Source organism: Leuciscus leuciscus (assembly GCF_965113295.1).
Source record: "Leuciscus leuciscus genome assembly, chromosome: 20".
NCBI lineage: Eukaryota > Metazoa > Chordata > Actinopteri > Cypriniformes > Leuciscidae > Leuciscus > Leuciscus leuciscus.
The window spans coordinates 3,685,176-3,829,354 of NC_138744.1; the positions used below are offsets into that span (position 1 = coordinate 3,685,176).

The 144,179-nt window shown below is 40.0% G+C and overlaps 8 protein-coding genes and 3 long non-coding RNA genes across 18 annotated transcripts in view; 7 read left to right on the top strand and 4 right to left on the bottom strand.

Annotated features, from left to right (window-relative positions):
* Positions 1–462: 462 nt before the first annotated feature.
* Positions 463–6,454, bottom strand: ubqln4 (ubiquilin 4). The gene is made up of 11 exons (XM_082148782.1): positions 6,288–6,454; positions 5,581–5,732; positions 5,301–5,455; positions 4,299–4,561; positions 4,045–4,203; positions 3,689–3,914; positions 3,290–3,429; positions 3,131–3,214; positions 2,919–3,034; positions 2,284–2,506; positions 463–2,203 (listed from the first exon to the last, which is right to left on the bottom strand). Exons 1-11 carry the CDS (start codon positions 6,432–6,434, stop codon positions 2,051–2,053), a joined length of 1,818 nt encoding a protein of 605 aa, XP_082004908.1. The 5' UTR covers positions 6,435–6,454; the 3' UTR covers positions 463–2,050.
* A 1,571-nt stretch (positions 6,455–8,025) lies between these two features.
* LOC309484511 lies at positions 8,026–74,155 on the top strand. 4 transcript variants are annotated; one of them, XR_014200870.1, is made up of 5 exons: positions 8,026–8,132; positions 8,573–8,790; positions 9,386–9,586; positions 9,676–9,795; positions 74,028–74,155. It is a non-coding gene; the product is annotated as an uncharacterized lncRNA (long non-coding RNA). The 4 variants fall into 4 exon arrangements; XR_014200871.1 differs by lacking the exon at positions 8,026–8,132 and adding an exon at positions 8,173–8,256; XR_014200872.1 differs by lacking the exon at positions 8,026–8,132 and adding an exon at positions 8,173–8,256 and having other exon boundaries at positions 9,534–9,586.
* On the top strand, positions 28,631–69,844 carry LOC309484465 (1-phosphatidylinositol phosphodiesterase-like). Of its 4 annotated transcripts, none has more exons than XM_082150820.1 (3): positions 28,631–29,070; positions 46,109–46,167; positions 46,767–47,825. In XM_082150820.1, the coding sequence occupies exons 2-3, from the start codon at positions 46,127–46,129 to the stop codon at positions 47,611–47,613; spliced, it is 888 nt and encodes a 295-aa protein (XP_082006946.1). In that variant the 5' UTR covers positions 28,631–29,070; positions 46,109–46,126; the 3' UTR covers positions 47,614–47,825. The 4 variants fall into 4 exon arrangements, with proteins under 4 accessions (XP_082006946.1, XP_082006947.1, XP_082006949.1 ...); XM_082150821.1 differs by lacking the exon at positions 28,631–29,070 and adding an exon at positions 33,565–33,617; XM_082150822.1 differs by lacking the exons at positions 28,631–29,070; positions 46,109–46,167; positions 46,767–47,825 and adding exons at positions 56,860–56,907; positions 57,086–57,138; positions 68,283–69,844.
* On the bottom strand, positions 70,874–71,775 carry LOC309483682. Its single transcript, XR_014200621.1, has 3 exons — positions 71,510–71,775; positions 71,317–71,411; positions 70,874–71,150 (listed from the first exon to the last, which is right to left on the bottom strand). It is a non-coding gene; the product is annotated as an uncharacterized lncRNA (long non-coding RNA).
* Positions 74,156–86,808: 12,653 nt separating the features above from the next.
* Positions 86,809–90,066, top strand: LOC309483176 (1-phosphatidylinositol phosphodiesterase-like). Its single transcript, XM_082148844.1, has 3 exons — positions 86,809–86,905; positions 88,194–88,252; positions 88,857–90,066. The coding sequence occupies exons 2-3, from the start codon at positions 88,212–88,214 to the stop codon at positions 89,701–89,703; spliced, it is 888 nt and encodes a 295-aa protein (XP_082004970.1). The 5' UTR covers positions 86,809–86,905; positions 88,194–88,211; the 3' UTR covers positions 89,704–90,066.
* Positions 90,067–105,690: 15,624 nt separating this feature from the next.
* Positions 105,691–109,574, top strand: LOC309483753 (uncharacterized protein). Its single transcript, XM_082149714.1, has 7 exons — positions 105,691–105,835; positions 106,216–106,430; positions 107,173–107,289; positions 107,404–107,460; positions 107,550–107,792; positions 108,981–109,100; positions 109,220–109,574. The coding sequence occupies exons 1-7, from the start codon at positions 105,706–105,708 to the stop codon at positions 109,283–109,285; spliced, it is 948 nt and encodes a 315-aa protein (XP_082005840.1). The 5' UTR covers positions 105,691–105,705; the 3' UTR covers positions 109,286–109,574.
* A 1,979-nt stretch (positions 109,575–111,553) lies between these two features.
* On the top strand, positions 111,554–120,569 carry tmem176l.3a (transmembrane protein 176l.3a). 2 transcript variants are annotated; one of them, XM_082150804.1, is made up of 12 exons: positions 111,554–111,886; positions 112,011–112,148; positions 112,255–112,454; positions 112,618–112,710; positions 114,970–115,089; positions 118,194–118,289; positions 118,393–118,434; positions 118,551–118,631; positions 119,250–119,306; positions 119,384–119,575; positions 119,670–119,789; positions 119,885–120,569. In XM_082150804.1, exons 3-12 carry the CDS (start codon positions 112,281–112,283, stop codon positions 119,945–119,947), a joined length of 1,038 nt encoding a protein of 345 aa, XP_082006930.1. In that variant the 5' UTR covers positions 111,554–111,886; positions 112,011–112,148; positions 112,255–112,280; the 3' UTR covers positions 119,948–120,569. The 2 variants fall into 2 exon arrangements, with proteins under 2 accessions (XP_082006930.1, XP_082006931.1); XM_082150805.1 differs by lacking the exon at positions 112,011–112,148.
* A 944-nt stretch (positions 120,570–121,513) lies between these two features.
* On the bottom strand, positions 121,514–126,674 carry LOC309484534. The gene is made up of 3 exons (XR_014200898.1): positions 126,326–126,674; positions 123,208–123,746; positions 121,514–121,763 (listed from the first exon to the last, which is right to left on the bottom strand). It is a non-coding gene; the product is annotated as an uncharacterized lncRNA (long non-coding RNA).
* Positions 125,751–128,275, top strand: LOC309484478 (transmembrane protein 176A-like). Its single transcript, XM_082150843.1, has 7 exons — positions 125,751–125,905; positions 126,686–126,916; positions 127,043–127,156; positions 127,368–127,424; positions 127,521–127,724; positions 127,856–127,975; positions 128,071–128,275. Exons 2-7 carry the CDS (start codon positions 126,743–126,745, stop codon positions 128,134–128,136), a joined length of 735 nt encoding a protein of 244 aa, XP_082006969.1. The 5' UTR covers positions 125,751–125,905; positions 126,686–126,742; the 3' UTR covers positions 128,137–128,275.
* Positions 128,276–129,976: 1,701 nt separating this feature from the next.
* Positions 129,977–134,495, top strand: LOC309484410 (uncharacterized protein). The gene is made up of 2 exons (XM_082150731.1): positions 129,977–130,435; positions 130,978–134,495. The coding sequence occupies exon 2, from the start codon at positions 131,843–131,845 to the stop codon at positions 133,670–133,672; it is 1,830 nt and encodes a 609-aa protein (XP_082006857.1). The 5' UTR covers positions 129,977–130,435; positions 130,978–131,842; the 3' UTR covers positions 133,673–134,495.
* A 2,366-nt stretch (positions 134,496–136,861) lies between these two features.
* Positions 136,862–144,179, bottom strand: part of rpz4 (rapunzel 4) — a 15,162-nt gene continuing 7,844 nt past the window's right edge. The window contains exons 2-3 of the mRNA XM_082150796.1: positions 144,057–144,120; positions 136,862–140,685 (exon numbers count right to left, since the gene is read on the bottom strand). Of these exons, the coding sequence (XP_082006922.1) occupies positions 139,484–140,659 (1,176 nt within the window). The 5' untranslated portion in view covers positions 140,660–140,685; positions 144,057–144,120 and the 3' untranslated portion in view covers positions 136,862–139,483. The remainder of the gene's footprint in view (positions 140,686–144,056; positions 144,121–144,179) is intronic.

Below are 144,179 nucleotides of genomic sequence, written 5' to 3' on the forward strand. Positions count from 1 at the left end.
GGTCTGAGAAGGATTCACTAAGGTATAGTGGTACTTAGGCTTCCAAGCAAATGCATTCTTTATTATAGAGTATAGTGTGCGTTGACCGCTTATCTATTTTATTTTATCGATGTTATACTTGCATGTAAATACAATATATACTTTAGAGACCTCCCGACCTTTTGTCTTGACTTCCTTTGGGGAGTGAGGGTCTTCAGGGCACAGCAGCAACAAGTACAGCCATTGATTAAAACTGTAAGGGTAATATCACTTAGGGACTTCTTAACTTCAAAGGTTTGTTGCAACTAGCTCGTCACAATCTGTTTATAATTTACATGTACATTATTAAAAAAATAAATGCACTAAAGGTTATTTATTGTGGGGGAAACAGGTATGTTAGATTACTCAAATGTTCTTCACACCTTTATTTTTAAGAGTGCATGGTTTCGAGACTTTGACCAATGAACTTCCATAATTTTTAAATAATCTTTTAAAAATCATTTTTATAGTAACTGCACCTACAAAAAAACAAAACAATTTGTACAGCTGAGCATAACAGAATCTGAATTCACCGTAAGATTTACCATAACTTTTATATGGTAAATCTTATAACTTATCATACCTCACAATTTTAAAATTCCAGGTTTTCAAAGGCCAACTTCTCATCATATTGTGTGGCAAAGTACATTACCAATGTTACTTAAGGAGCAATCTTAATGCTTAAAGCTTTGTGATAGAAGAAATTAATGCATGTACAATGTATCAAGATGAACAAATGACTTCTGTGTGACCTCCCCTAATTTGACAACACCTGCAACCCTCAGGTGAATTAAAAACATTGTGGTTATAAGAGAGCAAGATCATGCAATCCTTAAACCGTTATGGGTAAACCATTTCCAAAAGCATTGCAAAGAGTGACTCACATTGGACTTAACACAAAATCAGATGTTGGCTTAAAGGAAATACAAACCTCAATTAATGTATGCGTCTGTATTGTAATTCAAGTATAATAAAAAGTGGATTATGGATGTGCAGCAAAAAAAATTGAACATTTTAATTCACATCAAATCTCTGTTAGTATATATAGCTGTTGGTTAGTACTGAGAGAAGCTAGCATCACTATCATGCTGTAACCAGTTTTTGATTTGCCAGAGCAACTTGAGGATGATGTTTCCAGTATACAATACAAGTGTGTTCCAGGCACTAGAATACTCCTATGTCAAAGCATAAAGATATGGTCAAAACAAATGGTTTCTGCGTTCGCCACTGCTTGTTAAGCTGAGAAATATTTTATTGATGCTTTGTTACAGCCTTACCCATATGACAAGCCTTTACGGTCAATTGAGGTACACTCCTCACAAAGGCAAACGACTAAAGAGATGACTGAACATCTTTCCAAATCTCATCTCCAAAAATTCATTCCTTTTTTTCTAAAATAGCTGAAGTGTAAGCAATCAGAGTCAAGGTGTTATAGCGCTCCAACATGTTCATGTCTATTAGATTTTGATTAACACATCAAATGTCAAGGAACGCTCAAATCAACGTCAACCGAGGAAGGTGGAAAGGGAGTAAAGGGTAAGCTCTACATTTCTGCAATAAATACTGGTTTGATCAGGCATGAATTAGAAGAAATAAGAGAAATTAAGGAAACCAAGCATTCTCACAGAAGACAAGAATCTCTCCGGCCTCAGAATTCAAGCGGATGGATTTTATTCTCCTAACCACCGAGTAGTGCCTCAGGTGAGCATGTTCTAATTGTAAGGAATGGTAACTTAAACTTGGTTCAGCAAATGTAAGCTTTGTCCCATCTTACTAGTGATGAGGGATTAGTGTGACGTCATTCCACAGCGATTCTGGTTTGTTTTTGTTTTTTTTGTTCAAGGAAACAAATTTGAAACCTCTTTGCTTTGATTCAGAGATCAACAGATCGAAGCAAAAAAAAAAAAAAAGGAAATAAAAAAACAAGATTGGAGTAATTGGAATTCTGTCTATGTAGGGCTTGTCAGATTTTATGTGATGAAGGACTATGAAGGACTTCTTGTCTCCCTTCGCACACTCTCAGCTGATGGAATTAAGAAGGCTGGGAGCCGAGCAGTCTTTCGATGGCGGCATTGATGTCCCCCCCGGTGGCGATGAGGGCCTGCAGGTTGGCTTCCCTGTTGATGAAGCCCATGGCACTCAGCTGCTCCAGCTGTTGCTGGAAACGCACTTCTGGAGTCTGAGTCTGCAAAGCAAAACAAAGTGAGTACAGCCAACCACTCTTAAGAAGTGTAATTAACAGTAACGACAAAGAAAGAAGAGTACCGATGCACTCCCTCCAGCAAACATCTGTAACATCTGTTGCATGAGCTGCTGCTGGGCGGGATTAGCTCCAGCAGCGGGGGTGGGGGCGGGGCCCTGGCCTGAGGGCGGAGGATTCTCAGGAGTCACATTCACACCTGTGGGCAGTGGGGCAGCAGGAATCCCAGTAGGAATCCCAGTAGGCATCCCAGTAGGCATCCCCGCAGGCATCCCACCAGGCACCAGACTACAAAGAGACAAGACATTTAATTGGGAAAGAGCAGATATGGACATACTGCTTGTTTAATTGTTGCATCTGACAACTAATTGTTTACATAAATGGAATAGCACAAACTTGCTTAATAGGCAAACGTGTGCTGTAATCTAGAGGAAGCTGCATTTACTTGATGACAAAGCCAAGAGGGAAATAACTAGTAGAAAGAGGATGTGTTCTCTAAGGTTTCTCACTCGGTAGAGAATGTAATACTAGTGCTAAGCAACAATTTCAAAAATTATTTTGCTTCAAACTATCCAATTAAATATATGAATTTAAAAATCAGGGATTCATTTGGATTATCATATCAAAATAGTATTTTACATTTGCCCTGCATGTTTCATGTTTTTTTTTTTTTATGGTGGTTGACAAATCAAAACTGCACCTGGGCATGAGACCAGGGGCTTCGGTTTGAAGGGTTTGCAGTCCTTCCTGGATCTGCATTAGGGCTCGCATGGCTCGAGGATTTGTCATGACAGAAAGGGCTTCTGGGTTCTGCATCTGTGAGTCAGTCAGTTAGTACATGAAAGTAAATGAAACCCAAATCCAGTCACATATCCCAAAGACACAATCTACAACAATCCCAACTGGACACACCTGCTGCAGAAATACAGGAAGCTGCTGTCTCATTTGATCCTGCAGCTGTGGATTTCCCGCAAAGAGAGGGTTGTTCATCAATACCTGAAAAATGCATTTTTATTAGTACCAGAACATCGTAGCAAAACTTTGAGAACTACCAAATGATGGTCTTGCTACCTGTGAGGCAACGTCAGGATTCTGAGCCAGGGACTGCATCATGGTGCGCATATAAGGAGCAGAAAGCATGTTCTGCATAAGCTGAGGGTTCTCAGAGATCTGTTGCATTAGGCTTTGCATGCCAGGACTGTTGAACATGCCTAACAGTGAACCACACACACACACACAAATTTTAACATGAAATCAATTAATTTGAGATGCTTTGTAATTCTACACAGCAATGTAAATTTCACCCTTTTATGCAGTATTTGACTAGAATAAATAATTAATTAGATTTACTGACAAAATAATCTGTGCACATAAATTATCTGCTTGCAAATTCTCCACAACAAATCCTCAAAACAATTCATGCAGCTTGCTTTACAGTTAAAGACGAATGTTTACATAAAATGCTATTACCGTTTCCTAGGCTAGAGGAGCTGATGCCCAGAGGGTTGGACACACTGGGTGTGGTTGAGCTTGTGGTGGAGCTAGCGGTGGTAGCCGTCCCAGAGGTGGTGGTGGCGGCGTTTGTGTCAGGGGGACCCCAGGGATTTGGCAGGGGCTCTCGGTTTTCTGTCCTGGAGGGCTGTACTCCGGAGTTTTCAGCATTTCCACCCAATGCCGAGAAGGGGTTATTTCCAAACTATTCAAATGATGATGCAATATAACATTTACTGTTAATAATAAAATTAGAGTTAATATTTTAGGCGACAACACGTTTTTTATTTCTTAGAAATAAATACATATCTAATTTAAAAATAAATACATCTGACCTGTTCACGTGCAGCGCTAAACATTGGCTCTTGAATGTCTGTGTACATCCTCCGAAGAGCATTATAACCCCCGGGAATACTCTCTAGGTTACTAAGCGCCCGGTCCTGGTTACGCATCATCTCTTGCATCATGGCTGGGTTCCGTGCCAACTCCATTGTCTAAAAAAAAACCCAAAAAACACAGTGTTGTAAAATCAAATCAAGCTAAATTAACGTGTCCATTTCCATGATGTAGTAAATGACCAATTACATACCTGTCTCATGAGCTCTGGGTTATTAAGCATGTGTGAAATCTCTGGGTTACGCTCCATTAGTTGCTGCATCTGTGGATTGGCTACGATCATCTGCCTCATCAGGTCAGGGTTGGACATCATGCTCTGCACAAGGGGGTTCTCCATGATCTGAGACAGCATCTCAGGGTTAGACATGAGCTGTCGCTGCATCTGCTGCTGAAGCTCCATGAAGTTGGCAGATCCCATACCGAGGTTAGACAGGCCTGACAGGTCACCAAACCCAGCTGAAAACACACAAGGACAGCCAGATTATAACAAAAGCAAGATAAAAGTGAAGAATTTTCTTACAATGAACTGTATTAGGATTCACAGCATTTGTCTTTCAATCTAGTTCCTTTCATACAATAATTTGTATGAAAGGAACTAGATTAGGGGGTTAAAAAAACAGTCAGTCAATAAATTGAATAAATTCTTCTCATGTACATTGCAAGAAAACATAGTGGAACTACATTGAAAACAGAGACAATAAGGTGATCCCCAATATAAACATTTAAAAAGGCATTCACCTAATATTTGTGCATGTACATACAGAACATATATATGTTGCAACCAGTGGTACTTTGAATTATTTATATGCTATTACAGTATTAATAAAGATTTTAGATTTATATTCTATATTTCAATCAAGTTTTTTGGAATTGTTTTATATGCTTTTGCCATTTTTATATATATATATATATATATATATATATATATATATATATTTATTTATTTAGCTTCAATTTATATTTCAGTTTAAACAATTTTAGTACTTTTTTCAGTCAGCTGCCAAGGAAAGATTTAAAATGTTAGTTTAAGTTTAAATTTCATACATATTTGATTTTATTTCAATTAACAATTTTTTTTTTTTAACAGATTAGTTAACAATAACCAAAATTAGTCGCAACACAAAAACACTTCAACAATATTATGGAATTACATTAAAAACAGACTCAATAATACAAACTTAAAAACATAATTCACCTAGTATATTGGCTGGCTGTGACGGGGTCGTCCCAACGCTCTGGGGTGTGCCCAGGTTGCCCGTGGGGCTCGGGGTAGCAGTTCCACCGTTGTTGCCCTCTGATGGTCCAGGGCCAGAAGAAGCAGAGGTCTGCGAACTACCACCACCCGAAGTCCTACAAGCACAAAACACCCTAAAAGTGAGCCACTCAAACTGCATAGGCATTAACTTACAACACAATATCGCTTTGCATATGAAAAAAAACGGTTCTGTTTTGACTATAAAAGCAGGTCCTCTTACTTTTGTGCGGTTTTGATGACCAGGTGAACCGTGAGTCCATCTTTAATGCCATGCTGACCGAGTGTGTCTCCATCCTTCAGTATCTTACCAGCAAAAATCAAAACCAACTGGTCTTGCTTCGCCTTGAATCTTTTGGAGATTTCTTCTTTAAACTGTTAAAAGGACGAAACATGCGGTTTATAATGTTATACATCAAATCAAATCAATTCAACCTCACTTCTGAATAACATCACGGTCTCTTTTATAAAGCCTAAGCTCGTAAACATCAGCATAAAACAGCAATTAGGCAAATAAACGGACACAAACATTGCAGCATAGCACCATTTTTAAATGAAAAGTCATTTAACACGCTGTTTAGTCTTTCCATAAAATTCTTAAGTCAAAAATACAAAGCAAAACAGAAAGAGCGCGACCAAAGATGACAGACTAGAACCTTCTACATGAGCAGGCCGTTTCTTTAACGACAACCGCGAGTTAGAAAACCCCACTTTACATGCGTTATAAAACACAAAAAACAATGAATGAGATTCTCACAATAACCGCATTTAAGTAATAACAAAAGTGAAAGTCATTGTAAATATCCACTGCGAAGATTTTCGGCTCTGGCTGTTCGTCGTCAATAGTTAGCTCGCCGGCTAAAGCTGTTAGCCGCTGGTGTAACGAACGCCCGGGTGCCACAAACAACACGAAATCGCGAAAAAAATCACCTGTGCGACAGATGAATCTTCGGCGATGGCTATTTCTTCTTTATCCTTCGGTGTTTTGACGGTGACCTTAATGATAGTCGCGCTAGCGGCGGCATTTTCTTCAGTGTTCGTCTCCACGGCAGGATCCGTGCCGCTATTCTCCGCCATCTTTACTCTTCTTTTACTTCATTACATCATCGCACCAACAAGCATCGGGGAAAAGTGCTACAAACGCCTTCTGTTCCACAGCGGCCTCTGGTGGTGTGGCGTGTCATCGACTTCACTTACTGCACTCGTTGTATGAAATCACTCAAGGCACCTTATGTGCAGCATAGATGTAATAAATATATAGGCTAGACGCCGTTGCTGCGATACGTAAACGCGTCCGCCATATTGCTGAGGGCAAGACTGCGCTGTAAACAAGCTCAGGCTTGTCATGTATTTGGCTTTTTATTCTTGGATAAGAATTGTGAAGACCCCCATACTGAGATATAATTAAATTGTCACATTAAATGAAATAAAGTTTTCTTATTGTGGAAAAAAATTGTATGTCTTTGACCCCATTTATTAGGCCGGCAGGGCTCGGGGTTTCACATTGTGATGCAATTGTGTTGCAAAAAGCTAAACACAGGAAGGAAAAAGTTACTGAATCCATTGTAATTCAAGCCTTTATTCTGCCTTTAACAATAGGTAAGGAACCACTTGATTTGTGATTTAGGGGAGAGCGGGGCACAAAGTAACGCTTTTTGACTTTCTCAGTTTGTGTAAATCTATTTATGGTTCAGAGTATTTATTTTTTCCCCACATTCATTTCCCACATGTCTAGTACAATTATGTGGTTTTGTTTTGTTAATACAGTATATACTTTTTTCTTGATATACCCTGAAAGAATGGAAGTGAAATGTGACAACATGCCCCATAGGTGGGGTACATTGTAACATGACCATATGACAGCTTAAAATGTTAACTGATCTAAAAAAAGAAGACAAACTAAAATATTTTCTAAATAAAATACAATTATTAACTTTTTAATATAAAATAATGGCATTTTTTAATAATTAAATGTAAACTCATTTTTGAGTTTTGACTACGAACACAGGAAAACACAGCCATACAACATAGTTCAAAACAAATAAATAATTAGTAATTTCTGAACATTGACTCTCAGTCTTTATTCACCTTTTTCTCATGTTTTCTCAATAGAATTAATAAAAGGATAGAATATAATAGCATATTTCTAATAGGGGCACATTGTAACGCAGTGTGACAACATGCCCCCGCCTGCACAACTGGGATTTAAACCCGGCTAGTGTCTTCTGCTAGTTAGCGAAGCATTAAAGAACTATCTCAACTGTTAAATAGCATATTGGAGATTAAAATAATATCAGATTTGTCTCATTTTAAATAAACACAAAAAATAGAGATGAAAAATTTACTTAAGCAAGAAATTTACTTTTGCTATGGTTTAATAAATGTCTATGGATATCTTCCAATTTGTTTTACATTTTGGTGCAATTTTTTCTCTATATAGTGTTGATATGGCAACTAGTAAATACACCAAATTTCATCATGCTAGCATGTGTGGAAGTATTTAAAACAAGTGTGTTAGAACTAGCCCTGTGTTGTGCCCTGCACTTCCCTATACTGTAAAAACAGTTTTCACACAACGACCCAAAATTGTTCACACATATTTCTAATGATGGGATCAAACCAACTGTACAAAATAAGGCGGTTCAGAGAGCACAGATGCACTGAAACAATCTGAAGTGGAGGAAGAGGTGGTGGGCAAGGAGGATGAGAAAGAGCAAGGTGTGGAGTGTTGTCCAGGCTGGATCTGCCACACTAGAGGGGTTTTCCATTTGCCTGGTAAGAGAAAACATTGCCTGTGATGAGGACAAAGTCCTGAGGCCGGACCAACACAAAGACGTGATGCAATCTCTCATTACTGTAACTTTGATTTTGCAGTTGCACAACTCTTTTGAGCGTACTGGTAACATGCTTTTAATTTTTCATTTCATTTCTGTATTTTTACAGTAGCCTGCAAGTGCTGAATATACAGACATTAGGTCCTATACAATATTCAGAACAATACTATCTTTGCAGTGCATATATACAATATATTCACCTACTGTAAGTTGAGATTACTTTACTTTTTTTACGTAATTGCAAAAATGCTGTTTAATAATCATGCATGTTCTAGAACTATTTTGTGAAGGGGGAACAAAAAGTTATGAATTTACATAACTATCATTTGGGCGGCCCATTATTATTTTCTGATGCATGAGCCTTAATTGCTCCTCCTACAGCACTTGTTTTTACCTTGTGGGAAGGTTGAAGTCCATCAGCTCCGTCTGCATCATGACAGTGTCTCAGGGTGAGGGAATGACGCTCATCACTATCACCTCAAACCCAAAGAGCAAATGTCCCGGACTGTGTCAGATTCTGGTTTCTCTGTTCTGCAGTCCAGTGGGTTCTGTTTCATGGTATAAATCTGAAGCTTAAGGAAATCTACACAGCTCTTGGAGTGAGTCAGACACAAAATACAACTGAAACGTGCCATGGTTGAGCCATTTAAAGTGTTCATTGTATACGACTAAAATAAAATATTTTGAAAATGTTTTGAAAATTGAATGCCTGTCATAATCATCAGCCATATCAGCCTGAGACTGGTTGCCATATTATTCTCTTGTTCAATTGATAGTGTAAATTATAATTAGTGTCATCAATATTGCGGAGAGGATTGTGTTTGCATGCTCTGAGTTCTACTATTGGATACAATATCCCAGGGACCTTTTTGGCGCTGTAGTGTGGGAAGACTTGGGTCTCATTTTGATCATTTTTATGTTTCTAAATCAGTTCATGTTATTCAATGTCTTTTCAAAAAGTAAACTATTGACATTTCATTCGATTTATTCATACATTTTGAAAGCATTGATATATTTCTTTGTTTGCCTTTGCCTATTAGTTCATAATAGTTGGAATAGTGTGCATTTTTCACGCTATAGTTTTCTAGTCCTTGTCTGGTGTCTATTAAAGTAATATCTTACATTATTTCTGTGTTTATGATATTTCTGATTCTGTTTTTTATTTTATTTTTATATATTGATTGTGTTTTACAGCTGGTCATCATAATGATACTTATTCAGTGGTGCACTGGCTATCACAGCTGTTGTGCTGTATTCAGTGGACCTGGCAATTAGAAAATACTTGATATTGCAATATACTAGCTATATTATTCACTGTATGATGAATCACCTTCCATCACAGAGAAACAGAGGATGGAAATGTGTTTAGATGGTGTAAGACACCAAACGAATATTGTAAGTATTTTTACAACAAATATTTTGATAGTTAACTCAAAAAAATGTAATTATGTAATTTTTATAGTTGACTCTTTACCCACTTGTAGATTATCATGAGAGGACTAGATATCATGATGATAGTGTTGTCGGTCCTTCAGCTCTGTGTGAACATCAGTTTCTGTGTTTTGACTGGGAAAGCTTTGTGCAAGAAGGATGAAGATGCAGAGGTACTGTATCATCATCATCATCATCATCATCATCATCATCATCACCAGTCAAATCCACTGTGATCATGAGTGATTCTGAGAGCTGCTGTGTGTGTTCATGTTTGTTTGTGGTTTTGCAGTCGGTGGAGGATCCAAAACTTCACAAGACAAGATGAACACACAAACTAATTAAAGTTAATCTTTTTGCTTGTAATGGAATGGCATTTTGTCTCTCATTTTAATAGTAAAATTATGTCACCATCTGCAATACCAAATCATCAAGCTACATCTTTATTCTTACCTTTTCTTTTAAAACAAAATGTACTTTTAGAAAAAGGGCACTTTTAGGCTTCTTTTTAAATAAATGACTTCATATTGCACTGGCTTTCATGTTTTTTTGGGGTTTTTTTTACCATACAATCTTTTTTGGACACACTGTGTAGAATAACCTTTGTAAAAAAAAAAAAAAATACTACTATGGATATATATTTTATTTTATTTTTTCCAGTTTTTATTTATAGTTAGTTATTTTAGTGCTTCAACTTATTTCAGTTTCGTTGCCAGGCAATATTTCTAATTTTATTTAATGTTGTAGTCTAATATTTATATTTTATTTCAGCTTTATTTTAAAATGTTTTTAGTGTCAGGTTGATGAGTCTCAGTTTTGCTTTTTCAGGGACATGGAACGTCATCTGTCTTTAACTTACAAAAGAAGAGGTTTGCATGTATCACCACCAGGTGGCTTGTGTCACATACAAGTCAGCCACTGTTGAAAATGTGAGCCAACAACAGAGCCCACAGACAGACAGTGCCGAGGGAAAATGGCCCGACAGGCTAAACCCAGCATTTGGGTTAAAAAAAACCCCATTATTTTTAAGTGTGTTAATTGCTGTTATGGATTCCTGCAGCCATTTATCACTGCGACAGTCTGGCAGTCGTTCTTACCTTATTTATCATCACAGAATGGCCTTATGTTATGTGTTCCTGGTTTTGTGTGCCTTGTGTTTTTGTTATATGGACATTTAGGTTTCTTTCTGTCGTGTTCTTGTCTCAAGTCAGGTGGTGCAGCGCCTCCAAGTCTGGTGGTCCCAAATAGTCCAAGCACCTTTAAGTTCGGTGGTCCCAAGTGTTTTTTCTTTCTTTCTCTTTCTTTCTTTCTTTCTTTCTTTCTTTCTTTCTTTCTTTCTTTCTTTCTTTCTTTCTTTCTTTCTTTCTTTCTTTCTTTCTTTCTTTCTTTCTTTAGTGGTCTCAGAACTAGAAACAGTTCTCTTAAACGATTAAAAGTAGTTTCTGGATGTCCATCGGGATTTGTGAGGTATTCATTTACTTTTTTTCTTCAGTAATTAATGTTTTTTAAAGATATAGTCCACAAAACATTCCCAACACGCATAATAAATAATTTTGGTTGTCAATTATGTAATCACATTCCAGCTGAAACCAAAGTTTGATGCAACTTAGAAATAAAATAAAAAAATAAAAAAAAATTCTTTGCATATTGTCCACTTGAATCTACAGTATTTATGACGATTCCAGCTGAAACCTTTAATATTGTAAGACTTGAGAAATTAGAAAATGCCGGACAGTCTGGTTAAGGAGCGACCAGACCCTGAGAAGACAGGATCTTGCTGGAAATTACCATTTGAACTCACCATTTGAGACAAAAGTCTCAACTCCGAGTCATCCTAATCTACATTTCATTCCTTCATCCCTCACCCCCTCTCTCTCATGCTCAGATCACCTGAATTCACCCAAGAAAATATATGGTTTAATGTGAAGGATTATCATCGAGTATTGTACATTTTGGTATCATTTGAAATGTCTCAGTGCGACTGGTACAAATGTCTCATTTCCAAATAAGTAAAACAAAAGTTAATAAGGTTTTTAAGAGTTTAGAGAGAACTGGCACACAAAGGAAGGTGGTCTCCTGGCAAATGGTCTCATTCCCCCAAAAGGTGTAACCTTTGAATGCAATTTGTTAGCAGATGTTTCCATGTGAAAGAAGTTTCTGTCTATATAAGGAAATGCAACGAGAAGATCGGGCCTTTCTGTATTTCAGATTAACCTGTGAGGCAGAGAGTAAGACTCTCAGCTTCATGTATAATGTTGGGTTCGCATCTCTTCTCTTTATTCCAGAGCATTTGATGTTTTGTATCGATTATCTTTGAATTGATTATGAAATTGTCATGATACATTTACCTGACATAATAAATTGTTACATTTGATTATTCTAACTGACTTTGACATTATTTTCATTAAAGAGTAGTAGTCAAACATTCGCTCACATTTAAGGATTCACAGATATCATTAAAACCTTTTCATTTATGGAGTCAGATGAAATAAGAAAATACATATTCAAATGTATTGCATTTAATCAAAAAATACTTTGCCTCGAGAAAAGACAGTAACACGTAGAGACCTTTTGCGCTGGTCGGATGGCGGACTTTGGGCTGATCGAGGGCGAGCTCACAGGTGGTGACCTCGGCGACGTGATCTCGCAACACAAGCGAGCAACGTCCTTTCCAGCAAAGTATTGAGATTTTGAAATCAACAAGAGGTTTGAACATCTTCTCTTTCTTCTGGCGTTGTGGTGAGTCATTTCTTTTGGCCTTTTTAGAAGTGTTGAGACAAAATCAGCCATTGTTGTATTGGCTGTGTTGAAACAAACTAGCAACACGTGATGAGAATGAGCAAACAACAGAAAGAAAATTCTAAGTTTGTAAACGATCGGAAAACATGCAATTGGATAAACGAAAAGACAAGTCGATGCATTTGTTTATGAAAAGCAAGGTTGAGAAAAACAGGATGATGTGATGCGCAGGTTAAAAATCTCAGATCTCAAGGCTAAGCTAAATGCTATGTCCATGTATCTCCCAAAACGCTTAACAGCGATCGGACTAAAAAGCATGTTTGCAGTGATTCTGTTTGGATTTTCAAATTTGCAGTTGTGTTTAACACATTGTGCTCAAAGAACACACTTTATAGTTGTTTGTGCTACTACAATGTGCACATAGGCTAGTTAAGTTTAATCTTTAAAACACATGATTGCTTTACTGTAAGTGTTGTATGAAACACTTAGGTAAAAGGTTGTAGATGCCATGCATTCTAGGCCACGTGTCTTGTGTAAACTGGATTAAATATCTTGTGTGTTTATGTTGAATTTGTTTGTCTCCTTGGTGGAAAACTCTGCTATTTTTGATATAGCTGCAGTAAAACCATAACAGGAGCATAGGATTGCCATGTGGCTACAATGTGATTTACAAGACATTAGAAATTTAAAACGAGAAACAGCGAACATGCATCTCATCAATCCTGAAACAAAAACCTTTTCATATTCAACGTTCCAGAGACGCGTCAGAGAACGCAGTAAAAAAAATTATAAATTGTTACGTCTGAATTACTCTGCAATTATTTTTCCCAAGTAGAAACGGACTCGTATGTTACCACAATTTTTGCGCCAGATTAGTGACGACTAATATTTTGCACGGATTCAAGTGTACTTGGTTTGCAAAGACGAGTTAATTTCCGTTTAGAAGAGCAAAATGCTGCTTGACCAACCAAAATTTGGGTACGTCTGTTTTACCTGTTTTAATTTAGCGTTACTTCAGATAAGTGTACGTGGGATTGACACCATGGGCTTGGCCAATTCAAAGCCATTATAAGAGAAGTAAAGTTGGTCGACGAACGTCTTTAATGGTGGTCAAAACCTCTACTAAGGTAAAACGATTAAATTAAATTCAGGTAGATGCACTTCCAAGGGGGCTATACCAAAGTATCTTTGATTGTGTACGTGTGAATACGGCAAGTCTCAGGTATGTAGCCATTTACCTCTGTTTAGTGACCGAAACTGGCGAGATTGTGATCGTGAGACCAACGTTAAACAGAAAACGTGAGGACCTCTGAGCGACATAGTTTCCTAATCTAAAACAGGTCAAATATAAAGTAAAAAGTAAATAGAATAATCAAACGTTAAAATGGCCACTTTGCCTTCATATGGTCTTTAAAAAGACTAGATGAAATGAAAAGGCATTTGAAATCTAACAAAGAAAAAAAAGAAACAGCGAATGTGCATCTCATCAGCCCTGAACCAAAAAACCTTTTCAGATTCAAATGTATTGACATGAGAATGAGCAGAGATTTGACCAAGCGTTTAGCATGTGCTGGTGGTTCATTGAGTGTTAACAACAACATAATCCCTCATTGGTTTTCAGCCTGACCTTTGTTGTACATATGATGCACTGGCCAGTACAGCTGCGACTAGGGCCAAATCTAAAATAAATCATCTTTTAAAAAACAAACACTTTGACAAATAAGTTGTTCCAGAGACTCTTGCTATGCAATTTTAATTCCAGTTGTCACATGAAACCGAGTTTCATTGACCAAGTCTGAATTATTGTTGTTGATTCAGTGCAGTGTGTGACACCTAAAGCTGCTCTTGCAGTTCAGCCTTCACAGTCTGCTGTGTCATATGAGCATTAGAGATTAATCAGAGTTTTTATCACTTGTAGTGTCATGAGTTCCAATGGGTCAATGCTCGTGGCTTTACTTCAAGTTGCTCTCATTACAGTCAGATCTGTGGGTTGCCAGCTTAGCATTTGCTGTTTTATGATGTTGTTCACACATTTAGTTAGTGCAGATCTCTTGTGACCTGGAAAAGGCTGTGGTACTTCTGTCTGATGTTTATCATTTCACACCCTCCTTTTAAATGTACTTCTCTGATCAGATTAAATTTTAGTTGGTGCAACTAAAGCTAGTTGGTCAGTTGGTGTTGAGTCTCTTCCTTGTCTCATGTGATTGTGTAGTGTGTATGATTAGTGTGGGTGTGTCCTCTGATTACCGCTGATCATCAGCGCCAGCTGATTCCACTCTACTCAGCTATATATTCTCAGTGACTGGTGTCTTGAGTTGTCAGATTGTTGTGGTGTTTCTGATGTTTGTCCCTGTTCCCGTTTGGCATTCTCTCATGGTCTCTGTTCCTGTTGGTAGGGATGGGGAAATGAAGCCTCATGAATCACTGAGGCTTTCCCCTGACTGTTCCGGGAAAAGATTCAAAGCTTCGAGAGTGTCGAGAACTCTTTAATGAAAATAATGTCAAAGTCAGTTAGAATAATCAAATGTAACAATTTATTATGTCAGGTAAATGTATCTGTAGAAGCTTGCAGAGGGTTGTGTTCACCAGCAGAAAACCTGGTTTCACCAGGTGTATGTTGCTTGAGTTCAGCAGGTGGATAAATGTGTTCAGGTTTTCTTCCTGTGATCCTGTGATGTGAGTAGAATTCATAGTCAATCTGGACCTTTGTGACCTGTTTAGGTGATGTGCCATTCCTTCATGGAGAAACTTCTGCTTCTCTGGCACCTTCCCCATGATGATAATCTGACCCTTCTTGACCAATCCTGTCACCTCCAGCAGTGCGGTTGTCTGGGCAGACCTCAATGGATGAAGGGATTCTCCTTTGTTCACACTGCTTTGTGTGAGACACCTGAAAAGCATCTTAAATTCTTTTTAAAATCATAAACTGCTGATCTACTGGGATTTTCCCTCACAGTTCTGTGGGCGAAGATTCCTTGTTGATGTCAGAGATCATAGGAAATTACTAGACTGATTCGACCTGATAGAAAGGCAACAGTAACTCAAAAAACCTGGTTTTATTTGGACAAGCATGGCCGAGTGACGACAAGGAGCTGTTAATGGGTACTGCTGTGACAATGTCACTTGAGGGAAGCAATTTATTTATTTTTATTTTTAAATCAATTTGATGCATCTCGCTGGATTCTTCAAAATATCTTCTTTTGTATTCAGCAGAAGAAAGAAATTCATACAGGTTCAATAATAATTCATTAAATTATTAAGCCTGTATGAATTTCTTTCTTCTGCTAAATACAAAAGAAGATATTTGGAAGAATCCAGGTTTAGAACAACTTAAGGGGGAGTGAATGATTGTAACCCAGACGTAAACACAAGAGAGAGAGATGGACTCAAACGCAGGAGTTTATTCAGAATAAACTGATACAGGCAAGTATTTAGGTGAATATTTCAAGTGCATCATCATCTCACATACATGTGATCAGAAAACAAGGGAAACTCACTAAGAGCACGAAAATCCAGTAATACTGGAGTTTAAAACCCACTCGGGTAAATATGTAAGACAAAAGATAATGAGAACAAAACGTCTTCCGTGAAGCACCTAAACGGAAAATGATGACAAAATTATTTGTAACTGTTTTATGTTTAACAACTGACATTAATACAATACACAAAAACGTACTCGGTTACTAACGTAACCTCGGTTCTCTCTAGAAGAGGGAACGAGTACTGCGCAAGTATCTTACGCTAGGGGAAAATCCCTTTTCCGCGAGATATTGAAGCCAAAAAATTATCCTTAATTTTGTATTATTGTAAAACGCGTTGCGGCAGAGATCTGAGACGGCTCGCGTGCCTATTGGCTGTCCTGCGGCAACTGCAGCAGCCTATCGAGCGAGGCCTAGCGTGACGTCAGACCCAATGAGGGTGCTTCGTGCCCGCTGCGTCACGTCCCGCCGAAATGGGCGTGGCTTAGGCCTATAAATCCAGCTCGCAGGCAGCTGATATCTGATTTTTCATCTCTTCAGTGACGCTCACGCATCGCTGGATCCGGAGAGAAGCCGCGCCGTCTGAGGAAGCCTTTACAGCGGGACGAGTCGTCACTGAAGTCGCTGGCCGCGCCGCCTTCAATCGCCTTCCTGCTGCGCTATCCAGGCGCCTATATCCTTTGCTCTCTGTTCTGTGTGTGTGCTCGCCGCCGCGACACACACTGTCTAAAAGAGCTTGCGTCTTTTTAAAGATGCCTTCCCGTGGCTCGTGCAGAGCCCCACTCAACGACGGGGACCGCCATGTGATCTGCGTTTCCTGCCTGGGTGAGGATCATGCAGCTCTCACGCTCGCTGACGGCGGCTACCCTCATTGCGAGCTACTGCCTATGGTGACTCTGAGGACTCGCCTGCCATTTTTCTCTGAGACTGCACCCCCGCCCGCTGTGGTGCCGCGCCGTAAAAAGCGCCGTGCTCAGCGGGTCCCGGAGCCCTCCCCCACCCGTCAAAGCTCGCCGGTTCGCCCGCCTGCTTCAGCGGCTTCGCTAGCGTCTCTTCCTGACGGACAGCTGCCGCAGTCTGTCGCCGCTTCCGTCGCTTCTGTCGACGACGCTGATGCACCCCCGCCCTCCTTTGTGGAGGCTCCGGAACGCATAACCATACGTTAGGAAATTGTGGTCACAATTCAGTTGGTTAACTATACATGACAATGTCTTGTGTAGACTGTCGCGCGAATCGCCTGCGGACGACGTCCTCCAAATTGTCATTCCGACATCCTTGGTTCCAGACATACTGACCCATGTGCACGGCGATCCTTCAGTTGGCCACTACGGACATGCTAAAACCTTGAATAGGGCTAGGCGGCTCTTTTATTGGCCCTACATGTCTGCAGACATATCTAAACATTGTTCTCGATGCGCAGCCTGTCAGTCCTGACGTTCGCCTGTGCCCCGACCACAAGCTCCGCTCATTTCCATTTCTCCTGATCAACCATTCGAAATTGTCGCCGCGGACATAACCGAGCTGCCTTTGTCGACTAAAGGCAACCGCTACGTTTTAGTGATGATGGACCTGTACACTAAATTTGTAAATCTGTATCCTTTGAAGGATCGGACAGCTATCTCTGTGGCAGGTTGCATTTTTGATCATTATATACCGCAACATGGGGTTCCAGATGCCTTGCACTCCGATCAAGGCAGGCAATTAGAATCTGACCTCATTCAAAATCTCTGTAACTTATTGGGCATTAAAAAGCTCCGCACATCTCCCTACCACGCCCAATGTGACGGCGCTGTGGAGCGCTTCAATCACACCTTAAAAGATGAGCTTGCCAAATATCTCTTTGAGTCTGGTAGGGAATGGGACGAACACCTCCCACATGTCGCATTAGCTTACAACACCATCAATCATTCCAGTACCGGGTTCACGCCATTCTTTTTAGCGCATGGACGAGAGGCCCGCGTTCCCTTAGACGTGCTATTTCAGGACAGCACCTCTGTCACTTCAGCCACATCGGGCACGCCTGCAGCGTTTGCTAATTCACTACGACACAGATTATCCTCTGCTTATCGGTCAGCAACTGCGTACCGGGACAAAGCGCAAGGACAACAACGACATTACTATGATCGTCATGTGAAGTACACTCCATACAAGGCGGGCGACTTGGTACTCCTTGATGACCCAGCCAACAAGCATAATAAACTACGTCCTTGCTGGGTGGGTCCTTATGAGGTTTTACATTCAATAGCACCTCTTCGTAGTCTTACCCCTGTGGATTTTGCTGTTCGTGATACTTCCAAACCACACGCCAAGACTAAAGTCATTCACTATAACCGCATGAAGCCATACATCACTGAGCACTCACAAACACACACACCCCCCTCACCTCAGTTAACCGCCGAACCAAACACTCTGAACACACTATCAGGTCTCCTTCTACCTCATGTTACGCCAATAGCCCCAGGACCTCCCGCTGGACCCCCCATGCCTCGTTTGCCGCCAGCACACCAACCTTTGCCGCAGTACAGCCCCTTACCTGATGTTTCAAAGGACAATGCTAGAGACATTTGCCCCGCACCTTCCTTGGTACAGCCCCAGTGGGAGTACCCGGTGGTTCCCCAGTGTCCCCTGTCACGCAGTTCTCCACTCCACACGAACGTCCAAGGTTGCTTCGAATGCCGGCTTACTTGAAAGACTTTCAATTGTACTAAATAGTGTACTTTGAGGTTCTGATGTGACTTGGTTCTATCATTATACAGTATGCATAGTGTAATGAGTATTTTGTTTAATTTATTTATTTATTTATTTATTTTTTGATACCACTGTAAGTTGTTTAACAGTATGACGAGTTCATTGTTCTCATGGCCTTACAGTAGTGAAAAAATATATATAATGTGTACGTTTCATGACATGCACTGTTATCACATGTTCTCTTATGGGGTTTTGTGTCGACATACATAGAAATGAGGACATTTCTTATAGGAAGGGGAGAATTATGTAAGAATTGAAATGGGAAGGTTTAAATAAAGTTAGATGGTACGCGAGATATCGCGAGCGTAAGAAACACGCGAAAAGGGGAGGAGTTGAAAAAAGAGGAAGAAGAGAGTTGAAATGAATGAAGAAATGGACGATGTAATTGGGTGGAGCGATGTAGAGTCATAGTTAAGAGAAATGTTGAAATAAACACTGAGTTCTGAGCACAGAAGTCTTGGTCTGACTCCTCTATCAAGTGACCACGACAGATACAGAAAATAGGCAAGAACCCACGCATAATACTCGGTAAGCACGGATTCCTCGAGACTCGCAAACCCGAGTATTACACTATCATCGCAATTTCTTCTTGCATATCGTCCGCAATGCTTATTCTGAGGTCTCGCCACACCACACACTAGCAAAACGGTTAAATCTAGGATTTTTTTGTCCTCATGTTTGTGGTCTATCACATTTGGAAAATCTTATAAGATGTAAAAAATATTTTGGTATGTAGCCTACCCAGCATTAGGGGTTTGGAACAACATGATGGTGAGTAATTAATGACATAATTAACATTTTTGGGTGAACTAACCCTTTAAGAATGAAGCCTTACCAAAAAGCCTCAGTATCCGTTTAAAAATCTCTATGAACGAAAGCATATTAAAACGCGGATAAATCAACTCATCAACTTACAGTGTGTAAGGCTCTTCTGCTTTCATTGTCAATTGCACTGATGCGCTTGGTCCTGTTGCATGTCCTCAAACTGGCAACCCACGTGAGCGTCGAGTCTGAGGGGCGTGGGGAACAACGATCTCCGATATTTTGAATTTGGACTGCAGTACTTATTTCGACCACTAGCTGTCATTCTTAACAGACTGCAACTTTAAGGATTTAACCCACATGAAATTGGTCAGTTTCCACGTGGCAGAATTAAGGTAGGAACTTCTTCTGGCGGTAAGTCTGAGATCTGATATAGCTAAATGGGAGCTGTAGTGGCTGCATAATATATCGAAATATCGCAAATGTAGCATATATCGCGATATGCATATCGCAACGGCTTGCAATAACTGGGGTCATGAACAACATACAAAGAGAAAATCACTCACTGCTCATGGCTAAATAACTTTTGTAGCTTTAATAATAATCAGTATATATTTCATTCATACAGTGAAAACTAAGCACTGCAGTGTTTTATTTTTACATAGGTTTATTTAACAACAGAAACGGAATAATCCTAATGTAGGCCTACCTGAAACCCTAAACCCTGTGGTTTACACTGATGTAAAAATAACACTTCTTATGCTACAGTAAAACACTGCTGTTCAGTTTCAGAAGTTGTTTTCTTGCCACAAAAAGAATGTGAAACACGTATAGGTTATATAATTTTAAATATATTTTAAAGATAATTTAAGTTTATTTTACACACTTTAAGCATTATCGTATCGCATATCGTATTTTTCTTCAATATCGTGCAGCCCTAAGCAGTAGCATGTAGCGCTATTTTATAGCAATATAAAAAACAAGTCATAAGAAAAAGGAATTATACTATATAAAGAAAGCCAGAAGAAAAAGGTGGAATCGCGCTATGAAAGAAAAGCCATAAGAAAAAGGGGGAATCGGTCGCCATTACAGTCAATATTAAAAGATGGGCTGCTGCGTCAGTTTCTGTAGATGGCCATGGGACCCTGAAGGTGAAGGAGAATTGTAGCAATGAGGGGGTGGAGTCATGAGAAATCGAGTCCCCCTCAGAAATCGGGTCTCCTTTTAGGACCCACGCGGTAATGCCTGGTCAAAAGTTGTTATCACAATATCTTGACTAGTCATAACTATTGTATGATGTTTATTACATGAAGTGCACAAACAACATGCTTGAAATATAAAATGAATGCCTATATATTGCATAATAAAACAAACTGGATACACAACCATGCCTACAATGTATTTTTAAGGATAAATATTGTTGCAACATACTATTCTATATTATAGAATAGTATAATATTAATGTAATATTAATTTTACATAATAATAGCAATGTGGTATGGTATATAGCAATACTATAATACATTTTAAATATATTAATTGTTATGCTAAGTACACACAAACATCATTAATTTGAAACATGTAATTGGGAATATTGGAATAAAAAACATAATATAATATAAATAAGCTAGCAGGCTAATCAGGTAGATGTATGCTATCCTAGTACATAAGCTAACTAAAACACAGTAAGAAATAGAAATGCTTTATTTAACAACTTATAGCCTCAGTTACATACTATTATATGAACCATGTGACTTTGATGGTCATTATAGCTCAATATCCTCATCTTTGATGACTATTTTGACTGTTAAGGATTTTTCCTTTTATGAAGTAGGCTACTACTGCTGCCCATATGTAAATGAACAACTATTCCAAAAAAATATCGTCCGGACCTCCTCTGGGAAGGAAATAAAGAGACCGGACCTCTTGGAACTTTAATTGAATAGTCCTGAACTAGACCAACCAAAGTGACAGGACTCTGAAACTCAGGCATTGCTGTGCTTGTAAACTGCCAAATGAAAATTTTAGAGAGATATGAATGACACCTCACTTACACTGACTATAAGAAGAGGCGCATCCTGTAATGTGAGAGAAGAGCACACACAAGCATCTCGACAAGCAGCAGGAAACCAGTGGCCTGATACACCAGACACCTAAATCTACCCATCAAACTTTTTATATTACATTTAAAAAAAAAAAATGTTTTATCTATAAGCTATTATTCTTATTTGTGTCCCCATAACGTAAAATTTACCTGAATCACACACACACACACACACACACACACACACACACACACACACACACACACACACACACACACACACACACACACACACACACACTCACAAGCTGATATCTAAGTTCACACAGGATATAACACACACACACACACACACACACACACACACACAAGCTGATATCTTAGTTCACACAGGATATAACATCAGTGGGTTAAAGGACAAGACAATGACTCATATGCAGAAATCAATGGGTCTTTAATGAGCTCAGAATTAAAACAAAAAACAATAAAAACTTCATAAGACTAGACAAGAGCACATGGTGAAGGAACAAACACCCAGACCATGTGCTCATAATGGACAAGACAAGACAAAAGCATATGACAAATGAAACAAGATCAACATCCCTGTGCTCAAGCAAAACTCAACACATGAGCATATGAACTGGGACAGAAGACAAAAACATGGAACACCAGTATCTGGATCCCAACATTGAACCAGACAGTTCAGGAGTACCAGGATTCAGACACCCTGTCCCAAACACACAACACACCACAGACAACATATTTTAATTGTTTTATTTTAGTTAATAAAAAAAAAGAAGAAAAAAAAAAAGAGCAACGGAAGACCACGTAATTTCCTAATTAGCTTCATAAGGAATGTTACCATAACAAAGCTAGGCAGCGACAACAGGAATGTCTTATTTTTGCTGATAATATTATATATACAAATAAATTTACATTTATAAAGAAGTTTTTAAAATATGCTTTATGAGTGTTTGTGTTCCCAATCTGCTCTTAACTTTATAAGTAAAGCATTAGACTTGTGGAAGGGCCCTTCGTGAAGAGATTCAATATTTCACTTTCGTTTGGAATATCCCTACAAATGGCGTCCCCTTCCCGAAGTGCCCTTCAAGGGAGCAAAAACACCTTTGGAATTCACCCTAAATGTTGAAATTAGGTGCTATTTTATGTTTTTAATAAAGTGTTTAATGTTCCTTTTGTGGTTAGCAGTGTGCTGATAGTGTTTGTAGTTATAGGCTACTCAAGTGCAAACTTAGATGTTCTCTTACGAGAGGTTCTCTCGTATTGCGTAAGTTAGCTTACGCTACGGGTAAAGTCATCTTTTCTCGAAATATGAAGCCAAAAAATTATCCTTAATTTTTATTCATTGTCAACGCAGTGCAGCAGCTAGCAGACCTAGAGCAGGCTATCTAGCGCGCTCATTGGCTGCTCTGCGGCAACTGCAGCAGCCTACCAGTGAGCCTGGCGTGACGTCACGCCCAATGAGGGCGCGCGCGCCCTCACGCGTCACAGCCCGCCAGAATGGGAGTGGCTTAGCGTATAAAAGGAAGGCTCGGAGGCTGATACCCTGATTTCCGTCTCTTCAGCGAAGCTCTCTGCATCGCTGGATCTCTGAGAGAAGCCGCCGCCGTCGAAGCAAGCGACAGAGCAAGCAGAGGACAGCGCCTGAGGAAGCTGGACGATTCTTCGCGCCTTCAGCCATCCGTGCCTGCTACACTATCCGCCGTCATATCCTTTTACTGCTGTGTGTGTTCGCCGCTGCGACACATACTCTCGCTTCTAAAAGAGAAATTTCCTACGAGGCGTTGTTTCAAATGCCTCGCACCACTCCCCGCTCTCTCTCTCCCTCTGTTCGAGCCGCGCAACTGCGCCGTTCACAAGGGATGTCAGAGATGCGGACGATTACGGGGCTCGCTCTCTCCCTCTGTTCGAGTCGCGCAAACTGCGCCGCTCACAAGGGATTGCAGAAGCGTACGGTCACGGGGCTAGTTTTTCTTTACGTTACAAGAAAGCTACCCCGCCCCCCGCGCCCGTGTCCCGGCGAAAGGAGAAAAGAGTGTTTCACATCCATTTCACACATATTTCTCAGTCCCCTCCTAAGTTCAGGCTACTGGAAATATCAATACTGCAGTAAACGAGCCTGTTACAGTACACGCACGCCTGCAAAACATGATGACGCTCTCTGGCTACTCGCCCTGCTTCCCGCGCTCTCTCCCTTTGCTTGTGCCGGCCAAACTGCGCCGTTCTCAAGGGATGTCAGAGCAGATGGTCACGAGCAATGTTCAGCACCCCGCGTGCCTCACTCACCGGCGAAAGGAGGAGAGAGAGTATTTGTAGCCCCGCTGAGGCCGGGCCAATCTCCAATTCTCACACATTTCTCAGTCCCCTCTGAGTTCAGGCGGCTGGAAATATTAATATTGCAGTAAACGAGCCTGTTACAATGCACGCACGCCTGCAAGCTAACGCCGACACGAAACTAGATATTCACGGGTGCTGAACATTGTGAAACGGGGCTATTCGCTGCAGTTCGCTCGCCGCCCCCCGCGCTTTCGAGCACGGACCGAGACGAGAGTGAATACAGAAGCAGCCCATCTGCTTCATACAGAAATAGCGAAACTATTGTGCAAGGGGGCGATAGAACGAGTGCATCCTTCTCTGACCGAGACGGGCTTTTACAGCCGTTATTTCCTCGTTCCCAAGAAGGACGGAGCTCTCAGACCCATATTAGATCTGAGATATTTGAACAAAGCTCTCATGAGACGGCCGTTCAAAATGCTCACAACCAGACAAATCCTCGCGCAAATCCGCCCAAGGGACTGGTTTATTTCTCTCGATCTGAAAGACGCATACTTTCAGATTCAGATTATACCCCGTCACAGGCCATTCTTGAGATTCGCCTTCGACGGTCAGGTATATCAATACACCGTCCTCCCGTTCGGCCTCTCTTTAGCACACCGTACGTTCACGAAGTGCATGGACTCGGCCCTCGCTCCCCTGAGAACACAGGGCATGCGAATTCTGAACTATTTGGATGACTGGTTGATTCTAGCGCAGTCAGAGGAAGAACTCATATCCCACAGACTAGCGCTTCTCAGCCATCTGAAAAGCTTGGGTCTCTCGGTCAACTAGACCAAGAGCTCATTAATACCCAGTCAGTCAATCTCTTTTTTTGGGAATAGAGCTAGACTCGGTGGCTATGACGGCCAGACTGTCGACACAGCGCGCGCGCCGTATTCGACATCTCGCTGCGTCTTTTCAGAAAGGCAGGTGTTTCCCCCTGAAAACATTTCAGATGATGTTGGGCCACATGGCTTCAGCTGCAGCGGTGCTTCAGCTGGGCTTACTGCGCATGCGAGAGCACCCCGCAGAGCGTGGATTGCCGGCGGCTCGCGAGTCAGTGTGAATCAGGGCTGCGTCTCAGCCCTGCAGCCCTGGCTGGCAGCCGGATGGTACCAACGGGGAGTTACAAAGGGAGTTATCTCGCACCGGAAAACGATCTCGACAGACGCCTCCAACCTAGGTTGGGGGGCGCTTCTCGAGGGCAGACCGGTCTATGGCCTCTGGTCAGACCGGGAGAAATGCCTTCACATAAACTGTCGGGAGATGCTAGCGGTCGAGAATGCACTGAAACATTTTCTCCCATACCTGCGAGGACACCATGTACTAGTTCGCACAGACAACATGTCAGTGGTGTCCTACGTGAACCTTCAGGGCGGGATCAGATCCAAAATCCTCTGCGCACTGGCGGAACGCCTCCTCGTTTGGGCTCAGGGCTCACTGCGCTCGCTGAGAGCCGCGCATGTGCCCGGTCAACTGAACGACGGCCCAGACAGACTGTCCAGAGACAACGTTCCCCCCGAGGAATGGTCTCTGCACCACCAGACGGTCCAGCTTCTATGGCGCCTTTTCGGCAGAGCGAAAGTCGACCTAATTGCGTCAGACGACAACGCCCACTGCCCGATATTCTTCTCGAAGGGCGAGGACGCGCTGGCCCAAGCCTGGCCCAGCGTCCCGCTGTACGCTTTTCCCCCGATCTCGCTGTTACCTCAGGTGATCGGGAGGATCAGAGAAACGCGCCACTCAGTGCTCCTCATAGCCCCGCACTGGGAGAACCAGACATGGTTCCCGGAATAAATGCGGCTGGCAGACTCAGCCCCATGGCCGATCCCGGTGAGAAGAGACCTTCTCTCTCAAGCCCGCGGTGCGATCTGGCATCCCCATCCAGAGCGCTCGTCTCTGCATGCGTGGATAATCAACGGATACTCGTTGATTTGCCAAAAGGGGTCGTGAACACGATCACGCAGTCCAGAGCCCCCTCTACGAGACGGCTCTATGCGTCAAAATGGTCTGTGTTTAACAAGTGGTGCACAGGGAAAAATCTAAACCCACAAACGTGTGGGGTTTCGTGGGTTTTGTGCTTCCTTCAGGAGCTGCTGGACGTGGGCAGGTCCCCTTCCACGCTCAAAGTTTATGTTGCGGCTATTGCAGCGTTCGCCGACTCGGCGCGCGGCCGCGCATTAGGAAGGAATGAATTCATCATCCGCTTCCTCAGAGGAGCCAGGAGGATGAATCCCCCGCGGCCCCCCTCGGTTCCGATTTGGGATTTGTCTTTGGTCCTAGAGGCCCTGAAAGCTTATCCCTTCGAACCTTTGGACACTGTGGATCTGAAGTACCTCACGTTCAAAACCGTTTTTCTGATAGCTCTGTCTTCAGTTAAACGCGTGGGTGACTTGCACGCGTTATCAGTTAACGCGGCGTGTCTTGAGTTCGGACCTAATGACTCAATAGTCATTCTCAAACCGAGACATGGTTACGTCCCCAAGGTGATGGTCACTCCTTTCAGAGCGCAGGTCATTTCCCTCTCAGCCCTACCGGCATCCGGCAGCGAGGTTGATAGTAACCTCCTCTGCCCTGTCAGGGCTCTGAGGAATTACGTCACGCGCTCCGCCGCTTTCAGGCGCTCGGAGCAGCTTTTCGTTTCGTTTGGAGGGCGCACCAAGGGTCTCGCCGCCTCGAAACACAGTCTGTTCAGATGGATAGTGGACGCTATTGCGGCAGCTTATGCATCCAGAAACCTGCAGTGCCCCTTGGGCATCCGGGCTCATTCCACCAGAGGCATGGCCTCATCGTGGGCTTGGTCCAGCGGGATTTCCATTTATGACATTTGTACAGCGGCAGGTTGGGCCTCCCCCTCTACATTTGTTAGGTTTTATAACCTGGAAGTTCCCGCCCTGCAGGCTAAACTTCTATCAGTCTAAGTCGTGTGTATGCCCTGCCCAGACTTTTGTGCGCAGGGCTACTTACTCGATTTAGCTCTCCTGGTTGAGCTGCACTAGAAAGGGTTGTGTCAGTATCTGTATAGACCGGCCGAGCCGCTCTACACCCCCTAATGTGTGCTTATGAACATGTGCTGGCCCACTCTGTCGGCCACCTGTTTCCCACTTATCAGTGTTCCCCGGGCTTCCCCTGGGACGGCGTTGACAAGGGGTTCCCGTAGCGTAAGCTAACTTACGCAATACGAGAGAACCTCTCGTAAGAGAACGTAATCGGTTACTAACGTAACCTCGGTTCTCTATAGAAGAGGGAACGAGTATTGCGTAACCCGCCGTGCTCACGCCACGAGCTCATTTCGCTTCAGTCGACGAAAACCAGGGTATCAGCCTCCGAGCCTTCCTTTTATACGCTTAGCCACTCCCAATCTGGCGGGCTGTGACGCGTGCGTGACGTCACGCCAGGCTCACTGGGAGGCTGCTGCAGTTGCCGCAGAGCAGCCAATGAGCGTGCTAGATAGCCTGCTCTAGGTCTGCTAGCTGCTGCACTGCGTTGACAATGAATAAAAATTAAGGATAATTTTTTGGCTTCATATCTCGAGAAAAGATGACTTTACCCGTAGCTTAAGCTAACTTACGCAATACTCGTTCCCTCTTCTAGAGAGTAACCGGTTACATTAGTAACCGATTACGAATCTTTCTCTCATGAGTAATAACTGTGAAAACGTCAGTGATATTTAATTTCTTACTTGTTCTTTAAGTTTGCAAGCGATATATTTTATGCACAGCCATTGTTTATAGATAAAGCAACAAACAGTCTTGATCAGATTAGGCTCAACCTAACCACAACTAAAACTCAGACATACCAGATAAGAAAAAAAGATTGCATGCTAGAAAATTTACATTTTGCAGAACAGTAATAATTCCAGACAGTTTATTACAATTAACCGTTTTGTTTACATAATCTTATATGTTTTTTTTTACATGTCTATACTCACCAACCACTTTATAAGGTACACCGTTTCAACTGCTTGTTAACGCAAATATCTAACCAGCCAATCACATGGCAGCAACTCAATGTAGGCATGTAGACACGGTCAAGATGATCTGCTGAAGTTCAAACTGAGAATCAGAATGGGGAAGAAAGGGGATTTAAGTGACTTTGAAAGTGGCATGGATGTTGGTGCCAGACTGTGACAGGTGCTGATTGACGAGGCAGAGAGAGAATCCACATGCATACATGACTTTCATAGCAAAAGGCAAAACATCAATAATCCAAACCAGAAAACTGGAGAAAAAAAAGTCCACATGAAAAGACAGGAACATCCAGGAACTCCTGATCCAAAACACAAACACGATCCAACAACGACCAGAAAAACACAACTGAAAAGCACAAGCTTAAACAGAGAAATCAGTGATAATAAAAGACAGATGTAACTAATGACTGAAACTATATAAACTAGTAAACACAACTCGTCAAACCTTGAAGCAGATGTGCTACAGCAACAGAAGACACACCGGTGTCACTCCTGTCAGATAAGAACAGGAAACTGAAGCTACAATTCACAAGGGCTCACCAAAACTGGACAATAGAAAATGTTATTGTCCGGACCTCCACTGGAAAGGAAATATAGAGGCCGGATCTCTTGGAACTTTAATCGAATACTCCAGAACTAGACCAACCAAAGTGACAGGACCCTGAAACTCAGGCATATATCGCTGGTGCTTGTAAACTGTCAAATGAAAAAAATATGTAGAGAGTTATGCATGAAACGTCTAGATAAAAAATGCAATAAAATAATAAGAAATAAAAAAAAAAGTCTATTACCATTGCATCAATGCAATCAGGAAGTGGGTTGACGCAGGCAGAAATAACGTGTAAATATTGATATTATGTGTAATAGATTAGGGCAATGGTCCATTTTAGTGGTGCTGGTGGCCAAATGACACTTTAAAATAAATAAGAGCTATAGAAATGTATATTAATATTTACAAGTAATTTAAAACAATTTATCTTGATAGCATGCAAGGCTATTTTATACGCTTTATTTATTTTTTGATTAGTTGGGCATTCTGCAGCCTTTCATCAAACTTCTCAACACACAGCCCACCTCAAGATTGTTTTTAATCAATGCACAAATCATACAATAAAACAAACAAACAGATTAACACTATCTGTAGGCTACCTAAATTCCAATAAGGTGGGCAAGGCTCAGCCCACCCGTGCCCATGCCTAGATCCGGCCCCAAGTGCAAGTCTGTGTCAACCCCTCACTTACACTGACTATAAGAAGAGGCGCTTCATTTAATGTGAGAGAAGAGCACACACACGAGCATCTCGACGAGCAGCAGGAAGCTGCAACACAAGACACCTGACATTCTTACAGACACACAGAGGAAGGAAAGGGTAAGCTTCATCTGTAATTCTATTTTCTGGTCCAAGGAATTCACTGGAAAATGAATGATACCATATGTTTAATTCCCGACCCCAGAAGACTATTGAACATAAAACCAGAATAATATATTTTGATCAACTTGACATTAGCATTGATAATGTAGGAAACAGCAGTGTACATAATTTCATGAATGTACTAAAGTATTTGGTAAATTGTTCAAAAGAATGAGAAATTGCTTTTCATGTATATAGTGACTAGATGGTATGGGTTGAACAAGAAGTTTTGAGAATTTCAAATTGTGATCTGAGAAAAGTACGGAAGCCATGAACCGCAACGTAAAAAAAAAAATCCCCAAATTTATATATCTCCTATATATATAGTTGTGAATCATCAGACTTAGTCAGGTCCATTTGCAACAGTTTATTATTGAAAGTAGGGGTGGGCGATATGGCAAAAATATCATATCACGTTTTTTTTCAGGAAAATCACGATTCACGATTTTATCACGATTCTTTTTTATGTTGGTTTTACTATTTTGTGACTGAGCATTACAGCCAAACTAATGTCCATATTTTAAAACAAAGCCTTAGGTAACAAAATAAAAAAAATGGCAGACAGGGGCAAAGATAAAAATATTTGTCATTATTTTCTTTGTTATTAAATATTAAGATCAAAGATACACATTACACATACACAACTTAATATACAAATTAAATAAACAGCTACAGTAGGTGTATTTAAGCTACGTTTTCAGCTACAGTAGGTGTATTTAACAGTAGCATTGAAGAAAGTAATTAAATGAACAAATATGAAAATAAAACAAAACAGACTTCACTGTATAAATTATACATTTATACTTATTAAAGCTACTATTAAAGTTATCAGTCAATAGCAGTGAGTGTCACATGCCTGTCCTGTCTTGTGCTGCACATGGGTGTTTTGTTATTTTGGGCCATGTGCTCGTGTCTATTGTCTAGCCCCTCCCATCTTGTTATCTGATTATTGGTTAATTTGTCCCACCTGTCTGTCTCGTTACCCTCCTTTGTTTGTTCCCCTATTTAGCCTCCTTGTGTTTGTAGTCTTGTGCTGGTTCGTTGTCCGAGTTACCTGTCCTTGATGTTCCTGTCTGTTGGATATCTGAGTTCTGAGTTTTTGTACTTTGTTTGTTTATTAAATCTCCTCTGCACTTGAATCCTCGTCTCTCGTTTAGTGTTCCGTGACAGAACGAACCAGCCAAATATGTGGATTCAGCGGAGTGAAATTTTTTCTGGCGAGGATAAGGGGTCTTCAATTTCCTTGTTTGAATACTTCGCCAGGTGTGTTCAAAGGACTATGGAGGAGGAGAGGACCATGGCAGATGGCGGTCAGCAGAAAGGCAAGCCTTCACCGCTGGTCCCGAAACGGAGGAGAGGAAGGAAGAACCCCTCCGTGACTGTTCCGGTGGTCCCAGTTCCGGTGGTCCCAGTTCCGGTGACCCCGAAACGGAGGAGGAGAAGGAAGACCTCCTCCATTCCTGTTTCGGTGCTCCCGAGTCCGGTGCTCCCGAGTCCGGTGGTCCAGAGTCCGGTGATCCCGAGTCCGGTGGTCCCAGTTCCGGTGGTCTCGAGTCTGGTGGTCCGGAGGCGGAGGAGGAAGACTTCCTGCCTCCCCAATGACCCGGAGGCCGTCCCCTCTGAGCAGCCCGCTGTCGTCCCGGAGGCCGTCCCCTCTGAGCAGCCCGCTGTCGTCCCGGAGACCGTCCCCTCCGAGCAGCCCGCTGCCGTCCCCTCCGAGCAGCCCGCTGCCGTCCCCTCCGAGCAGCCCGCTGTCGTCCCGGAGGCCGTCCCCTTCGAGCAGCCCGCTGTCATCCTGAGATCGTCTCGGAGTCGCCCACCATCAGTCCTGCCACGGCCAAGAGAGTGGTCTTCCTTTTTTATGCAGTGGTGGTACTGCAGGCGTGGAGGAAGCACAGGACGTCTGCCGATCCAGAGACTGTTCTTGAGCCTGTGTCTTCGGACAAGATGGCCACCGCCGAGCCTGTTCACGTCATGCCTGCCGAGCCTGTGTCTTCGGACAAGATGGCCACCGCCGAGAGTGTTCACGTCACGCCTGCCGAGCCTGGGTCTTCAGACAAGATGGCCGCCGCCGAGCCTGTTCACGTCACGCCTGCCGAGCCTGTGTCTTCGGACAAGATGGCCGCCGTCGACCCTGTGTCTGTTCCTGAGCCTGAGCCGGTGGTGTCTGTTCCTGAGCCTGAGCCGGTGGTGTCTGTTCCTGAGCCTGAGCCGGTGGTGTCTGTTCCTGAGCCTGAGCCGGTGGTGTCTGTTCCAGTTCCTGGGCCGGTGGTGTCTGTTCCAGTTCCTGGGCCGGTGGTGTCTGTTCCAGTTCCTGGGCCGGTGGTGTCTGTTCCAGTTCCTGAGCCTGAGCCGGTGGTGTCTGTTCCTGTTCCTGAGCCGGTGGTGTCTGTTCCAGTTCCTGGGCCGGTGGTGTCTGTTCCAGTTCCTGGGCCGGTGGTGTCTGTTCCAGTTCCTGAGCCTGAGCCGGTGGTGTCTGTTCCTGAGCCTGAGCCGGTGGTGCCAGTTCCGGTGGTGCCAGTTCCAGTGCCAGTCCGAGGGGTCTTCACCGCCCTGGCCGCCCGGTGGTGTCTGTTCCTGTTCCTGAGCCGGTGGTGTCTGTTCCAGTTCCTGGGCCGGTGGTGTCTGTTCCAGTTCCTGGGCCGGTGGTGTCTGTTCCAGTTCCTGAGCCTGAGCCGGTGGTGTCTGTTCCTGAGCCTGAGCCGGTGGTGCCAGTTCCGGTGGTGCCAGTTCCAGTGCCAGTCCGAGGGGTCTTCACCGCCCTGGCCGCCCGAGGGGTCTTCACCGCCCTGGCCGCCCGAGGGGTCTTCACCGCCCTGGCCGCCCGAGGGGTCTTCACCGCCCTGGCCGCCCGAGGGGTCTTCACCGCCCTGGCCGCCCGAGGGAAAGTCTCCGCCCTCCGCCCGATGGACTGTCTGCTCCGCCCTGGCCGCCCGATGGACTGTCTGCTCCGCCCTGGACTCCCGAACTTTGTGTGCCTCCCTGGCCTTCTGAACGGTCCATTCCCCTTTTCCCGCCCTGGTCTGTCCCCCCCGTCCCGCCCTGGTCTGTCCCTCCCTTCCCGCCCTGGTCTTATGGAGCGTCTGGTAGCCGCTCCGTAGGGAGGGGGTAATGTCACATGCCTGTCCTGTCTTGTGCTGCACATGGGTGTTTTGTTATTTTGGGCCATGTGCTCGTGTCTATTGTCTAGCCCCTCCCATCTTGTTATCTGATTATTGGTTAATTTGTCCCACCGGTCTGTCTCGTTACCCTCCTTTGTTTGTTCCCCTGTTTAGCCTCCTTGTGTTTGTAGTCTTGTGCTGGTTCGTTGTCCGAGTTACCTGTCCTTGATGTTCCTGTCTGTTGGATATCTGAGTTCTGAGTTTTTGTACTTTGTTTGTTTATTAAATCTCCTCTGCACTTGAATCCTCGTCTCTCGTTTAGTGTTCCGTGACAGTGAGTGATTTTTCTCTTTGCATTTTGTTGTTTTATTAACATTAAAGGAATAGTTCTCCTAAAAATTCAAATTGTCATTTACTCTCTCAAGTTGTTTTAAACTCGAATAAGTTTCTTTCTTCTGTTGAAAATAAAAGTTATTTGGAAGAATGTGGGTAACCAAACAGTTGATGTACCCCCAGTGACAACCATAGTATATTTTTCTCCTATGGAAGTCAATGGGGACCAGCTACTGTTTGGATAGCCACATTCTTCAAAATATTAATATTAGAAAAATATTAGAAAATATTAGAAGGAAATTAATACAGGTTTGGAACAACATTAGAGTGCGTAAATGATGAGAATTTTTATTTTTGGGTGAACTATCCCTTTAAGGACAAGCGGCAGCGTGTTTACTATTGCTACTGCCTCTTTAAGAGTTGCGCGCGACGCGTCTAATATACACGCATTTGACAAGCAGATTTACTAAATTTTCTCAAGTTTGCTTTCACTTTAGACATAACCGACTTTGTTTATGTAAACCTTGTGTGTATTTAACTGTATTAGCACAATAAGACTCGAAAGATAACTTAGTCCAGTATCCAGGCGCTGGTAGACAGGCTTTTAGTGCATGTGAGCTTCACATGTACGCGCTGAGAATCGCACACGTTAGCGCATCACCACGCGAATTAAATGTTTAACCGACAAGGCATTAAAGCACATGCAAATTATGAACTTTTGTGAACTGCAGTGTCCCGTTCCGCTGCGTTAACACTTTATGTGAATATACGTCGCGTTGTTCAGTATGTTGGGACAGAGGCGCCAGAACAGATATAGGCTAATGCACGATTCTACGATATTTCTTCAAAAGCAGATCGTGGAGACATTTTAATCGTCCACGATCAAAAATCGTCATATCGCACACCCCTAATTGAAAGTCAACAGGCAAGGGTCCAACACCAGCGAAAACAGTGTAGCAGGGCAGGCAAGGCGTAAAGGGAACCAGGCAAGAGGTCAGGGGCAGGCAGCAGACGAAACGAGATCCAGGAATCAGGCAGAAGGTCAATGAGCAGGCAGCAGACAATCGAAGAGTGAGTTTCAGCAAGGGTCGCAAACACGGGCAGGATAACTTTCTAGAAAAAGCTCAGAGATGCACATAACAGTGAAACAAGACTTTGCACAGAGTGTGCTGTGAGTGTGATTTATATAGGGCTGGGAATGAGTAACAGCTGTGTGTGATCATTACTCACAGGTGGAAACGGGATAAGTGCATGAGTGAGGCATTGTTGGATTTGGAGTTCGGGAGACAGTCAGTATTCGGGCAAGGGAATAGCTGGGAATAGCAGGGAATAGCTGCCCTGATTGCTGCCTCGCGCTAGGAAATAAATTAATTACTGTTATAAATATAAAACGTCACTAAAGACCTATAATTTTCACAATAATTTTTAATGGTAAAATATATTTGTCGGGGACCCCCCAAAATCCAAAAATAAATTCTTATGGGGGGTCCCTAATGACTTATGGAGGGTCCGGGACTCCCCCAGACCCCCCTCATTTCGAACCCTGGTTGCAACGCCTTCAGGGAGGTGGGTTGAGGCCAGTCCAAAACTGCCTTGACCTTACTCTCGTCCATTGCCACGCCTTCTGGACTGATGACATAACCCAGGAATGTTGTAGTGGTCTGGTGGTAATCACACTTCTCAATCTTAGCGTAGAGTTGATGCTGGATGAGTCTTTGGAGGACTGCCCGGACGTGCTGGATGTGGTCTTTTAAGGTGTCTGAATAAATCAGGATGTCGTCAATGTAAAATGACAGTTCGGTGGAGCATATCTCAGAACACATCATTTATAAAAGACTGGAAGACGGCTGGACTATTTGCCAGGCCGAACGGCATAACAAGATATTCATAGTGCCCCGTGCAAGTGGAAAAGGCGGTTTTCCACTCGTCCCCTTCGCGGATGCAGATCAGGTTATAAGCACACCGCAGATCCAGTTTAGTGTAGAATCTGGCCGTGTGAAGGAGTTCCAAGGCGGCAGGCACTAGGGGTAGCGAATAGCGGAACTTGATTGTGCAGTCATTGAGAGCTCTATAATCAATACGGGTCAGAGACCGCCGTCTTACTTCTGCACAAAGAAAAACCCGGCCAATGCAGGGGACGTTGAGGGACGAATGAAGCCCTTCGCGAGTTCCTCTTCAATGTATTTTCACATAGCTTCTGGTTGGGAGAGTGGGAAAACGCTGCCCCTGGGAGGCGTGGTGCCTGGCACCAGATCGATGGCACAATCGTTGGTACGGTGAGGAGGAAGCCTGGAGGCTTTTGTCTTGCTGAAGGCCTCCGACAGATCGTGATACACGGATGGGAGGCGGTTCACCACAGCGTCCTCCCGGGGCTCGATGATGCTTTGGACTGGTAATGGTGATGACAGTTCTTCACCCAGCAGACGATTTGGCCGGTTGCCCACCGTTGCCTAGGGCAGGCCCAGGATGACAGGTGTGTGCGGAGCGTGAAGTACATAGAATTGGATGGTCTCACGGTGAAGGGCTCCAGTCCGCATGCAGATCTCTTGAGTGACATGGGAAACCCGGCCGGAGCCTAGCGGCCGACCATCGACTGCTTCGACTGTGAGGGGAGAGGAACAGGGGATCAGAGCAATCTTGTGGTGCATGGCATAATCTCAGGACATGAAGTTTCCGGCAGCTCCGGAATCTATTAAGGTGGGCGTGGAGACTACTTGGCCATTAATGGTGAACTCAAGGGGTACAGATACACAGGAGTTGGGATTGAGAGAATCAATGGTCAGACTCACCGGTGCCACATCTCTCAGAGGGGGTCGTGAAGGACAGCTGAGACAGAAGTGACCAGCCCCGCCACAGTACAGGCATAAATTCTGTGACCTTCGTCACTCCTTCTCTTCCTGGGTCAGCCGGGAAGCGTTTATTTGCATGCGCTCACTGGTTTCCGTTGATGTTGGACCGGAGACTCGAGGAGTGAAAAGGTAGCGGGAGGTAGACACAGGGCGATGGCCAGGGGGGCGAGATCGCATCAGATTATCTATTTGAATGGACAGGTGGATGAACTGATCAAGATCCTTCCCCTCATCGCGACAGGCCAGCTCCGCTTGCAGCTCGTGGGTTAAGCCTCGCCGGAAGACCACCTTCAGTGCATTATCGGTCCAGTTCGTCTGAGCCGCGAGGGTGTGCGGAATTTAAGTGCACACTCAGCGGCGGTGGACCGGCCCTGCGTGAGTTCCAGGAGACGATCCTCCGCTCCCTTACCCTCCTTGGAGTGTTCAAAGACTGCCTGGAACCGCTGAAGAAATTCGGCGAACATGGAAAAGGCAGTACCATCTGATCTCCATACCGCTGTGATCCAATCCAGAGCGCAACAGGTGAGCAGTGAGCAAACAAAGGCGATTTTACTGGTATCAGTAGAATGAGACGTGGGTTGTTGGGCGAGATACAGCGAGCACTGGAGAACAAAGCCCTTGCATTTACTTGGGTCCCCCTCGAACTTCTCGGGAAGCGCGAGGCGGGGACTCGCGCTCACGGAGGGTTGAAGCTCGGGAGCGTGGGCAGCAGGTGGAAGCGTAGGCACCAGAGGCGGATCTGAGGCAGAGGTTTGCAGCGCTCGGACCGCTTGTATCAATTCTTCGGTTAATGAAGTCAGGCGGTTTAGTTGGTGATGATGAGCAGCGAGCTGGCTGGCTTGGGCGGAGAAAGCAGACATCGTTGCTGGACCTTCAGTTGGCGAAGTCTTCTGTTGTGAATCATCAGACTTAGTCAGGTCCATTTACAACAGTTTATTATTCAAAGTCAACAGGCAAGGGTCCAATACCAGCAAAAACAGTGTAGCAGGGCAGGCAAGGCGTAAAGGGAACCAGGCAAGAGGTCAGGGGCAGGCAGCAGACGATACGAGATCCAGGAATCAGGCAGAAGGTCAATGAGCTAGTGATGTTACGTATGACACTGAAGCTTTGATGTGCGTATCACACATGCAACACAATTTCTAGTGAAGCCCGTATCGGGGTGTGTATTGGTTTACTAGAGTCACGTGATAGACGACAAATGAAGCCTCACTTTCTGTCCAATCACGTGCGCGTTTTGCTTTGGGTGTTAGAAGGCTCGAACCCCAGATCTTATTTAACGAGTCATTGTTGGCTCAGTCTGGTTGATGGGTTTGTGAGAAGAGAAAATGAATTTATTTAATGAACAAATAAAACACAAACATGTAAGGCTTTTATTTGTACACATAACATTGAAACTATGGAGTGTGTTGTGGTTGCTTCATCTGCCAGAGCTTCTAACACAGGCTTCTGGCTGCTTTATTTTAAATAAGCACCAGATGGCGCTGTTCTCGACACTCTCGAAGCTTTGAATCTTTTCCCGGAACAGTCAGGGGAAAGCCTCAGTGATTCTTGAGGCTTCATTTCCCCATCCCTACAATGAGCAGGCAGCAGACAATCGAAGAGTGAGTTTCAGCAAGGGTCACAAACACAGGCAGAGTGTGCTGTGAGTGTGATTTATATAGGGCTGGGAATGAGTAACAGCTGTGTGTGATCATTACTCACAGGTGGAAACGGGATCAGTGCATGAGTGAGGCATTGTGGGACTTGGAGTTCGGGAGACAGTCAGTATTCGGGCGAGGGTGCCCGTTGGTGGTTACTGAGGAAGATTGCGGGACTGGTAGTCCTGACATATATATATATATATATATATATATATATATATATATATATATATATATATATATAAATTACGAGAGTAAAGTCGAAACACTACGAGAATGAAGTTGGAAAGGAAATTCTGCAGGTGCTTAATCTACCAACATGGCATTACAATTTGTTTTAGGACGTTACAAAATATATATACTTCGCCGGAATAGACTTTACAGGCGAAAACACTTTTCAGACTGGATCCGGACAAATGATTCGATACAGAATGATGCACTTAAAATTTATCCAGAAAGGATTTACGGTGAAGAGGGAGACAGTGCGGTTACTGTTAAGTGTTCTCGACCCAGATGACGTTGCCTATAGACGAGCACGAATACACGTAGGCTTCGAGTCAATGTGGCACATAAAAGCCGTTTCTCAATATGCGTTCTTGTCTGTACTTGTGTTCTTGTGGACATGTGAAACGTTATCAGTCGCTGCCCAAGTACTGTTCCAATTCAAAGTTCACATCTAGCCAAGTCCAGTTCAAATCCCCGGATGTGTTCTTGATCCGCCCCTTTTACCGAGGATGCATCGAGAGGTGACTTGTGCGGACTTGAGACAGCCAGGTATCCCAGAATGCATCTCACACCAACCAGCAAGCGTCAATAGCAGAGGAGAAACCCTGCGTAATTTAAAAATACTGCTGTAATTGTGTCACGAAATGTAGTTTTAAGAGTATTTCAGGCGAGAATGTAGTTGTTTAAAGCTCAAATCTTTGGTTTATTTATAAAGATAGCGCCTATTTGAAAATTTGATCTGACGTTTTCGGAGTTGTGAGAACCAGGCAATCGGACGCTCGCCGCTCATGTACCCCGCCGAGAACAGCCTTTCTCGGCGGGGTCTGTTGCCTTTGGCTTGCTCAGTTGGGGATATTTTGGGGATATTTTGGGGATATTTAATTTAATTTTATCAATCAATAAATTCCTCTTGAAACAAACTTTGTTGTATTATTTTAATTTAATACTGTGAAGCTGCTTTGATACAATCTGTATTGTGAAAAGCGCTATACAAATAAACTTGACTTGACTTGACTTGACTTGACTTTCCTCGGTTAGTGCTTCTGACGTTTGCCGCTGGCTCGGATGTCTCTAGTTTAGTGGTTTAACATGAGATATAAATCGTCTTTTGTATATCTAACGGACGATTTATTTATTAATTTATTTATTTTATTTGTCTCATTAATCTATAATTTGTTCCCTGGCAAAATGTTAAGCTGAGGGCAAAGTGAAGTTTCATAGCTTTATTTAGTCTATTTAACTTTAACGTTGTAGCCTAGAGAGCTGACTTATGTTTGACTGAATCGTTTGCTTTATTATTGTATAGCTTCTTATAACTTTTAGGCTACTTATACTTTTATAATGGCTATTATTGATCATTAAAACTGACATTTAACAAAAAAGGTTATGTCATTTTATTTTATATATTTAAAATATAAAATATTTTATTATACATGTTGCCTTCATTCTCTTCACTGTATGTACATAGGCCTATAATAAAATAAAATGACACAACCCTGTCTCTTTTTGCTAAATGTTAGTTTTAATGATCAATATTATAATGTTTTTTTATTGGTCATATTTTTAAAATGAAAACAAAAAGAGTCAGGGTTGTGCTTTATATTTCGTGTTGTTATAAATATGCAGTGAAGATAATCAATTGCGTTGCCTGAGACACATTTGTGTGGCCATTATGTTTAAGATTTTTTTTAATGAAAATGAAAAGAGGCAGAGTGGTGGTTTATAACATATTTTGTTTTATTTGTAGCCTAGACATACATAAAGAGATAACCGTAGTAGCCAGAGCGAGCTGAGTGACGCTATCAAGTACGCCGCAGTTCCATTTCAGAATTATCGGTTCTCTTGCGAGAGTACTCTCGTGTTGCGTAAGCTAGCTTACGCTACGGGAAAATCCCTTTTCTCGAGAATACTGAAGCCAAAAAAAATTATCCTTAATTTTTGCATTAATTTAAAACGCATTGCTGCACAAACAGACCAAGGCGAGACGGCTCGCTCGCCTATTGGTTGCCCTGCAGCAACTGCTGCAACCTATCGAGGGACAGCTCGTGACGTAAGCACCAATGAGGGCACGGGCGCCCGTGCACGTCACATCCCGCCAGAATAGGCGTGGCTTATGTCTATGTAAGCCAAGTCCAGATAGGTTGTTCTTTGATTTTTCATCTCTTCAGCGAAGTGTTCACATCACATCGCTGTTCTCTGGAGAAGCCTGCGCCGTCGACAAGCTTTTCAGCGGGACGAGCCATCTGCTTCGCAGACAGAAGCCGGCCATCTTCTCGCCACTTCAGCTGCCGTTCCTGCTGCGCTATCCGGCGCCTATATCCTTTCCTTATTATTATTATTGCATTGTGTGTGTTCACCCCGCGACACACGCCCTCCTAAAAGAGCAGAGGCGTTGTTTCAAATGCCTCGTTTCTCCAAGTGCGGCTTCCCTCAGCAACGGGGACCGCCACATCCTGTGTGTTCCTGCCTGGAAGGAACCACGCGCCTCCGCTTCTCTCTTCTGGGTCGCGCCTTAAAAAGCGCCGTCCACAGAGAACGCCGGAGGTCATCCCTGTGAGCGATAGCATGCCGGCTAACTCCCCGTGTGCATCGCTCCCGAGTCCCTCAACTTGCTCACGGCTGGCCAGCGCCCGGTTTCCGCCACCGCTCCCACCATGCTCGACGAGTTAGACAGGGACAATGCAGAAGAGGATAGTCCCGCTGAGGCCGGACCAACCTCCATTTCTCACACATTTCTCAGTTCAGGCGACTGGAAATATCAACAATGCAGCATATAGCCTGTTTGAATACATGCTTATCTGCTCAAGCTGAGCTCGCGGCCAGCTTTCTTACGTACAGAAAGCGAACCCGCCTCTCGCGCACTCCCGCTCATTGGCGGGGCTCGAGCACTATGAGCCTTTAAACACAAGAGCTCGCGGCCAGCTTTCTTACGTACAGAAAGCGACGCGCCCCTCGCGCCCTCCCGTTCATATGGCGGGGCTCGAGTATTAAAAGCGTTTGCCCGCGCCGGCCCTGCCGCGTGACTCACATGACGCTCTCTTATCTGCTCACGCTACGAAAAGATTTTGTCATTTCCCCCCTCGTGGCGAAATCTAAGGCTTTCGTGCCAGAGACCCGTGTTCCAATCCCGGCTCTGGCGGCAGATATAAATTATACTGCGCTCTTCTCCGGGCTCGCGCCCTCCCGTTCAAAGGCGGGGCTCGAGTACTATGAGCGTTTAAACACAGAGCTCGCGGCCAGCTTTCTTACGTTTAGAAAGCGAACCCGCCCGTCGCAATTCACACCCCTTCTGTGGCTCAGTGGTGGAATCTGAGACTTTCGCGCCAGAGACCCAAGTTCGAATCTCGGCTGTGCTGAGTTTTTCTTTTTTTTTCACCAAAGTAAACGAACTCACGCTGGCCCCGCCAGGTGACTGGAAACGTTTCGCTCTCACAGTTCCCACAGCATAGGTGACTGGAGGAGTGTATTGTGCAGCCAACGAGCCCGTTATACAACCCGCTCGCCTGTGCCCTGACCCCGTTTTCACGGCAACCCAGATAAATCTCTAAGGAGCATAATGTCTGTTATCCGGCTCACGCCGAAGGTGTTATAGATGTAGGAATTGTGCCCACTTCCCAGTGCTCACCCCTACACATAAGCACGGCCCGTTCAGTGACACTCACTCATTCACGGCCCACATCAACAAAACCGGCTCAGGCCGCGTGTGTTTCAAGTGTAAGGGAAGTGCCCACTATTCAGTGTTCACCCCTACCCATAAACACCGCCCGTTCAGTGACACACACTCACTTAGGGCTCCCTCTAATAAAACCGGCTCACGCCGCGTGTGTTTCAATGTAGGAAATGTGCCCACGGTTCAGTGCTCACCGCTACCCATAAACACTGGTCGCTCAGTGACACACGCTCACTCAGAGCCCCCATCTATAAACACAAAAGTGTTCTATGTAATCCGGCTCACGCCGAAGGTGTTATAAATGTAGGATTTGTGCCTGCTTCCCAGTGCTCACCCCTACACATAAGCACGGCCCATTCAGTGTTACACACTCATTCACAGCCCATATCAATGAAACCGGCTCACGCCACATGTGTTTTAAATGTAGGAAATGTGCCCGCTGTACAGTGCTCACCCCTACTCACAAACACGGGTCGCTCTGTGACACACTCACTTAGAGCCCCCACCAATAAACACGAAACGCGTTCTGTGTGCAGAAAGCCCATCATTAAACACAAAATGTGTTCTGTGTGTAGAGAGCGCGCGCGCCCTCTAGCAAACACACAGCGACCAGAGCCCAGAAACCATTCTCCCTCTAGCTTTAAGTATAAAAGCATGGGAAATGATCCCGGGCGTGTCAGATTGGGTACTGAACACTATAAAGCGAGGCTATTCGCTACAGTTCGCTCGCAGACCCCCACGCTTCAAGCCAGGGTCGAAACCACGGTGAAAGACGAAGTAGCACATCTACTTGGTGCCGTGATTGTGAAACTGCTGAGAAAAGGGGCTATAGAAACCGTCCCTCTGATTCAGAGCGAGTCAGGTTTCTACAGCAGGTATTTCCTTGTCCAAAAAAAAAAAAAAAAAAGGGATGGCGGTCTCAGGCCCATCCTAGATCTCGGGCGTTTGAACAAAGCCCTCATGCAGAGATCGTTCAAAATGCTCACAACCAGACAAATTCTCGCGCAAATTCGCCCGCGAGACTGGTTTATCTCAGTGGATCTGAAGGATGCCTATTTTCAGATTCAGATAACGCCCCATCACAGGCTTTTCTTGCGATTCGCCTTCGAGGGCCAGAGCTATCAGCACACCGTCCTGCCGTTCGGTCTATCTTCGGCACCTCTTACATTCACGAAGTGCATGGACGCGGCGCTCGCTCCCCTGAGACAATGAGGAATGCGAACATTGAACTATTTGGATGACCGGCTAATTCTAGCGCAGTCAGAGGCAGAGCTGATAGCCCACAGAGCTTTATTACTCAGCCATTTACAAGATTTGGGTCTCCAAATCAACTGGACCAAGAGCTCACTGTGTCCCAGCCAGGAATTTTCCTTTCTGGGGACAGATTTAGACTATGTGTCAGTGACAGCGCGGCTGACGTCACAGCACACGCTGCGGATAGTGGTGGTGGTGTCTTACGTAAACCGCCAGGGCGGTCTCAAATCACGGAGCCTCCGCGCATTGGCGGAACGCCTCCTCGTGTGGTCTCAGCACAATCTGCGCTCGCTAAGAGCAGCGCATGTGCCAGGCTGTCGGAATGTGGGTCCGGACATGCTGTCCAGAGACAATGTTCCCCCAGGGGAATGGTCCCTGCACTCCCAGGTAGTCCAGTTACTATGGGACACCTTCGGCAGAGCGGAAATCGATCTCTTTGCATCGCCAGAGAACGCGCACTTCCCAACATTTTTCACAAAAGAGAGGGACGCGCTGGCCCACATATGGCCCGGCCGCCCGCTTTATGCGTTTCCCTGATCGCACTGTTACCTCAGGTGATCAAGCGAATCAGGGAGAACGTCTTCTCTGTGCTCCTTGTGGCGCCGCTCTGGAGGAACCAAGTCTGGTTCCCGGAGCTGATGCAGCTAGTGAGCACGGCTCCATGGCCGATTCCAGTGAGGAGGGATCTCCTCTCCCAGGCCAGGGGCGTGATTTGGCACCCGCGCCCCGACTTATGGGCCCTGCACGTATGGGCCATCAATGGGTACCCGCTGATCTCCCAGCAGGAGTGCTAAACACAATTACACAGGCTAGAGCGCCCTCTACTAGAAGGCTCTACGGTTCAAAGTGGTCAGTGTTTTCCGGCTGGTGCTCGGGTCAAACATAGACCCACAACGCTGTAGCGTTACGGAGATTCTCTCCTTCCTACAAGAGCTGTTGGATAAGGGCAGGTCCCCCTCAACGCTCAAAGTGTATGTTGCAGCCATAGCAGCGTTTACTAAACCCATGCATGGCCAGCCACTGGGAAGGAACGATTTCATCATTCGATTCCTGAGAGGAGCTAGGAGATTAAATCCTCCCCGGCCCCCTCTGGTTCCGGTCTGGGACCTCTCCACGGTCCTGGACGCTATGAAGGACGGCCCCTTCGAACCGCTACAGTCCGTGGACTTGCGTTATCTGTCGTTTAAGACCGCTTTCCTGGTGGCTCTCGCCTCAGTCAAGCGAGTGGGTGACCTGCACCAAGTGTTACGTGCATCGAGTTTGGGCCTAACGACTCTAAAGTCATTCTCAAACCGAGACACGGCTATGTCCCCAAATTGCTTTCCACTCCGTTCAGAGCACAAGTCATTTCACTGTCAGCTCTCCCAAGATCTGATAGTGAGGGCGATGTGAACCTTCTCTGCCCAGTCAGGGCGCTGAGAATATATGTCGAACGGTCTGCTGCTTTCAGGCAGTCAGAGCAGCTCTTTGTTTCTTTTGGTGGCCGCACTAAGGGACTAGCCACGTCGAAACAGAGCCTCTCCAGGTGGATAGTTGATGCTATCGCTCTGGCTTATAAGTCTAAGGGCCTTCGCTGTCCCCTGGGCATCAGAGCCAATTTCACAAGAGGCATGGCCTCTTCATGGGCATGGTCCAGTGGAGTTTCACTCCAGGATATTTGTATGGCGGCAGGCTGGGCCTCTCTGTCTACATTTATAAGTTTTTATAACCTGGAAGTTCCTGCTTTGCAGGCTAAGCTGTTGTCAGTCTAAATGTAATATTTACTGCTCTGCCCGACTCAGCGCCGCGCAGACTGTGTATTATAAGCGTGCTGCCAGCACGGGTCTAAGACCAACAGATCAGGCTGACTTAGGTCCTTCCTGACTGTGCCCTACACTTACATCTGTCCCTCTGGCTCAGATGTTTACTGACTGACAAAAAAGTTATTAAATCATTCTATTATACGGTTCAGGCCGACTTATGTCGATTCTGACATTTATACTGTGCTAAGCACCCATTCCTTAACTCAGGGATGGTTGTTATATTCTTAGGCGCACGTTCCGTTGGCCTAGATGTTACCCACTATTTGTGTACCCTGGGCACATGCCCTTGGCAACATATGTGTGGACGACTCTAGCACGCACGGCGTTTTACATTGGGTTCCCTTAGCGTAAGCTAGCTTACGCAACACGAGAGTACTCTCGTAAGAGAACGCTCTCGGTTACTAACGTAACCTCGGTTCTCTCTAGATGAGGGAACGAGTGTTGCGTAACCCTGCCGTGCTTGTGCTACGTTCTGGTTTCGCTTCAGTCGATGAAAAACCAAAGAACAACCTATTTGGACTCGGCTTACATAGACATAAGCCACGCCTATTCTGGCGGGATGTGACGTGCACGGGCGCCCGCGCCCTCATTGGTGCTTACGTCACGAGCTGTCCCTCGATAGGTTGCAGCAGTTGCTGCAGGGCAACCAATAGGCGCGCGAGCCGTCTCGCCTAGGTCTGCTTGTGCAGCAATGCGTTTTAGATTAATGCAAAAATTAAGGATAATTTTTTTTGGCTTCAGTATTCTCGAGAAAAGGGATTTTCCCGTAGCGTAAGCTAGCTTACGCAACACTCGTTCCCTCATCTAGAGAGAACCGAGGTTACGTTAGTAACCGAGAGCGACTTGCGTCCTCCCGTCCTCGGGAGTTCGTTCTCCTGAGTCAAACTTGTCAAGTCCGAACTACCAAGGACTCAAGTCCGAACTTTGCGTACTTGGTATTGAGAAACGGCTAAAGTTTGGACCAGGATTGTGGTACCTTTACCTCCTCCGGCAGAGTCTTCGTGCTCGTCTATAGTCTATACACTGTATTCTCGTAATTTTGACTTTATTCTCAAAATATTACGACTTTATTGTCGAAATATTTCGACTTTAATCTCGAAATGCTAGAATTATTATTATTATTATTATTATTATTATTACGTTTCGGTTCATGGCTTCCGTAGTAAAAAACCAAAGCGACTGAGAAAAACGGTAAAACATTAAGCATACAAGACTACAGAGTACCCTTAGAAAAAAATAAGTGTATTCAAGTGTGCTATTAGTGTGCTTCTTTTAAATTTTAAAAAAGAATGTATACTTTCAGTCTACTTTTTATGTAGCCTATGTCTCAGAAATATACTTTATGTAGCCTACTTCTCAGAAATATACTTAAAAATATATACTTAAAATTACACTTAAGTAGAAACTATACTTGACAATTTTTTTTATATAGGCCTATTTGGCCTATACTTGTACTCAATCTTTTGATCGATATATACTTATATAATTATAATTAAGTACTCTAAGTATACTTGGCTTGTAGTAGTTGCGTTTACTCTTTTGATTGAGCAGCCTATTAACATTTTTTTTTAACATAATTTTACATACTGTCTCAGTCTTATAAACATTGTTTGAAAAAATTAAATGATTAAATAAGAAAACAGATGTGTTGAGTTTTTGTGGGAAATTATACTTTGTTTAATAATTTTGGTTAAATAATGCAAGGACATTCATAAACTTTAAGTGTGGCTTAAATGTAAAACTATTTAGTGGCAATTATATGCAAATATACATCAGGCCAATGGCCAATCACATGATATCAATGAGATCTTATTGCGCCCTCTACTTGTAAACACTTGTCTACTAAAACACTGCAGCAATCGACACTATTTTCTGGATGTCCATCAAGATTATTTTATCTTTTTGTTGTTGTTGTAACAGTAACAATTGTTTTAAAAGGTCAGCTAAATTTAATGTAGTCATTAAATTTAAACTAATGTAGTTTTTCGGTAAAAAAAAAAAAATGACCATTGTTTTTGCAACTATAATTTCTGTGTAACTACATTGATATCAACTCTGTACCGCATTAAAACCTCTCTGTAAATGCAGTTTTGTACTAATGTATTGTTTTATTCTGTGCTAGCCTCCGACAATTTAGAAGATGGGAGTTCATGGGAAAATCCTGTGTATCCTGATGCTGCTGTGAGTATAAAAAGTTGAATTCATGTATTTTTAATATTCTAAAATTGGGTATATTTGTTAGGGTTTGATTAATACAAAGAGGGAATGTTATTTTATATTTATATTAAATACTGATCACCACAAGTGCTTACAGTAAGGAATTTAATATAAAGCTATTTTTACAGGTCTTATCTGTGTCCATATGCTTTCATTACATTATTATGTTCATTGTGAATTCCTGTGGGCAGGTTGATGATGTAATGATGTCCTTATCTGCCCTTGTGAGGTTCATTCAGATGTTGTAAAAAAGGAATAGGATTTCACATCAAATTTTATTGTGCACCACTGATGTCAGAATTTCTACTTGTGTTCTCCTCTGAATTCTATTCAAAAGTAGCCTGATTAAGAGCCAGCCTTCCTAACAAACTGTTTCTGTTTGGATTCCTCTAGTTTTTGACTCTAAGATGAAGTCTGTTATTTCCCATTGCATTTATTCATTTGGCCCTTGGCAGACACTTATTCAAAGCAAATTACAGCACATTCAAGCTATACATTTTATTGGTGATGAAGAACATGTGACAAGTACATTGTTGACCTGGTATTCTGATTTTTTTCCACAGACTGCACAAGAGTAGTCAACAAGAAGTGTTTAATGATGGGAAAACACTCAATCTCCCTGCAAATTATAAAATTGGCTGGATGGAAACTCTGGATACTGAAACGTTAATTTCTACCCTCACTATCCCTGGTAGCCATGATGCCTTGGCTCTTTATGGAGGACCATTAGCAAAATGTCAGGCATGGTCACTAGAGAACCAGCTAAAGGCTGGGATACGCTACTTCGACCTCAGAGTGTCTGGCATTGGATTAATAATTATGCATGGACCGATTTACCAATTTACATCATTGTTAAAAGTTCTCAGCACAGTCAGGACATTTTTAACTCAATTCAGAAATGAGATAGTGCTTCTCAGAGTTAAGCCCGTTTCTCCTATGGAGGAAAAAGTTCAGAGTTTAGTTGAAAACATGATTAGAAATGCTAAAGATGTCTGGGTTAAGTCGTCGATTCCAAAGATTGGTGAAGTAAGAGGAAAGATTGTTTTTGTTCAGAAAAACAGCTTTAAGATGGGTATTATTTTGTCTGAAACTGACAAAAAAGGAGACTATGAAGTAACTAAAGTTAAAGACAAAGAGAGAAAGATTGAACAGCATCTGGAAGAAGCTGCTAAGCAATGTAGAACTGGTTCTGCTCTGAGTCTGAGCTACTCGAGTGGCACGAGCTTAGGTACATATATGTCTATTTTTTTATTGCCAAAAACTTTGGCAAAGGAAATCAATCCCTGGTTGTTTGGTCATCTGGCAAAGGAATTTGAAAAGAAACCCAAGCCTTGTTTTGGGATCATAGCCATGGACTTTCCAGGTTTTGACTTGATTCAAAAGGTCATCAAATTCAATAGGCCTACCTAAGATTTTTCAGTCTTTACTTTTTCCCATGCATGGGTTCATCAAGAAATTACTGTTCTCATTGCTTTCATCAGATAATTGAGAATTTTTAAACTGGCAAATTAACAAATATTTCATGTGTGTTATGTTATTTCATTAATAACAAGTCTTTGTTGTCTTATGGGTTTGGAACAACATTAGCATGAGTATGGCAATTATGTTTTTTGTTGATTTTATGTGTTTGATGTCATGCATATTATTTTCAACAAATGTTATGATTTAATTACTGTAATAAAATGTAAAATAGTGCTAGCAAAGATAAATATAGTTTTTGAATGTTTTAATAAAAAAAATGAAACAAGTTTCAAATGTACTTTTCAAATATACCCTAAGTAATATGTATTTTTAATAATAATAATACTAATAATAATGATAATAATTTCCATTTGAACTCAACATGAAGTAACTCCTGCAAGAAAGATTCAAATGATGTGAGGTTTGACCTTGATAAAATCATGAGGGGTCATCTCAGTGATAGCTATTTCATGATTTGTGGTTTTCTTGTCACAACATTGTTACAGTTTTCATGATGAAAACAAAATGTTGGTTGTAATTCGGAAGCAGAAAACATATTCAGTAACCATGCATGTGCGCATATTTTCAGTCATGATTCATCAAAAATAATTATTTATTAATATACTTGTTTCATTTCAGAGTAACAACAATTATGTGTTATAGCTTCTGCATAAAGATTTAGCTGTGTAGTCTGGGCCTTCAAAATGTTGTTTTAACCAGTTTTGAAAATGGCAGTTTTACACAAGGATCAGTCTTTAATTAAAGGAAAGCAGCTTCAAGAACGATATAGGCTAGCACCTTTAGTGAGTATTTGCTCATGGTTTCTATACTGCACTGTTTCCATTTACCCGGCCTTATTCATTGATATGGTGGAGACAATTTAAATTTCAGTTCAAGAATTGAGGTAACCAACCCTGATAAAAGAACACCATAAAACATTGTCAAATTCACCTTTAATCGCAGGTGTGTGGCTGTCCTATCACTGAAGAGCAGGTGGACTGGCCGGTCAGTTTATGCTTTTATCATGCCGTTTATCACGGAGGTGGCAGCTACAGTTGCTCACAACAGTTAACTGCAAAAAACTTTTGTGAGCAATGACAATGACATCAAGTTTAAATAAAAGCTGGCTTATTAAAGATATTTAAATAATAGTTTAAATACCATTGTTATTAATGTCATGTAATGTTTCTGGAAATAGAGCCATTATGTTATTATTGTCACATTTCGGTGTGGCATATAAACAAGAATACCACACGTTAACATTGAAAAGACTCAAAGAACAGAAAGAACTCTTAAATACACAGAGAGGGTAATCAAATAGGGACTGAACACAGTGGAAACAATACCAAAACTGAACTGCATGTTACAATATATACATGTATTTATCTGCACATTGAAAGCCTCCTCACATGGGGGAGAGGTGGCTTTCATGCTGATGTTAAGTTACATGAGAGTCAGTGAAAAATAAAATCCATCCAAATGTGTCTCACCCCTCATATACATTTACTGACATTTAGTTGGCTGGCTTGAATTAAATGAAAGAAAACTTGATTGGATGTGCCAATTGGATGTCCCAAATGTTTGCATAAAATTTGAAAGTTCTTATAAGTCCTTTATGCAGAACGTGCTGTGCTCAACAAGTTCAAAGGGGTTTCTGGTTATCATTTCACATTTCAATAAATAGCTGGTATTTCAAACAGAGCTAAATATAGCACTTCATATATTGAGGTGTGTGATGAAGACGAGCTCACCAGCTCACCTTCGGGGAGAAATGTGAGTCCGTATAAGGATGTAGAAAGGATGGCGCACTCGCAGAAGCACTTTGTGCAAGGTAGAATTTATTTACAGTGCCAATAAGAATACAGTCCACAGTGAAGTATATATACAGATGCAAAACAAAAAGAAAAGAAAACCCTATAAAGTACAACAACAAAAAAATAAAGACGAAAACTCTTAAAAAAAACAAAAAAAAAACGTATCCACGGTACACAAAGGTTTGGTTTGCTTGAGGCACCGCAGTTGCACTCTCGCAACGATTCGTTCATCTTGAACGAATCTTTAATATGACTCGGGACTACCGAGTTGTCTCAGAGAGTGATTCGTTCATTGTGTTGACCGCGCATGCACATTGCGCAACATATGGGTTCTGAATCTGTACTGGAAACAGAAATGATTAGTTCATCTCTCTCGAGTCTTGGGGTTCGGGACGCGAATTTTTTTTTCCCAGGATGGTTGGGGAAGACTCATGAATATTCATTAGGGAAGTCATCCCTGATTGGTCTTAACCCCAGTGACGGGTAGGTTTAGGGGCGGGGTTGGGGTAGGTCATCACATAGACCCCAGTGATGGGTAGGTTTAGGGGCGGGGTTAGGGGTAGGTCATCAGACCAATCAGGGATGACTTCCCTAATGAATATTCATGAGTCTTCCCCAACCATCCTGGGGAAAAAAATATCGCGTTCGGGACGGGTCCGAGTCTTTCGTTCTTCCTGTCAGTCCCATAGTCTCCCTGTCAGTCCCATAGAGGTTATGCTGTCAGTATCGGAAAGAGAAATGATTCATCTCTCTAGTCTTCGGGTTTGAGTCCTTCGTTCTTTTGTCACGTGACTTGTCACCGTATTGAATACTAATACGCTGATTTCACGCAGCCGCCATTTTGAAATCGAAAGTGAGGCTCCGGTGGGAAGAACCCCGGAAGTAAAGATAAACAACAATGCCTTGGACTACCAACCTGAAGCTGCTGCCGCGATTTACACTATTGGATGTTAATATCCAATATAGGATTTTACTTTCTGAATTATATATAAAAAAAATATTTTATTTATAAATTAATTTCACTGTATATAGTCTAAAGTATGAAAGAAATGTATGTACAGTTTTAGAATAACTCATTTTATAAATTAAACACAACAATACGCCATCGCATTCACGACTGTCCTGTGATTAAAGGCGACACTTCCGGTTTTCTTCCCACCGGAGCCTCGCTTTCGATTTCAAAATAACGGCTGCGTGAAATCAGCGTATTCACAACCTTTTTACAAACAAGCGCGTAGTTATTTTTTTATTTACTTTTACAGTTACGTGATGCATTTCTGTTCTCAAATGTATAGGCTATATTTGTGAATTTCTGTCATGAAGATTATTTTCTATAACATTGAATGTGATATTTAAGAGTTGGTTAATGCAAAGCTTTATCCGTATGAAATGGGAAACCACTTTGATGAGACTTGTTTACAGTGTATTATAATTTTCAGTTAATATCATAGACAGATACAGTACAAACATGGAAAATATATTGACTATTCAAGTCTAAATTCACAAATTCAAGTCAATTAGACTATTACAAATTTTGAATCAACTGTAATTTATTTTTCTCTATTGAGTTGTTATATGATTTTTTTTTGTCCTGGTGTTATTAATGAATAAAAATTGAAATGAAGTGTTATGTATTTAGATTTTTTTGGTCACCTTTGAAACAGCTTATAGGCCTATAGTCTATATAATATATTAATGTGTTATATATATTTATATCTTTATCTTAAGTTACGCCCACTTCAAGTTACGCCCCTTCAAATATTTAAGATATTTTGACCACTTGGAAACGTCACATGTGATGTATCTCCAATCTGTCTGCAGCCTGCAAGACTTTAAGTTACAACCACTTCAAGTTACGCCCCTTCAGGTTACGCCCACTTCAAGTTACGCCCCTTAAGTTACGCCCACTTCAAGTTACGCCCCTTCAGGTTACGCCCACTTCAAGTTAGGCCCCTTCAAGTTACGCCCCTTAAGTTACGCCCACTTCAAGTTACGCCCCTTCAAGTTACGCCCACTTCAAGTTACGCCCCTTCAAGTTACGCCCACTTCAAGTTACGCCCCTTCATGTTACGCCCACTTCAAGTTACGCCCCTTCAAGTTACACCCACTTCAAAATATGCCCCTTAAGTTACGCCCCCTTCAAGTTACGCCCCTTCAAGTTACGCCCCTTCAAGTTACGCCCACTTCAAGTTACGCCCACTTCAAGTTACGCCCACTTCAAGTTACGCCCCTCCATGTTACGCCCACTTCAAGTTACGCCCCTTCAAGTTACGCCCACTTCAAATTATGCCCCTTAAGTTACGCCCCCTTCAAGTTACACCCCTTCAAGTTACGCCCACTTCAAGTTACGCCCTTCAAGTTACGCCCACTTCAAGTTACGCCCCTTCAAGTTACAGACTGGTCAGTGTATCTCATCAAAGTCATCAAGAGTTTAACATAAACTTAACATACTAGAGTTGATTAAACTGACTCTTAGCTGTTCAAGAACCGAAATGCTTGTTTTGGTATACAGTAAAGCAAGCTGCAATCTGCATTAGTTCCAGGGTACTGATCATTTATTGCAAGAAACCATATTGCAATGTATTGTTTTATCAATTATTCGTTCCACCTCAACTAGAGTGTAGAGCCAGCACTAATATATCCTTTAGGAATTGGGCTTTATTTCTTTATTTTTTTTTTATATATTTTTTTTTTTAGATAAATAATTTTAAACATCTGATTTTGGTGAAAACACCTAATTTGCTGATGATTACATTTTTTGACTGATGTCAACAGCATTAATGAACAGCCAAATGCACCGCTGACAAACAAACCTTATGATACTTTTGAGACAAATGAACAACAAGCACACTCAAAATCTTTTAATTGAAAGGCAACACAACAAGGGTTTATGCAACCATAATGAACAACACTCGTCTCATTCATGAGGTGGAAAAACAAGTTCTTTGTGACATGCAAGATTTATTGTATGTCTTACATACAATAAGACATGTTTGTCTTATTACAAAAAATTGCTAATTTAAATGCAAAAGAAAAGGCACGAAATAGTTTTTGTCAATTTTAAGTTTTAATTTAAAATGTTTGCGATTTTAATATAAGTATAGGCTACATGGTTAAATATTTTACCACTTGCTTGAGCAACTTAATATATAAATCTATGCAGAAGTAGCATTGAATAATACGTTGTTTAAATTGTTTAAACGTGAATACGTCTATTAAAGAGTGTATAAAGAGAATCGCAATGCTGACAAAACATTATTATAAAAAAATATTTTTTTCAACGATACCAGGGACACCGAAACACCGGGGAACATGAAATTTGGTGGGCATGTAGCCCCACTAGACTTTTACGGAAAAATTTCGTTTGGTCCCCGGGGGCCACTCCCCCCCCACGCTGGGCCCCCCCAAACCCAAAAAATGCAGTTTTTCCTAAATAACTACCTGAACCGTGGCACCGAGGATGAAGAAATTTGTATGGTATGTTGGTCTTAAGGGCCCACATCAACCTAGCCCATAATCACTCATTTGTGATTTGCGCCCCTCCAATAAAAAATGAAAATGCAATATTATTCTGCTTTAATCGCCCCTATCTTCAGTTGAGATGTTCAGAACTGCACCATATTTCATGTGTATGATTAACTTGACATCCTCTGGGGGTATGCTAAGTTTCGTAGAATTTCATCCATGGGGGGGGTATAAAATAAATTCATTTATGTGCACATTTAGTGAATGTACACTCATCGGCCTGTAGATGGTGGTGTTGAGCGAAGGGTTGCTGGTTTAGGATGATACTGTCACACACATACATGCAGGAATACAAACAAATGCAAGCATGCACACACACTGACATCCACACGCACAGACACACACCCATACACACACATACAAATCCACATGCACAGACACACACACACAAACACACACGCGCACACACATGTACGCACGCATACATACACGCACAGACACACACAGACACACACATACACAAACACACACACATACACACACACACACACAGACAGACATGCACATACTACTACTTTTTTTAGGTATATACATAAACACGCAATACAGCCAAATTGCTCCACGTCATTTATTTTTGTGGAAAGCCAGTGCAGGCCTGAGCGGCGGTCATATTTTGTACCGCCATGCGGTACATCTAGTTTTAAATAAAAAAACTGAGATTCTAATTATTGGACAAAAATCTTCCTCACGTAATAACCTAGAATACTGTCTAACACTTACATAAATGAAGGTGACTAGACGACTTAATCCATTTCATCCAATAGAACCCACAGTTGAGTTTTTACCTCCTTTTACAGCTAACCTTCACCAAATGCTGATAAAAGAACATTTGTGAATGCTATCTGAACATGTTCAACGACATTTCTGTCTAGTGCATGTTCTAGTGGTATGATAAAAGGCATCTTGTATGTTTGACTGCCTTGATTTTGCATGTCATATCTTTGAGAGCAGACATTTGGTCAGCTAAGTTTGGTCAGCTAAGATATGCCTTGAAGAAACTGCAGGACTTTCCTTTTGTACAAACCAGATAAAATGTGAGGTATGAACTGAAACAAGTTTGTTGTGCTGTAAGGGCAGAATTTCCTAACACAATTTTGCCTATACAGCGCATATTTGCAAATGAAGTTATTTAATTTTTTAAATATGTAAGTATTACTTCAGCAATAAATTTTTTTGTTGAATCCTCTGTTGACCTGTTATGATTAAATGTACAATACAATGAACTGTATTTTAGTTCTACTTGTTGAGTATAAAAAAAAGTATAAACGTTTTCAGGAAATGTGTTTTGAGTTGCAAAAAAAAGTAAGTTTTATAATTATGACCTTTACCTTTCTATACCCACATTTTGAATATCAGGTAGGCTATTGCTTGACTCAATTCAAATGTATATAGCACTTTTCACAATTTTGCATGGTTGCAAAGCACACAAATGGAACATAGTTACAAAATTAAAGATATGTAATATGAAATAAAGAAACAATATAGTGAGTTTGAAATGGTGAAAAAAAGTTGTATTACTTTGGTGTATTACATAATACACTCCAATGCACCTATACTGTACTAATACACTTTTCCCATTAATGGTACTTTGACCATTGCACTTTGAAATGTGGTCTGCAGCCCACTGGGCTGTCAAAATATGATGAAATTTTAATCGAATTATTAAAATTATCCTGACCATTCCTCAAAAAATACACAAAAAGTTCAAATGTCATATAAATTCAGAAACGTTAATTGCATGAAAAGTAACAACGTAAAATATATTACAATTATTTCAATTCATGCGTCACATTTAATTCCGCAGTCAGTGTAATGCGAGACCGTCAAACGGCCATATCATTTCATTGCGTTTTACATCTGGAGCAGCTGACAGTTCTGCAGTACATTGTTGAGAAATGTTAAGGATGGTTTTGTGTGATGAATGTCTGTAGTGGCGCAACTTATAAATAGATAGCGCTCATGTTGCAGTGACCCGGGTCCGAATCCGGTCTGAAGTGGTTCCTATATTCAATGGACATATATCTGTTCCCATTGTCTCACTGATGTTCTCCTGATAAGCAAGTTACTGGTATACCGGGGTGTGTGCTTTTATTAATGCCATTATTTAAAAAGATTAGATTACTTTATTATAGCCTATTTGAAGCACACAATAATAATGCCATTAGAACACTTCAAGTGTACTTGAAATGTCATTTCAATGTGTTTTAAAATCACTAAAAGTTGGTTATCAGTATAATATTAATGTATGTTCAACACTTTGACAGTGTAATTGAATTGCATTTGTAATGTCAACAAAATATATCATAATAACCATTTCACATTTTTACGTGCTTTCTTCTCTTTCCCATTTTTGTTCGCTGAGGTGGAGCTGCGATGAAATATTGTTCTTGTAAATACTTGAGGAGAGATCCCCTGATATGATTGTAAAAGCGCTTTGGGTGTACAGTAGTACATGTGAAAGCACTATATAAATGCCCGATCCTATCCTATCCTAACGTACGGTGCTCAGCAGTGATAAAAAAGGATTTAAACAGTGGATTTTGAATCTCTTCTTGTAAACTCAGAGATGTGGATTCAGACGGCAATTAAATCACCACACGACCTGTTTGTCAAAAAACAGTAAGTACTAATTTGGCCGGGGATTTTTACGCGGGTTGGGTGAGAAAAAAACACTGATATTATGGATTCGGGCGGCACTAAAATCACCGACTTACCCCTGTAAATGTTTAAAATACCATATATGAACCCATGACATGAGAAACAATTAGCGTCCGAATAGGACTTAACTGACTGTAGCAAATACTGACTGTAGCATATGCTTTCACTGGCCTTTAAAAGCGCTCTTTAATTAAATTAAATTAATAATAAAATAATATAATTAAAAATATAACAACAATCAGTGTAATGACAATTTTATTCTTTGCATGAAAACACTTGAATTAGCCTAACTGAACACTCTCTGGGTGTATTAAAACTTCAGAATTATATCCGTATAGATCAGCAACAGTGATAAGGTAAAGCTAAGAGCGGTCCAGACCAACCTTCCGAACGTATGACTTACAGAAGGTAGCCTATACTCAACTAAGAACGTTTCGGGAAACACGTATAACGATAAGGTACAGCTTGAGGTGTAACTTAAGAACGACGTAGCGTTAAGGAGGTTTCGGGAAACGCAGCCCAAATGTATGGGGCCATTTTACAGGTGCTGGTCATAAAATTTGAATATCATCAAAAAGTTGATTTATTTCAAGAATTCAACTTAACAGGTGAAATTAATATATTATATAGACTCATTACATGCAAAATGAGATATTTCAAGCCTTTATTTGTTATAATTTTGATGATTATGGCTTACAGCTTATGAAACCCACGAAATCAAAATCCCAGAAAAGTAGAATATTACATGTAATCACACAGTAATACCACAGTGATACCATGGTCATTGAACCAGGTTTTGGTTCTTCTGGCAGTGTGGGCAGGTGCAAATCCTGCTGGAAAATGAAGTCAGCATCTCCATAAAGCTTGTCTGCTGAAGGAAGCATGAAGTGCTCTGGAAATGTCCTGGTAGACGCTGCATCTATGTGCGCACGCTGCGTCTATATCTACGCGTGCTGCGACGCTGCGTCTTTAACAAATAAAGGCTTGAAATATCTCACTTTGCATGTAATGAATCTATATAATATATTAGTTTCATCTGTTGAATTCTTGAAATAAATCAACTTTTTGATGATATTCAAATTTTATGACCAGCACCTGTATATGCAAATACATATATCAAGCCAATAGCCAATCACATGATATCAATGAGTTTCCTAAAGCGCCCACAGAACTCTAGCTGTACTAGATCTAAAAACGCTGCTGTGATCGGCACTTGTTTCTGGAGGTCCATCAGGAAGTGTGTGAGGTATTATTTTATCTTTTTCATGAACCAGTAACAATTGTTTAAATAGGTTAAAAACATTTAAAGCCATAACAAATATTGAAATAACTTAAATGTAATAAGTTTTTATTTTATCTGTCAAAAATAAATGATATTTGTAAAAAATAAATGCATTTATTTTTTTATTCTGTGTTAAACTTAGACAATGAAGAAGATGGGAATTCCTGGGAAAATTCTGTGCATCCTGTTGCTGCTGTGAGTATGAAATCACAATTTAAATGTATTTTATTTTATTTATTAATTTTTTGCCAAAATGGGTGAAGGCTTTGGACAGTTAAAAAAGAAAACCATGATCGTCAAATGACTGATTAATGAAATTTATATAAATCTATAGGTCTCATCTCTGCTTGTTTTCAGAATCTTGTGCATTTACCCTTATTTCTTACATTGTTTTCATATTATTTTTTTCTTTGATATAAATCTTTTGGAAGAAAAAATGTGGATTGTACTGATTTAATTTTTTTGGTGGCTTGTATTGTTTTGTTAGATTTTTTTGACTTCCTGACCCATACAGTAAAGCTAAAACATTTTTGTTTATCTCAATTCTGTTATTTCAAGTTGCATTTACATTTATTTATTTGGAAGACACTTTTCCAAACTCACAGTGCATTAAAGCCAACATTTTAATAGTGCATGCATGCATTCCCTGTAAATTGAATGCATAATCTTGCTGTTGCGAGCACCGACCGACTAAATCCCACAGACTCTGATGAGTTTCAGCGTAAACTAACATGATGGAGCTGGTCATCTAACATGCAGTTCCTAAAGTGGGAAAATAGGGGTGGAATAGGGGGGGGGGGTTGAAGTTTGAAACATTTAGCAGGGTCCCATGCTCCCTCATGAGGTTTGTTTGTTTGTTTGTTTGTTTGTTTGTTTTTGCAAATGTAGTTAAGTTAAAGTAATAAAAAAATTACTTGTTTACAAAGTGGACTCAAACTAACTTTACTTAATTTCTTATGGCTACTATTATTTTTAATTTTTTTTGTCATCTCTTGAAAATATCTGAAAGCCAGGTTTTTCCTATAAAATCTGTCATTATGGACACATTTTAAAAATAAAGGGAAAACCAGTTGTTCTTGTAATTGTTTAACTATAGCATTTGTTACAGTAAGGATATAATAACAGGTAGGACCATATGTCACGAATATTCACATGCTGCGTCTCAATTCACCTACTTATACTACGTCCTAAAATTAGCCTATATATAGTGATATATAGTGGCACTGAACCATTTTAAAATGGGTTCATTACTTCAGTAATAGCGACCTCGCCTGGTGAAGTGCGAAGGCTGCATCTAAATTATCCCGGCTAGATAGTGGACAGGAGGCTTTAAGACGAGTGAAATCAATCTAGTGCACGCACCCTATTGAAGCACATATCAAAGCTTCAGTGTCAGACTGCCATCACTACCTATATGTACTCTTTTTGTGAAGAAAAAGTACATACTTTTGAGTGTGTAGCCTGTAGTAGAAGAGTAGACAAGCTTTGGGACATACTATCACATCATACAAAAGCGTCTTTAACGGTTGCTCTGTGTAAATGAAGTCCACTGAAGGCAAGTTTGTAGAACCCAAGTGCAGTTTATCAAACATAACAAAGGCAAGGCATGGCATGGCATGGCATGGCATGGCATGAACTCAAAACATAAACATGACCTTACCCACAGAGGTTACAGTGAAACAATACTTGACAAAGACACATGGCAAACATGAGGGCTTCGATACACAAGACTAATGACTAGACAAGGGATACCTGTGAACAATGAAACAATGAACCAATGACAACATGACACATTCACATAGGGAACATTTGGCAGGATCACATGACAAGAACAGGGGATCACATGACAGACATGAAACAAAACCAATGGGTGCTTCTCAATATCCCTCCTCGTCTCCTCGCTCCTCCATCCTATGACCCGGAAACCGATCAATAGCCATCTTGAAGGACATCTCAAATCCATCATTGCAACGCAAAGGAGGCGAGGATCGAGGAGTGAGGAGGCTTCCAGAGGAGTCACGAGTGAGGATACACGGGTGTATCCTTTGCGGAAGAGTTTTATCGACTAAACGTGATGCACATATACATTCTCCTCCCTCTTCACATCGGTCACAATATTTTTTATTTATACTTTACCTTTGCAGTTTATATAAAGAACACATTTCACATATTTCAACAGGGTATCTTGCTTTATTATTTATTATGAATTTCTTAAATAACCAAACTTTAACAACATAAGGGCAGATCCTTTGAGCGCAGCTGCTGATGACGCGGTGAAGTGACGCTCGAGTGATCAAGAATTCCAATGTATAAAAAAGCTTTCATTCGATTCCTCCATCCTCATTTTCTTTCCTTGCAGCCTTCCCTCGCATCCTACAGGGGGTGGGGGTGAGACGTGAGGAAAGGAAACGAGGATGCACAAATAAGAATTGAGAAGCACCCTCTGTAGCATCCTGTCACAGTAAACTGGCCTGTCAATCATCTTTTCAGAGGATAAAATCCTCCCCATTTCATTTCATCTCATCTCCTACCATATCGGAGAGAAATGCAGTAGCACGTTGATCTGCAGTCGCGGGTCTTTCATGCGGAGACTCATATTAATGCATAATGATGCATTTAAAAGTTAATGGCCAAACAGATCTTTATAAAAGTCCACATTGTTGTTGCAGATGAAATATAACACGGATAACATTAAATATTATATATATATTTCAGGTTAAACTTTGATTAGTCACTCAAACTTTTATCTAAACCTCTCACCGTCGTCGGGCATATCCACCATGTTTTGTAGTTTTCTGAAAATGTTTTACTCGTGTTTGTAGTTCTGAACTGGATCCTCCTCCAACTTGCAATGGGTTGTGGGCAATATTAGCTGTTATATTGAGCACGAATCCACACTTTGAAAATCCACTGGAAATGGTAAACCATCCGGGGACTTCTGGCATACTCGTTTCAACATGCTATGCTTTGGGACACACACTTATTTTAATCTCTCATACTGTTTATGGATAGTATGGACATTGAGATGCAGGGTTAGTTTCACCATCATGAACTTTAAGTATTTCCACCAGTTTCCTGTCTTCCTTTGTTCAGTTATAATTAGTTTTCAGTTCAGCTGTGTCATTAATTACTCTCGTTTAACTTGCTATTTAAGTTGCTGTGTTTGTTCATTCATTGTCTGATCACGTTTCCGACTTTCTACATAGCGGTTGTCTTCTTTTGCTCATCTTGTTTGTATTGCCTTCTGAGTGGATTATTAAAGAAGTTATACTTCATCTTTATCGTATGTTCCTTGCAACCGTTGGTGACAACTTAGGCCAATGTTAAAGGGATATTTCACCGCTGGAAATATTAACGTGTATTTAAATTGGGTCATTTATGTAGTAGAAATGTAAAATTATTTTAGAAGTTGGTGCCTTCTAGACTGAGAAAAGACTCATGTGGATAAAAGACAACAACTCCCAGAATGCACTTGCTTCGCTGCCCTACAAGGCCGCTCTCAAGCCACGCCTACCGGTTACAGAGGGCAGAATCGGAAGAAATGATACAACACTGCAGGTTTTGATGCCCAATTCTGATTTGTTGCCTATATCCAATTTTTTTGACCGTCCGTTTACACGTTCTTTCAATTGTGACCCATATCCGATTCATGTGTTTACACTTGACATACTATCTGAAACATTACGCATGCTTAAAGGAGGTTCTTGCACAGAAGTGGAATTGAAGTGGTATAGGCCTACACTTTATCTTCAGCTTTGCGATAGGAACGTCTCGTGCAAATCTTATCACACTTTTGGAGCGCACTGGCAAACACCAACTCATTCTCACTCCCAAGGCGTCAAAACGAGAGTTACGTACGTAACTATGGCTCTATGAGTTCTGGATGACCGCCAGAGGCAATGCTTCCCACTGAAAATTATCTCTCTTACTCAGGTCAAGTCTAATAACAACAAAGACATCACATGATCATTTACGTTTACTCTATTTAAACCCATGACATCCTGCAAACTGTCTCTATAGAATCTTCTTGCGAGACTCCGAGTGACAGGGTGCTCTGGCGGTCATCCAAAACTCATAGAACTGTAGCTACAAATGTAACTTTCGCTCTATTTCGTTCTAACTGACCGTCAGAGGCAGAGCTTCCCACTGGATGGGTCATAACAACAAGGTCACGAGGAGGCTACTCCTAACCTTAAGCCGAAGTTGAGGGTCCCAACAGGACTGCCGCTTCCATAGCACCAGGGGCTGCCACATTAACTCTGTAGTATCTGGAAAAGGTATCAGTGGATGACCAATTAGCCGCTGTACAAATGTCCATTAGAGGGACACCTTTTAATGCTGCCCAAGATGTTGAGATACTTCTCGTCAAATGGCATTGTATGCCGGGTGGCAATGTCAGGTTGTTGGCCTTATATGCCTGGACACTGACCTCCACCACCCAGTGTGACAACCTCTGTTCCCAGACAGCAACATAGTGTCGGCCCAGTTGAATCCACATGTACCAGATGTGGCCCGGATCTGGGCTGACACTATATTACTGTCTTGGTTTTGACAGAGGCTGCCCTTTTCGTGGCCTGCCATAGCAGAGATAGAGTTGGTCTGACTGTTGCAGTTTTTCTGTGGCACTCAGATAGCCCGGAAGGGCTCGCACTGGGCATAATTGTTCAGTTGGATTGCCATCTTGTGTCACAGAACGATTAAGTGCTACCAACTCAATTGGTTGATTCCTAATTCATGTTGAGAGCCTTTTGGGCAGGAATAATAATAATAATAATAATGGGTTTATTTTATATAGCGCCTTTCAGGAAACTCAAGGTCGCTTTACAATAAAGTACAATATACATGACATAGAAACAAGACATGAAACAATACAAATAAACTGAGATGGATAACATAATAGATAGTGGTACATAAACATAGAAATCAGATCATAAAGTCAGGGGTCAGGAAAACAAGTAGCAAAAAGATATGTTTTAAGTTGGTTTGACCATGGAGTGCTTTGAATGTGATAAGGAGTATCTTGTATTGAATACGAAAGCGTACCGGTAGCCAATGAAGTCTGTGTAAAATCAGAGTAATGTGAGAAGATTTCTTTGTGTAAGTGAGGACCCTAGCTGCGGAGTTCTGAATATATTGGATCTTATTTATAGATGTATTGGGTAAGCCATAGAAGAGAGAATTGCAGTAGTCAAGCCGTGAAGTGATGAAAGCGTGAACCAGAGTTTCAGCATCAATGATATTCAGAAATGGACGTAAGCGAGCAATATTGCGTAGGTGAAAGAAGGCAGACTTAGTGAGCGAGGAGATGTGTGGAAGGAAGGAAAGAGAGGAATCAAAGATTATAGTAAGGTTTTTGACAGTGGTGGAAGGTTGAACCAAAACTCCAGCAATGTTAACATTGTCAACACAGAAACGGGATGTTATTTGAGGTGAACCAATAAGAAGTAGATCTGTTTTATCAGTGTTGAGTTTGAGAAAATTACTGGTCATCCAAGCATTTGTATGATCAATACAAGCTGATATGGAATTTGAGGGGAAAGGAGCATTGTGTTGAGAATGGATGCATAGTTGGGTGTCGTCTGCGTAGCAATGGAAGTTAAAGCCAGGATGATGTTACCTAGTGGGAGCATGTAGATGATGAAGAGGAGAGGCCCAAGAGCAGAACCCTGGGGAACACCGTGTGGGACAGAGGCAGTAGTGGACTTAGCCTGGCGGATAGAGATGTAATGCTGGCGACCAGACAGGTAGGAGGTGAACCAGGATAGGGCAGTTCCAGAAATACCAAGAGCAGAGAGTCGTGAGATGAGAATACTGTGAGAGATTGTGTCGAATGCAGAGGAAATATCTAGAAGAATTAGAATACTGGTGGAGCCGGAGTCAGTGGCCATAAGGAGATCATTGACAACCCTAAGAAGTGCTGACTCAGTGCTGTGGACGGTGCAAAAACCGGATTGAAAACATTCATAGTGGTTGTTAGATGACAAATGTGTTTGAATCTGAGCAGTGACCACTTTCTCAAGCAGTTTCGAAAGAAATGGTAGATTTGAGATTGGTCTGTAGTTGGCCATGTCAGAGGGGTCGAGGACAGGTTTCTTTAGGACAGGAGTGACAGCAGCAGTTTTTAATTCCAGAGGAACAACACCAGTACTTAGTAGTTGGGAGATGAGAAGTGAAATCGGCAGTGAAATAACAGTTGCACATTTTTTAAGTAAAGTAGTAGGAGCAGGATCAAGATGACAGGAAGATGCGTTCGCTTTGTTGATTAGCTCAGAGATATAAGCAAGGGTTGGGGTGGCAAAATCAGTGAGAGTACCAGGTGTAAAAGCAGTGGGGAAGTCGTGTGTGGAAACAGGAGAGATCATGGAAGGGAAATGATTATGAACGTTATCAATTTTATTTTGAAAGAAATGCAGGAATGACTCACAGAGGTCTGCTGAGTTACTTATGACAGGTGCTGGAGAGTTGGTGAGTTTACTGACTACAGAAAAAAGTGCTTTGGGTTAATATAAATGCATTATTAATAATAGTAGAGTAGTAGCTAGAGCGTGCAGTGTCTATAGCAGATTTGTACAACTGGATATGGTCAGTGTAAGCAGTAAGGTGAACAGTCAAACAAGTTTTCTTGTAAAGGCGTTCAAGAAGACGACCAGCTGTTTTTAGATTGCGAAGTGCAGGGGTAAACCAGGGAGACGTGTGTGTAGAAGGTACAACTCTACTTTTAAGAGGTGCATGTAAATCAAGGGCAGTGGAAATACAGGTATTATATTTGGTAAGGATATCGAGAGATCTAGTGTGTTCAGTAATATCAGAGAGATGAGTTTGTACAGATTCAGAAAACAGTAGAGGATTAACAGAATTGACGTTACGGTAGGCTATAGTGGATTTCACCCTGAGGCGGAGAAGAGGCATTTCAAAGTTTAATGTTAGTTCAATGAGGAGGTGATCAGACAGTCCAATTTGAGAACCAAGCATGGAAACATTGTGTAGAACAGAAGTGCAGACAAGATCCAGTGTGTGACCTTTTGAGTGTGTAACAAAATCGACATTTTGTACAAGATTGAAACATTCAAACACTGGCAAGAGTTCACGCGATTCTGCACAAACAGTATCAATATGTATGTTGAAATCACCAAGTAATATAACACATGGGGATAAGGCAGAGGAAAGGGTTAACAGTTCATGCAGTTCACTGAAGAAATTTGAGAAAGATTTAGGTGGACGATACAGGAGGATCAAGAGCATTGGAGATGTACCAGAAACTTTGAGAATTAAATATTCAAAGGTTGAAGTCACATGAAAGTCAATAGTTTTGACTGGAATGCTGCTGTGGTAAACAGGAGCCAGGCCAGCCAGGGAATGAGGGGTTAGGCCACAATGTCACCATTGTTCCATCCACAGTCCAACGCATACAGGACGTATTGGTTGACAATGCGTGGAGCTCACCAACATGTTTGGCTGACGTTATTGCCAAAAGGAATGCAGTCTTTATTGAAAGCCACTTCAGGCCACAATGCTCCATTGGCTCACAGGGGTGTTGTGTAAGTGTTCTTAAAACCAGACTGAGGTACCATGAGGGTGCAATCGCTGAGCACCTTTCAGAAAGCGGGTGATTAGAATATGTGACCTTAGTGATTGATCATTTACCTTTACATGCAGGGTAGAAATTGTGGCCACATATACCTTTAGGGTAGCGGGAGCCCTCTTATTGTCTAGCAGGGACAGCAGAAAACATAACACCATTGGCACTGGGCAGTGCTCTGAGACCAACCTTCTTGGTGTACACCAATCAGTGAAAAGCTTCCACCTACAAGCATAGATATTCCTGGTGGAAGGTGCTCTAGAATTCAGGATTGTGTTTTGCACCTTAACATCACAAGACTTCAACAGTAATTCTGGCTCCTCAGCGGCCAGACACAGAGCTGTAGCCAATCTGGGCTTGGGTTCCAAATCTTCCCCTGTAACTGAATGAGCAGGTCCTGTCTCCTGGTATGCTCCAGGCCCCCCTATTGAAAAGCCTGAAAACATTGGGAACCAAGGTCTGCCTGGCCAGTTTGGTGCCACTAGGAGCATCCTGTGGTGTCCTTGAAGAATTCTGTGGAGAGTTGGCAGAATTAAGGGGTTAGGGGGAAATGCATAGAGTAGAAGACCTGACCCAACAGGCTGGACTTCTCTGTCCAGGAGAACAACAGGGGGCATTGGGTTGAGGTCTCTGAGGCAAAGAGATCGTCGCCAAACCATCTGAACTACTTCCGGATTGAGTCTCCATTCTCCTGGCGAAGGTCAATAAAACGTTCATTTTAAATGACTTTTTTACTACCCACGCATTGGATTTTATGTGCATCACAGAAACTTGGATGAAGGTTGGTGATTTGAGTCCTTTTGCTGAGTTGATTCCGGCAGGCTGCACATTTTTTAACTCCCCCCGCTCTTCTGGCCGTGGGGGTGGTCTAGCGGTAATAAAAAAAAAATAAAAAAAAGGTTTAGTAGCTACTGTCGTTCTGTTCCGTCTACAATTTACAGTAGCTTTGAAGCACAGCTGTTGCGAGTGGAATTTGATGATCCTGTTTTGTTAGCGCTGGTGTATCGGCCCCCTCACCTACGTTCACACTGCAGGGCTTAATGCTCAATTCCGATTTTTTGAAAAAATTCGATTTTTTTGCAAGGCCGTTCACATTTCCAATTAAATGCGACCTTTTGTGATCTCCTGTGTGAACGTGAAATGACCCAGAAGTGACCCGCATGCGCAGAAGAGTACTCAACGGTCAACGACGTCACTTGTTGTTTGCGGAAGTAGCTAAACTTTAACTGTGATTCTCTCACACACACACACACACACGAGCGCGCGCAGCGACCGTAACACAAGAGCCAGACAGCAGCCGCTGACCTATCTAATATCAGATTCAGCACAAATAAGTTAACATAACGTATATATAATGGCCGTGGGCTTTTTTAATTTTTTTTTTATTAACGGGCTCGTCGAGGTCGATCCGTTCGGCAGATTTACCTCAGCTCGACGAATATGCAGTCCGTTTTCAAACCGACGACTACTTCAACGCAGACTTATGATGTTTGTCGCGTATCAATGACGTGCAGGTCGGATACATGCGACCTGGCCGTTCAGACTGAAGTCGCATTTCAAAAGATCGGATATGTATCGGATTTGGGACCACATACCCAAGTGGCCTGGGTCGCATTTGAAAAGATCGGATCTGTGTCGTTCAGACTGTCATGAAAAGATCAGATACCGGTCGCATAGGGGCAAAAAAATCGGAATTGGATCGTTTCAGCCTGCAGTGTGAACGTAGCCTAGTGAAAGATTTTATAAATGAATTTGCTGCTTTTGTGGGGGAATGTGTAACTAATTATAGCAATATTCTTCTGCTAGGGGACTTTAATATTAATGTGTGCTGTCAGTCAAAACCTCTAACAAAGGAGTTTTTAAATCTTTCCGAGTAGGCTACAGTCGAGTTTCCGAGTAGGCTACAGTCGAGTCCGGGCACTGGAAGACAATATATTATTTAAAAACGAAACGAAACTACTTGTATTGTTTCAGCGTTGAGCATTGTAGCCAATCACAGACATGTATACATGTTAGTACATATTAAGCGCATGAACACAGTGGAAAATCAGAGGCGTTTTAGAGTCACCATGCAGATAATTCGCTCAAAATGTATGTTCAGAATCAGCACGAGCTTTATCCTTTCGCAAATCCCCTCATAAACAACAAAGTAGACGCGATATAAATAAGAGATTCACTGTGCAGTGCGGACAACTTCAGTGTTTATGACGAGAGTTTTAGGGAGAGGGCAGAATGCAGTAGTGATGGCTTAAAGGGAGCGCTATTGACAATCTATTGACGCTATTGACAATGTTTTTCATGCTTCTAGAGGACCAGTGGTTACGTTCACACTGTAAATTATAAAGAATGATTTAACTGCATTTAAATGTGGGAGTGAATCCGCAAAATTTTTGTCCTGTGAGTCCTGAAATTGCGATGATTTTTGGTACATTTACACTTTAGTCATAAGTTTACATAACTATGCAGCAATGGTATAATAATAGGCTACAGTAGCCTATACTGTTCAAATTTTTTTTAACACATTAATATATTTTTTTAAAGAAGTCTCTTATGCGCATCAAGCCTGCATTTATTTTATCAAAAATACAGAAAAATATTATTACAATTTAAAATAATGGTTTTCTATTTTAATATACTTAAAAAATATATAATTTATTTCTGTGATACAAAGCTGGATTTTCGACAGCCATTACTCCAGTCTTCAGTGTCACATGATTTTTCAGAAATCATTAATATGCTGATTTATTATCAATGTTAGAAACAGGGTTTTTTTTTTAAACCTGTGACACTTTTTTCAAGACTCATTGATGAATAAATAGTTAAAAAGAACAGTATTTAATTAAAATAGAAATTCTTTTATAAGTCTTTACTGTCACTTTTGATCAATTTAGCACATCCTTGCTGAATAAAAGTATCCTTCCTATTCATTTCTTTAAAAAAAAGAAAGAATATTACTGACCCCATACATTTAAACGGTATATTGGTACAAAATATTTATATTTTAAATAAATGATGTTCTTTTTTTTTTCTTTTTTTTTTTTTTACTCAGAATCCTGGAAAAAGTATCAAAGGTTATAAGTATATTATAATAGAAAACCATTATTTCAAATTGTATTCATATTTCAATATTACAGTTTTTTTCTGTATTTTAGATCAAATTAATGCAGCCTTGATGAGCATATAGGGCTTCTTTCAAAAACATTAAAAATAGTAGTGTCCAAACTTTTGCCGGTACTTTAAGCAACCAGCAGGGAGGTAATAATTTGGCCGTTAAACCTCAGTTAAAACGTTTAACAAAAAGTTAAAACTCAGAACAACACCTGTAATGCGTACCGGTGTGTAACGGCCCGAGCACTGATAACGTAATCATTATAAATATGTTCAAAAGACAAAATACATACATACATATATATATATATATATATATATACACATATCCAGTTCCCAATTTTGTGAATGTTTTGATTAAAAAATTATTATAATAATAAAATAATAATAAATAAATAAAAACCTGATATCAGTCATACAGCGCTATTGTGGCTGCGGTGTCACGTGATACGATTGAAGTGTCTCTGTGGAAATAGTAAACATTCTGAAATAATGTTTGCCTTAAAAACATATGCAGCGGATCTATGAATAATGAATAATAAATCTCCATCTAAATAAATCTTAATCTCCAACAACTAGTCGTATGTATTATGATATGAGCTGACTTTTATGTCAAGTATTGTTGACATGATGTTCTGATTCTGTTCCACAGACTGCACAAGAGTTGTCAACAAGAAGTGTTTAATGATGGGAAAACACTCAATCTCCCTGCAAATTATAAAATTGGCTGGATGGAAACTCTGGATAATGAAAAGTTCATTTCTACCCTCACTATTCCTGGTACCCATGACTCCTTGGCTCTTCATGGAGGAGTAGCAGCAGAATGTCAGGCATGGTCACTAGGGGACCAGCTAAAGGCCGGGATACGCTACATCGACTTGAGAGTGTCTGGGGACAATCTGAAAGTTGTGCATGGACCGATGTCCCAACATACAACATTCAACGATGTTTTAAATGAAATAAATAATTTTTTATCTATATACCAAACTGAGACAGTGCTGGTTAGAGTTAAGCATAACGATGAATTTCCGAATCAGGTTATATCCCAACTTAAACAGAATCCTAAAAGTTGGGTTTATAACCAAATACCAAGAATGAAAGATGTAAGAGGGAAAATAGTTTTCATTCAGAAAAACACCTTTCGTCTGGGTCTTCCTCTACATGAAACTGATGTAAAAGGTGACTATAAAGTAAAAAATATGAACAATAAGAAAGATAAAATTATTGCCCATCTGAATGAGGCTTTAGAAGCATGTAAAGTTAATACTGCTGTTTTGAACTATTCAAGCGGCACAGGCTGGCCTGTAGGTCGGCTACTCGAAACCCCCAAAAATGTGGCAAAACAAATCAACCCGTGGCTATATAATAATCTCGAAGGCGCTTTTAAACAGAATTTCAAGGGTTGTTTTGGAATTATAGCCATGGACTTCCCAGGCTTTGATTTGATACAAATGGTCATCAATTTTAATAAGTAGGTATTTAAGTCTGATAGGTATTACATTTTTACATTACAGTAGCCTATACATTTGGTAATTTAGCATATAATAGTGGGACAGAAGTGTATATTCTGTTGTCAAAGACAAAGCATTGTAATAACTGCCTTGTTGTCTGACTATATTTTCTGATCTGTTTTTCTTGTTGGGGAGCTTTTTTCTTTTAACTTTTAATCCATGTCTTGACAAAAGCAGCTCAGCTGAAAACTAATTTCCTAAGGGATAAATAAACTAAACTGAACTGAATAAAATAGAAAAATAGCCTTTTCATGCTCATAACTGATTTTTTGAGTCATGTGAAAACATTATCCTTTCCAAGATCAGCCATGTTGCCTGTCCATCATTTTAATAAAGGAGCCGTATATAAGATTGAGGCCAAAACTGGTACTGCAATCACTTTCAAATTACTGTAGAGCGGTGTATCCCCTCCCCCTCCACCCTGACTCGAGGTTGCCAGATAGGCTGCAGGATCCAGCAGGAACGTAGGCTGCTATAGCTGTGGTAACTAGAGCAGAGCTGGCAACCCCGATGCCAAAACACTACTGACTTCGTGATTGGTAGATAGGTGGAGGGTGGAGCTTCAGGCCAAAACACAAGTAGCCATCAGTTGAGGGCTGCAACTTCACTTTTTAAATGACAATATCCTGGCCGGACTACTGTTGTCAGTGATATAAGTATTTGAAATGAACATGATTTCTTAATGTCTAGTGACATATGGGCCATTTTATGATTCATTGAAATACATTTCTTACATACAGCTCCTTTAAGAGGCGTACTTCACTTCCGACGCATAAGTTTCTAAAAAACAAACTTGACGGGAACTGCGCGCAAACTCTGACTCTGGAGACGGAGCAGTTTGGAGACACCGATGGTGAGCTGAGGGACTGACGGCAGATGAAGGAAAACCATAATGGGTAGGCTAGACGCTCAGTCTGGGTGCTAATTCTGGGTTTATCACCAGGTTCGCTCAGGTGTGTCGGCCAGAACACCACTTAAGGCCAAATATTCCAGAGCATGAAATGAAAAGCTGAGAGAGAGTTCTTTATTCTATTTTTTTTCTTTTCTTATGTGAGTGAGTTTGAGGGTGAGTGTAATTCTGAGTGTGGTTTCTATTGAGAGAAACAAAATACAAATGAATAAAGGAAACATATGCACACACTCATGCCTCCTTAAGCATTAATATACATTACCAAACATCAAATAAACAATAGTCAGAATATGACTATATATCTCTTAAACTCTAATAATGTAAGCAGAGAGAAAGGATTTGGGTTTCTCAGATTTTCTACCATGCGTTAAGTTACCACTAACGTAGACAGCACTTCCTGTCATCTATGATACGCTTTAAAGCCTCCAACTAACTAAACGGCTGGATGCTTTTATTGCGAAAACCCATAGACTGTTGTGACAAGGCAAAAGAGGTGTTTTGTTACTGATTTTGACTACTCCACTCAAATTTTGTTTGGGTAGGAGTCCCCAAGTCAATAGAGGGATTTCCCACTAGGCTATCCAATTAAATGAATAAACTTAAGGCAAGACTGCTATAAAAATTAATACATCGCTTTTATTAAATACATGGATTCTGGTCTCATTCGATTTCTTTCACAAGCTAGCCACATTTAGTAATACAGGGTGGCAGTAGAAGAGACTATGTGGGGTAACAATACTTCAAAAAAAGAAAATATACAAAACAAATAAATAAATACAATACACCCCCAAAAAGAAAATTACAAACTTTCTACACCGCACACTGCGTGCACAAATACACACCAAACTTTCCACACCACATGGGTGTATAAATCAAAATGAGTATCTTCCCCCACTAGTTACTCTGTTGGAAGCTGTTGGAAATGACCTAGCTTGGAGTTCACAAAATAAACCATAAAGAAAATACAACGGATAAATTTTTGGGCCAACAAACAAACAAATAAACAAAATAAACCGATTACAATACCATAATCCTATTAAGAAACTGAAAAATAAAGGTAGGGAAAAACAGTGGTCATTTGCACTGGATGGATCGAATTCTATAAAGAAAAACAAGGCAAAAACACATTCTTATTAAAACATACAAGTATTATCTCTAGACATAACATTAGTTCCAACTAGAGACCACGGCCCGTACATCTATTACAAAGTCAATCAATGTTAAAATATGCTAGCTATTCCAGAATTACATGAATAAATAGATACCTTATTTCAGACGCCACAGGAAGTACAACCGTCGTTAATATCCACTGCTCATCTCGTTCAGCATAGCCAATATGAGGGCCTTTAAGGAAACTTCTCTAAAAAGTATTTATTTATTTTAATACATACAAAAAGGTATTTCACCGCTCATTTCGGACAATAAAACAACCTGTTTTGATAAAGGATGAACACTTACGTGCAGTGTGCTGCAATAATTGCTTTTTGGCTGATTTCAGAAACCACAGGAAGTACAATCATTCATATTCATTGCTCATCCCACTCAACATAGCCAATGTGAGGGCCTTTACGGTAAATTCTGTGCAGTGTACTGCAATGGTAACCCAGTGTCCACCACTCATCCAGTCAAACCTTCTCAGCATTAAGGTATTTAGACCACACGTCTAAACAAACCAACAGAGCTTGTTCTTCCAGCGACCGACCATGCCAAACAATTCAAACACTGCAGCCATTCCACCCATTCCACCCAACAGGAAGTGACATATTTAAAGGGAACTTACACCCTCTACTGATACCCTCAGCAGCGCCCTCTACTGACCTGGCTACACTGTAAAATAAATAGCGAAAACCCCTGACCGGATGCTATGTTCCGTTCGAGCTAGCAAAGCCTTGATAGAGAAGCCTCGATAGCGGTCCAGATAATAATATTTAACACCACTTAACTTACTTCTTATTTTACTCATCCACAAAGTACCGTACTGAACAATCCTAACAACAAGTAGTAAAGTATAAACATGTCTAAACACGATGTGACATATTTTGACCCGACGTACTGAGTCAGGTGAGCCGAAGCGTACAAACGTGGATATAATTAGCACAACGGTCGTGTAGCGACCCTTAAACTCCTAACTCTCATCCACATCAAATAGCAGAAATAACAGCTGGTTTGACAAAGAAATACAATATCACGAGTAATGGAGCAGATATACTTACTCTTCTCATTTACGCACAATCTGGAGAAACGTGCCGCTCATAATTACAATCCAACCGACCGACTATCTCTATCATACTCTGATCATACTGCATACTTACTGTGTGACGTCAGATATAATATACAAACCAGCACGCGCAAATACAGTAGCCTATAGCCTAGGCTACATGTTCACAATAACAGTTTAAACGAATACAATAATAATTTAAACTATGTTTTACATCTGATACACATTTAGATTAAATATGCCATTCAGTCAGAGTAACGTATTTCCAATGAGCCTGGGTTGCGAAATCATTACCGAGAAGTTAAAACATTTTTTATATTCTAATAAATATAAATATTTAGTGGATGTTATGCTTTTGAACACTTTTCCGGTGGCATGCTGTGTTTTAATGTTTTACAGCGAGGATTGCTAAGTGCATGATAATAGCAGAACTCATGGTCTGAGGTCTGTTTCCATTAAAAATATAAAGCAATTAAAAATACTATTTGCCCAGTGGAAAAGATTGAGAAAAACTCTAAAAAGTATTTTATACAATTTTATTTATTTATTCAAAAACAAGGAAAGGTAAGGCTACTAAATGATTTTTAGCGATGTAATGTGACGGCACATTTTCCTAATGTCATAAGATTTTTCATTCTTTACTTTTTTCCCATGGGTTTATCAAGAAATTAATGTTCTCGTTGCTTTCATCAGACAATTGATCATTTTTAAACCGACAAATGATATAAAAGCAATATTTCAGGTGTGTTATGTTATTTCAATAATAACAATTCTTTGTTGTCTTGGGTTTGGAACAACAGCATGAGTAAATGATGAAAGAAGTTTCATTTTTGGGTAAAAATAAAAATAAAACAGGCATGGGCAAAACATCTATGGCTCAACAACTAGAAGTTTAGATTTTGATTAATTGGTGATTCATTTTTTATTTTTAGCAATGTATTTTGATATTGGTCATATTTTAAAATGTTACATTTGATTAATGTTTTTATTCATAATTTCTTCACAAAAACAACAAAAGTTAAAATTTTACCTGAAAACCTTCACTGTAAAAAAAAATTACATCCCCAAGTCCAAAATTTCTAGTGACTGATAACATCTACATTTTTCAATTAGTCTGACTTATTATTTCTAATTGAGCCAATGTTAACAGACTATTGCAACAAGAATTGCACTTGGGCTAATTAAAAAATGTAGATGTGACCAGTCACTAGAAAATTTTGACTTGGAGAGGTTAGACATTTTTTACAGTGTTCATTTGGGCCTACGTTCCATTGACTGTGTTTGTGCAATGCAAAAATGATGCACATGGTCAGTTTTGATATTTTTCAAAAGATATATCTTAAAATGATCAAAGTTACAAATATTTGTTTTAAGATATTTGTTTTAACGAGAAATCCTATACAATTGTATATAAACTTCAAAAGAAAAATGATTGATTAATAATCATATTAAAAAAACAATTCCTCCACAGTATACGCATATTTCATGGCCATTTATTTCCCTTCTTTTCTTTTTTTTTTCTTTTTTTTTGTTTTGAATTCATAAACTGCCAATTCTGTCAAAGTTCTTGGTGCAGCTGGATGGCCTTCAGAGGACTAGATGATAGTTTCTGTGTACTGGGAAAGCTTTGTGCAAGAAGGATGAAGATGCAAAGGTACTGTATCATCATCATCATCACCACAATCAGTCAAATCCACTGTGATCATGAGTGATTCTGAGAGCTGCTGTGTGTGTTCATGTTTGTTTGTGGTTTTGCAGTCGGTGGAGGATCCAGAACTTCACAAGACAAGATGAACACACAAAATAATCAAAGTTAATCTTTTTGCTTGTAATGGAATGGCATTTTGTCTCTCATTTTAATAGTAAAATGATGTCACCATCTGCAATACCAAATCATAAATCTACGTCTTTATTCTTACCTTTTCTTTTAAAACAAAAAAAAATTACTTTTAGAAAAAAAGGGGCACTTTTTAGGCTTCATTTTAAGCAAATGTCTTCATGCACTGGCTTTCATGATTTTTATTTATTTATTTATTTAGTTCCCATACAATCTTTTTTGGACACACTGTGTAGAATAAACTTTGTAAAAAATTAAATAAATATGTATATTGATTTTTTTCTCCTTTTTTCAGTTTTTATTTATGGTTAGTTATTTTAGTGCTTCAACTTAGTTCGTTGCCAGGCAATATTTCTAATTTTATTTTATGTTTTTAATCTAATATTTATATTTTATTTCAGCTTTATTTTAGTTAACAAAAATGTATTAATTGTCAGTTTTAGTTGACGAGTTTAAGTTTTGCTTTTTCAGGGACATGGAACTGTCTTTAACTTGTATAAGAAGAGGTTTGCATGTATCACCACCAGGTGGCTTGTGTCACATACAAGTCAGCCACTGTAGAAAATGTGAGCCAACATGTTTTGCATAGGGATCAGGAGAGTAAAGGTTGAAATTAAGTGCTATTTTATGTGTTTTTAAATATTTGACATTTAAAAGAATGTATGTTATGCTGACGTTTTTGTGGTTAGCATTCTGCTGAAGAGAAGTGGTTGTGGTTATATTGCTACACAAGTGCAAACTATGATGAATCTTTTCTCACTGAGTAATAACTGTGAAAATGGCAGCAATACGTAATTTCTCACTTGTTCATTAATAATAATAATAATAATAATTTGTTACATTTATATAGCGCTTTTCTGGGTCCTCAAAGCGCTTCACATTATGGAAGGGGGGAATCTCCTCAACCACCACCAATGTGCAGCATCCAGTTGGATGATGCGACGGCGGCCATATTGAGCCAGAACGCCCACCACACACCAGCTTATTGGTGGAGAGTAGACAGTGATGAAGCCAATCAGTATATGGGAATGATTAGGAGGCCATGATGGACAGGGGCCACTGGGCAAATTTGGCCAGGATGCCGGGGTTACACCCCTACTCTTTTTCGAAGGACATCCTGGGATTTTTAATGACCACAGAGAGTCAGGACCTCGGTTTAACGTCTCATCCGAAGGACGGTGCTCTTTTGACAGTATAGTGTCCTCGTCACTACACTGGGGCGTTAGAACCCACACAGACCACAGGGGGAGCAGCCCCTACTGGCCTCACTAACACCTCTTCCAGCAGCAACCCGGTTTTTCTCAGGAGGTCTCCCATCTAGGTACTAACCAGACTCAGCCCTGCTTCAGTGGGCAACCAGTCTTGGGCTACAGGGTGATATGGCTGCTGGCATTTACATGCACTAAGTTTGCATGATAGAAAATGTATGCACAGCCATTGTTTATAGATAAAGCAACAAACAGTCTAGATCAGATTAGGCCAGGCCTCAACTACCACAGGCTCTACGTTTCACCAAAATGGGTACCAAAACTAAGACATACCAGAAAATACCAGTTTGCATGCTAGAAAATTAATATTTTGTATATCTTCACATGATCATTAGTAGATATGTATACTCACCAGCCACTTTAAGTACACCTGTTCAACTGCTTGTTAACGCAAATATCTAACAATCAATCACATGGCAGCAACTCAGTGCATTTAGGCATATAGACACTCTCTACATGCCTCAAACAGAGAATCAGAATGGGGAAGAAAGGTGATTTAAGTGACTTTGAAAGTGGCATTGTTGTTGGTGCCAGACGGGCTGGTATGAGTATTTCAGAAACTGCTGATCTACTGGGATTTTCCCTCACAGTTCTGTGGGCGAAGATTCCTTGTTGATGTCAGAGATCAGAGGAAATGACTAGACTGATTCGACCTGATAGAAAGGCAACAGTAACTCAAAAAACCTGTGGTGCGACCCAATTCTCATACTATCCGTCCTAAATAGTATTCGAAAATAGAATTAGTACGTCCCAAATCGTAGTATGTTGAAATGAGTGTTACAAAGATACCCGGATGGTCTACTATTTCCGGTCAGAATCCGAAGTGCAGATCGATGCGCACTGTAATGGCTAATATTGCTCACAACCCATCGCGCGTTGGATGAGGATTCGGTTAGAACTACAAACACGAGTGAAAAGTGTTAAAAAACTACAGACATGGAGGACACGCGAGTCTAGCGGGATTGAAATTAGATTGAATGGAGGATTTTAACTGTGACAAGATGATTGACAGGGCAGTTTATGGTGACAGGACGCACGCGACAGATCTGTCCGTTAAAGATGACGAAGTAGTATGTCCCAAAGCTTGTCTACTCTTTTGCTACACACTCAAAAGTATGTACTTTTTCTTCACAAAAAGAGTACATACTTTTAGGGTGTAGTATAAGGCGAATTGGGACGCAGCACTGGTTTTATTTGGAAAACCATGGCCGAGTGAAGACAAGGAGCTGTTAATGGCTACTGCTGCGACAATGTCACTTGAGGGAAGCAATTTATTTATTTTTCTATTTAAATCAATTTGATGCATCTCGCTGGATTCTTCAAAATATCTTCTTTTGTGTTCAGCAGAAGAAAGAAATTAATACAGGTTCAATAATAATAATTCATTAAATTATTAAACCTGTATGAATTTCTTTCTTCTGCTGAACACAAAAGAAGATATTTTGAAGAATCCAGGTTTAAAACAACTTGAGGGTGAGTGAATGATTGTAACACAGACGTAAACACAAGAGAGATAGAGATGGACTCAAACACTTTTATTTATTCAACAAAAACTGATACGTATTTAGGTGAATATTTCAAGTGCATCATCATCTCACATGTGATCAGAAAACAAGGGAAGCTCACTAAGAGCACGAAAACCCAATAATACTGGAGTTTAAAACCCACTCGGTGTAAATATGTAAGACAAAAGATAATGAGAACAAAACGTCTTCCGTGAAGCACCTAAAACAGAAAATGATAACAAAATTATTTGTAACTGTTTTATGTTTAACGACTGACATTAATACAATACACAAAAACAATATTTCTTAAATTAATCATATCCACTCAAATATTATTAAATAGCATAAAACTGACAAAATCACTTACTGTTAACTGCTAGCTTGTTAGTCGTTAATATTTGCAGAGCACATGCGTGTTATAACAGATAAGCACAGACCACAGATACTATCACTGTTCTGAAGTACAGCCAAAGTTTATAGATAAAGCAACAATTAGTCTTGATCAGATTAGGCCATCTCAACCTAACCGCAGGCTCTGCACTTCACTAAGCCACCAAAACTCAGACATACCAGAAAACAGAAAACCCTTTTAAATTCCAACTTAATGACAATAAACACTTACCAATCTATCTATAATCTTTTTGATCAGAAACACAAATGACACTTCTACAGTCAGAAGAAAAGCATGATGGGAACTAGAAATCTGCTGTAACTTTATTCAATCTGAGTTCTGCTAAATATAATCAGTTATTGAGTTAATATTACCTTTAATATTTGAGTTAAACAAACTTGTTTCGTTGTCTGTTAGGTGTTACAATGTAGCAGTATGAATTAAATATAGCTATTGCAAAAATATATTGCAGAAAGATTTTGGATAGCCTATATAAAAAATATCTTAATTTATGTTCCAAAGATGAACGAAGGTCTTAGGGGTTTGGAACAACACGATGGTGAGTAATTAATGAATTATGTGAGAATACACATTTTTGGATGGACTTACCCTTTAAGAATGAAGCCTTACCAAAAAGCCTTTCCTGTAGCTCAGTGGTAAGAGCATTGCGTTAACAGCGCAAGGTTGTGGGTTCGATCCCAGAGGATTGCACATACCTATGTATAAATGTATAGGATAATACAATGTAAGTCGCTTTGGATAAAAGCGTCTGCCAAATGCATAAATGTAAAAAGCCTCAGTATCCGTTTAAAAATCTCTATGTACGAAAGCATATTAAAACGTGGATAAATCAACTCATCAACTTACAGTGTGTGTGTAAGGCTCCTCGGCTTTCATTGTCAATTGCACTGATAGGTTGGTCCGGTTGCGTGTCGTAAAACTGGCAACCCGCGTGAGCGTCGAGTCTGAGGGGCGTGGGAAACAACGATCTACGATATTTTGAATTTGTACTGCAGTAGCTATTTCGACTACTAGCTGTCATTCTTAAGCCCGGGACAAACCAAGCCGGCGACGGTAGGCCGTCGGGCAGTTTTTGTGCATCGGCCGACGGTTTCCTCTGTGTGTTCAGCACCGTCGGCTGGAACTAGTCCTCGTCGGCTTTTTTTCGGCCGATTCGACATGTTGAATCGGCGTCGGGTCGTCGGTGAAAGAGGGAACTCTGATTGGCTGTTCAGCTTAGTGAACGAGTCAGTGCACGAGAGTAATAGCAAAACAGCGAGCAAAGTCAAAACGGTACAGATAGAAGGCTGTTCTAATGTTACGTAATCTTACCTGAGTGTTCCTTGGCGAATATTTCAATATTAACACGAGCGTAGTGGAATAAAGAAAGTGTTTAGCAGGATTGATATTCAAAACGGTAAGCACGCACTGCTTTGTTTACGGGTTGTGTATCTGCAGCCGGCAGCGTCGGTTTCCCTTTTTGAATGACGAATATATCTGCAGAAATAGACAGTTGTCTCATTTACACGCAGGCGCATAACGCGCATTCTAGCTGACAGTCGGCAGTAGTTCTCTCTGTGTGTTCAAGTGCAGCTTTTTACCCCGACGCGAGGCGACAACACAGTCGGCTTTCATCAGCGCTAGTTCGTCGGCGTCGGCTTGGTGTGTTCCAGGCTTAAGATGAACAGCCTTCTATCTGTACCTTATTGACTTCTTTGCTCGCTGTTTTGCTATTATTCTCGTGCACTGACTCGTTAACTCAGCTGAACAGCCAATCAGAGTTCTCTCTCTCACCGATGCCGATTCAACACGTCGAATCGGCCGAAAAAAAGACTGCAACTTTAAGGATTTAACCCACATGAAATTGGTCAGTTTCCACGTGGCATAATTAAGGTAGGAACTTCTTCTGGGGGTAAGTTTGAGATCTGATATAGCTAAATGGGAGCTGTAGTAGGGCTGCACAATATATTGAAATATCGCAAATGTATATTGCGATATCCATATCGCAACGGCTTGCAATAACTGGGGTCATGAACAACATACTAAGAGAAAATCACTCACTTCTCTAAATAACTTTTGTAGCTTTAATAAGAATCAGTAGCCTATCCTATATATTTAATTCATACAGAGAAAACTAAGCACTGCAGTATTTTATTTTTACATAGGTTTATTTAAGAACAGAAACTGAATAATCCTAATGTAGGCATACCTGAAACCCTAAACCCCGTGGTTTACACTGATGTAAAAATAACACTTCTTATGCTACAGTAAAACACTGCTGTTCACTTTCAAAAGTTAGGCCTATGTTTTCTTGCAACAAAAAGAATGTGAAACACATATAGGTTATATAATTTTAAAAGATAATTTAAGTTTATTTTACACACTTAGGGCCCTATCTTGCACCCAGTGCAATTCACTTTGTACACCGACACATGTATCATTCCTATTTTGCACCCGCGCACAGCGGACTTTTCCCTCCACAGACGCACGCGGGTAAACTTGGGAATGAACTTGTGCTCCCGGGGGCGGTTTAGCGAAAAGAGGAGGCGTGTTTCGGCGCAAACGTTCCCTGGTGCTATTTTGCAGGATTAGAAAACAATTCCACCACTGACCAGGAAAAACCTATAGTCTAAAGTCAGTGGCGCGTTGCGCATGTTATTCATATGCTATTTTAAGGGCGCATGCTTGGCCATAATCAATGCATGTGCACAACGCGCATACACTTTGATTCTCTCATCTACACAAAAGCAGCAGTTTTCATTTTTGCAAATCATACATTATTACAAGGAAAAATATTAACACACGAGGGAAATCATTGTTGTGTCCATAAAGATGTGAAAAATAGGCATAAATCTAGCTTAACACATTTACCCAAATTATTATACGCCTGTTTAACCGAAGCTAATTTGGGTGTGTTTCTCCATCCCCAATGTCACTTCTCTGTGTGTTACGGCCCTGACGAGAACGTCTGTCTCCTCGGCTGTGAACCGCTCCTGGCGTGCGCCTGGCAAATCCGCCGTTATAATAGCAATATTATATTGCGCGCCTGCTCTTAAAGGGAATGTGAGATGTCGCTCTGATTGGTTTATTTCACGTTACGCCCAAACCACACCTATGAATAATGAAGCTACTTCAGACCAACCCATTTTAGATTTGCATCGGGCGCAAGAGTCATTTATCCCGCCGGTATAATAGCAACAGCGCCCAAGACCTGCCCACAAAGTTACTTGCGTTTCAAGTAACAAAAAGAGTACATACTTTTATGGCGTAGTGTAACTTAGGCGAATTGGGACGCAGCATATGGCTTTGCACGATGACGATCGCTCTGATTGGTTTTAGGTCTATCCAGTTGCGCCCAGAGGCATTTGAGCGATGTCTGTTGGTGACGCCCCTTTGGAAATGAGTTATTAATGAAGCTTTGCCAGAACATAACTCAGTTACTGAGAATGGTCTGGTTTTAAAGGGACACTTCACCCATTTGCATTAAGCTTTGTATTGTTAGAAACCCAGTCATATATTATAATAAACGTGGATTTTTCATTAATTTTTCCCTGAGATGGGAGAAATAAGGATTTAAGTGTTTTACTTCCTGCTTATTATGACGTAAAAATCATCATTTTGCGTCATAATAAGCAGGAAGTCACATTTCATTGAAAAGTGTAGAGACTACAAACACTAGCTCCTCATTATTCCAGGGGGCGGGACCCGCTCACGCTACAGGCCTATTACAGATCAGTGGGTGGGACTTCACTTTCTGAAACTAAAAGCAATATCCTCCATCTTGTTTGGAAGCTAAGCTAACAGGCACTGTGGAGCAAGCTGTGAAGATATGACAATAGCGGAGGGTAACGTTACTCAATATGATGTAGAAGAAGAGGATTTCGGAAGTCTGATGCTCGAATCAGGTGTTTGTGGCTACCTTTACAAGCCGCATAGCGAAGAGCAGCCGAGGCAGAAGACCTGCCTGTCGCGGACGAGAAGCCCAGACTGGCTCGAGCTGGGGGCGGACTGGTGGCGCCGGTGATCTCACTATGCAACTACGAACCGCTACGAACACAGAGATAGAGTCCGTCTGCTGCAAAGCATTTAAACGATGCCAATTTCTCCTGGACGAAATCTCTGAATCAGACGAGGACACGGACGTTTGTGTTGTGAATCAGACGAGGACACGGACGTTTGTGTTGTGAACCATCCTAGTTTCGCACCGCATCTGACTGAACATCCCGGTAACGTAACCATGCAATAATTCACCACTTCGAAAGAAATACAAATGAGGAGTAATTCATTAATGAGTTCGCCAACTAACTAACGTTAGACATTTTGTGTGAAATGAATTTCAAGCTCCGGTGGTAGCTAGCCTTATGGACGGATGAGTGATTCATATGCGTCAGAGTCTCACTAGTAGCCTTGTTGTTTTCAACTGCGCTCTCTAACTGGTAGGCGCGGCTTGGGAGTGGCCTCCTAGGGCAGCGAAGCAAGTGCATTCTGGGAGTTGTTGTCTTTCATCCACATAAGCCAAAAATACATTTTCTGGCTTTTCTCAGTCTAGAAAGCTCCAAATTCAAAAATAATTTCACATTTCTTCTACATAAATGACCTATTTTAAATACACATTCATCTTTCCAGAGGTGAAGTATCCCTTTAACCAGGCTAATGGGCCCCTGAAGGTGGAGGAGAATTGTAGCAATGAGGGGGCGGAGTCATGAGAAATCGAGTCCCCCTCAGAAATCGGGTCTCCTTTTAGGACCCACACGGTAATGCCTGGTCAGAAGTTGTCACAATGTCTTGACTAATCATAACTATTGTATGATGTTTATTACATGAAGTGCACAAACAACATGCTTGAAATATAAAATCAATGCCTATATATTGCATAATAAAACAAAATGGACACACAACCATGCTTACGATGTATTTTTAAGGATAAATATTGTTGTAACATACTATTCTATATTATATTATAGTATAGTATAATATTAATTTAATATAAATGTTACATAATAATTGCAATGTGGTATGGTATATAGCAATACTATAATACATTTTTTATAAATTAATTGTTATGCTAAGTAGGCCTACACACAAACACCATTCATTTGAAACATGTAATTGGGAATATTGGAATAAAAAAACATAACTAATATAATATAAATAAGCTAGCAGGCTAATCAGGTAGATGTATGCTATCCTAGTACATAAGCTAACTAAAAAACAGTAAGAACGAGAAATGCTTGATTTCACAACTTATAGCTTCATTTACATACTATTATATGAACCATGTAATTTAAAAGACTTTGATGGTCATTATAGCTCAATATCCTCATCTTTGATGACTATTTTGACTGTTAAGGATTTTTTCCTTTTATGAAGTAGGCTACTACTGCTGCCCAGATGTAAATGAACAACTATTCCAGAAAATATCGTCCGGACCTCCACTGGGAAGGAAATAAAGAGACCGGACCTCTTGGAACTTTAATTGAATACTCCTGAACTAGACCAACCAAAGTGACAGGACTCTGAAACTCAGGCATTGCTGTGCTTGTAAACAGCCAAATGAACATTTTAGAGAGATATGAATGACACCTCACTTACACTGACTATAAGAAGAGGCGCTTCCTGTAATGTGAGAGAAGAGCACACACAAGCATCTCGACAAGCAGCAGGAAGAAGAAACCACCATCAGTGGTCTGATACACCAGACACCTAAAACTATCAAACTTTTTATATTTAAAAAAAAAAAAAAAAAAAAAAATCTATAAGCTATTATTCTTATTTGTGTCCCCATAATGTAAAATTTACCTGAACCACACACACACACACACACACACACACACAAGCTGATATCTAAGTTCACACAGGATATAACACACACACACAAGCTGATATCTTAGTTCACACAGGATATAACACACACTACGTTCACACTGCAGGCTGAAACGACCCAATTCCGAATTTTTTGCCCCTATGCGACCTGTATCTGATCTTTTCATGACAGTCTGAACGACACAGATCCGATCTTTTCAAATGCGACCCAGGCCACTTGGGCTACGTTCACACTGCAGGGCTTAATGCTCAATTCCGATTTTTTGAAAAAATTCGATTTTTTTGCAAGGCCGTTCACATTTCCAATTAAATGCGACCTTTTGTGATCTCCTGTGTGAACGTGAAATGACCCAGAAGTGACCCGCATGCGCAGAAGAGTACTCAACGGTCAACGACGTCACTTGTTGTTTGCGGAAGTAGGCAAGTAGCTAAACTTTAACCGTGATTCTCTCTCACACACACACACACACACACACGAGCGCAGCGACCGTTACACAAGAGCCAGACAGCAGCCGCTGACCTATCTAATATCAGATTCAGCACAAATAAGTTAACATAACGTATTTATAATGGCCGTGGGCTTTTTTTTTCTTTTTTTATTATTAACGGGCTCGTCGAGGTCGACCCGTTCGGCAGATTTACCTCAGCTCGACGAATATGCAGTCCGTTTTCAAACCGACGACTACTTCAACGCAGGATTATGACGTTTTCGCGTATCAATGACGTGCAGGTCGGATACATGCGACCTGGCCGTTCAGACTGAAGTCGCATTTCAAAAGATCGGATATGTATCGGATTTGGGACCACATACCCAAGTGGCCTGGGTCGCATTTGAAAAGATCGGATCTGTGTCGTTCAGACTGTCATGAAAAGATCAGATACAGGTCGCATAGGGGCAACAAAATCGGAATTGGGTCGTTTCAGCCTGCAGTGTGAACGTAGCCTTGGGTATGTGGTCCCAAATCCGATACATATCCGATCTTTTCAAATGCGACTTCAGTCTGAACGGCCAGGTCGCATTTATCCGACCCGCACGTCATTGATACGCGAAAAACGTCATAATCCTGCGTTGAAGTAGTCGTCGGTTTGAAAACGGACTGCATATTCGTCGAGCTGAGGTAAATCTGCCGAACGGGTCGACCTCGACGAGCCCGTTAATAAAAAAATAAAATAAAAAAAGCCCACGGCCATTATATATGTTATGTTAACTTATTTGTGCTGAATCTGATATTAGATAGGTCAGCGGCTGCTGTCTGGCTCTTGTGTAACGGTCGCTTCGCGCGCTCGTGTGTGCGTGTGTGTGTGTTCCGCAAACAACAAGTGACGTCGTTGACCGTTGAGTATTCTTCTGCGCATGCGGGTCACTTCTGGGTCATTTCACGTTCACACAGGAGATCACAAAAGGTCGCATATAATTCGAAATGTGAACGGCCTTGCAAAAAAATCGAATTTTTTCAAAAAATCGGGATTGAGCATTAAGCCCTATAACACACACACACACACACACACACACACACACACACACACACACACACACACACACACACACACACACACACACACAAGCTGATATCTTAGTTCACACAGGATATAACACATCAGTGTCAGGTGTGGGTTGATGGATGAGAAAATGACTCATATGCAGAAATCAATGGGTCTTTAATGAGCTCAGAATTAAAACAAAAAACAATAAAAACTTCATAAGACTAGACAAGAGCACATGGTGAGGGAACAAACACCCAGACCATGTGCTCATAATGAACAAGACAAAAGCATATGGCCAATGAAACAAGATCAACATCCCTGTGCTCAAGCAAAACTCAACACATGAGCATATGAACTGGGCAGAAAGATGTGATTCCCCACCATGTGCTAAAAAAAAGAGACAAAAACATGGAGCAGCAGTATCTGGATCCCAACTCTGAACCAGACAGTTCAGGAGTGCCAGGATTCAGACACCCAGGCCCAAACACACAACACACCACAGAAAAAATATTTTAATTGTTTGATTTTAGTTAATTAAAAAAATGAGCTAAAGCAAAAAAAAAAATATATATATATATATATATATATATTAATTGTCATTTGTCTCAATTTTATTACATCACATGAAATGTAATTTGTAAATTGTAAAGATAGCTTAATCCATTTGTGTTGGAACTACATGAATCATTTTTGTTGCATTGAGTGAAACAGGGCACTGGATTTCCCAGGATGCTTAGCATAGGGCTTGATCAGGAGAGTATGGGTAAATTCCAATCGAATGGGAGCATCCCTATGCCCTACTCATTCTGAAGGGTAGAGCCCTTGAAGTGGGGACTTTGGAGGGAGCAGGGCAATTGTGTGTAATAATGAAGCTGTGTGGAATGCACTTGGCGAAGGGAGCAAACTGAAGACCGCGTATTTTCCTAATTAGCTTCATGAGGAAAGTTACCATAACAAAACAGGCAGCGATGTCTTATTTTTGCGGTTAATATTATATATACAAATAAATGTACATTTGTAAAGAAGTTTTTAAAATATGCTTCATGAGTGTTTGTGTTCCCAATCTGCTCTTAACTTTATAAGTAAAGCATTAAACATAAATTCAACATTTTAAATTAAATATGAAATAGCTACATGACGAAAATGTGTGTATATTACAACACAATAAAACAACTTGAATTATTCTGTTTAAATACGATATAACTCCAACTCTCCCACCATATCTTTATTTAAAATGAATTGTGAGGATTCGCCACCCTGGGTCACATGAGCATAAATGATTAAATTACTTCAATAAAGTGATGATCGCATGTTCCCTTCGCTTATGAACTTGTGGAAGAGCCCTTCGTGAAGAGATTCAATTGTTTGGAATGTCCTTACAAATGGCGTTCCCTTCCCGAAGTACCCTTCAACGGAGCAAAAACACCTTTGGAATTCACCATAAATGTGCTATTTTATGTTTTCAATAAAGTGTTTAATGTTCCGTTTGTGGTTAGCATTGTGCTGAAGAGTAGCGTTTGTGGTTAGCATTGTGCTGAAGAGTAGCGTTTGTGGTTAGCATTGTGCTGAAGAGTAGCGTTGGTGGTTAGCATTGTGCTGAACAGTATGTGTTTGTGGATATAGGCTACACAAGTGCAAACTAAACTCAGAAGGAAATATAGAGACCGGATCTCTTGGAACTTTAATCGAATACTCCTGAACTAGACCAACTAAAGTGACAGGACCCTAAAACTAAAACTTATAAAATAAGAAAAAAACAAGAAAAAAAACATAACATTACAGAAATAATGTGTAAATATTAATATTATGTGTAATAGATTAGGACAATGGTCCATTTTAGTGGTGCTGGTGGCCAAATGACACTTTAAAATCAATAAGAGCTATAGAAATGTACATTACTACTTACAAGTAATTTACAACACTCCGTAATTCACATCTTGATAATAAAAAAAAATAGCCTATATACTTTTTCTTTTTTGTTTGGGCATTCTGCAGCCTTTCATCAAACTTCTCAACACACAGCCCACCTCAAGATTGTTTTTAATCAATGCACAAATCATACAATAAAACAACAACAGATTAACACTATCTGTTCCGATAAGGTGGGCAAGGCTCAGCCCACCCCTGCCCATGCCTAGATCTGACCCCAAGAGCAAGTGTGTGTCAGCCCCTCACTTACACCGACTATAAGAAGAGGCGCTTCCTTTAATGTGAGAGAGGAGCACACACACACACACACGAGCATCTCGACGAGCAGCAGGAAGAAGAAACCAGTGCTGAAACACCAGACATCTGACATTCTTACAGACACACAGAGGAAGGAAAGGGTAAGCTTCATCTGTAATTGTATTTTCTGGCCCATGGAATTCACAGGAAAATGAATGATACCATATGTTGAATTCCCGACCCCAGAAGACCATTGAACATAACACCAGAATGATATATTTGGATCAACTTGACATAAGCAATTGATAGGAAACAGAAGACAACTGTACATAGTTTCATGAATGTACTAAAGTATTTGTTAGTTGTTCAAAAGAATGAGAAATTGCTTTTCACGTATATAGACACTAGATGGTATGGTGGATGAACAAGAAGTTTTGAGAATTTCAAATTGTGATCTGAGAAAAGCACCAAAGCGACTGAGAAAAACTAAAACATTAAGCCAACAAGAGTATACAGGGTACTCAAGTGTGCTTCTTCTTTAAAACTTAAAATAAGAAAGTATACTTTCAGTCTACCTTTTATATATGTCTCAGAAATATACTTATAAATATATAAAATTACACTTAAGTAGAAACTATACTTGAGTATATTTGGCCTATACTTGTACTCAATCTTTTGATCGAGATATACTTATATAATTATAATGAACTATTCTAAGTATACTTGGCTTGTAGTTGTGTACACTCTTTTGATTGATCAGCCTTAAATATTTTTTATTTAAAATTTTATTTTTTTGACTGTCTTATAAACTTACACTGTTTGAAAAAAATTTATGTGTTTTAAAAACATGTGTGTTCCTAATTCTGAGTATCTGAGTTTTTGTGTAGGTTAGTCCACACTGGTATAGTGTCCATAGGAATTTACTTTAAATCTTAATAAAATTATCTTGATGGATACTTTTTTATTTATTTTTTATTTAAGGGAAATGATACTTCATCTAATAATTTGGGTTAAATAATGCAAGGACATTCATAAACTTTAAGTGTGGTTTAAATGTACAACTTTTTAGCGGCAATTATATGCAAATATACATCAGGCCAATGGCCAATCACATGATATCAATGAGATCTTATTGCTCCCTCTACTTGTAAACACTTGTCTACTAAAACACTGCAGCAATCGACACTATTTTCAAGATTATTTTATCTTTTTGTTGTTGTAACAGTAACAATTGTTTTTAAAGGTCAGCTTAATTTAATGTAGTCATTAAATTTAAACTAATGTAGTTTTTCAGTAAAAAAAAAAATATATATATATAATAATAAAAAATGACCATTGTTTCCTCAAACTATAGTTTCTGTGTAAATACATTGATATCACCTCTGTTCCGCATTAAAACCTCTTTGTAAATGCAGTTTTGTACTAATGTATTGTTTTATTGTGTGCTAGCCTCCGACAGTTTAGAAGATGGGAGTTCATGGGAAAATCCTGTGTATCCTGATGCTGCTGTGAGTATAAAACGTTGAATTCATGTATTTTTAATATTCTAAAATTGGGTATAGGTTTTTAGGGTTTGATTAATACAAAAAGGGAATGTTATTTTAAATGTATATTAAATACTGATCACCACAAGTGCTTACAGTAAGGGATTTAATATAAAGCTATTTTTACAGGTCTTATCTGTGTCCATATGCTTTCATTACATTATTATGTTCATTGTGAATTCCTGTGGGCAGGTTGATGATGTAATGATGTCCTTATCTGCCTCTGTGAGGTTCATTCAGATGTTGTAAAAAAGGAATAGGATTTCACATCAAATTTTATTGTGCACCACTGATGTCAGAATTTCTACTTGTGTTCTCCTCTGAATTCTATTCAAAAGTAGCCTGATTAAGAGCCAGCCTTCCTAACAAACTGTTTCTGTTTGGATTCCTCTAGTTTTTGACTCTAAGATGAAGTCTGTTATTTCCCATTGCATTTATTCATTTGGCCCTTGGCAGACACTTATCCAAAGCAAATTACAGCAGATTCAAGCTATACATTTTATTGGTGATGAAGAACATGTGACAAGTACATTGTTGACCTGGTATTCTGATTTTATTTTTTCCACAGACTGCACAAGAGTAGTCAACAAGAAGTGTTTAATGATGGGAAAACACTCAATCTCCCTGCAAATTATAAAATTGGCTGGATGGAAACTCTGGATAATGAAAAGTTAATTTCTACCCTCACTATTCCTGGTAGCCATGATGCCTTGGCTCTTTATGGAGGACCAGCAGCAGAATGTCAGGCATGGTCACTAGAGGACCAGCTAAAGGCTGGGATACGCTACTTCGACCTCAGAGTGTCTGGCTATAAATCACATATTATGCATGGACCGATTTACCAACGTACATCATTGTCAAAAGTTCTCAGCACAGTCAGGACATTTTTAAATCAATTCAGAAAGGAGGTAGTGCTTCTCAGAGTTAAGCCCGTTTTTCTTATGAAGGGAAAAGTTCAGAGTTTGGTTGAAAACATGATTAGAAATGCTAAAGATGTCTGGGATAAGGAGTCGATTCCAAAGATTGGTGAAGTAAGAGGAAAGATTGTTTTTGTTCAGAAAAACAGCTTTAAGATGGGTATTATTTTGTCTGAAACTGACAAAAAAGGAGACTATAAAGTAACTAAAGTTAAAAACAAAGAGATAAAGATTGAACAGCATCTGGAAGAAGCTGCTAATCAATGTAGAACTGGTTCTGCTCTGAGTCTGAGCTACTCGAGTGGCACGAGCTTAGGTACATATATGGGGTTTTTTTTATTGCCAAAAACATTGGCAAAGAAAATCAATCCCTGGTTGTATGGTCATCTGGCAAAGGAATTTGAAAAGAATCCCAAGCCTTGTTTTGGGATCATAGCCATGGACTTTCCAGGTTTTGACTTGATTCAAAAGATCATCAAATTCAATAGGCCTACCTAAGATTTACCTTTCCCCATGGGTTCATCAAGAAATTAATGTTCTCATTGCTTTCATCAGATAATTGAGAATTTTTAAACTGGTAAATGATATAAAAACAAATATTTCATGTGTGTTATGTTATTTCAATAATAACAATTTTTTTGTTGTCTTATGGGTTTGGAACAACATTAGCATGAGTATGGCATTTTTTTTTGTAATTTGTGTTTTTTGTTGATTTCATGTGTTTGATGACATGATGTCATGCATATTATTTTCAACAAATGTTATGATTTAATTACTGTAATAAAATGTAAAATAGTGCTAGCAAAGATAAATATAGTTTTTGAATGTTTTAATTAAAATAAAAAAATTAAACAAGTTTCAAATGTACTTTTCAAATATACCCTAAGTAATATGTATTTTTAATACTACTACTACTAATAATAATAATAATAATAATTTCCATATGATCTCAACATGAAGTAACTCCTGCAAGAAAGATTCAAATTATGTGAGGTTTGACCTTGATAAAATCATGAGGGGTCATCTCAGTGATAGCTATTTCATGATTTGTGGTTTTCTTGTCACAACATGGTTACAGTTCCCTTTCGAGGGAACTCGAACTGCGTTGGTGACGACACTATGGGAACGCCCTTCAGTGTAGCACGTCTGAATTCATGAATGAAAACTAATCCAATCCTATTGGCGTTGCGTGATGACGTAAGCGTGTGACAGCATATATGGATGTGTACAAAAGCACGCCGGCACACAGAAAAGTCAGCTTTTTGCTATTCAGCAAGTGTGTGTGAAAATCAGTTCGGTGTTTGGTGTTGTTTGTCTGTCACATATATTCTATATCATGGCAAGTGAGCAGTTTAAAAAGTGCGTGTGCCCATGCCCTCGTTACATTACGGCTGGGGACACACACGAGATGTGTGTGTCTTGTTTGGGAATGCAGCACGCCCAGGCAGCCCTCGAGGGGGCTGCTTGCGGCCACTGTGAGTCTCTTTCAGTAAGAGTGTTGCGTTCCCGCCTGGCTTTGTTCTCCGCGGACGGCCAGATGCGCTCCCCGCGGTTCAGGTCCCGCATCCGCCGAGGCGATGCAGCGGCTTAGATCGTGGGGCTCGCAAAGAGTGACTGCCGTGGCACTTTCCCGATCCTCATCTGAAAGCTCAGATTCCCCTATCCCCCGTTTGGGAGCCCGCCCCGCGGCTTCTCCTGTTCGGGATGTAGACCCAGTGCTGCAGCTGTCTGATTCTGAGGAATTAGACGTGCACAGTATTGTGGAGGGGGATCTAAATGAGACACAACAATCTATCCAGTCTGCACCCAGTTATGATGAGCTTTTGGAGGTTGTAACGCGGGCTGTGGCAAAACTGGATATTAGTTGGCCACACGAGAGGCAGGAAGTTAGTTAGCAAACTCGACGAGCGCTTCCTGAAACACCGCGCACAGCCTCCACGCCGGTCTCTACCGTTCTTCCCGGATTTACACAACGAGTTGTGTAAATCCTGGAACAGGCCCTTTTCAGCGCGCCTGTCTAACCCCCCAATATTAAATTATAGTAAAACATTGTGGGGGTTAAAGAGAACGGATACGGGATGATGCCTCGGGTTGAGGAAACTTTGGCCAGTTATCTTTCACCCGACCTTGCATCATCCCTTAAAACACCGGCACTGCCCACCAAGCCATGTCGTACTACATCTGCTTTGGTGGGCAGAGCTTATATGGCGGCAGGTCGGGCTGGTGCGAGCCTGCACACGATGGCCATCTTGCAGGCGTACCAGGCCGACCTGTTAAGAGACATAGATCAAGGCGAGGGTCCTAAAATGGAGGATATAGCCGAGCTTTGCAAAGCCACAGATCTGTCTCTCCGGGTTACCAAAGAGACGGCCCTCGCCATCGGTCGATCTATGGCAGCACTGGTAACCACGGAGAGGCATCTGTGGCTTAATCTCTCAGGCATCAAGGAGAAGGACAGGGCCTTCCTCCTTGATGCACCTGTTGCTACCTCTGGTCTGTTCGGCGAGGCGGTTAATGCTGTCGTCGACAGATTTCAGGACACAAAGAAGCAGAGTGAAGCATTCAGGCAGTATCTCCCATGCCGTTCAAGGTCTAGGAGGGTGGCTGCTAGAGAGAATCAGTCACAGCCATCATCCAGCTCCTCTTACCGACTGCAGTTCCAGGTCCGCCCACCAAAATTCAACGGGGTGGTCTGAACTTCAGTGCACCCAGAGCAGGGTCTGGTGTTAGAACAGGAAGTTCACTCGTTCACTCGCAGGGGGGTCTGAGGTCGCGCCCTCTGTGCAGACTGGCGCATCAGATCCTCCTGTGGTCCCAGTGGAGACTGTCGTCTCTCAGGGCGATGTATGTCCCGGGGGACCAGAACCAGGGAGCAGGGAGCTACGTCTGTATGCCTTTCCCCTGATCGCTCTGCTCCCGGGAGTTCTGGAAAGGGTCCGTCGAGACGGGGTCAGCCTACTATTAGTAGCCCCCTTGTGGCCGGTCCGAGTATGGTTCTCGGATATCATATCACTCCTGGCAGGCCCGCCATGGCAGATCCCTCTGAGGAGGGACCTGCTGTCCCAGGCAGAGGGCTTAGTTCTCCACCCTCGGCCCGAGCTGTGGAAACTGTGGGTCTGGCCCCTGAGGGGGCACAGTACCTAGAAGCCGGCCTATCAGCAGGAGTGGTTGAGACTATACTTACTTCCAGAGCTCCCTCCATGAGGAAATTGTATGGCCTGAAGTGGAATATATTTTCTATTTGGTGCAGAGAGCGTGAATTGGACCCAGTTAACTGCCCGGTTGCTTCAGTACTGGAGTTTCTCCAAGACCCAGAACATTTTTTCAGTATGTCAAATATGGACTTTTGTCAGGATGATATAACATCCGAAGATATTAATCTGAATGTATAGTGTTAATCTTTAAGGACTCTTTGGCCAAAAGGGCACCTCTGAATAGCTGATTTATCACCAGAAAGAGTCTATAACTTTATATAGTTTAAAAACTTTTGAGAACTCTTTGCTCAAAATCTTTTTCAGTCAAATATGGACTACTGTCTGCCTGATATAACATAGGTTTAATGACACGTCTGCCATAGCCTGACGGGGTCTGTATCGCTTTTACTGGCACTACGTAACTTCGGGGTTCGGGTAGTAACCTGAGCACAAAAAGAACTACAAAATTCGACTGCTATACTACAGATAGAATACTACAGAATTCAAGATCGAGTAGTCTAGGGCCAGAAGTCTGTTGAGTAGGTCAGAAATGGACTACTGGCTGGTTAATATAACATCACAAGGTCAATCTGTAGTATAGCAAGATAATGTTCAAGAACTCTTTGGCCAGAAATATGTTCAGTAGGTCAAAAGGGGACCTCTGTATAGCTAATTTATAATCAGAAGGAGTCTATAACTTTATATAGTTTAAAAACTTTTGAGGACCCTTTGACCAGAAATTAGATCAAAAGGTATGGACATATATATGGCTTATTAATTATCAGAATGAGTCTATGAGTATGTATAGGAAGTCCAAGATCGAGGACTATTTCATCTATGCAATGAAACATATAACATATGTGCTTTCGCACTGCTGCACACTACAACAAACTTATTCATTTGTGCATTGAAGGGAAATGATGGCATTAGCTATTGCATTACAATGCATAGAATAGCCTCGTGTGCACAGAAGAGATAAACATAAGTGTTGCATTGCATTGCACACACAATCTAAGATTTAGCATTTAAGAAAAACATTTAAGCTATGCACGATGCTTTTCAATGCATGCCAGAAATAACTCATTCATTTGTGCCTTAAGAAAAGTGCTGAACACAGGATCTAACAATGTTAATAGAACAATAACATACAAGCTAAGCGCTTGTTGCATTTCAATGCATCCCAGTACTGACTTTTTCCATTGTGCAGCGACGAGATAACATGAGTGAGGTTGCACTGCATTGCAGAGACAACGATGTGCATTGAAGGATATCATATAAGCTATGCGCTTGTTGCATTGCAATGCATACAATAACTAGCTCATTCTCATGTGCATTAAAGAGATAACATATGTGTTGTTGCATTGCATTGCACAAACGATCTAACGTTGTGCATCATTGAAGAATAACATATAGGCTATGCACTTCTTGCATTGCATTGCATTGCATTGCACACCAGAACTAATTCCTTCCCATGTTCATGAACGAGATAACATATGTGTTGTTGTTGAATTGCATTGCACTAACGTTGTGCATTGAAGAATGACATATATGCACTTCTTGCATTATCATCAACTTTTATTCCAGACTCATGGTCCATTCAGAAGGCAGAGACATGACATTCAACATACATGAAAAAGAGAAAGATAAACATATACAAAGAGGTAAAAACAGGAGAAACAACACTAAAACATTTCTATAAAAGACAGTTATACCAGTGTTTCCACAGTGAAGATTGATATCGTATGGCACTAAACCCAGGATTTACCAACCGCATAACAATGCTGTTCTTGGAGGCATTCAAGCGACAAATAAATTTGTAAATGAGTCTCCTTAATAATGCCTGAAAGGTACTGACCCCTGCATTACAAAACAGTTCACTTGCACTGGAGCTCCTGGGTTTGTTGAGCAGTATCCTCATACAGTCATTATAAGCAACCTTAAGCTTCTGCATACTTGCCTTTTTAAACTTAGTCCATAAAGGAGCAGTATACAAAGGAGTGCAATATGCTTTAAACAGGCAAATTTTGACATCATCCGTGCACATGTTGAATTTTCTTACCAACATGTTAGCTTGGGCATATAATATGCGACGCTGCCTGTACAAATCCTCATCATCAGATAACTGATCTGTAATGTAATGACCCAGATATTTAATTTTATTACAGACACTCATCACTTGTCCTGACAGATAAAAGTCTGGAAAACAAAGATCTCTGTCCCCTTTTGTCCTACATATCAATACAGCACTCTTTTTGGCATTGTACAACACATCATATTTCACCCCATATTCAGAGCAGATATTCAGTAGCTGCTGAAAACCAGCACTGCTGGGAGAGAAAATGGCCAAATCATCAGCATACATAAAATGATTAACCAAGGTGCTACCAATCATACACCCTGTTTTGCAACTTGATAATTGATGGGATAACTCATCCATGTAAAAGTTGAAGAGGGCTGGTGAAAGTAGCCCCCCCCTGACGTACCCCATTATTTACCCCAAAAGTGGCAGATTCTATATTACCCCATTTAACCTGCATACTCTGGTTGGCATACCAGTAAGCCAGGATTCTTATAATGCTATCAGGGGCACCCCTTTGTCTCAGTTTTTCAAATAGCTTATGGTGATTGACTCTGTCAAAGGCCTTAGAAGCATCAATAAACCCAATTATCATGGATGAGTTCTGTCTTATGTACTTATGAGTTGCCTCCTTCAGAGCATAAATACACAAATCAGTACCAAACTTAGCTTTAAAGCCAAATTGATTATCAGTGGTACCAATAAAAGGACCTAAACGATCAAGCAAAATACTTTCCAGTACTTTGGATATCACACTGGCTAGGGCTATTGGCCTATAATTATCCAAACTCCCAACCTTGCCTGCCTTGTCCTTAATAACTGGCACAAGGGTAACAGACAACATAGATTCAGGTAGCAGACCATGGGTCATGAATCCAGAGAAGCAAATGGCAAGCAATACTGCCACCTTAGGGCTAGCAAACTTAAGGTGCTCTGCTGTAATGTGGTCTAACCCACTTGCTTTCTTGTCAGATAGCTGTGCTACTGCCTGGCAGACTTCACTGGAGGTGATTATCACTGGACTACTGTTAGCAATATTTGTCACTCTATAGGGATCACTTTTAACACAGTTAAATAAGGCGGAGTAGTGTTGCCTCCACAGCTCAGCAATATTCTCAGCTCCAGACACCCCTTCCACGACACATGGAAGCAATGTGTTGGCCCTATTCAGAGCTCTCACCTCCTTCCAAAAGCCATTAACATCCTTACCCCTAAGTTTCTCAGCCATTGAGTTTGCTCTCATAGCCTGTTCATGTTTACCAATGTAACGGATGGCATATTTGAGTGTTGAGCTAGTAAATTTTTTATGCTCAAGGATCGGGCCATTTCTAGGTCTGCCTGCATGCACCCATGCCTTAAATGCTACCCTAGCTTCTGAATGATGTGCCTCAACATTACATTGCACACCAGAACTAACTCCTTCCCTTGTTCATTAAATAGATAATATATGTGTTGTTGCATTGCATTGCACAAACGATCTAACGTTGTGCATTGAAGAATAACATATGCACTTCTTGCCAGAACTAATTCATTCCCATGTTCATTAAAGAGATAACATATGTGTTGTTGCATTGCAATGCACAAACGATCTAACGTTGTGCATTGAACAATAACATAGGCTATGCACTTTTTGCATTGCATTGCATTGCACACCAGAACTAATTCCTTCCCATGTTCATAAAATAGATAACATGTGTTTTGTTGTATTGCATTGCACAAACGATCTAACGTTGTGCATTGAAGAATAACATAGTTTATGCACTTCTCACATTGCATTGCATTGCACACCAGAACTAACTCATTCCCATGTTCATTAAAGAGATAACATATATATTGTTGCACTGCATTGCACAAACGATCTAACGTTGTGGACTGAAGAATAACATAGGCTATGACCTTTTTGCATTGCACTGCACTGCACACCAGAACTAACTCCTTCCCATGTTCATTAAAGAGATAACATGTGTTTTTTGTTGCATTGCATTGCATTGCACAAACGATCTAACGTTGTGCATTTAAGAATAACATATGGGCTATGCACTTCTTGCATTGCATTGCATTGCACACCAGATCTAACTCATTCCCATATGTTCATTAAAGAGATAACATGTGTTTTGTTGCATTGCATTGGAAAAACGATCTAACATTGTGCATTGAAGAATAACATAGGTTATGCACTTTTTGCATTGCATTGCATTGCTCTCCAGAACTAACTCATTCCCAAACGCATTGCGTTGTGCTTTGAGGAAATACAATTTGTGCAGTTGCATTGAATTTCACACACAATCTAACTTTGTGCATTGAAGAATAACATAAAAGCTATGAGTGCATTGCAAACATACCGTAACTATCTCATTCCGATGTGCATTGAAGAGATACCATTTTTGGAGTTACATTCCACTGCATAAAAAGATCTAACTGATATAGTTAGATATAATAATACATTATTATTCAACGCTAATTCTTAGATCGTTTGTGCAATGCAACACTCATGTTATCTTTTCATTGCACATGAGGTATGAAGTAGTTTATTCTATGCATTGTAACGCAAAGGGTAAATGCAATAATTTCCCTTCAAAGCAAAAATGAATAAGTTAGCAATGTGAAAGCACATATGTTATGTGTCAAATCAGGCATACAGAGGTCCCTCTTTGACCTACAGAACATATTTTCTGTCCAAAGAGTTCTTGAACATTAACTTACTATACATACAGACTGACTTCTTGTGATGTTGTATTAGCCAGACAGTAGTCCATTTTTGACCTGCTGCACATATTTCTGACCCAAGAGTAATCGATCTTGAATTTTCTATACATTCTCGTAGAATCTTTCTGGTGTTTCATCAGCAGTACAAAAGTCAATTTTTGAGCTATACTGAACAAATTTCTGGACAAAGAGTCCTTGAACATTAACTTGATAAACATACAAGACTGACTTCTTGTGATGTTATTTAAGCCAGACAGTAGTCCATATTTGACTGATTGAACATATTTCTTCTCTGCTGACCCAGAGAAGACCGCTTCTCTGCTGGGCTTACCCCGTCCACGCTCAAGGTTTACGTGGCTGCCATTGCGGCTTTCCACGCTCCTCTGAGTGATGGGCCTCTGGGGAGGCATCAGCTGGTCGTACGTTTCCTCCAAGGAGCCTGGAGGATGAGACCTGCGACTCGCACCAGGGTTCCCACCTGGGACCTGGCAGTGGTCCTCGGAGCGTTGGTTGAGGCCCCCTTCGAACCCCTGGAGTCGGCCGAGGCCAAGAACCTGACTCTCAAGATGGCCTTTTTCCTTGCCATCACCTCTCTTAAGAGGGTGGGAGATCTCCAAGCACTCTCGGTATCTCCTCAGTGCCTGGAGTTTGCTCCTGGGAGAGTCAAGGCCATCCTGCCCCCAGTTTAGGCTACGTCCCTAAGGTGCCAGCCATTATGGCTAGGTCTACGGTTCTGCAAGCGTTTCATCCCCCACCTCATGTGACGGCAGAAGACGGTAGACTTCATCTGCTCTGCCCTGTCAGAGCACTGAGCATTTATGTTCAGAGGTCTTTACAGTGGAGGAAAGCGGATCAGTTGCTGGTGTGCTTCGGGTCCCCCAAGAAAGGGTTCCCCGCCTCTAAACAGACCATCAGCAACTGGATCGTTCAGACTATTTCCCTGGCCTACCAGGTGCGCAATTTGCCTTCACCTATGGCCGTGAGGGCTCACTCTACTAGAGGCATGGCGTCCTCCAAAGCCCTCCTTTCAGGGGCACCTATCCATGATATATGTGAAGCAGCTGGCTGGGCCACTACGCACACATTCATGAGATTCTACAGTCTGGACCTTCCCTCTACACCCGGCACACGAGTGTTCTCGTCCTAGTTGTGCCTGAAGTCAGTTTCACACTGGGACAGGCGGGTTTCGTTGTGGCATAGTGGGTATCTCGTTCCCATAGTGTCGTCACCGACGCAGTTCGAGTTCCAAGGGAACGTCTCAGGTTACGTATGTAACCCTTGTTCCCTGAGAAAGGGAACGAGACACTGCGTCGGTTCGCCATGCCTCACCCCGCCTGGAGCGACTTGCTTCATAGCAAAGCTGACTTTTCAGTGTGCCGGCGTGCTTTTGTACACATCCGTATATGCCGTCACACGCTACGTCATGACGCAACGCCAATAGGATTGGATTCGTTTTCATTCATGAAAGACGTGCTACGCTGAAGGGCGTTCCCATAGTGTCGTCACCGACGCAGTGTCTCGTGCCCTTTCTCAGGGAACCAGGGTTACATACGTAACCCGAGACGTTTTCATGATGAAAACAAAATGTTGGTTGTAATTCAGAAGCAGAAAACATATTCAGTAACCATGCATGTGCACATATTTTCAGTCATGATTCATCAAAAATAATTATTCTAAATTTATGCATTGTATTGTTTGTTTCATTTCAGAGTAACAACAATTATGTGTGTTATAGCTTCTGCATAAAGATTTAGCTGTGTAGTCTGGGCCTTCAAAATGTTGTTTTAACCAGTTTTGAGAATGTCAGTTTTACACAAGGATCAGTCTTTAATTAAAGGAAAGCAGCTTCAATAACGATATAGGCTAGCACCTTTAGTGATAGTATTTGCTCATGGTTTCTATACTGCACCATTATACTGTTTCCATTTACCCGGCCTTATTCATTGATATGGTGGAGACAATTTAAATTTCAGTTCAAGAATTGAGGTAACCAACCCTGATAAAAGAACACCATAAAACATTCTGTCGAATTCAAGTCCCTTTTAATCGCAGGTGTGTGGCTGTCCTCATTTTTGCATGTTATCACTGAAGAGAAGGTGGACTGGCCGGTCAATTTATGCTTTTAAGATTAAGATTAAGATTAAGATATACTTTATTGTCCCCGAAGGGAAATTTTTTTGGACTCTGTCCATATAATGTGAAATAATGATTTCAAATTTTGGGTCACAATGGGAATAAAGGCAGTGATCGCTGCACACATTTTTTTTTTTTTTTTACACAATTTTACAAAAAAAGAATTTGTCATTTGCTTTGTGTCTAGAAAAGTCATTTCAGTATATTTTATTTTAATGTCTGTGGAACCTTCTAAATTCACCTTTCTGTTTAGAGATATATACGTTTTACTAATGTATTGTTTTATTCTCTGCTAACCACAGGTAAAGATGAAGATAATTACAGGGAAAACTCTGTTTATTCTAATGCTGTTGTAAGTATGAAAATAATAATAATAATAATCAAATGAGGAGTCTGCTTCATGACTGTACAGAATGACTTGTTGAAATCACATAGGTTGGAAACTTTGGTTTGTATGAAACAAGCAGAAACACTTCATAAACATCATTCCAGATCTAAAAAAGATTTGGTGAGGTTGACCACTGGCTCTCATTTCCAACTAATCTTCACCAAACACTGATAAAAGAAGACCATCAAATATTGTCTGACCATGTGACATTTCTGTCATATTCAAATGCCTTTTAATCGCAGGCGTGGATGTCTTAATTTTTGCATGTTATCACCTAAAGAACAACTGATGGTCAGTTTATGCTTTTATCATACAGTGTATCATGGAGGGGACCGTATAGGCTGATGTTGGATCATTGTTGCTTACAATAGTTAAAAACGAAATCATATATTTTCCTTTTTTTTTGTGCAAAATTTGTTATTTGCTTTGTGCCAGAAAAAAAGATTTTAATATTTTTTATAGTTCTATGCATTTTAATATGAAGAATCACTTTTTATTATTATTATTATTATCAAGGACATTGTTAACTTGATATTCTGGTTTTGTTCCACAGACTGCTCAAGAGTAATGGGCAAAATCTAGAAGAAGGAGAAGATGATGACTTTCTGGACCCTGAAGAAAGCGAAGTCGAAAAACAAACATTTAATGGATGCAAAAAAGCCAGTCCACCTGACACTAATAGTAATTGGATGGAAAATCTGGATGATGAAAAGTGAATTTCTACCCTCACTATTCCTGGTAGCCATGAAGCCATGGCTCTTTATGGAGGAGCAACAGCAGAATGTCAGGCATGGTCACTAGAGGACCAGCTAAAGGCTGGGATATGCTACTTCGACCTCAGAGTGTCTGGCTATAAATTAAAAATTATGCATGGACCGAGTTACCAATGGACATCATTGTCAAAAGTTCTCAGCACAGTCATTTTTAACTAAGTTCAGAAAGGAGGTAGTGCTTCTCAGAGTTAAGCCCGTTTTTCCTAAGGGAAAAGTTCAGAGTTTAGTTAAAAACATGATTAGAAATGCTAAAGATGTCTGGGATAAGGAGTCAATTCCAAAGATTGGTGAAGTAAGAGGAAAGATTGTTTTTGTTCAGAAAAACAGCTTTAAGATGGGTATTATTTTGAATGAAACTGACAACAGAGGAGACTATAAAGTAACTAAAGTCCAAGACAAAGTGGGAAAGATTAAAAAGCATCTGGCAGAAGCTGCTAATCAATGTCAATCAAAAACGAGTTCTGTTCTGAGTCTGAGCTACTCGAGTGGCACGAGCTTAGGTACATATAAGGGGGTTTGTTTAATGCCAAAAACATTGGCAGAGGAAATCAATCCCTGGTTGTATGATCATCTTGCAAAGGAATTTAAAAAGAATCCCAAGCCTTGTTTTGGGATCATAGCCATGGATTTTCCAAGTTTTGACTTGATTGAAATGGTCATCAAATTCAATAGGACCTAAGATTTTTCAGTCTTTACTTTTTCCCATGGGTTTATCAAGAAATGTATGTTCTCGTCATTTTTATCAGATAATTGAGAATTGTTAAACAGACGTTTTAACATTCTTTAACTGTGTCGTTTTAACATTCTTAACTGTCTGATATGGTGTATGATCATTGTTTCTGAACTAAATAAAGCATTGCAATTTCAATGGCTCATTAGCTTTTTGCTGAAAAGACTACATTAAACTATAATTAATTACTTTTTTAAATGCATGCTCTTGGTATTAGCTTCCATCACTTTATCTACAGTATTACTATAAATCATGAACAAAAGCGGCACGATTTAGAATAATTGTTGTTTGGCGCATATATTAGTGAGTCTTACACAAAACACAAATAATCCACACTAAATGTATTGTTTGAACAAAGCAATAATTTATAAGGCTAAAATAAAAGCAGGATGCATTCGACTCCAGATAGGCCTACATAAAAAAGCTTCTTAACATGTTAATATCATTTGCAATGTAGTACTAATTTGTAAATTTAAGATATTTTGACCACTTGGAAACGTCACATGTGATGTATCTCCAATCTGTCTGCAGCCTGCAAGACTTTAAGTTACGCCCACTTCAAGTTACGCCCCTTCAAGTTACGCCCACTTCAAGTTACGCCCCTTCAAGTTACGCCCCTTCAAGTTACGCCCTTCAAGTTACGCCCCTTCAAGTTACGCCCGCTTCAAGTTACGCCCCTTCAAGTTACGCCCGCTTCAAGTTACACCCACTTCAAGTTACGCCCCTTCAAGTTACGCCCCTTCAAGTTACGCCACTTCAAGTTACGCCCCTTCAAGTTACGCCCCTTCAAGTTACGCCCACTTCAATTTACGCCCCTTCAAGTTACGCCCGCTTCAAGTTACGCCCCTTCAAGTTACGCCCGCTTCAAGTTACGCCCACTTCAAGTTACGCCCCTTCAAGTTACGCCCCTTCAAGTTACGCCCCTTCAAGTTACGCCACTTCAAGTTACGCCACTTCAAGTTACGCCCACTTCAAGTTACGCCCCTTCAAGTTACGCCCCTTCAAGTTACGCCCCTTCAAGTTACGCCCCTTCAAGTTACGCCCCTTCAAGTTACGCCCCTTCAAGTTACGCCCCTTCAAGTTACGCCCGCTTCAAGTTACGCCCCTTCAAGTTACGCCCACTTCAAGTTACGCCCACTTCAAGTTACGCCCCTTCAAGTTACGCCCCTTCAAGTTACGCCCTTCAAGTTACGCCCCTTCAAGTTACGCCCGCTTCAAGTTACGCCCCTTCAAGTTACGCCCGCTTCAAGTTACACCCACTTCAAGTTACGCCCCTTCAAGTTACGCCCCTTCAAGTTACGCCACTTCAAGTTACGCCCCTTCAAGTTACGCCCCTTCAAGTTACGCCCACTTCAATTTACGCCCCTTCAAGTTACGCCCCTTCAAGTTACGCCCGCTTCAAGTTACGCCCCTTCAAGTTACGCCCGCTTCAAGTTACGCCCACTTCAAGTTACGCCCCTTCAAGTTACGCCCCTTCAAGTTACCCCCCTTCAAGTTACGCCCCTTCAAGTTACGCCCCTTCAAGTTACGCCCCTTCAAGTTACGCCACTTCAAGTTACGCCCACTTCAAGTTACGCCCCTTCAAGTTACGCCCCTTCAAGTTACCCCGCTTCAAGTTACGCCCACTTCAAGTTACGCCCCTTCAAGTTACGCCCACTTCAAGTTACGCCCCTTCAAGTTACGCCCACTTCAATTTACGCCCCTTCAAGTTACGCCCCTTCAAGTTACGCCCGCTTCAAGTTACGCCCGCTTCAAGTTACGCCCACTTCAAGTTACGCCCCTTCAAGTTACGCCCACTTCAAGTTACGCCCCTTCAAGTTACGCCCCTTCAAGTTACACCCACTTCAAGTTAAGCCCCTTCAAGTTACGCCCACTTCAAGTTACGCCCCTTCAAGTTTCAGACCGGTCGGTGTATCTCATCAAAGTCATCAAGAGTTTAACATAAACTTAACATACTAGAGTTGATTGAACTGACTCTTAGCTGTTCAAGAACCGAAATGCTTGTTTTGGTATACAGTAAAGCAAGCTGCAATCTGCATTAGCTCCAGGGTACTGATAATTTATTGCAAGAAACCATATTGCAATGTATTGTTTTATAAATTATTCGTCCCACCTCAACTAGAGTGTAGAGCCAGCACTAATATATCCTTTTGGAATTGGGCTTTATTTCTTTTTCTTTATTTTTTTTTTAAATAAATAATTTTAAACATCTGATTTTGCTGAAAACACCTGATTTGCTGATGATTACATTTTTTGACTGATGTCAACAGCATTAATGAACAGCCAAATGCACCGCTGACAAACAAATCTTATGATACTTTTGAGACAAATGAACAACAAGCACACTCATAACAAAATCTTTTAATTGAAAGGCAACACAACGAGGGTTTATGCAAACCCAATCTAATATGTTCTGGCACTAATATTGTCTGTTCTGGGCTACTGCTGCAGCATTACATCCAATAGAAAATCCCATCTCAGAGAGTGCCCCTAGCCACATAAAAACAGTAGAATATAATCCTTGTAGTATTCTCCTCAGTCCACATCTCCTGTAGGTTTCACAGTCTTTGAAGAGAGAATTGCATTGAATGCAACAGGATATTAAATACAGAGTTATGTAGGTCCTTATATGCTCCTCTGAAAATGTGTTCCAGTTTACCAAACCTGTTGACAAAAGAAGAGACGGGTTCATGCATAAAACATGTTCAGATTTAAAAAATAATTATATGAAATTTTCTGGTAGCAGTGTTTCCTTATTCATTTTAGTAGTGTTGTGCCACCACAGCAAGAAAAATGTGAAATTAAAAGAAACACTTATTGTCTAAAACAAAGCACTAGTCTACTGTAGAAGTAATTATTATATTATGATTATTAAAATTATTTTAGCACTAGAACCTCGACTTGAATCATAACTTAGGATAAAGGACACATGATAAAGGACAAATGAGGAATCATCACTCACAAGCACCACAGCTGCACACAAAATAAAGAGGAAACAGTTGTAAACTGGTAGAAAACAATAAATTAGGCGACATCTATGCATTTACATCTATTAGGTGATATCTTACCCATGCATTTATATTTTAATAATGGCAAGTGACCACTCCAGGGCGATCTACTAGCCTACTGTGTTGTGCTGATCTGTGAGACACTCAGCGAGACAGATTGACAAGCTCAAAGTTCCAAACGCTTTGCTCTGCCCTTGCTGCAATCTAAAAAGCGGCAATATGACTTATAGGCTACACTTCGATTTACACGGTTATCTCGGGAAAATATTCTTACCGTTCTCTCTATACGAGTTGGCATCTTGCCGACAACATCTCGTTTTGAGTATGACATTTACATATCATGTGGTTCTGAGCGATTTGGACAACTTCAAGTTACGCCCCCTTCAAGTTGCGCCCCCTTCGAGTTACGCCCACTTCCTGTTACGCCCCTCTCTTGCAGTCCGCAGTCCTAAACCCTTGATCACTTGGAATCAGCAATAGAGTTGATTTATTATTTTCCCTTTAAGTACAGCATCCAAATGTATATAGGTGTGTTTGAGTTGTTTTAAATAAAAATATATATATATCAATAATATATCATAGTTCTTTTTTTTATTGTTTTTTATTTATTTTTTATTCAGAGATTCCCCCGAGGGAAAGTGCATAGTGTCTAAAAGTGGACCCCCATGCTGCGTTCCAGTCCACTTTAAGACACGCACTTGCGAACTTCCCTAAGCACTTCCCCTCGGGGGAATCCCCGCCGCCATTTTGAAGTGCGTTCCACTTCGTGAAGTGGACGAGGGAAGTTTATATGGACAGACCCTTGTTCCCTCGATTTTGACCGAGGGAGCGAGTCTACTTCATATGTACACTTCAGGCACCTATATGTCCCACAATGCAGTACGATTGTGACGCCACCACAAATCTCGTCTAATCACCACCACAACAAACAACTCTATGATATATTAATTATATATATTTTTAATTTAAAACAACCCACACACACCTATATACATTTGGATGCTGCATTAAACAAATTCTTAAAGGGAAATTTTTTTAAATAATAAATCAACTCCACAGCTGATTCCAAGTGATCAAGGGCTTAGGACGTTCCAATTCAGCCCGCCGCAGTTTCCGCCAGTAGTGGGCACTCGTGCATCGTAAGCAATGACGTACATCCGAGTGAACGAGACGGAGGGAAGTTAGCGAGTGAAGGGCATGACAATTTTGGACTGGAACGCAGCCCAAGTCTCGCTCTACTACCGTAATAGCAATAAACAGCAGATAGATGGCGCTGTTTGCCTATACAATAATCAATTATTTACAGTGCATTTCAAATTCGCCCTAAAACCATTAAATCTTTCTTTTATATGATTCAACATTGTGAAGTGATGGTAACATTGGTAAAATAACAAAAAAATAACAATATTGCTTACATCTCCCATATTAAACAGTAATTCAAGTCATCATGAACAAGAACAAGAACATTCCTGTTATACTTGTTTGAACGCTATGAGGAAGTCACTTACTGGAACAAAACAAAACTCCGCTTTAAAAAAACCCCAGCAAAGAGTCGTGGCATCTTTATTCTGGACTGAGACTCTTCTTAGAATCAGCACCTTGTATAGACGTGCCATACAAGGTGAGTTTGAGATAACACTGTGTTTCTTCAGATAATGAACAATAATATAATAAACTTAAAAACAAAAAGACAATAATTGTAATATTAATGAACAAACTGTGAATGGTTAAACAGCGCTAGACTGCAGCACCACAACTTCCTTATAGAAAACACAAGCTGTTGGATTTTTGCCCTGTTTCCTCCTTTTAACTTTGATTCAGGTCTAAATTTGTTTAGATAAATAAACATATTCACCTATTGTATTTACATACTATCATCATTATAATTAAAAGTCTGTTTAAAGTGTTAAATGTTGCTTTGTATCCTCCAAACCTGATGAATTTATGTACATACAAAAATGATGACCAGTAATCATTTGTTGTCCTTGTTGTTTCATGCAGTAAAGAAACAGGAGGATCAGCCATTGTTACCTGTGGAAAGCATGTCTATGACAGTGTCTCAGGGTGAGGGTTTGACGGTCATCACCGTCTCCTCAAACCCAAAGAGCAAATGGCCCGTACTGTGTCAGATTCTGGCTTCTCTGTGCTGCAGTCCAGTGTGTTTCGTATCTCAGAATATGAAAGGAAAGCTGACGAACATCCACACAGCTCTTGGGGTGAGTCAGACACTTACAGTAATTGCAAAACACCCTTTTTGATTTTCAGGCCATGTCATTTTAGACTACTTTGGATAGATTTAATTTAAACACTATGGCTCAGTTTCACAGACAGGGCTTAGATTAAGCCAGGATTAAGCCTTAGTTCAATTAGGGCATTTTAAAAACATGCCTTAGAAAAAAAACATTACTGGTGTGCACCTTGAGACAAAACAATGGCACTAATACTGTATATTTTAAGATTTGTCAGTGCAATTTGCTTTCAGTTAAGACAGCTCAGCCAAACATGCATTTTAGTCTGGGACTAGACTTAAGCCTTGCCTGTGAAACCGGGGGGTAGGAAAGATACCCAAGATTTAAGATGCTTAAAAATGTTTTACAGCATTTCACAATTTGGTTGCAATTGGTTTTGTCAGTACAATGTATTAGAAACATTTTTAAAACACCTAAATCAAACAAAAATATAACATGCAGTTTTTGGAGTAGTCAAAATTATATTAGTGCCAAGCTACAACTTTGAGAAAAGTTACATTTTAGCTGCAAATATATTTATGCAAGCTAATTCAATTTATTCAAACAATATACAACATTTTGGAAAAGTCGTGAAGTAATTCGCCTGTCCATAGCGAAGGCAAAAATTTGATTGGTTGGCTTACAATGTCATTGTGCCAACTAGGAATATTCTTATTTTTAGATTCTTGATAGCTGGTGGCATAAAAAATATTGTTCTCTTGTTCCATAGATTGTGCAGATGATAGTTGGTGTCCTTAATATTGTGGTGGGGATCATGTTTGTATGCCTTGGCTTATACTGGAGCATGTATATAATGGCCAATGGACCCTTTTGGCTCGGCGGTATGGTAAGACTTGGGCCTCATTTTGTATCATTCTTTTGATTTATCCAAAATCTAAAGCAAATTTGAAAGAAATAAAAAATGCACAGATGTTTTTGTTTGTTTGCTTTTGTCTATTAGTTCTTTGTAGCTGGAATCGTGTGTATTCTTGCAGCTAAGTTTCCCTCTTCTTGTCTGGTAAGTGTTTATCAAAGGAATCTGTGTTTTTGACAGGTCCATATTTGCACGTTTAAATATATATATAATATATTGTTTGTGTTTTACAGCTGGTCATCGGAATGATTCTGAATGTAGTCTGTGCTGCACTGGCTATCACAGGTGTTGCGCTGTATTCAGTGGACCTTGCAACTGATCGTTCTGGATACTACTACGATTCTTGTCCCGAAAGCTACAATTCTTATTCAGGCTATTCAGACTATAACTATAATAGTTATGATCGTTACCATACGCCTTCCCCTGAAGAGAGACGTATGGCAGAGGCCTGTCTGTACTACAAGAATCTCATTAAGGTAATGATTGTTTAGATGGTGGTAAGACAAGCTACTGTTCATCAAATCTTCTTCCAAACATACTCAGTTTAAGATTTAGTACTTTTCCAAAAATGCAAAATGGAATTTCTCGGTCACTTCTTTCCAAAAAAAAAAAAAGAAAAAGCACCATAATAGTGATTCATATATGAACCAAGTTCTAAGTCCCTTTCAAGGAAAGTCTGTTTACTCAGCGGCCATTTTTGCAATGTCTCTGGCCAACTATAGAGTGCAACAACAAAGCCTGGCCAATTTTTCAGCGCCACTGGTTCCAGAAGTATTTTTTCCATTCATTTCTCCCATTGATTTTTAAAAAGTCTTTGTTAAAGAGCTATAAAGCCATGAAACAAGTCAAACAGCTACGAGGTGAATCATAACATAACACAAACTTTGGTTTGAAGCAAAAAAGTATTTGAAAAGCAGACAAAGGTACAAGACTGTGTTCTTAACAGCTTTAATGAGGGAAAAATTACAGTTCTTTGAAGCATTGTGAACAGTATAATCAAATTAAACTACTCATTTAAGATTATATAAAATAAAAATAATATGTTTTAAGTTTATTGCAAAATATGCAGATATATACACATTTTTAAGTATTTTTAGAGCGTATAGGGAGACCGACTCGGTTTAGTCATTCGCAGTGCTTCATGGGAGTGGGCGGAGCTAAAGAGCTGTTTTGTCTGTTTCAACTTGATTGGTCATCAAAGGTAATGTCGTTTTTCACCACGGATTCATCAAAAAAGATTACTTTCAAAATAAGTTGCAATAATGTGGGCTGACGGCTCCAACAGAAGCAAATACCATCGATTAACAACCTTGTAGCTCACAGTTTCTCCACAGTTTAAAGGAGAAAATGAATGGAGTTTTTACCTTCTATTTCGGGAATCCAAGACAAAGTCCTCTTTACATAAATCTTCATAAATCTCTAAAAACTACTCGCAACACTCACATTTAAAAAACATATTTCAAATTAGCAACAAAATCCAACATTAACTGTCCCACAAATGTTGTTTTTTGTGCTCAAATAGTGTTAAAAAAAAGCTTATTTAGTGCATGTACATAGTGTATAAGTGCATAGTGTATAGTGTGTCATTTGGGACAGTTGGCAATTGACTCATATGAGTGCACTGTCTTTGTATATCTAAAATCATTATATTTACCCTCCTCTAGATGGCCTTCAGAGGACTAGATATCGTGATGATAGTGTTGTCGGTCCTTCAGCTCTGTGTGAACATCAGTTTCTGTGTTTTGACTGGGAAAGCTTTGTGCAAGAAGGATGAAGATGCAGAGGTACTGTATCATCATCATCATCATCATCATCATCACCACAATCCGTCAAATCCACTGTGATCATGAGTGATTCTGAGAGCTGCTGCTGTGTGTGTTCATGTTTGTGTGTGGTTTTGCAGTCGGTGGAGGATCCAGAACTTCACAAGCCGCTCCTGGAAGACGCCGCTGTCGCTCCTGCATGTTAGAGAGACAATAACACACACATAGTAAACAGTTATTCTCTTTTTTTTTTTTTTTTTTTTTTTTTTTTTTAATGGAATGGAATGGCATTTCATGTCTCAATATTGTAGTGAAATGATTTAAATCAGATGCCCTCCATCTGCAACACTACTCATTAAATGACATGTTTAATTAGACTTATTTTTCTCTCTATAGATTAATGGGTGTCACCTTTTATTGCCATTTTCAATTTTGTTGTGATCTTTGGGGCTGTTCTTTTTTTTTAAATAAATGATTGGAACACTTTGGTATCAATCCTTTTTGTATATTTATTACAACTTCCCTATATCTTTCACTTTGTAGAACAATTAGAAAAACCTTTATGTATTTATTTCACATATGCTTTTATCTAAAGCAGTAGTTTTGCAAATTTTCAGGCCAAGTACCACCAAAGTCCCTTTCAAGGATATCTAAAGTCTGTTGTACCTCCTTTAATCAAACCAAAGCAACCAAGTACAACCCTTGAGCGCAAAATTAAAAGGATAGTTCACAAAAAAAGTCTGTCATTATTTATCCATCCTCATGTAGTTCAAAACTTTTTTTATATATATATATTTATATATTTTTTTTTTTTCCTACAATGAAAGTCAACCCTATATAGAATGTTGTTTTGAACTCCACTAACATTGTATGGATAAAAACATTCTTCTAAATATCTTATCTTGACCTGAACATAAACCAGATTTTTATTCTTTATTTTTATTTTTTATAATATTAATATAATTCCTTAAAATTAATGGATTACCTTAATTGTAGTTACAATAGTATACCCATTTATTTGTATGGAAAAGAAAAACATTGAGTAGATGCACCATTTTTTTTTTATGTAAAACTTGCAGGAGAAAAAGTGTGGATTTAAACCCAGTAATTAACTAAATAAATCCAGAACAGGGTTTAGATGGGGAAATGAAGCCTCATGAAGCTCCGAGGACAGGAGAAATGATTCAAAGCCATGGAGCATCGACAACAGCGCCAGCTCTGATGAAAGTCAAGTTTTAATGTTTATATGTCTATGTGGTGTTATGCTTTAAGACAAACTGTGTACAAATTCATGTCAACACCATAGCTGAGTATGTTGTCATTGAAAATAAGACAGTCTAAAAAAAAATTCAGTTTGAAATGGACAGTGTTTCTTACATCACAAACTACCTTGTAACCAATCACGTCACGAGGGGGCCGGGTTTTAGCATATCATTAACAGCTGCAAAGCAGGGGAGTCTCAAGAGAGGCCAGGTTATCCAGGTATATTCTGCTGTTGATATGAAAAATAATAATCATGTACATTTAGCAATATAGCGAGTGAATTATGTATATGATGTATACTACGATATTATGATGAGCTTTTTCTCCACTGACATTCTGACTTGTTTTAAAGCATTTCTAAGATGCTGATTTTTGAAGGCAGCTGTCTGAGGTGAATGGGAACATGGTTTGTGTAACATTATTAGCAACACATTTTTAGCTGTTTGATAACATAGTAAAGCAAAATGCTAATCATATTAAATACTGTTATGTGTCCGACATTGTAGAGAGCGATAGCCTACATAAACGCATTACCATTCTGATGCATCGACTTGTAGACAGACAAGCCTGTAGGCTACAATTCACTCTTCCACTACTTCCTCTGAATCAGTTTCTGGTTCAAACATATATTGGCTGAATCAAACCAGTATTCCCACTTGCCATCATGCAGCGTTTACTACTGTACAGTTATGCGAGTTGATCAGGTATTCTGAGCTCATTGAGTGGAGGCGGGGCTAATTTGCCTACTAAATGAAGAAAGGGTGTAGAGTTACATTCAGGCTAATTTAAGTCATGAAGAAGAATTTATTTTGATTTTGATTTTGATTTTCACCGTTGATTTTGGTGATCAAATATACAGGGGGACATTAAAATATACAACCACCAGGAAGCCTATAGAAATTTAATGCAAATATAAAAAAAATTCTGGCAGATGGGAGGAAATATATATTTGAGTGCTTTCTCTCGCAAAACTATTACATTCCCCTGATAAACTTTGCGAACGCAAAACAATGATCATCCACCCCCATCATAATATCCCCTTAAGGGGCTCTGTAAAATCCCAATCAACAGTCCAAAAATTACCCACAAAGTAGATCAATTATAATATATTTCTTAAAAAACTTTGCGCAAAAAAAAAAAAAGCCAAATGTGATGGAAGTTCCGACAACCACAGAGTGATGAAACAGAAAGATGCATCGATCATGTGATTTCTGAAAACAGCACAAGCCATCCTCAATGCGTTGCCTACATGCAGTGGAGCCTCTCAGTTATACGTTTCATAATACTTTAAAGGGCGTGCTGTGTCTTAAAATTCGTTAATGTCAACAGTGTTTCTTTTGTCTTTAGTGACGGCATGACTATTATTTAAATTTCAAGTGGAACACGGCAATGTGAAACGCATGAGAAACACTGACAGGTACAGAACAGCCCAACCTTTATTACTTTCACCAGCCCAACCTTTACAACCTTAACGTTACCTTTACTAGATCAGGAAAGTCAACTCTCAGTCTGGACTGAAAGTTACACAAGTTATTCATCATAAGGTGAGTCTGAGTTTTTTTGTGTTTCTTAAAATCTGTGAAATTCACGTGCTACTTAAAAAAAAGTACAATGTGAAATGTAAAACAAGTTAACAGTGACTTGAATCTGAACAACTTGCTTTTATAGCCAACATTCGCAGGTCGATGTTCACTTCCTTGTTAAAAAACAAAACAAACAAAAAAACACGTTGATGCAGTCGACGAGAAACCGACAGTCAACAGTGCTTTTGAATAATTATGATTATTCCAGAACTTGTTTGAGAAGGTGAAATTAAATGTTATGTATTCACATAACTATCATAAGAAAATTTTCATTTCGGTGATTATTAAGCCTACTCGTTTCTCTTGTCTTTACCTTTGTACGTGGGCAGGTAGAAGAATCACTTCCTTCTGCAGCATGTCTCTGACAATGTCTCAGGTTGAGGGAATGACGGTCATCACTATCACCTCAAACCCAAAGAGCAACTGTCCCGGACTGTGTCAGATTCTGGTTTCTCTCTTCTGCAGTCCACTGTATTTTGTATCTGAGGATATGAAAGAAAAGCTGACAGACACCCAGATAACTTTTGGGGTGAGTGAGAAACTTGCACTGACTGAAATCTTGATTTCATAAAAAAAAAAAAAGTAAGATGCTTAAGTAGGCCTATGTTCTGTATGCACTCTTGATTTGGCATATCATGTTTAAAAGCTGGAGGTCCATCAACTGGCACAAATATTGTTCTCTTGTTTCATAGATTGTACAGATAGTAGTTGCAGTCATGAATTTTGTGTTGGGCTGTTTTGGCTTCATCTTCTTTTTTATGACATCTGCGTGGGCCAGCAGGATGGTAAGATTTTTATGTTTCTAAATCAGTTCATGCTGTAAAATGAATGAATGGATGTTCGTGTGTGTGTGCGTGTGTGTGTGTGTGTGTGTGTGTGGTTCAGGTATACCCTACGTTATGTGGACAAAATATCCCCACAAAGATGGGAATTTCAGAAATCCTTGTCCTTGTGGAGACATTTTTTGGTCAGCTTATAAATCATACTAAATTATGTTTTTTGTTTTTGAAAATGTAAAAAAAGCATAAAGTTTTCTGTGATGTGTAGGTTTAGGGTTAGGGGATATAATATAGCCTACAATTTAAATTGTGGCTTGCGGTTGATTCACTGATTAATTGCAAAGTTCAACCATCATAAAGTGAACATTTATAATTTGCATGTGTTTTGTCTCAGCAATTTACACATGCAAACGATTCCTGCGCAAGAAAGAAGGAAAAATAACTAAATTCAGTGTTCGCGCACTGTTTTCTCTGCGCACAGCCGCACACTTGGGGTTAAACAACTTCAGATATTTTTAAGTCGACATTCATGTGATTAAAGTCGAGTCGTTGACGACTAGTCGCTGATGACGTCATTAATGAACAAATAAGCCTGAACCTCGAGCTGAGACTCTGAGGCGGGTTGTCTTGTACACAGTTATGGTATATGATTCAGCGCTGCCACAAGGCTATTGCTCCTACATAAATTCTTTTGTCTTTGGGTCGTTATATTTCTCACAGATTTCTAAATCATATACAGATAAAGTAGCACAGTAAAGATTACATTTATATGAATGCATTAGTGTGAGAGCAAATGCGTGTAAATTAATTCGACTTGGCAGCGTCTCTCTACTAATAGTGAAGCTGTGGGTTTTAGTTTCTAACAGGGTTCCCACGGGTCCTTGAAATCCTTGAAAGTTTGTGAATCTGGAAAAAAAAAAAAGTCAAGGCCCTGGAAAGTTTTTGAGAATAAACATACATAGATACAGGTCCTTGAAAGTGCTTGAATTTATTTTGTGTAAGAAGTTTTCTGGAAAAAAATCTATATTATTCCCTCCGGTCCGCTAATGTGTTATTTCGCCAACACTTGGTGACCTATGCATACTAGCTTGCTTGATTTACGTTAATTACGCACATTTACGCGTTACGTTACACTGTAAAAAAAAATTACATCCCCAAGTAAAACATTTCTAGTGACTGATAACATCAACATTTTTCAATTAGTCTGATGTATTATTTCTCATTGAGCCAATGTTAACAGACTATTGCAACAAGAATTGCACTTGGGCCAATTAAAAAATTTTGATGTGACCAGTCACTAGAAAATGTTGACTTGGAGAGGTTAGAAATGTTTTACAGTGTAAGTGGAAAACAGGCTGGTTACATGAGCCTAAGCTCTTTTCAATAAAATCCATGCAAAAGTTAATATTAGATCATTTTAAAATACAGTGTAGGATGTACTGAATATTCTTAAGTTTTATGCAAAACAGAAATACGACTAATAGAATATCAGATCTCTGTCATATGAAAAAGCATATTTGTGTTTGACACATAAAAACTGTAACAATGTGTCTTACAAGGTAACACGATGTAACCTTGCTCTCACTTGAAATGTGTTCCCTCATTAAGTCCTTGAATTTGAGGGTATCGGACCTGGAAAGTCCTTGAAAGGTCCTTGAATTTGAAGTTAACCAAGGTGTGGGAACCCTGTACTAAGAAAGTGATGCTAGAACTTTTCAGTTTCTAAGCTATTTTATTGATAAATCACTGAACAGTGTTAACTTAACAGTAAGTTTCTGCACTACTGAATGTGTCTGTGTGCGTGCGATCTGGACGTGATGTGCGAGCTACCTTACTTTATTTGTAACTTTGTTATATTGTATTTATCAGTGCGTATAATTAGTTTATTTGCTGATCTGAAAAATGATCCGTGACTCAAAAACCGTAATATGATCCGAACCGTGAGTTTTGTGATCGGTTGAACCACTAGTTGTAATGTCATTATTCATTACTGAATAACAACCTAATTTTTGGTCTGTTAGTTGGATTTATGATACTTTTTTTTCTTCTAAATTTCGGATTTTGACAGCACCCATCTCCTTTACTTTCCTTAATTGTACAAATTTAACATTCTTCGTATTCCACACTGAAAGAAATAGCCACAGGTGTTTGTAATGACTATGTTATTGTTTAAATTCACATTTTTGCCTTGATTAGAGCTAGTGTTCATACTGTATTTTAATTGGTTTTCTTTTAATGACTTTACACACTGATCTTTTTCTCTAGGAGTCCTTCGGAGGACTAAATATGACAGTGATGGTGTTGGCGGTTCTTCAGCTCTGCGTGGCTGTCAGTTTCTTGCTTTTGACTTTAAAATCTTTGTGCAAGAGGCGTGGGAGTGCAAAGGTACCGTATCATCACCACAATTAAGGCCGGTTCACACCAAGCACAATAACTATGACGATAACTATAAAATGTATTGATCATTCTAAATCTATGAGAATGGGAAAGTCTAAAACCACAGCTGTAACAATAGCAACACAGAGGAACAATATTGTTGGAATCACTTTCAGATCAATTTTTTTTCCAGCTGATGAATGATAAAAACATTGCCTGCCAATCGGAATCAACCCAACTTTAAAGAGGCCATATTATGCCCTTTTACAATTCTATTCTACTAGAATAGGTTCTAAAAACACATTATTTTTCACATATTTGTTATTGTTGCAGCTCCTCTCTTTCCAGTCTATCAGTAACGCTCTGTTTAGTTCCTGTCTCTATGAAGCCCCTCCTTCCGAAAAGCACAATGTGCTCTGATTGGTCGGCTGGACCAGTGTGTTGTGATTGGTCAACCCGTTTTGAGCGTGTTTCGGAAATGTGATGCCCCTAACCATAACTGCATTAAATCTGGGGTCTCTTGCGCTGTGTTTAACTCCACTTTTAGACACACTTTGAATTGCATTCAACTTCACCAAGTGGCCTAACACTAACCCTAACCCATTTTTGACTGAGGGAGCTAGTTTACTCATGTATACTTCAGGTAGATCCACAGACCACAATGTAACACGATTGTGACGTCACAACAGCAACTTGCAGTGCTCGCACTTAATTAAACCCAATAGGGTTCCACTAGTAGTGAGCACTCATGCAACGTAAGCAATGACATACATCTGAGTGAACGAGACAGAGGGAATTAGGGAGGGGCTTTAAAAAGAACACTTAAATGCAGCCTTGGACATGGCGACAACACTATACTAACGTCTTCCCTTTTTTTGCACATGCCTAATGCAGCGTTCACACCAAACGCGAATAGCGCGTCAAATTCGCGTCTACCGCGTCTAGTTGGACGCTTGAACATTTTGAATCCATTCGCGCGTCCAGAGTGAAATTGATGCACGTAAAAAGCAAAAGTCTGAGGCGAAATCCGCTTGTCTGTTTGCAAGATGGCTGATGTTGATCGAGCATTCATCGAGAGAGTTACCGCATCGCCTGTCCATCTGTCTTCGGTTAGAAATTGTATATGAAATTTTAAATACAGTATATTAAATATTGAAAAACTATCAATGTTTTTCAAACTGTGGTACGGATACCACTGTTGGTGCTCTTTCTAGTGATACTCATGCCGCGTTCCAGGCAACCTGTAACCCGTGTTTTTCCAACCTTATACCCGTGAAAGTGCACTGGAACGGCAGTCAAACCCGTGACTTCCCACCCGTGAACTCGTACTAGATCGATGTACTCCCAGTTACGAGCTCTGACGTCACATAGCCCGCGAAACCATACAAAACAACAATGGCAGCCCCTACGGATGCAGTGTTTCTGCAGGCGGTACACGGTGAGAATACACTTTAGGACAATATAACGTTGCAGTCAAATTAATAATAATATGATAATAATGATAATAATACACACACGATTATGTATTACAATGTTATGTGTCTGAAACAATAAGTATGTTGTAATAATTAATAATAATTCATTACATTTTATATAGCGCTTTTCTCAGCACTCAAAGCGCTTTACATAGAAGGGGGGAATCTCCTCAACCACCACTAATGTGCAGCATCCACTTGGATGATGCGACGGCAGCCATATTGCGCCAGAACGCCCACCACACACCAGCTTACTGGTGGAGAGGAGACAGTGATGAAGCCAATCCATATATGAGGATGATTAGGAGGCCATGATGGACAGGGGCCACTGGGCAAATTTGGCCAGGATGCCGGGGGTATACCCCTACTCTTTCGAAAGACATCCTGGGATTTTTAATGACCACAGAGAGTCAGGACCTCGGTTTAACGTCTCATCCTAAGGACGGTGCTCTTTGACAGTATAGTGTCCCCATCACTTTACTGGGGCGTTAGGACCCACACAGACCACAGGGTGAGCACCCCCTACTGGCCTCACTAACACCTCTTCCAGCAGCAACCCGGTTTTCTCAGGAGGTGTCCCATCCAGGTACTAACCAGACTCAGCCCTGCTTAGCTTCAGTGGGCAACCGGTCTTGGGCTACAGGGTGACATGGCTGCTGACGTGAAAGTGTATTGCCGCATGGAAATGTTAAGGTGACGTAAACCTGAACTTTACAGCATTGATCATGCTTAAGAAAAAAAAGTTTGCCGTGACTGGCCTGGAACGCTACAAAGTCGTGAGTCGTGGTTTGAAGTCGTGATTTACGTGCTCAAAAACCTGCCTGGAACGCAGCATCAGTTAACTGCTATATTGAATATTATATTCTGCTACAGTATATTCCTACTCCATTTTGAATGAGTGATTCCGGGCGGGAGTTTATCCCGTCACTTCACCACGTGACAGCAGCAAGCAGGCTCCTGATTGGTTAACACTGCGTGAACAGACGTCGCGTCAAACGCGTGAATTCACAAAAAGCACCAAATAAAATCATTTGCGTGTAACGCGCCTATCGCGCCAGACGCTTAATTCGCGTCATTCGTGCGAACTGGATGCGCCAATGAGGCGAATTCACGTCCACCGCGCCGCGCTAAACGCCTCGTTCGCACCGCAAGACCTCCAGACACGCGTAAACGCGTCTTTACATTGACTTAACATTGAAATCACTCGCGCCAGATGCTCTATTCGTGTTTGGTGTGAACGCAGCATTAGGTGGGAATTATTTAAATGAAGAATATTGTGACGTACATTTCCGGAAAAAAACTCAACACTACAATCGAGGCGTTTCAGGGAGTTCAGAAACGGTGACACTGATGTAGAGTATAACTCCACTTAGAGGGACTTTGTGCTTTGTAACTTAACTTTGCAGAGCTTTTTCATGCTCAAACAGCAACATTACACACTACAGAAAGATGACAATGTAAAAAAGCACAATAGGTCCTCTTTAAAGAGCTTGAGAATTTAAAGCAGCAGAAGACATACCATAGCACGCGTTATAATCTGTTGGACGCTGTATGGTTATCGTTATATCCTTATAGCTATCATTTCTCCACTGTGATCATGAGCCGCTTGTGTGTTCATGTTTGTTTATGGTTTTACAGTTGGTGGAGAACAAAACTTCAGAAACCAGAAGTGGAATATGCCCATATCCATTTCCATTTGTTCACAGCTGTAACATGACTCGTACAGTGTCTCAGGTGAGTGACTGACACCATCACCTCAAACCCAAAGAGCAAATGGCCCATACTGTGTCAGATTCTTTGTACTTTATGCTACAGTCCAATGAATTCTGTATTTCAGGATATTAAAGAGAAGCTGGCAATAACCCACACAGCACTTGGAGTGAGTTAGATTCTTAAATATTTTTTTTGCTGATATTATCAGATTTACAAAACAGTTCACACTAGGTGTTTTGTCATGTGTAAAACTGGGACAAACATTGTTCTCTTATTCCATAGATTCCACAGATAATAGTCGGTGTCATGAATATCACAATGGGTTGTTTTGGCTTTGTTTCTTCTTTTTGGATCGGTGGTGTGGTGAGACTTATTTCTCATTCTGATCATTTTTTATGTTTCTAAATGAGTTCATGTAGTACAATGAGTGAGCTCATTCAAAAAGTAAATTATATATGACATTGATCTTGGTTAATGGGATAGTTCACCCAAAAATGAAAATTCTGTCATCATTTACTCACTCTCAAGTTGTTCCAAACCTGTATGACTTTTTTTCTTCTCCTGAACACAAAAGAAGATATTTTGAAGAAAGTCGGTAACCAAACGACTGATGGACCCCATTGACTTCCATAGTAGGAAAAAAATAATACTATGGAAGTCAATGGGGACCAGCAACTGTTTAATTACCAACCTTCTTCAGGAGCTGTGTTCAGGAGAAGAAAGAAAGTCATACAGGTTTGGAACAACTTGAGGGTGAGTAAATGATGACAGAATTTTCATTTTTGGGTGAACTATCCCTTTAAGGACATGTGGCTTTCAGAATGCCCTACATTTATTTCTTTATTTCGGCATTTATTTTCATTTGATATTTACTAGAATGAAGTTGTAATTCACATTTTGATAATTCCCTTTCTTTAGAATAATGTCAAATCAAGCATGTTTGGATAAACCAATGTTTTATTTGTTTGCTTTGCCTTTTAGTTCCTTGTTGTTGGAATCATGTGTGTTCTTGCAGTCAAGTTTCCTAGTCCAAGGCTGGTACGTGTGGATCAAGAGTTTTTTGTTTTTGTTTTTTTTACCGAGCATCAGTCATTTCTACTGTTTTTGTTTCACAGCTTGTATTTCTAGTGATTCTGAACATCATCAGCGCTGCACTGGCTATCACAGCTGTTTTGCTGTATTCAATGGACCTGTCAATGGGAAACAGTTCAGACTGTGTTGAAGGTTATTATTATCATTCATCTTATCAGCGTGCCCAAGGAGAGAGTAACTTTGAGACCTGTTTGTACTACAGGGATCTCAATCAGGTAATGATTTGATTTATTTCTCTTTTTCAGATAGTGTAAAAATTGTTGTGTGTATTTTAATTTATTTTTATAATACACTGATGTCCATTTCTAGATGATCATCGGAGGACTAGATGTCATGATGATAGTGTTGTCGGTCCTTCAGCTCTTTGTGACCATCAGTTTCTGTGTTTTGACTGGGAAAGCTTTGTACAATAAGGATGAAGATGCAGAGGTACTGTATCATCATCATCACCAGTCAAATCCACTGTGATCATGAGTGATTCTGACAGATGCTGTGTGTGTTCATGTTTGTTTGTGGTTTTGCAGTCGGTGGAGGATCCAGAACTTCACAAGCCGCTCCTGGAAGACGCCGCTGTCGCTCCTGCATGACAAACACATATTTTTATTTGAACACATTTTTCTTGGTTTTTGTAATTGAAAGTGAAATGATTCATGTAAATTAAAAGACAAATGTGTGTTTCAGTTTCTGGTGTGAAAAGATGGAATTTTCTAGAAAATGATCTAAAATGTTGTTCAAATATTCTTCAATTTAAATATAAGTATAAACAGAAGATACTTAACTTGTACAAAGATGAATGTGAAAATTGTTCAAATTATAACAACAATGATGGTCTCGTCATTGTTTTTGTTACACGAGTTGTCATCATTGTATTATTGTTGTGTTTGTTTTTGTTTGTTTAGTGTTGTGTAACCAGAATTAATAATAAAAAATAAAAAAAAATTGTTAAAATTGAAAGTAGATTACATCTGGTCTGGGCTATTTTGTTATTTTTTTGCCGTTGTTATTTTTTGTTATGTCGGTGAGGCCATCTAATTTGTAACTTTCTTAATATAAGAATGGGGTAGGAGTTTATACGATTTTTTTCCCTTCATTCTACTCCTGTTCTTTTTGTCATGGAATGTATTTTTGTTGTGTTTGTTGGATTGTTGTTGTGGCATTTCCATGAAAAGAGAATATATAAATAAATGAAATGTTGCCATCTGCACCATAGACGTGAAGTTACATATTTTAGTATTTTCACAAATATATTTGGTACTTTTAGAAAGAAAAGGCCTGCTTTTTGAAGTAAATTACTTTCTGTGACATTTGAGCGTAATGACATCAATTACTTTTTTCTTTATTTTGTAGATCACACAATCCTTTTTATATCTTTTTTTAATTTATTTTTTAGATCAAACCTGATCTTCATAGAACATTTACAATTTACATTTATTTACAGTTGGAATATTGTTTCTCATTAAACCTAACAATTACAATGGCATCTTTCTTTGCAGATTGTAGGAATCAGGATATATATATATATATATATATATATATATATATATATATATATTGTATTATTATATTGCTCACCCAAATATGTAAATGGCCATAATTATCCATTAAATAGTCCATACAGTATGTGCACTCTTCTAAACCCATTTGATAGCTTTGTGTGACGAGCAGCCCAAATAATTATTGACTGAAAAACATCCCCTCTCCCATAGATATCAAATCTCAATTGTACTTTAACATTTTAAAACATCAAGCCAATATCATGGCAAAGAAACAACGAGAGCAACTTATCTGATTAAAAATTGACAATATGAAATAGCCAGTTGTCCTCAGTTCACACTGTGCTGATGTGTTTACATTAATTGTTTCTATTTGTTTATGGTTTAATTAGAAAACAATTAAAAGCGTTTGTCATCAATGGGAAATGTGTACTCCAAATGTTAAAATAAACTGAGAAAAGAGACAGATGACTGAATGAATTTTAATATACCCACCGCACCACAACAGCCAAGTCAGCCTAAAGTTCCTTTTAATTTTCTACAGTAATACCAGACGTTTTTGACCGTGTGGGGACATCTTTTTTTTATTTATTTTTTTTAGCTTATAAATCATATTAATGATGTTTTTTTGAAAATGTGATGGGTAGAATACAGATCTCAGATTTGATTGTAGGTTTTGCAAGTTCAACATGGGTTATAGGTTGAAAGTTGAATGAACGAGTACTTATGTCCTTTCGATTTCTTACAGGTTGAGTTGTTGTTGCCCATAACACGCTAGCATTCTGCTAATGAACACTGATTGGTCAGTGAAGGACTGATTACGACCAGAGATACCGCTTGATGGCATCGTGGCATCCGAAGCGGGACCAGAAACAAACAAAACAAAAACTCTTCTAGCACGTGTGTTTACCTGTGTCAGCTGTGTTGTGTGTTTACCTGTGTCAGCTGTGTTGTGTGTTTACCTGTGTCAGCTGTGTTGTGTAGTTACCTGTGTCAGCTGTGTTGTGTAGTTACCTGTGTCAGCTGTGTTGTGTAGTTACCTGTGTCAGCTGTGTTGTGTGTTTACCTGTGTCAGCTGTGTTGTGTGTTTACCTGTGTCAGCTGTGTTGTGTGTTTACCTGTGTCAGCTGTGTTGTGTAGTTACCTGTGTCAGCTGTGTTGTGTAGTTACCTGTGTCAGCTGTGTTGTGTAGTTACCTGTGTCAGCTGTGTTGTGTGTTTACCTGTGTCAGCTGTGTTGTGTGTTTACCTGTGTCAGCTGTGTTGTGTATTTACCTGTGTCAGCTGTGTTGTGTGTTTACCTGTGTCAGCTGTGTTGTGTGTTTACCTGTGTCAGCTTTGTTGTGCGTTTACCTGTGACAGCTGTGTTGTGTGTTTACCTGTGTCAGCTGTGTTGTGTATTTACCTGTGTCAGCTGTGTTGTGTAGTTACCTGTGTCAGCTGTGTTGTGTATTTACCTGTGTCAGCTGTGTTGTGTATTTACCTGTGTCAGCTGTGTTGTGTGTTTACCTGTGTCAGCTTTGTTGTGCGTTTACCTGTGACAGCTGTGTTGTGCGTTTACCTGTGTCAGCTGTGTTGTGCGTTTACCTGTGTCAGCTGTGTTGTGCGTTTACCTGTGTCAGCTGTGTTGTGTGTTTACCTGTGTCAGCTGTGTTGTGTGTTTGCCTGTGTCAGCTGTGTTGTGCGTTTACCTGTGTCAGCTATGTTGTGCGTTTACCTGTGTCAGCTGTGTTGTGCGTTTACCTGTGTCAGCTGTGTTGTGCGTTTACCTGTGTCAGCTGTGTTGTGTAGTTACCTGTGTCAGCAGTTACCTGTGTCAGCTGTGTTGTGTAGTTACCTGTGTCAGATGTGTTGTGTAGTTACCTGTGTCAGCTGTGTTGTGTGTTTACCTGTGTCAGATGTGTTGTGTAGTTACCTGTGTCAGCTGTGTTGTGTAGTTACCTGTGTCAGCTGTGTTGTGTGTTTACCTGTGTCAGCTGTGTTGTGTAGTTACCTGTGTCAGCTGTGTTGTGTAGTTACCTGTGTCAGATGTGTTGTGTAGTTACCTGTGTCAGCTGTGTTGTGTAGTTACCTGTGTCGGCTGTGTTGTGTAGTTACCTGTGTCAGATGTGTTGTGTAGTTACCTGTGTCAGCTGTGTTGTGTAGTTACCTGTGTCAGATGTGTTGTGTAGTTACCTGTGTCAGCTGTGTTGTGTAGTTACCTGTGTCAGCTGTGTTGTGTGTTTACCTGTGTCAGCTGTGTTGTGTATTTACCTGTGTCAGCTGTGTTGTGTAGTTACCTGTGTCAGCTGTGTTGTGTAGTTACCTGTGTCAGCTGTGTTGTGTGTTTACCTGTGTCATGTGTTGTGTGTTTACCTGTGTCAGCTGTGTTGTCGATGCCTCGAGAGAAAAGAAAGTGCAGAGCGTGAAAGCACTAAAGTGACTGAAGGATTGCGTAGAGCAGTATCTCTGGTCGTACGATGTGTATGACGTCATTGACATTTTAAAAGACTTTTTAAAGCAAATAAGTGACTCTAAAAAACACCCAATGTGTAATTTCTTTGCATCCCCTTTCGAATACAACATTCAAATTACTAGACAAAAAATTATATCCTGAGAAAAGTGGATTTTGATGGGTATAGCGCCATAGACCTCCATTCATTCTGCACTCGTCCTGTGAGCGCCCTCATATGGAACCAGAGTGGAACTGCAACCAGTTCAGAAGCCGGAAGTTTACTGAGAGTGAAACTTCTCCCCTTATTAGACATTCTCTGGCCATTATTACCTGTAAGAAGGTTGAACTCCTCCACATGCATATGTTGCAGTCTTCAGTTTCATATTGTAGATCAGAGCTGACGCATGTCTCTGACAGTGTCTCAGGGTGAGGGTTTGACGTCATCACTATCACCTCAAACCTATGAAAGGGAGGGTGGTGGATGTTCACACAGCACATGGACTGAATCACCCACACACATATATATAAATGAACTAAATTGATAACTTTTTATAACAAAAATGAAACATCACTGAACTTGCTTAAGCTGGACTGTGACGCTATTTTCTTCTGGAAACAATTTTTTTTGCAGTTATCTCTATAAAGCTGCTTTGAAACAATCTGTATTGTAAAAAGCGCCATATAAATAAAAATTATTTGACTTGACTTGACTTATGTTAAATTTTCTGAGATATTTTCTTTGATGTCAGTTTAAAAAAATTAATCGTTTTTTTTTCAGCAGTGTTTTTAATTTTGGATGTCACATTTGAGATTCCTGACAATAAAACTCAGTCTAACTGTTAAATATAGTTATTTTATTTTATTTTATAGATTGTACAGATAATTATTGGAGTCATAAACATTGCATTGCGTTCTTTTGACTTGATCCTCATTTTCAGTGCTGCTTTTTGGCTCGGTGGTGTTGTAAGACTTTCTCATTCTGCTCAATTAAATTTTTTTAATTTTTAAAAGTATAAGTTCATACCTAAAATAAATGACAGCAAGACACAACATAGCCTATACATAGCTATTCTTTTTTTTTCTTGTAATCAAATGGCATTATGGGTCTCGTTTTAGTGGTGAAATCTACCATCTTAATAGCCTACACTGTAAAAAAAGGATCAGTTGACTTTAAAAAAAATTAGGAAACCCGTTGTCTTAAAATTATTAAATAAATAAACTTCATGCTAAATCGAAAAAAATAAATAATGTGGAATTATCAAGTTCACATAACTTAATTTTTTCAATTTAGCATTACGTTTATTTACTTAATAATTTTAAGGCAATGGGTTTACTCATTTTTTTAAGTAAGTGAACTGATCACTTTTTACAGTGTACACCTTCTGTAATACCATCAAGCTACATCTTTATTCTTACCTTATTCAATCTTACCTTATTCAGTCTTAACATCTTTATTCTATCCTTTAAAACAAATTGTATTTAAAGATGTTTACTAAATGTTAACTTTGGCTGTTTTTTGTTTATTTTATTTAATTTTTTTATAAATGACTAGCATCATCGGCTTTTTAGATTTTTTAGACCATAGTCTTCTACCTCTTTAGACTTTGAATAAACTAGAAAACCTTCCAATGTTTCAATTTTTGTCAAGGACATGGAAATGAAGAAACGTCTATCTTAAAATTATATTAAAATAGGGGCCAATAAAACAAGTAGAGATTTAAAAACAAAAAACAAACAAACAAAAAAACAACATCTCTCTGAGGAGGTTTGCATGACTTCACCACCAGGTGGCTTGTGTATCACATTACAAGTCAGTCGCTGTAGACTAGAGAGTGTGAAGGCAGAACAGAGCCTGATAAATAATGGGAGGGCCTAGACTGTCACACAGAACCTTGAGCTAAAATGTTCAAAGTCTCTAAACGTCCTTTTCAAATCATTTACGAGTCAAGACCTTTATGTAGCTATATTTATTATTATTATTATTTATTTTTCCTGCAGCATTAGTTGCATAGGCGTAGTGTTTGTAATTACATTGGTGCGTATACCATCCTAAGTTCTATATAAGCAAGAACCGTTTATATACCGTCTATGGCAAGAACACTGTCAGGAAAACAGCTCCGCCCATATCGGGAAAAACTAGGCTGGAAGGTAATGATGGGAAGTTGTTCCTTTCGAACAGTTCATTTAAAAAAAACAAAAAAAAACCGGCTCACAGAATTGATTCAGTGATTCATTTACGTGATCACGTGATCTATGACGTCCCACATCCAACCTAAATATAATTTTTATTCACATTAAACAATGCTAAAAATTAATGTACATCTCTTGGATAAAAATCTTTTTGTTCTTGTGTTAAAATAAAATGCAATAAGCGACTCTTATTTGGAAGACTGTCGACGGTTCAGTCTGATTCGAGAATGAATCTTTGGCCGCGACTATCGTTTTTGTGAACCGGTTCAGAAGATTCATTTAAAATATACGACTCAAACGAACGATTCACCGACATCGTTGTTTTTGGGCCAGCCCAGTTCTGTAGAGTTCATTTTATGCTGACATTTTCCCAAAGTGTCGACATTTCCCTAAAATCTAGTTCCTGCACTTTGGACTGTTAGTCACAGGGTAAGTCTGGGTTGTTTCTTAAGAGCTCTCTGAAATAAAATAGAAAAAGTATCAATTCTGCGTCACGCTGGAAGTAGATGATCGTACGCAGTTCCATTTCTGGTCGATAAACACAACAGACCACAGCTGTGCAATAATCCAATGTATTTTAGAATTTGTCTTTGAAAAAGTGGGAAAAAATGTCCTTAACTATGAATTCTATTAGGAATAGGGCAAGTTGACACATTTGGATTCAAAAATCAGTTACACTAACTCTTCTCATCTCTTGCAGGTTCTCTCTGTTTTATAACTGTGTATTAGTTGAAAATTATGTTGGATAAATCGTGCTTATCCGTTCCATTTTGGGAATTTTGTTTATCATAATTGTTAAAGGGACAGTTCACCCAAAAAATTAAAATTTCATAATGTAGGCCTACACACCCTCAAGTCCCACACCTGTATGAATTTCTTTCGTCTGTTGAACACAAAAGGAGATATTTTGAAGAATGCCCGTAACCAAACAGTTGATGGGCGCCATTGACACTGTTAAAAAGTGTGTCAACAATAAAGAGCATTATGGCACATTATCCTAAAAAGCACGGTTGTGACAACATGCCCTGCTATGTCATCATTTGTTCACTGAACTGTATCTTTTTGTCCTGGTCCTTGTCAAGACATTAAAGGTGCCATTTGTGTGACCAAGATTTGTTTGTTTCTCCTCTACGGCTTGGTTTGATTTGATGTATTGATACCAAATATGGATATACTAGTATGATTATTTGCTTATCTGTCTTTACACAGGAAGTTTGGCCTTTATCACCTGTGGGAAGTTCGAAGTCCATCACCTCCGTCTGCATCATGTCTATGACAGTGTCTCAGGGTGAGGGTTTGACGGTCATCACCGTCTCCTCAAACCCAAAGAGCAAATGGCCCGTACTGTGTCAGATTCTGGCTTCTCTGTGCTGCAGTCCAGTGTGTTTCGTATCTCAGAATATGAAAGGAAAGCTGACGAACATCCACACAGCTCTTGGGGTGAATTAAACAATTAAACATCTTTTAGATATTTTCATTTGAAGACTTTAGCATGTAAAGTTTTTATTTTATTTTATTTTTATTCGAGATGTGCAAACAACATTGTTTATTTTTTTTATTCCATAGACTGTGCAGATAATAGTTGGAGTCATCAATATTGTGTTTGGGATTTTGATTCAAAGTGTTTGGGTATGGAACACCATTACAGAGACTAAAGCTGCTTATTGGATCGGTGGTGTGGTAAGAATTATTTTACTCGTTGTTATGTTTCTAAATCTTTTCATGTGTAGTAAAATAGTTGTGTAGTTTAATTGCTTGTGTTGTATGTCCTTAATTCTGATGCATTTTTAGGATAACATGAATATTCGGTGGGTCACTACACCTGAATTCCACCTTTCATTGGAATGACTATGTTTGAATGCACTGCACTTTTTATTTGTTTGCTTTTTAGGTCCTTTTTGCTGGAATCGTGACTATTCTTGGAGCTAAGTTTCCCAGTCCTTGTCTGGTAAGTGTCTATCAAAGCCATATCATACGTTTTAGGACTGTTCTGGTTTAGAAAAATAATTTTGAGCGTGTGTTTTGGATTGTTTGTGTTTTACAGCTGGTTATTGCAATGATTCTGAACATCGTCAGCGCTGCACTGGCTATCACAGCTGTTGTGCTGTATTCAGTGGACCTGGCTAAGGGAAACGATCCATACTGCGATACCGATTATTATTATTCGTCTTACGGTACCTCTGTACCGCCTTCCTCTGAAAAGATTAGGAGAACGGAGATCTGCATGCACTACAAATATTCAATTCGGGTAATTATTATATTTGTTTTATTTATTAAATGGTGTAAAATCACTTGTTGAGGGTTGTTGAATTATATTTCAAATTTGTGTTTCTACTGTATTTCTTTCCTCAAGTGACACTGATCTTTCTCCACCTCTAGATGATCATCGGAGGACTAGATATCATGATGATAGTGTTGTCGGTCCTTCAGCTCTGTGTGACCATCAGTTTCTGTGTTTTGACTGGGAAAGCTTTGTGCAAGAAGGATGAAGATGCAAAGGTACTGTATTATCATCATCACCAGTCAAATCCACTTTGATCATGAGTGATTCTGACAGATGCTGTGTGTGTTCATGTTTGTTTGTGGTTTTGCAGTCGGTGGAGGATCCAGAACTTCACAAGCCGCTCCTGGAAGACGCCGCTGTCGCTCCTGCATGTTAGAGAGAGAGAACATACAAAGCCACAAATATATACAGCATATACACCGCCTCTCAATATAGTACTCCGATGACTTAAAGCAGATTATACATTGATGCATGTTTATTCTTATACAGTGTTTTCCTTATTTCTTTACTTATTTCTAGAAAAAAAAAAGATATGCTTTTTGAAATAAATGACTTGAGAACTTTGTCATCACCGCTTTTTATATACAGTACAGGCCAAAAAGTTTGGACACATTACTATTTTTTATGTTTTTGAAAGAAGTTTCTTCTGCTCATCAAGCCTGCATTTATTTGATAAAAAATACACGAAAAAAAAAGTAATATTGTGATATATTATTACAATTTTAAATAATTGGTTTTCAATTTATTATACTTTAAATCATCATTTATTTCTGTGATGCAAAGCTGAATTTTCAGGATCATTACTCATTCATTATATGATGATTCATTATCAAAGTTGGAAACAGTTCTGCTGCTTAATATTTTTTCATAACCTGTGATACTTTTTTAGGATACTTTGATTAATAAAAAGTAAAAAAAAAAAAGCAAATGTGTTAAAAATAGAAATCTTTTGTAACAGCAATATACACTACTGGTCAGTAATTTGGGGTCAGTAATTTTTTTTCTTTCTTTTTTTGAAATAAATCCACACTTTTATTCAGCAAGGATGTGTTAAATTGATAAAAAGTGATAGTAAAGAAGATTTATATTATTAGAAAATATTTTTTTATTTTGAATAAATGCAGTTCTTTTTAACCTTTTATTCATCAAATATATTAGGCAGCAGAACTGTGTCCAACACTCATAATAAATCAGAATATTAGAATGATTTCTAAAGGATCATGTGATAGACTGGAGTAATGATCCTGAAAATTCAGCTTTGCATCACAGAAATAAATGATAATTTAAAGTATAATAAATTGAAAACCAATTATTTAAAATTGTAATAATATATCACAATATTACATTTTTTTTTTCTGTATTTTTGATCAAATAAATGCAGGCTTGATGAGCAGAAGAAACTTCTTTCAAAAACATTAAAAATAGTAATGTTTCCAAACTTTTGGCCTGTACTGTATATATTTGTTCCTTTTGTATTAAGTTTAAAATAATTACAAGTTTCCATCAATTCTCTTTTTTTTCTCTCCGTTTAGTCATGCAAAGATACAAAACATTCTGAACAGCAGTGACTTGACCTGATTTATCAGTATATCTTTGGCTATTTGCTGATTCCGCCAGCAGGTGGTGTTAATATCCTCAAGTGTTAAGAGAGGGTACATAGCTGTGCCAAGGCTAATGTAAAGAACTTCAAGCTAAATGTTATCAAAAGTGGGAAGAACTTTCACCATGAACACTTCTCCCATAAGAGCTCGAAACCCTAAATATCAAAACCGAAAAGCTATAAACATAAAGGATCTATTTTGTGGTGTGTAAATGTAAGCATTCCTTCAAGGCTGGGCTTACATTTGACTACATTCACTACCACTTTTACTTGTTAATTTTGTCATTGACAAGATTAATATGCTAAAAGCAAATGAAATCTTGTAAGTGAGTTTATAATTTCAGCACCTACTTATCATGCGCACCTTATTATATATTGCACTAAAAAAAATTTATTTTACACATTTCTTTTGCTATAATAATTGTCTGACTGTCAGATGACTTGTCACTAAATAAAGATGAAAAAAAAAAATTGAACTTGAAGTTGAAATTATTTTTGTGAGAAGACTGAAATGAAATAAGATGCATATAATTAGCCCTGCTGTAGTAATCAGTTACATGTGCTTCCTCTCGCTTACATTAGTCACTGGGATGTCAGCTGTCTTGACCAGGAACAAACCAAGGAATCAAGGGGGGATCTGTTTTTAGATCTCTACCTGTGGATTACAGTGGTGCTGAATCACTGGCTCCCACTTTTGTTCCTTGCAGAAGACTCACTAATTCAAAACAGCTGAAACCATCTTCAGAATATAGTGATTTCATATGCATACAAATGCACTTTTCCTTTGCTGTGAGATGGTTTCCATGAACAGTTCATTTACAGCTGTCTACATTTCAGTAATGATGTAATGATTTACATTGCCTTTGTGCTCTGTGATCTTATTATTTATAGTCCAGATGGATTTTAAGCTGTTGAACGCTTGAATCAAGAAACTATTTGTTTTTCTTTGCTTATTTTATAGGCCAGTTTCCTTTCGGTTAACCAGAATCAGCTTCTGTCATTGGTGCCAAACATCAGTACTTGGAAAGACAGCAATGATAGACACAGAATAGTGTGTGTACAGTGAGTTTCAAAGGTACGAGGACTTTCAGATAGTATAAATATAAATTGAATCTATAAATATGAATTTGCCAAGTTGACATATTGCACAATGAGGTTTCATGACCTATGAGGGGAATTTTTTTTTTTTTTTTAATGGGTGTTTTGGTGCTCAGCGCCTTTTTATTTGTCTCTATATTTTTGATGCATGACACACCTAATACATTTTCTGTTTGGAACAACATGAGAATGTGTAAATAATGCCAGCATTATTGAACAATATTATTCAATTGATATTCCAGTGTAAAATGAATAAGTCACTATTGACATTTTTCACTGAAATGCCAAATCTGATTGCTTATTTTCAAGCACATGCAATATAACTGAACATCTCTGAACAAGAACCATTGGCTCCTCTCTAGTTTATTCTCTATGTAGACATTTATCCTTTCTATATTCAGTTTATCAGACCAGGAAGAATCTCAGCATCTTGAGGATTTTCCACATCCAATCCTGTTGGGTGAGCTTGTGTGCTATTGGAGCCACTCACCTAATAAACATTTATTGGATCTTTTTCAGGGTGAAATTGGTCCAAAATGAAATTATTTCAATGGAGACCGCATTAAGGAAGAACTAAGGTAACATTGAGACGATAAATGGCTGCACAATGTATTTCTGCATCTCACGCGAAACCGTCCTGATGCACGTGATGTTTTTCTGCGTTCCTGAGGTCACCTGATGGGGCCGGACTCAATGTGAGGCACTGTGGCCAAATCATATTCATGGAAAAGTCATTTTGTTCTGATTAAAAGAATCTCTTAAGCTATTTACTAGGAGACTTAAGTTCATGATCCTCCAGAGGTTGAGCAGACTGCAGTCAGACACTTTCTTTGTGATTGGTTGGGCACATTTCTAGAGGAAAGAACTTTGCTAATAGGTCAATTTTCCTTAAAAAAATGACTCCATTACCTGACTTGCTTGTTTAAAAAAAATAAAACCCCAAAAACCTAAACATAACTTATTATATTGTTGCCTGCTGCCGTTCTGCGGTCATATTTAGGCCCTGTGTTCTTGCCAATGGAGCCAAACACTATGACTGTTTGGAACTCCAATAAAGCCTGAAAACAAGCAAGTCACCCTTACTAAGCCTGCATTATGATGCAAGACTGCACAGAAATAAACCAGTGAGCAAAAAGTCCCTCTGAGATCCCACATACCCTTTAGCTGAGTAGAAGTGAAAGGAAATGTGAAAAACTGAGACTGAACTGTACACAAATTCATTTTAAATAAACTGAGATGTACAAAACTGTAGCTCTGTTCTAAAATCTTCTGAGCTACCTATGTAGACAAGGTTTTAAGGCATCTTCTTTAAAGATTTTTATTCACATTCATCAACTCACACATTAGTTGTGGTAAATCGAAGCTCAAGCACGTGCAAGAACCAATGAGGTTCATTCTCGTGTTACGCAGCACGTTTGAGCTTCAGCAAGAACTAATGAGATTCATTCTCGTGTTACGCATCACGTTTGAGCTTCAGCGAGAACCAATGAGGTTCATTCTCGTGTTACGCAGCACGTTTGAGCTTCAGCAAGAACCAATGAGATTAATTCTCGTGTTACGCAGCACGTTTGAGATTCAGCAAGAACCAATGAGGTTCATTCTCGTGTTACTCAGCACGTTTGAGCTTCAGCAAGAACTAATGAGATTCATTCTCGTGTTACGCATCACGTTTGAGCTTCAGCGAGAACCAATGAGGTTCATTCTCATGTTACGCAGCACGTTTGAGCTTCTGCAAGAACCAATGAGGTTCATTCTCGTGTTACGCATCACGTTTGAGCTTCAGCAAGAACCAATGAGATTCATTCTCGTGTTACGCAGCACGTTTGAGATTCAGCAAGAACCAATGAGGTTCATTCTCGTGTTACGCATCACGTTTGAGCTTCAGCAAGAACCAATGAGATTCATTCTCGTGTTACGCAGCACATTTGAGATTCAGCAAGAACCAATGAGGTTCATTCTCGTGTTAAGCAGCACGTTTGAGCTTCAGCAAGAACCAATGAGGTTCATTCTCGTGTTACTCAGCACGTTTGAGCTTCAGCAAGAACTAATGAGATTCATTCTCGTGTTACGCATCACGTTTGAGCTTCAGCGAGAACCAATGAGGTTCATTCTCATGTTACGCAGCACGTTTGAGCTTCTGCAAGAACCAATGAGGTTCATTCTCGTGTTACGCATCACGTTTGAGCTTCAGCAAGAACCAATGAGATTCATTCTCGTGTTACGCAGCACGTTTGAGATTCAGCAAGAACCAATGAGGTTCATTCTCGTGTTACGCAGCACGTTTGAGCTTCAGCAAGAACCAATGAGATTCGTTCTCGTGTTACGCAGCACGTTTGAGCTTCAGCGAGAACCAATGAGATTCGTTCTCGTGTTACGCAGCACGTTTGAGATTCAGCAAGAACCAATGAGGTTCATTCTCGTGTTAAGCAGCACGTTTGAGCTTCAGCAAGAACCAATGAGGTTCATTCTCGTGTTACTCAGCACGTTTGAGCTTCAGCAAGAACTAATGAGATTCATTCTCGTGTTACGCATCACGTTTGAGCTTCAGCGAGAACCAATGAGGTTCATTCTCATGTTACGCAGCACGTTTGAGCTTCTGCAAGAACCAATGAGGTTCATTCTCGTGTTACGCATCACGTTTGAGCTTCAGCAAGAACCAATGAGATTCATTCTCGTGTTACGCAGCACGTTTGAGATTCAGCAAGAACCAATGAGGTTCATTCTCGTGTTACGCAGCACGTTTGAGCTTCAGCAAGAACCAATGAGATTCGTTCTCGTGTTACGCAGCACGTTTGAGCTTCAGCGAGAACCAATGAGATTCATTCTCGTGTTACGCAGCACGTTTGAGATTCAGCAAGAACCAATGAGGTTCATTCTCGTGTTACGCAGCACGTTTGAGCTTCAGCAAGAACCAATGAGATTCGTTCTCGTGTTACGCAGCACGTTTGAGCTTCAGCGAGAACCAATGAGGTTCATTCTCATGTTACGCAGCACGTTTGAGCTTCAGCAAGAACCAATGAGATTAATTCTCGTGTTACGCAGCACGTTTGAGCTTCAGCGAGAACCAATGAGGTTCATTCTCATGTTACGCAGCACGTTTGAGCTTCAGCAAGAACCAATGAGGTTCATTCTCGTGTTACGCAGCACGTTTGAGCTTCAGCAAGAACCAATGAGGTTCATTCTTGTGTTACGCAGCACGTTTGAGCTTCAGTAAGAACCAATGAGGTTCATTCTCGTGTTACGCAGCACGTTTGAGCTTCAGCAAGAACCAATGAGGTTCATTCTCGTGTTACGCAGCACGTTTGAGCTTCAGCAAGAACCAATGAGGTTCATTCTCGTGTTACGCAGCACGTTTGAGCTTCAGCAAGAACCAGTGAGGTTCATTCTCTCGTGTTACGCAGCATGTTTGAGTTTCAGCAAGAACCAGTGAGGTTCATTCTCGTGTTACGCAGCACGTTTGAGCTTCAGCAAGAACCAATGAGGTTCATTCTCTCGTGTTACGCAGCACTTTTGAGCTTCCGTAAGCAGGTTCGGTAGAGCTTCTGTTTATGTTCGCTGATCATATGTGAATTAAACCCATAAATTAAATCTTTTCATCATATAAAGCGATCGAGTCTTAAGAAAAAAATTGGACTAAACCTCTCAATTCATATGGATTAGTTTTACTATCTCTTTAAGAGTGTCAAAGTGGTAGTTGCGTAGCTGTCAATGGTGAGACAGAAAGCTCTCAGATTTCATCAAGTAGATCTTCATTTGTGTTCCAAAGATACGATGCGAAAGTATTACGAGATTGGAATGACATGAGGGTGAGTAATTAATGACAGAATTTTCTATCCCTTTAATGCTTTTAATGTATTACCCAAAAAATTATATTTTTGCACATTGCACTCTATAATGAGAATGTCCCTCAGCCTAAATTTTAAATGCCACTTGTTTCTGACAAGCCATTGCAAATGGTAAATCATGGTTTGTTGGTGTGTCTTCAGAGAAGGAAATAGACGGAATTTATTGATTTTGAAAGTGTCTTCATAGCTTTTGTCTGTAAACTAAAGGTTGCTGGCTATAATACCACTGACACAAGTTGCTACAGCTGCTATATTTACTCTCTCCAGATGTGTATGACGACGAGGAGATGTGGTGAAACGCCACATATGTCTTCCTCCGTGACCGATGAAGCAGCTGTGCAATAGGGAATGGTAGAGGTCTTTTCAGCGAGGAGATGCCAACAATTTAGTGTGCATAATAGCACTTTGGCTAGATTATCATAATTATTGCCTTGATTGAAGTTTTCAATTTTAAGGTGTGCATTTGTTAAATATTTGTATTGCTTATGCTTTGCCTTGATTTTCTTCACAATCACTAATTTCATTATGTATTTTAGAACATTTTCCCATCTATAAGCAGAATTGTAGTCATGGCCAAACCTCTGAGACCAAGACCAGATCCTTTAAGACAAAGACCAGATCAGACCCAAGGGGCCTCAACATGCCTCAATGATCTGGTCTTGTCTCAGAAGTTTGGTCTTCTTGACAACACCTCCGTCTATACATCAAATGTTATTTAGCAGTGTTTTCATATACATTTGTAGTTTGTTCAGTTATAATATAGTCTTTGCTTTTAAATATAAAAAGCTTTGGCATTTTTGTTTTCTATTCTAGGTTTGTTTTTTACCACTGTCAAAGGGTGGGACAAATCCTGAGATAAAAATAGATCCGTTTGTGGCTCCTCTGCATAATTACAGGGTCTGATGGGTGTTTCACAGTAAATCTATTTCACCCAGTGAAACACGAAGTTGAAAGGAGGACGTACAACATCACAATTGTCCAGCGACGACTAGTTTGTTGTCAAAAAGTAGATTCCCACAATATGAAAAACTGAAGTATTAATCATTATTGCCCCATGTATAACAACTGATGCAACTTCAGGTGAACTGGATTGGCATTTTATGAAGGAAATATCAGTGCTTGCAAGACAGCAAAATAATAATGCTGACATTTTCAGAAAGCTTGCATTTCATTTGTAAATGAAATGCCACATCATTTCACATCATATGCAAGGAATACCAATAACTATTCAGTATGTATGCATATGCAGGTCATGATCACTCTAGTTAAATTTTTAACTACTGAACATGGCAGTCTGAGGGAGGCTTTCAAACTTTTATAAAATATTTCCTTAAATATACAGTACAGGCCAAAAGTTTGGAAACATTACTATTTTTAATGTTTTTGAAAGAAGTTTCTTCTGCTCATCAAGCCTGCATTTATTTGATCAAAAATACAGATTTTTTTTTTTAATATTGTGATATATTATTACAATTTAAAATAATTGGTTTTCAATTTATTATACTTTAAATTATCATTTATTTCTGTGATGCAAAGCTGAATTTTCAGGATCATTACTCCAGTCTATCACATGATCCTTTAGATTAGAAATCATTCTAATATTCTGATTTATTATGAGTGTTGGACACAGTTCTGCTGCCTAATATATTCGATGAATAAAAGGTTAAAAAGAACTGCATTTATTCAAAATAAAAAAATATTTTCTAATAATATAAATCTTCTTTACTATCACTTTTTATCAATTTAACACATCCTTGCTGAATAAAAGTATTGATTTATTTCAAAAAAAGAAAGAAAAAAAATGACTGACCCCAAATGACTGACCAGTAGTGTATATTGCTGTTACAAAAGATTTCTATTTTTAAAACATTTGCTTTTTTTTTTTTTTTTTTTCATCAAAGTATCCTAAAAAAGTATCACAGGTTATGAAAAAATATTAAGCAGCTAAGTTTCCAACTTTGATAATGAATCATCATATTAGAATGATTTCTAAAGGATCATGTGATAGACTGGAGTAATGATCCTGAAAATTCAGCTTTGCATCACAGAAATAAATGATAATTTAAAGTATAATAAATTGAAAACCAATTATTTAAAATTGTAATAATATATCACAATATTACTTTTTTTCTGTATTTTTGATGAGCAGAAGAAACTTCTTTAAAAAACATTAAAAATAGTAATGTTTCCAAACTTTTGGCCTGTACTGTATATATATACAAAACAAAAATATAGCACATCAAAGACTTAAGTAATCTATAAAACACTTCCTGGTGTTTGATTCAGAACAAACCCCTGAGTGTAATGTTCGAGTAACATCAGTAGAGCTGCCTTCCAAAGACTGTAAGAAGTGCAGAACAGATTATGTATGGACATGTTTTCATCTGTGAGAGCTCACAAGTGATCAGATTTCATCAGAAACAGTGTGTAACAGAATCTTTGATGTGTCCAAATCCAATAATGTGGCGGTGGGGGGGATTGTGTAGTATCTCTGCCATCAAAGTTTGAACAGTGAGGATGTTAAACACAAAGACACAAATACAAAAAGAAATGTAGACTGATTGATGGATGGATTGTTTATTAAACAATATCAAAAAAAAAAAAAAAGTAGGTTGTGTACTACATCATGTCTGGTCTCAACCAAATGCTTTTTTTATATATATTCTAGATATTGTTCTATGTGTTGTAGACACCAAAGAAAACATCGGACCCATTTTACTTTGACAGTTTCATTTGGAATCATCCATTAGTGAAGTAAATAGAGTTTACTTTGATGCTTTGACGATATGTTATTAGACTCCAGGACTGTTATTGCCGTTCAGCGCTAAAAAGAAGAAGCAGAGATTATTTATCATGCAAACACACTCCTGTTTAAAAGTTTGGCGTCTGTAATGTTATGTGTTTTTGCAGTAAGTCTCTTATTCTCACAACGGCTGCATTTATTAAAAGCTGAATTTTTAGTGTCACGTGATCCTTCTGAAATCCCTCTAATAAGCTGATTTGGTGCTCAAGAAAGATTTCTGATGATTATAAATGTTGAAAACTGTGCTTTTTAAACTTTTTTGTCATATTTTTTGATGAATAAAAATGTCTAAATAACAGCATTTATTTGAAATAGAAATCGTTTGTAACATTATAAAAGTCTTTACTGTCACTTTTGATCAATTTAATACATTCTTGCTAAGTTAAGTATTCATTTCTTTAAAAAAAATGGTACTGATCCCACAGTGTTGAACATTTCAGTTTAGGAGCAACAGAGTACTCTGTCACTTGTGTCTGGTTTACTTTGCAACTTATGGCCAAGAACTGCCCACTTGGACTGAACGAGACCGTACCCACATGCAAGTTTGTTCTTACATGTCGTTTAGGGGCCAGTAAATCTGAAACACATTAATACTGCCTTCATGTGCTATTAGAAATATCCTACTTCCCACTTCGTCCAAGCTTGTCGCATTCAAGTGCTTTGTTGTCGTAAAGAACTGGAATCATTGTGGACACCAGGTTTATTCTTCCCTATTTATTGTGCAAAGCTTATTCACCATGCTATAGTCAGCTTGTGGACAATTCTGTAATTTCAGTCAAATGTATAAAACATACAAAACGCTTCAAATGATTATTCATATATGCACTTTAACGTTTTGTGGAAAAAACGAATAAAACAATAGCAGTGACAGCAGCAATCGTTCTCCCCTCCGCCATATTTAAAGGAACCGTATGTAAGATTGAGGCCAAAACTGGTACTGCAATCACATTCAAATGACTGTAGAGCGGTGTATCCCCTCCTCCTCCCCCCTGACTCGAGGTTGCCAGTTAGGCTGCAGGATCCCGCAGGAACGTCGGCTGCTACAAGGAGCTTCCAATGGCAAGTGACGAGTCCTACACAGTACGTTTTTTTCCTATACAAATCCTTGTTTTATTTCGGACTTTGTCACGACGTATTTCGGATTCATAACGAGGTCTTTTAGGTTTCGTAACGTTAGACATTTTTTATCCGACACGTTTGTAGCTGCAGCTGTGGTAACTAGAGCAGAGCTGGCAACCCGGATGCCGAAACACTACTGACTTCGTGATTGGTAGATAGGTGGAGGGTGGAGCATCAGGCCAAAACACAACATGACAACATCAACATCAGTTGAGGGGCTGCAACTTCACTTTTAAATGACAATATCCTGGCCGGACTACTGTTGTCAGTGATATAAGTATTTGAAATGGACATGATTTCTTAATGTCTAGTGACATATCAGGGCCATTTTATGATTAATTGAAATACATTTCTTACATACGGTTCCTTTAAAGTTTATGGCACGCGCCCAACTCGGAAACTTGGATATCAAAATTATCCCGGAGCTTCCCAGTGGTAAATATGACTTGAGATGGTGTTCATGTCCAGTTTTTACCTAGGAAACTAAGTATTTACAATAATTCCGATAGCACATGAAGGCAGAATAAAGCACAATAATAGATCGCATCATTGCAATCATAAATCCTGTCCAGTTAAATCTTAAAAATAAAATTGTAAAAAAGTACTGATTATTTCAGACAAACAAAACAAATGTTCCTTACGTTCTTCCTGTGACCCTTTAAAAACCTTTTCCCATGCTTTGCTTATGTTAGCCCACCTTTTTGTTCTTTATTTTATTTAATTTATTTAGCTATTTTTCATTCTTATTGCTTTGCACATTATGTCAAAAACGTACAATAAAGTATTTAAAAAACAAAACAAAACAAATATTAAGGTTAACCTTACATAAGCTCAAGGTTAAGAATATCTAGATACCTAGAAGTGTTTTTGTCAAAGATGTGAAAGAATGTCAAATCTAGTAATTAGTTCTTCCTCAAAGTGTTCATAACTTTTAAACACATTTGTGCAAACATTTTGCATAAAATCAGGGAACGTGGACGGTCTACTCTACTTGTGTTACCAGCTTAAATGATAGGCTACCATCACCCAGGATACACTAATAAGGGAGTAAAAGCCCAGATTTGATATTTAAAACAAATTCGATACATTAAAAGTGTCCATTTATAACTTAGATAAAGGCTAAGACTAGGAAAAAAATACAATTTTTTTTTACATTGGTTGATTTTGGTCATTAAAAGTGCCAACCTTAGAGAGGTTAAACACTCTTTATTGTGGGTTTAATGGTGTGAATCATAGTATTTCTATTTCCCTGCCTAGTTTAAGCAGAATGAAGAAAGACATAGAAGTTCTTGAACTCTTCAAAGAAGTGCAGCTCATCAGAGAAGCTGCTGGAGAAGCCCAAATCTTTGCATGTGGTCTTGACTGTGTGGACCACACAGAGAGGGATTGTCTGGAAAAGCAGTTCGGCCATCGGCGTCATCGTGGGCTTCTTCTGCTCCGAGACCAGGCTCTGTATCCGGGCTTTATCGACGGGTTCAGGCGAGGCGCTGTACGAGACCACAACGTTTAGCTTGTCATCCGACACCGGCACCTGAAAGCGACTCTTTCCCGTCAATCCATGGAAGTCTTTCTTGTTGGTGAACATGCCTGTGGGGGAGTTAAAGATGCGGACTGACCAGCACACCCAGTCGTACTTCTTTTTCAGGTGCTCTACCAGCATGTCGGCCAGTTGCTGGTTGCTTTTGTCGCTTTGGTCTCTCACGATGCGTTTGGCGTCCAGCTCGGCCTGCGACGGAAAGCTGCTGATGCAGTCTTCAATCACGACGTTCATTTTAGACTGGACCACATTCATCTTCTCGCTCCAATCTTGAAGCAACTTCTCGTCGTCGTCGTCGCCTTTCAACGCCGCGTGTCCCAGTAAGGCGATCAAACCGACGCAGAACAATTTCTTGAGCGTAGCGCAGAAGTCCTCCACCGCCCTGCGGCTCTTCTGCTCGTAATTCAGAGTGATTTCCAGAACAGACTCTCCTGAGAAGTTATCTCCGGTTACGGCATTATACAGAGTGTGCAAGTTTTTGTCGCCCCCCGTCCTACTGAAGTGATCCAGGAACGTTTTCTTTCTGACATCTCTGAATTTAGGTTTCGCATTCAGGACGTCCATGAATTTGCGGAATTGGTTGGTCAGATTCTCCTCCACGGAGAAGTAGGTGGCATCTATCCCGCTCTTCTTGATCTCCTGGTTTATCTGCTGGACCTCTTCAGAGACAACTTCCAGGCGCTCTCGCACCTTCTGGAACTGCTCCTTCATGTACTCGGCCTCTTTGCTTTCCACGTTATCCAGCGCCAGCCTCACAATCGGAGCTGCGATGGAGAACACAGGGAACAGATCTCCAGCAATGCTGGCCAACACTTCTGCGCCCTGCTCAAACACTTCCATCACGGTCTCCACAACATCCTTCTTCTGTGCAACAAGTTTCTGCAGCTGCTCCGCCATCTTTCAGTTTCGACAGCAAGATGTCTCTGTGTAAAATAAGATCAGTACATAATTAGAAATTTACCATTTAAAGGGGTCATGAATTGAGAAATCAAATTTTCCTTGATCTTTTGACATATAAGAGATCGTTCAACATTCAAAGAGAATGTTAAGGATACAAAAGACCGTCTCTGTGGAAGAAGATCAACGCCTACTTCTACATCAGTGCTTCTTTAGGCCCGCCCACTGATTCACGCATGTCGTGTAGTAAATACGGGAGACACAAACACAGGATTTACTTTAGCAACAAAACAATATAGACGCCTCTGAGGATTACGTTTTGAAGTGGTAAGCTGTGGAAAAACACAGTCTTGGCAGTGCCTTCCTTATTTGTGATCCTAAAATTAAGAAAGCGTGGATGAATTTTATTTTTAACAGTCAGTCAGATCAGTTTGTTTGCTTTATTTTACTGTGGATTCGTTTTTAAACAAGACACAGTTTGACGCAGGCTTTTCAGAGAGACTGAATAAAAAAATTAATGAATAATTAATAAAAGATGATGCAGTGAAGACTACATTGGATCCGACAGTAATGTTGCAACACACAAGTGTGAGTGTCACTACTGCTTTGTCTGATACAGATCGTTTGATATGTACTGAGTATTTATATAGTAGCGCCGCAGTGAAACTGTGAATGGTTGTGATTTGCTGTTCTTTCCTTTGCTTCGTCATTTATGTGGTTAAAGCATTGGATTATCGGATGCGGAAGAAAGCACTAAGGCCTCGTTTACACTGCAGGTCTTGATGCCCAATGCTGATTTGTTACATTTATCCGATTTTTTGGACCATCCGTTTACACGTTCTTTCAACTGTGACCCATATCAGATTCATGTGTTTACACTTGCTATACTATCTGAAACATCGCGCATGCTTAAAGGGTTAAATTCTCTCGCACAGATGGACGAACGCGAAATATGCTTGATGCTAGCTCTGCGATATATGCGAAGTTCGCCAAACATCACCATGATTATGAGGCGAAGGAGGAAGAAAAGTGCCATCATTGCACATATGCTTCAGTTATTGTGTATGAGAGAGAGATCTCAGGACGGGTGGGAGCATATTCTGTTTAAATATTGGCTTTAACGAGGAGCGGTCGGTCCAAAATTTCGGTCAGAAAATCCGATCTGCCTGTTTACATGACAGTCACATTGGCACATATCCGATTTATTTCCACATATGAATGAGGCCTGAAACCGATCTCGAAATATCTGAATGCATGCATTTTTTTCCTGTTTACACTGTCATAGAACACATCCGATCTGTGTCACATATGAGCAAAAAATCGGAATTGGGTCACATTTCACTGACAGTGTAAACGAGGCCTTAGAGAACGCTTCTTTTGTTATTGTTTTGATCGAAGCCAATCGCTGTAATTCTGAATAAAAGTGAGCGAGATCATCTGTTTTGTCATCAGTAAGACATTATTACACGTCTCATTTTACTTAAAGGTGCTGTTTGTAAGAATGACACTTAGTGGTCGAAATAAGGTACTGCAGTCCAAATTCAAAATATCAGAGATCGTTGTTTCCCACGCCCCTCAGACTTGACGCTCACACGGGTTGCCAGTTTGAGGACACGCAACAGGAACGAGTGCAATTGACAACGAAAAGCGAGGAGACTTACTAGATTAACTTGTAAGTTAATGAGTTGATTTATCCGCGTTTTAAAATGCTCTTTAGATTTTTTGATGGAAATCGAGGCTTTTTAAGTTGTGTGGAATCTGCAATCTTTGGCTCAGTTTGTTTGCTCGTTTCCAAGTCTGCAATACGCTGTGTTTCCTGCCAACTGGCAACCCGGGGTGTCGAAATACTATTGGGTGAACTGGCAGTGGGCGAGATCACACAGTCCAAAAAAAAAAAAGTGAACTCAGCATGTTTCCTAAATATCTGCAAACATATTATGGTATTTTTTATGTTTTAGTAGAGTAAAAAAGTTACATACAGCACCTTTAAAACATGATGATACTGCAAATGACAATGTTTACGTTTTTCACATTATCGAAAGGATGAACTATGATTAGCCTATAAGAACGACAGTGTGACAAACAATGGTACATTCATTCATAATTCCGTTTACATGAAACACTTTGTCCTTTGTCAACTATAAATGTGGTAATTCCAAGTACTTTAACTTTATTTTGCCTCAACCAAGATGTAATACGCATACATTTTTGGCAAATGGTTCAAGTACGTAACGAGATATTTTTCAACATTTTAAGTTTTCAAAACAATGACACACGTGTAATGGCGGAGACGTTGAAAATTATTTTAATCTGCAAAACTGTTACCCAATCATAGCAGTGGGCGTTTACTTCGAAGCCTTGAATGCAGTGAATTCCAAGCCTTGAATCAAAACAGTGGTCGAAAGAGAGGGTCAAAAACAGGATATGAAATAGCTTCTCATTTAAAAGACTAAGCTTGGACATTTGTGCACATGCTATCCAGTTAACACGTTTTTATACATGCAAACCTTTAGTGCAGTGGTTCTCAAAGTGTGGTACACGCTCTGTCTAGTGGTACGCAGAGGAAACACTGAATTTCGTTCTCACCGGTGTGAGTAGAACGTGATCAACTGCTAAATTCAGACTGCTTTTTTTTCCAACTAACGTGATCATTATAAAGGCGATTCAATGCTATAGCTAACAAATTTGTGAATATTTTGAATAAAAAAATAAATAAAAGCAGATCACCAGGTGGTCGCGTGACAAGCAATGACGCGTCACCATGGAAAAAAAAGTAATACGATCTATAACGGTCGCCTTGAAAAGCTTACGCTTGGGGAGCAGCTGAATTTTTTTAACTTAAGTGTGTTAAAAGGTTAAATATAAATGAATGTTAGGTGGATGATTAAATTATGAAAAGTTCAAAACTGCTATTGTGGCTTCAATCTGGCAAGAGAAGTTTGGATCAGGAGGAGAATGTTTCAAATACAAGAACTGAAGAGGATGAGAGTGAACCGAGCACAAGTGCTAACAACAGTGTTACGTTACTTTTAAGTACAATACATTTTCATTTAATCTGTAAGTACAGTTTTTATTTCACTTTTAGGTGCAAAAATTACCTGTATGTAAGCAGCACACAGTACTGTGTTGATGTTAAAACTGTGTTGTTACAATGTTTAAAGTGGCTGACAACAATAAATATTCTTATTATAAATAAAACTGCCTGGTTTTTGAGATGTGCATAACTGTAGCTGAATAGTTAGGCCTACTATGCTACTGTATTTTAATATTAGTCATTATGGTGGTACTTGGAGAGCCAAATATTTTCTGAGGTGCATGGTGTAAAAAGTTTGAGAACCACTGCTTTAGTGAATAACTGTCTTTATCTCCTTAGACTGGTAAACGGAAAGAAACTTACATGATGTGTCAGTCTTCGTTTCCTCTGAATCTTTAAACGGTCAGTGTGAATCTGGGTGGGCTTGCTAAAAAAAGATAAAGGAAATGAGAAATGTTTTATACAAACCATAAAAGCAGCAACACA

Excerpts from the sequence above, each read along its gene's own strand:
- LOC309483176 (XM_082148844.1), top strand. The coding sequence starts at position 88,212 with ATGGGAGTTCATGGGAAAATCCTGTGTATCCTGATGCTGCT. Across the intron at positions 88,253-88,856 it reads CTGTGTATCCTGATGCTGCT|ACTGCACAAGAGTAGTCAAC; the intron begins GTGAGTATAAAA and ends TTTTTTCCACAG.
- ubqln4 (XM_082148782.1), bottom strand. The coding sequence starts at position 6,434 with ATGGCGGAGAATAGCGGCACGGATCCTGCCGTGGAGACGAACACTGAA. Across the intron at positions 3,915-4,044 it reads TTAGCGCTGCACGTGAACAG|TTTGGAAATAACCCCTTCTC; the intron begins GTCAGATGTATT and ends TCATTTGAATAG. Across the intron at positions 3,035-3,130 it reads TTCCTGTATTTCTGCAGCAG|ATGCAGAACCCAGAAGCCCT; the intron begins GTGTGTCCAGTT and ends ACTGACTCACAG.
- tmem176l.3a (XM_082150804.1), top strand. The coding sequence starts at position 112,281 with ATGTCTCTGACAATGTCTCAGGTTGAGGGAATGACGGTCATCACTATC. Across the intron at positions 118,290-118,392 it reads TGACTCGTACAGTGTCTCAG|GATATTAAAGAGAAGCTGGC; the intron begins GTGAGTGACTGA and ends TCTGTATTTCAG. Across the intron at positions 118,632-119,249 it reads CTTTTTGGATCGGTGGTGTG|TTCCTTGTTGTTGGAATCAT; the intron begins GTGAGACTTATT and ends TTTGCCTTTTAG.
- LOC309484410 (XM_082150731.1), top strand. The coding sequence starts at position 131,843 with ATGAGGTTCATTCTCGTGTTACGCAGCACGTTTGAGCTTCAGCAAGAA.
- LOC309483753 (XM_082149714.1), top strand. The coding sequence starts at position 105,706 with ATGAGGAAGTCACTTACTGGAACAAAACAAAACTCCGCTTTAAAAAAA. Across the intron at positions 105,836-106,215 it reads GTATAGACGTGCCATACAAG|TAAAGAAACAGGAGGATCAG; the intron begins GTGAGTTTGAGA and ends TGTTTCATGCAG. Across the intron at positions 106,431-107,172 it reads ACATCCACACAGCTCTTGGG|ATTGTGCAGATGATAGTTGG; the intron begins GTGAGTCAGACA and ends CTTGTTCCATAG.
- LOC309484478 (XM_082150843.1), top strand. The coding sequence starts at position 126,743 with ATGTCTATGACAGTGTCTCAGGGTGAGGGTTTGACGGTCATCACCGTC. Across the intron at positions 127,157-127,367 it reads CTTATTGGATCGGTGGTGTG|GTCCTTTTTGCTGGAATCGT; the intron begins GTAAGAATTATT and ends TTTGCTTTTTAG. Across the intron at positions 127,425-127,520 it reads AGTTTCCCAGTCCTTGTCTG|CTGGTTATTGCAATGATTCT; the intron begins GTAAGTGTCTAT and ends TGTGTTTTACAG.
- LOC309484465 (XM_082150820.1), top strand. The coding sequence starts at position 46,127 with ATGGGAGTTCATGGGAAAATCCTGTGTATCCTGATGCTGCT. Across the intron at positions 46,168-46,766 it reads CTGTGTATCCTGATGCTGCT|ACTGCACAAGAGTAGTCAAC; the intron begins GTGAGTATAAAA and ends TTTTTTCCACAG.